Source organism: Bubalus kerabau, chromosome 19, assembly GCF_029407905.1.
Source record: "Bubalus kerabau isolate K-KA32 ecotype Philippines breed swamp buffalo chromosome 19, PCC_UOA_SB_1v2, whole genome shotgun sequence".
In the NCBI taxonomy this organism is placed as follows: domain Eukaryota; kingdom Metazoa; phylum Chordata; class Mammalia; order Artiodactyla; family Bovidae; genus Bubalus; species Bubalus kerabau.
This window is the reverse complement of record NC_073642.1, coordinates 22,507,437-22,651,615: the sequence shown is the minus strand read 5'-3', so window position 1 is coordinate 22,651,615 and position 144,179 is coordinate 22,507,437. Positions and strand designations below refer to the sequence as shown.

The window sequence follows — 144,179 nt, the reverse complement described above, 5'->3', positions numbered from 1 at the left end:
TTTCTGGAGGACAGTTTGATATCAGCCACTAGACAGAATTATGAAGGCACTGGAAGAAAATATGATAAAAAAGTTTTTATATTCCTAGAGTGGGGAAAACTTTCCTAAACAAGATGAATATACCAAAGATAAAAGACAGGTGACAGCCATTAGGGGCAACATACATAATAACCTAAAATATGCAGAGTCTCTTCATATCACAGGATCAAGTTTTATTTTGCAACATATAAATGGTCAAAAGACAAGAATAGGCAATTCACAGAAGATAAGCAAGTGGCCACTTGTTGAGAAGTGACATTTATGCTCACTAAGGATCAGAGAAATGCAAATTTTAAAAGTGATAATATCTAGCATTGGCAAGAAGAAAGGCTTGCTCCTGGACACAGTGGGCTTTATGTGCTGGTACGGTCTTTTGAAGGACCACGGAGAGAAAGCATCAGCATGAAAAATGTCTACTTCTAGGAACCTATCTGGGAGAAGGCAATGGCACCCCACTCCAGTACTCTTGCCTGGAAAATCCCATGGAAGGAGGAGCCTGGTGGGCTGCCGTCTATGGGGTCGCACAGAGTCGGACATGACTGACGTGACTTAGCAGCAGCAGGAACCTATCCTTTAGAAATACTTGCTCAATGGTAGGTGGGTATGTGAAGAAGTATGCATGTGATAGAACTCTTTGTTTTAGAGAAAAACTGAAGATAACCTAAAGATAATCTAAATAATCAGAATGTGGGGAGAGAAAGGGGCGTTCACCTGTATTTTTGTATTGTTTGAACTTCTATTTAGGATTTTTAAAATTAATGCCAAATGTCTGATTTTCAAGAAGTTATTTAGGACTTCCCTCGTGGTCCAGTAGTTGAGAATCTGCCTGCCAATGCAGGGGATATGGGTTTGATCCCTGGTCAGGGAAGATTCCACATGCCACAGAGCAACTAAGCCCATGAGCCACAACTACTGAAGGCCTCGCTCTAGAGCCTGTGCTCCACAAGAGAAGCCACCACAGTGAGAAGCCCGAGCACCACAACTAGAGAGGAGCCCCTGCTTGTTGCAACTAGAGAAAGCTCGAGCACAGCCACGCAGACCTACTGCAGACAAAAATAAATAATAATAAAAAAAGAAATTACTTAGAGTGAACTGAAACTGCAGCATCTCCCATCCCTAAATTTAAACGACCTTGAAATCAACACCCAAAACCTCTCAGGCACAGCCAGAACAAAAAAGGAAAAGCATAGCTCAGAATCTGAATCCCTATAGTCTAGCCCCTCCTGAAGGGAAGAGATGAAGAGGAGTCCCTTCACACAGCACCTCCTTTACCTGGCTGGAGAGCCTGATGCATGGTGAGTATATGGTCATAACTGCATGGAGTAAGCTGGCCAGTTCCCCGTGCCCATATCTGGGCTGAGATCTTTGTCCTCCTCCAAACACTAGTGACCCAGCCTGCCCCCAGGTGCCACTTCTCTCTCTGCCTCTGCCATTTTGGTCTCATCTCACCCATGACTCTACCTGCTGTCTTTGTCATTACTCCTATTCAGGGCTGATTGTCAAAATACATAACAACGGCTAGAGCATGGCCATCTGCCAGGCAGAACAGACACCAGCTGTACCAGTGGACTGCTGCTGCTAAATCGCTTCAGTTGTGTCCGACTCTGTGCGACCCCATAGATGGAACCCCACCAGGCCCCACCATCCCTGGGATTCTCCAGGCAAGAACACTGGAGAGGGTTGCCATTTCCTCCTCAAATGCATAAAAGTGAAAAGTGAAAGTGAAGTCGCCCAGTCGTGTCTGACTCTTAGCGACCCAATGGACTGCAGCCCACCAGGCTCCACCATCCATGGGATTTTCCAGGCAAGAGTACATGCCGCAACAAAGATCAAAAATCCTGGGTGCCACAACTAAGCCCTGGCCCATCCAAACAATAAATAAATAATTTTTAAAAAAAGATTAAAAACACAATAAAATAAAACCCTCTAATAGCTTCCCACCAGTCTTAGAATCAAAAGCAAATTCTTGGCCGTGACCTTACAAAGCCTGGTGTGAACTGGCCTCTACCTACTGCCCAATCTCATCATGTCCTTCTTTATGCACTAAACACACCAAGCTTCCATCTATCCCCCAACTTCCCAAGTTCATCCCTTCTGTTTCCTGCTCCCTCTGCCTAGAAGTCTCCTTACCCAGATCTTTGGGTGACTGGTTCCTTCTCATCTTTCAGGTTTCTCAGCTCAAACATCATCCCCTCAGACAGGCTTCCCTGACCACCTTATCAAAAATAGCCCCTGCCCTAGCCTATCACTCTCTTTCACATCACCTTGTTTTGGGGGGTTGTTCACTGTTACAAATGTGTGGGTACTACCTCAATGATGATACATGATTTGCATTTTACAGTCTGGTGGTATGATGTATGTACACCTGCAGTCTCTGCCAACGTCTGCTACATTTCCTTAGGGGATGCGCATTCACATCCCCGGGTGTTAAGTCTTCCTAGCACTGATCTCTACCTGCAGTTTTCTTGTTTATGGGATCACCACTCTTCTCCCTTCATGTACCAACGAGAGTTCTTGTTCACAGGCAGCAGATCCTTCTCTAGCCGGTTTCAGCAGGAAAGGAATTTGTTTAAGGATATTGGGTACCTCCTAGAATCTCCAGGAAAGCAGAGAACCAGGCATGGAGGCCATCTGTGTGGACAGCCCCCATCGCACTGATGCTGTCGTTTGCTCTGGGGGTGCACTTGACGATGGACGCCGCCACTGGGGTGCCTGCTGCCGCTGCCTCTGGGAGCCAGATGGATCCACTGTCATCCTTGCTTGGTGCCTGCTTCTCAATGACACGTAGCCTCATGCGAGCGCATCTGATTGGTGGTGTCTTAAGTCACGTGCTCTGCTCCTTCTCCACGTGAGGCTGGGAAGCCACCTGGCTTCTACTGTGGGGAGGTACGTGTTCGCTGGGTGGGGAATTCTCAAAATGTAGGAAGGGTGTTCCATGGTGTAGGGATGTCAAAGTGAAGATGGTGTGTATCTTGCACCATCTACCCCTTAGTTACTTAACATCCTCATCAACCCTCCTTCCATAAGTAATGTTACAAACAACAAGAGAGAGCTGGTTCGCAAAAAGAAAATAGTTACTTGCAAAGAGAATTCATGACTTCACTCTAAAATGTGGGACTTTCTGCCATTTTCTGACCATCTTACTCACATACCTATTTCTTGTTTGATTACAGCAGCCCTCTAGTAAGACTTATAAGAGCTTGGGCCTTGTTCATCTCTGTATCCTCATACAGCAGTGTCCAGCACATCATCAGTTCAGTTCAGTTCAGTCACTCAGTTGTGTCCGACTCTTTGTGGCCCCATGAATTGCAGCACGCCAGGCCTCCCTGTCCATCACCAACTCCCGGAGTCTACTCAAACTCATGTCCATAGAGTTGGTGATGCCATCCAGCCATTTCATCCTCTGTCGTCCCCTTCTCCTCCTGCCCCCAATCCCTCCCAGCATCAGGGTCTTTTCCAATGGGTCAACTCTTCACATGAGGTGGCCAAAGTATTGGAGTTTCAGCTTCAGCATCAGTCCTTTCAATGAACACCCAGGACTGATCTCCTTTAGGATGGACTGGTTGGATCTCCTTGCAGTCCAAGGGACTCTCAAGAGTCTTCTCCAACACCACAGTTCAAAAGCATCAAGTCTTTGGCACTCAGCTTTCTTCACAGTCCAACTCTCACATCCATACATGACCACTGGAAAAACCATAGCCTTGACTAGACGGACCTTTGTTGGCAAAGTAATGTCTCTGCTTTTGAATATGCTATCTAGGTTGGTCATAACTTTCCTTCCAAGGATTAAGTGTCTTTTAATTTCATGGCTGCAGTCATCATCTCCAGTGATTTTGGAGCCCCCAAAAATAAAGTCAGACACTGTTTCCACTGTTTCCCCACCTATTTCCCATGAAGTGATGGGACCAGATGCCATGATCTTCGTTTTCTGAATATTGAGCTTTAAGCCAACTTTTTCACTCTCCTCTTTCACTTTCATCAAGAGGCTTTTTAGCTCCTCTTCACTTTCTGCCATAAGGGTGGTGTCATCTGCATATCTGAGGTTCTTGATATTTCTCCCGGCAATCTTGATTCCAGCTTGTGCTTCTTCCAGCCCAGCGTTTCTCATGATGTACTCTGCATAGAAGTTAAATAAGCAGAGTGACAATATATAGCCTTGACATACTCCTTTTCCTATTTGGAACCAGTCTGTTGTTCCATGTCCAGTTCTAACTGTTGCTTCCTGACCTGCATATAGGTCTCTCAAGAGGCAGATCAGGTGGTCTGGTATTCCCATCTTTTACAGAATTTTCCACATTTTATTGTGATCCACACAGTCAAAGGCTTTGGCATAGTCAATAAAGCAGACATAGATGTTTTTCTGGAACTCTCTTTTTTCGATGATCCAGCGGATGTGGCAATTTAATCTCTGGTTCCTCTGCCTTTTCTAAAGTCACCTTGAATATCTGGAAGCCAGCACATCACAGGTACCCATAAATGTTGTTAGTGAATTGTGTCCATGAAGTCCCTTCCTACAGTGAACAGGGCTGACTGGTGTGACCAGTAGGGAACTGTGGAAGTGGCAGTGTATGACTTTCAAGCCTCAGTGGCCATGGCTAACAGCCTCCTCCTTTGCCTGTTCCAATTTCGGGTTTCAGAGAAGAGGAATCCAACTGGCTTATGTTGCCTATTTGTACCAAGCCATAGATTTTCAGGAGGCCCTATAAACTGGGGGCTTTGGGGAGAGCTGTTTGCCCACTTGGATCATCAGAAAGGACTATGTCTATAGTTAACACGTCTAGTACAATGGGATCACATCTTACCTGAGGGCTGGATTCGAAATCTCCAGGTAAGGCTTTATCCCATATAGTCATTGTTGTTCGTGTGTGCCTGTGTAATGTGCTCAGTTGCTCAGTCGTGTCCGATTCTTTGCGACCCCATGGACTGTAGCCCACCAGGCTCCTCTGTCCATGGGATTCTCCAGGCAAGAACACTGGTGTGGGTTGTGATATCCAACTCCAGGTGACCTTCGCTACCCAGGAATGGAACCCAAGTCTCTTATGTCTCCAGTATTAGCAGATGGATTTTTTTTCCCCCTGGGGAGCCTTAGAGTTACTCATGAACATCTCTTACGTTACCCTTAAAATTCTCCACCGTCTAGTACCACCAATCAAAAATCCAGTTCAGCCAGTTTTTCCCTTTAACTGGGAAGATAACTGTTTCTTTGGTTGTGCACATGAAGTAGCTGGTTTACCTTATGGGTCTTATTGTATGAAAAGCACATCTTTGGACTTTTGGGGTCATGATGAGATGCTCACATATAAGGGGCACACGGGACCCTAGATTCTTGCAGAGAATCACAGTTTCTGGTCACATCGGTCTCTGCTCATTATGGGGTACGTGCTGTCTGAGTAGAAAGAGAGGCGGAATCTCCAGCAGTATTAAGATCATCCTCTCTTCTCCCCTCCCTTCTTCTCTTTTCCAATTACTTCTCTCTCCTCCCTTTTGAATGAATATATACTACAAGGTTTAGTGATTACAAAAAAAAAAAAAAAAAACACACACAAAAAACCATCCACTTGCGCTTATTGGATTTACACATGAATTGCAAGGAAGTCTGCATATAAAAGGCATAAAACTAATCTGATCCCAGGGAGAAAAGCCCCAAGCACGGAAGTAAAAGAAGAAAGCAGTGAAATTGTACTGATAATCCTGTTCTCTGAAAGGGATCACTCACGTGAATTGAAAGAAGGTTTTAGAAAACAGCTATTACCTATTCTCAGGGCAATCAGGCAAGGACAGTGCAGGGCAAGCGGGTGCCCGGTCATGTTAGCTTGTCACTGGAACCTGTGATTAATAGGGTTAGAGGAGGTTGGATTATTAAATGAGGTAGGTCAGAGAAACCTATGTGGCAAGCAGGAGAAACGCATGGAGAGATGGAAGGAAAGCTAGAGGAAAATGCTGGCCATTTAGGATAAAGTGTGAAGATTTAATGTGGGGGAAAGAGTCCCTGAAGGGAATTCCCTGGTGGTCCAGTGGTTCAGTTCAGTTCAGTTGCTCAGTCGTGTCCGACTCTTTGCGACCCCATGAATCGCAGCATGCCAGGCCTCCCTGTCCATCACCAACTCCCGGAGTTTACTCAGACTCACGTCCATCAAGTCAGTGATGCCATCCAGCCATCTCATCCTCTGTCGTCCCCTTCTCCTCCTGCCCCCAATCCCTCCCAGCATCAGAGTCCTTTCCAATGAGTCAACTCTTCGCATGAGGTGGCCAAAGTACTGGAGTTTCAGCTTCAGCATCAGTCCTTCCAAAGAAATCCCAGGGCTGATCTCCTTCAGAAAGGACTGGTTGGATCTCCTTATAAAGTGTGAAGATTTAATGTGGGGCAAAGAGTCCCTAAAGGGAATTCCCTGGCTGTCCAGTGGTTAGGACCCCATAATTCCACAATAGGGGATGCAAGTTCGATCCCTGGTCAGGAAACTAAGATCCCGCAAGCCACCCTGCATGGTTAAAAAAAAAATGGTCCCTGAAATGTCTAAATAAATCAGTGGAACAGAATCAGTATTCAAAACATGTCTGTTTTCTCTCTTCTTTCCCTCTCTCTCCCTCCCTGCCTCTCTCTCTCTCTGTCTCACTCACACACACACACATAGGGGCAGAGAGTTTTTTGTATTTCCTTCACTGCTGTCTCCCCAAAACTTAAAACAGTGCCTAACAAGTAGTGGACCCTTAATATTTGCTAAATAAATGGTTATAGTGAACTGAGATGGGTCATCTTGTACCTATCTAAGTAAGAAGCCAACTTGACCCTAAGATACATTCTGGTGAAATTCCTAAACTTGTTGGAAGTGTGAAGATTTAATGTGGGGGAAAGAGTCCCTAAAGGGAGTTCCCTGGCTGTCCAGTGGTTAGGACTCCATAATTCCACAATAGGGGATGCAAGCAGAGGATTTGAAATTTTAGGATTTGAAATCCTAAATTTCAAGCAGAGGAATCAAAGTCAGGTGACTTTCAAAAATATTGATAATCAGGACAGCTTTGAACTTCACCGGGCAACACTCACTGCCAGAGACAATAGAGTGAAAACTACAGAGTCCTTAGGGGACGAGGGCTCCCCAGGACTCCTGAAGCCAGGAAGACAATCAAAGGAAGTCTAGGACCTGGAAACTCAAGGAAATGGCCTCACGGGCCGTCGGCAAAACACAGAGACTAAAGGACACCTCGAAAGAGAGAGCGCTTTCTCACTCTGCTGATGCTTACAGGGTACCATCAACACAGCAGTCTTCCCATGACCCTAAACTGTGGGCCACCTGCTCTTTCTCCCCAGCGTTGGCTTCTTGCGAGAGGAGACAGTCAATGAACAACGAAAGAACGATGGAATCAGCACAGGGAGAGCAGGGTTGGACCTGCTGCCTTAACTTGGCCCAGCTGGAGGGGGCAGCCTCAACCCTCCCTGTGGGACAGCTGGGAGGTCGCAGCCCAGCCCACCACTGTCACGGCTCTGCGACACTGCAGGTGCTTTGACCCTGGGTGATGACCAGAGGGATAGTCTTCCTAGACCCCACCATCCCTCTGCACCGATGGGAAAGCTTGGCCTGGACGCTCTCCCCACAATAGAACTGCAGAACTGAGGCAGGGACATAGGAGGCCATGGAGCGGGGAGATGGCCAAGGAGTCACTGGAGCCCAGACCAGCATGTTTGTTGTGATGAGAAAAGGGCAGCCCAGGTCCCTCTCTCAAATCTCCGGGGCTCCCACCTTTGTGAGCTCCACCCTGAAGCCGCCTTTAGTCCTTTGCCACAAGCCAGACCAGAAGGCAGCGAGCTCATGCCCATCTCCTCCTGAGCCTTGGCCCATCGGGGGCAGGCACAACTCAGGACTCTCCCCAACTCCATCCAGGTGGATGAGTCACACGGCAGGAAAGGCAAAACAAAGGGCCCACTTGGAAATGGGGGAGACCCCTGAAGATCAGGACCTGGCCCTCTGCTCTCTCTCCTCCTCCCACTCCTGGGGCCCAGTTATATCCATGGCACTTGTTTGTGTGTCTCCGCCCTTTCCAGGATTGATTACCTACTACACACTGCAAGCTGGTGGAGAGAACAGCCTCAAAACCCATTGGGACTTCCCTGAGAGTCCAGTGGCTGACTCTGTGCTTCCAATGCAGGGGACCCAGGTTCAGTCCCTAGCTGGGAAACTAAGATCCCATGCCGAAACTAAGAGTTCACGTGATGCAACCAAGACCCTGGCACAGCCAAATAAATAAACAAATTGATAGATAAATAGTTAAACATTAAACAAACAAACAAACAAAAAACCCTGTCATTGTGGAGTTTTTACTCCACAGAGATGACAAGGCAGAGCCCTACATGGATCACCTGTTCCCAGGTCTTTGAAGCTCTGGAGTAATCACCTTGGACATCTCACCCCATCAGTGCACAGTAAGAAAGGAGGTAGGAGTTTTTGTACCTTGGGGACAAAAATAAAAACCAAGTCACTTAAGTGTCACTCTTACGGCAACATTGAGTTCATGACTGAAGACGGAGGGGAAAAAAACCGTTGTCTGAACAGAGACATATGTAGTCAGTTTTAATTCCCATCCCTTTTGAGGGGAAAAAAAACATACTGAATGCCCCCTCCCCCAAATAGGATTAAAATAAATTTCCAGAACAGACACAAAACAGCAGCTAACTGCCTTCAGTACCAAGCACTGTCCGGTGGCTGAATCACCCAGACTTCAGATTATGCCCAGTGGACAGCAAAGGTGGTGATTTACCTCCTGGGCAGGGAAGAGGCGGATGGAAGTGCAGGGACGTGGCGGGGGCCAGGGTGTCCTCTCCCCGTCCCTTTGTCTTTTGGCCTATCCCTCTGTCTTTTTTTCTTCCTGTGTCCCGTGTCTATCCTTCCATCAGTCTTGCTGGTTGTCGGTGTCCTGACCTCTGTTGATCTCTGCCTGCTGACCTGTCTCTCTCAGAACATGAGATCTCTCATCTCTGCTTCCCAGTACATCTGCTTTTCCCCTTCTCTCTCTCTCTTTGCCTCTGGACTGGCTTTCTCATCTCTGCTGCAACATGGCAGTCTTTTCATGACCCTGCACATTGGTGCCTGTACTAACTGACCCTGTCTCTAAGTGACCCAATTCTTGATACCCAGGGCAGGGAGGGGATTGGCTCAGCCTCTGATATGCTTCCTCTGGGTGGCCCACCTCTCTGTTCCATGGCTCTGTGTGTGTGTGTGTGTGTGTGTGTGTGTGTAGGTGGAGGGCATGGTCCACTCCTAAGAATGGCCATGGATGTGAAAGTTCTCAGATAAAGAAACAAACCCTGGGGACACAGCTCAAAAAATTCTATGTTGCAGACAGGTGTTCCTGGAAACTCCTGGGACAGACCCCACATGTAACTTTCCCTTTTGCAGATTTTATACATATATAAATCCCTAATGCTTGAAAAAGTCATATATCACATATGACTGAGATAAGGTAGTAACAATAGATCTCTGTTCTACAGGATTCAGGCTGAAAGGTTTTCTAAATGCAGTAGGTTGCGTTAGCATCTTCATGCAGGCTCTTTCTAATTTGAAGATACTATAATTATATACCATGCATTGACATTGCTAGAAATCTGTTGAAAAACTTGGCCCAGGAAGGACCTAACCAAGATAAGCAATTTCCTTGATTTAGACCAGCTAAGATTGTGTCTGAAAAATTCCACACATTGTCAGAGACACTTCTGTGAACAGGGCTTTTCCCTACCTGCTTTATCAAGACCTCCTCACAGCTCTATGAAGGACCAGGAAGGTATATTTTCAGGAGACAATATCTCAAAAAGACGCAGCCCCTTTAAAAAAAATTTTTAACACCGAAAACATTTTGTACTGGCATATAACTCATGAACAACATTGTGGTAATTTCAGGTGAACAGAGAAGGGACTCAGCCATAAATATACAGGTATCCATTCTCCCCCAAACCCTCTCCCATCCAGGCTGCCACATAACATTGAGCAGAGTTCCATGTGTTATACAATAGGTCTTTGTTGGTTATCCATTTTAAATATAGCAGTGTGTACATGACCTTCCCGTAGTCCCTAACTATCCCTTCCCCCCACCAACCATAAGTTTGTTTTCTAAGTCTGTGAGTCTCTGTTTTATAAATCTGTTTGTATCATTTCTTTTTAGATTCCAGATATAAGGGATGTCATATGACATTTCTCCTTCTCTGTCTTACTTCATTCAGTATGACACGCGCTATGTCCACCCATGTTGCTACAAATGACATTATTTCCTTCTTTTTGATGGCTGAGTAATATTCCACTGTATAGACGTACCACATCTTCTCTACCCATTCCTCCGTCGATGGACATTTAGATTGCTTCCATGTCTTGGCTATTGTAAACAGTGCCGCAATGGTCATTAGGGTGCACGTATCTTTTCGGGCCATGTTTTTCACTGAATATATGCCCAGGAGCAGGATTGCAGGGTCATATAGTAGCTTTATTTTTAGTTTTTTAAGGAACCTCCATACTGTTCTCCACAATGGCTATACTGATATACTTTCCCACCAACAGTGTAAGAGGGTTCCCTTCTCTCCACACCCTCTCCAGCATTTGCTATTTGTGGATTTTTTTTTTTTTTTTTTTTGAAGATAGCCATTCTGACCAGTGGGAAGTGATTGTCTCACTGTAGTTTTAATCTGCATTTCTCAAATAACTAGCGATGTTGAACATTCGAAAAGATGCTTCTTAAATGGCAGGAGGCTGGGGGTGGAGGAGGCAATCACAGTTCTTAGGTTGCAGGCAATACAGCCTGGGTGGCGAGGGGAGGGAGGAAGGGATTCTAGCTTCTTCAAGATTCTGAGTGCTGAATAAACTACCAAAGGAGATGTCTGCGTTAGCTTCTCTATAGAAACTAAATACGGCAAAATTCTCTCACCCTGAATCACAGAAAGCCTAATTGTTGTTTAAGCGGCTGTTTCTCATCCAAGGCATTTGGCAGTTCTGTCTTGTTTCCCAGGAATTTCTTGAAACCATGGTTTGTCTAGTTTCAAATTATGCTGTGAGCATGCCAGGGATGGGCTGGGGCCAGGGTCTGCCCTCCTAGCCCATGCAGAGAGACTCTGGTTTGATCTGTTATTTATTTTCCTAATTTAATTTTTATTTGGTCAGTTATGCAATAAACATTGTTTGAATAGCAACAGTTCCCTCATCCAGCCCTGCAAAGTTCAAACCCTCAAGCCAGTTCTTTTGGTATTTACCTCCCTAATTCTCAGTTAATATGCATCTATGATTATTGACCGATTTTTTTTTTCAATGTAAACCATCATCTATCTACTGATTTCCATCCCCCTATTCTCAAAGATGAAGGTGAAGCTGGCTTATCACTCACCTCTCTGCCTGTACACTCTTGCACCCACACACCCCACACTTGCCTTTTTCTTTCCTTATCTTCCTAAGACCGTTCATCCCAATTTTAACTAAATCAAGAGTGTTTATATTATTATGACTGCAGAAGAGGCTACTAATGCCCTGTCCATCAAGGGGAGGACACCCGACTCTAAGTGAGGGATCAGGAAAAGATATCTGGAAGGAGTTACAGATTGAAGTGACTTCAAGGGATTTCCCTGGAGGTCAAGTGGTTGAGACTCCATGCTTCCATAGCAGTTGGTGTGGGTTCGATCCCTGGTCGGAGAACTGAGATCCCACAAAATTTTTAAAAATAAAATTTAAAAAAAAAGAGAGACTTCAAAGACTAAGCCTAAAATAGCAAGGGGAGAAGGGAGCCTGAGTAGGAAGTGCTCAGGCCTAGAGATGGAGGGAGAGTGTGGTCCACCAGGGAAGCCGACAGAGCCCAGTGGGCTGGATCAAGGCCTGATGGGTGCAGAGCAGTGAAGGATGACTTGGGGTGTCAGCAGAAGGTGGGAGCCACTGGGGAATTTGATGCAGAGTAGTGTCAGGATCAGATTTGCATTTTAGGAAGATGCCTGTGGCTGCCCTGGGAGGATGAATGGAAGGGGTGTGCCCAGAAGCAGTTTATCTGGGCAAGAGACGGCCCTGGCCTGGAGGAAGTTGTCTGGAAAAGTACAGACACCTGGTCGGATGAGGATGTCAATCATGAGAGTCAAACAAAGGAGAAACTGGCTTAAAAGGGAGGGTGATGCTTTCCCTCTGTTTCGGCATGTTGAGTTCAAGATGCCTGTGGGCTTCATGGGTCTGGAGCTAGGAGAAAAAAAGCCAGGGCTGGAGCAAGATGGATAAATACCTTTTTAAATTAATAGTTGGCTTGGTAATTTCTGTTATAAATCATGCTAAGGGCTTGTTTTAGAAGGTGACATACCCACTCCCGGGAAGGGCTGGGTGTCAGTAGATCTCAAGATTCAGAGGAGCGGGGAGATGCTTCAGATAACGGAGAGGCAAGTTTTGTGGTTGCCATGGTGAAACGAAAGGTAAAGGGAATAGCAGAAGGCTAACATAGCCTCCCCCACCCCTCCGAAACCTGTGGCAAAGTCCAGGAACCCCACAGTGTGGTGCAAGTAAGTGTCGTGAGGGGAGCGAAGAAGAGTGCAGGACTGAACAGATTCCACTGGCTGGAGTGACACGGAAGGTGGGGAAGTCCCAGGGAAGCTGCTTCACGGGCGCCGAGACCCGGCAGAGCAGAGGAGGAGGGAATAGGAGACAAAGAAACAAAGCCCAGAGTGTAGATGGCGCAGGGTGTAGACAACACTCTACACTTCCAGACTCTCGGCTTTGAAGGCGCTTCAGGAGCTCCATGGTTAAATTCTCCTCCAAAGGCCTAAAAACCTTTTAATACCACCATTAAGCTATATTGTTTTCTTTTCTTTCTAGAAAGAAGAGAGAGAGAGAGAGAAGAAAATTGTGACTGTTTTTTAAGATTCAAAGGCTCACCGAAACCTGTGTTCCTCTTTCACACAAAGACATATTTGGACATCAGTGGTCCAAAATGAATATGGAGTGTTTTCAAAAGTTCCTAGCGAAATTCTTGTTCCCAAATTGTGCCAATTACTCGACAGAGAGCGGCCTGCCTTGATGAGGAAATGGGGCTTTGATCGGAGTGTGATCCCCCTCTCTGAAACAGGTTGATTGGTTCTGGACAGTCTGGGGCAGCTCCCCTAAAAAGTTGGGGATCCAATTCTCCCTGGATTATTTTTTTTCTTTTGCTCTCCTTTATTTTGTTCTTTTAGATTTCATTGTTATTATTAAAGTACAATTGCTTCACAAGGCTGTGTTCGTTTCTGCTATATAACAAAGTGAATCAGCTATATGTATACGTTCCTCTCCCTTTTGGATCTCTTGACCACGCCCTCCCAACCCTCTAGGTCATCATGGAGCACTGAGCTGAGCTCCTGCTATACAGCAACTTCCCACTAGCTCTATCTTGTGTATACGGTAGGGTATATATGTCAGTCCCCATCTCCCAATTCACCCCACCCTCCCCGTCCCCTCCTGTGTCCACACATCCATTCTCTACATCCGCATCTCTGTTCCTGCTCTGCAAATATGCTCATCTGTATCATTTTTCTAGATTCCACTTTTTATTAGTATGCTTTATTTTATAGTATGCTTTATTATATGATGTTTGTTTTTCTCTTTCTGACTTACTTCACTCTGTATCTCCCTGGATTATTTTTAAGTACACCAAAGCGAAGACTGTGGCCACAACCAAATCTGCATGGTGTTGTTTAGGGAGAAAAGGGAATGTAGAATAAACCCTTTGGATGGCTCTCTAGGTGTCTTAGTATCTAGATGTTTTCAAGTCATTTCTTATTTTAACAGAACTAAAAATTAGGCTGAGCATAGAAAAGGGGGCTCCTTCTTGCTTATGTATTGATATAAGGAGAGCAGCAGAGTGATTGGAAGGAGCGAGAGGAGTGGGAGGAGACAAAGGGGAGACCGATGGGAAAGATCTGAGCTTGTTTAAAGGCTAATGAGAAGTACACAGGGAGTAAAGAGGCTGAAGACAATGAAGGGTACTTACTGGTGTTGAGGTTGCAGAACCAAGGGGAAGGAATGGGTTGAGAGCTCAGGAGTAGTGTCTGGCTTTAGAAGGGAAAAGGTGTAGGTAGAGAGAGGTTGGTGAAGGATTGGGTTGGGGTTGAGAGGGAGCAGGAGGTTGAAAGAAGTCCTAGCTGAGTTCTCTTTGCTCCTCAAAGCAGGAAGGGAGGCTGTGTGTTCAGAGTGGCACCAGGGAGATGGAGGTGGTGGCGGCGGTGGTGTTGGAGGTAGAGTTTGGAAAAGCTGACATGGGCAAAGAGAGTAAAGAGTTGACCAGGGAGGTACGATGGGGTGTTCTGATAGGGAGTGGGGGCCCCCCAGAATCCATTCCCCCTTCTTCCACGATGGTAGAAGGTTTAACGGTCAGCCAAGGGCCAGGGAGTCCGCCTCCCAATGCAGGAGACACGGGTCAAATCCCTGGGTCGGGAAGATCCCCTGGAAAAGGGAATGGCAACCCACTCCTCTATCCTTGCCTGGGAAATCCCATGGACAGAGGAGTCTGTGGGCTACAGTCCACAGGGTCGCAAAGAGTCGGATACGACTGAGCAACTAAACAACAAGAACCCAGTGTAAGGAAAGCAGAACAAACATACAAGGAGAGATGAAGCCCCTGGAGTGTCTCTCTGACTCCATCCCCCCGGTCCCCAGCCTCGATGCCCCCAGCACCTTGAATTTGGGCTGTATCCCTCGGTCTCCACCATGGCAGCCCAGAGGGGCTGGCCGAGTGTGGTGGGTCACGTTGCAGATGGATGAAGCAACTGCATCATAGCACTGCCCTGACAATTAGGAAGAGAGATTGTGGGAGCAACAAAACTCTCCTTTAGAGATAAAAATAGAGGAGTTGCAGGAGCAGAAACCGGAAGCCGTCTATCACGGATATATCAGCTCTGACACAAGAAGTGACAAGTTTAGTGAGTGGCCATCTTAGGACACAGAAGCCTGTGAGGGGACAACCCACAGGACAATGACACGGTTAGGGATCTGACCCCTCCCAGCTACTCCCGGCCAAGGGTTCCCCAGTAGCCAGGTGAGAGGAGTGACCATTTAATAGCAGGATGAAGTGGCAGCCAACTTGGCTGAGAGGCTGGTAAATTGCACTAAGTCCATCCCGTGCTAAGGGGTTATTATTAATAGTTTTTCCTAACAAGTCAAGACTCAGATGGTTCTCCCCACCAGGCTCATGTTTGCATCAGGAAAATAAAATGGATGGTTGGGCCGTCTTGGAGCATTTCCTAAGGGACAGATGAGCGAGAGGCTGTTGGTTGACATTTAACTGTAGCTCCAAATTTGTCAACGTCTCCTTGCAATATGTCCACGTCAGCCTGGAACTAGACTGGACTTGGAGGCATGAGGAGCTGCCTGTCCTCCCAGCAGTGCGATCAGCACTCTCCCTCATCCCATGCTGGGCACAGGTCACCTGCTTGTATTATGGGGTCAAGTGCCCGAGCTCCTACCAAGGAGCTTGTTCAACGCATCTTTCTCCTCTCTTAGTTCTTGGTATGGGTCACATGGTATCACAGCTTGAGCTGCCATAACAAAATACCATAGATGGGGTGCCTCAAACAACAGACATTTCTTTTCTTACAGTTCTGGAGGCTAGAAGTCCAAGATCCAGGTGCCAAATGGTAGGTTTCATCCTGAGGCCTCTTTTCTTGGCTTGTAGAGGACAGCCACCACCTCCCAGGTACTCACCTGACTCCTTTTTAAAAATATTTACTTCCTTCCTGGCTGTGCTGGATCTTAGTTGCTGAGCCCGGGCTCTCTCTAGTTGTGGTGTCTTTACTTGGTGTACTGGTTCAGCTGCTCCAAGACACGCAGAATCTTCCCAGACCAAGGATTGAACCCATATCCTCTGCACTGGCAGGCGGACTCCCACCCACTGTACCACCAGGGAAGTCCCTCACCCGACTTCTTATTTGTGTGTGTGAGCAGGAGGGGGCTAGAGAGAGAGCTCTGCTGCTGCTGCTTCTGATAAGGACACTAGTTCTATCAGATTAGGGCTCCATCCTTACAATTTAATTAACCTTAATTACATTTTGCTTGCATGCTAAGTTGCTTTAGTCATGTCCGACTCTTTGCAATCCCATGGACTGTAGCCTGCATGGCTCCTCTGTCCATGGGGATTCTCCAGGCAAGAATACTGGAGTGGGTTGCCATGCCGTCCTCCAGGGGATCTTCCCGACCAGGGATCGAACCTATATCTCTTGTGTCTCCTGCATCGGCAGGCAGGTTCTTTACCATTAGCGCCACCTGGGCCTCCATCTCCAAATATACACACTGGAGGTCAGGACCTCAGCATATGAGTTATGGGAAAACACAGTTTGGTTCACCACATGTGAATACCCAACCACCTGCTCATAATCTGATTTTCAATGCCACAGAGAGTAGAAAGAGTACATTTTCTGTAGGTGCTGGAAATGGTCTGCCTGGGTGATAGTTATATAAGGCTGTGTGTGTGTGTAAATTCTTTGACCTGTGTACTTAATATTTGTGTACTTTCATTGATTTCTTCTTTTCTGTTTTCTATCCATTGACTTCTTCTTTTTTGGATTTATTTCTTTATTTGGCTGTGTCAGGTCTTAGCTGTACCACTCGAGCTTCTCTCGTTGCTGTGCTTGGGCTTAGTTACCCACTGGAATGTGGGATTTTAGTGCCCCCACCAGGGATCGAACTCGAGTTCCCTGCATTGGAAGGTGAATTCTTAACACTGGACCACCAGACAAGTCCCTGATTTCCTCTTTAATCTTTGTTACTGCTTTCTGTTTCCTTACCATAGACTTAACTTACTCATCTTATTCCAGTTCTTTAGAGTAGAAGTTGAGATCAGTGACATGGGATCTTTCTTCTTTTGTAACATAAGCATTTATTGCTATGAGAACACAGGTCCTGGATGACATTCCTGACCACCAGATCAAGCCTCATTTGAGGCCAGCCTCAATCCAGACTGGGCTTCTCAGGTGGTGCTAGTGGTAAAGAACCCTCTTGCCAATGTAGGAGACACAAGCAACCCGGGTTGGATCCCTGGATCAAGAAGATCTCCTGGATGAGGGTATGGCAACCCACTCCAGTATTCTTGCCTGGAGAATCCCCATGGACAGAGGAGTCTGGCAGGCTTCAGTCCATATGGTTGCAAAGAGTCGGACATGACCAAAGTGTCTTAACATACACATACTCATTAAATTCAGACCAACAGTTCTCAACTCTTTCAGCATTAGAACCACCTGTGCCTAGACCCCACCCTGGGCCAATCAGGTAAAAATCTCTAGGAATGAGCTTCAGTGTGACTAGCTGTCAAAACTCCCCAGGTGAATCTAAGGTATAGCCAGGATTTTGAATGACCACACTAGACCAGTGCTTCTCAAACTGTCTTGATAAAGGCAGTTTTGGTTTCCATTTCCAGTTTTATATTTCTGTTATCCCATTGACTGATACTTTCATAACATGCAGCAAAAATGAACCATATGGTTTCTAGATGTTTCCCTCATGAAAAGTGTTTCCTTTGCCTCGGAAACTCAGGTGCTCTCACTATTCTTTATCATTATCAACAATGGAGGAAAAGAAGTTTGTAGAAAGATGACATAAGGGGACTTCCCCAGTGATCCAGTAGTTGAGGGTCCGCCTTCCAATGCAGGTTCAGTCCCTGGTCAGGGAACTAAGATCCCACATGCCACAGAGCAACTAAGCTAATGGGCCGCAACGCTTGCTGCAACGAAAGACCCCACGTGACTCCTCGAAGATCCTGAGTACCACAACTAAGATACAACGTAGCCAAATAAATAAATTTTTTTTAAAAGTGATGTATGAACTACAGACTGTTCAAGATGGCTGTCTGTGAATCTTCTGCTTGACCAGTCTCTGCTTCATCTACACCCTATTCACATGACCGTCCAATCCTCTTAACCATAGGGCTTAATCAGTAACTGCCTTCATGCTTGCCCCCCCAGCTGCTGGTTTCCTTGGTGACTGATGAGCCAACCTGATGTCAATTCCCCCTATAACTGGTAACCTCCCCTCTCCCTGCTGAATTTCAAAGACTACTGCTGTGTCCTGCTCGCCATCTACTATACATGGTGGGGTGTTGCTCCGGGACTTTGCTTTGGATGCATAAGATACCCTGTTCAACCCATCACTGAAGTCTCTGTCACTGTCCCTGGGCTCTTTCTTCGGTCTCTCAGCTGGGCGATTACAAGGCTTGCCGGCCCGCCGGGTGCAGCCGAACAGATGACCGTGCATGTAGTTGCTTTGGCAGTGTAGTTCTATCTCAGGACTTCACTGGCAGTCCAGCAGTTGACTCTGCACTTCCATTGCAGGGGGCGAGGGTTCAATCCTGGGTCAAGAAACTGAGATCCTGGCAAAAAAACCAAACCAAACCAAAAAAAAAATGTAGTTCTATCATTGTGGACCATTTGAGTCTATGTTTTTAGGAGCACTGTCTAGATCTCTTGGTTATGAGTCAATAATTGCTTTGTACTGTTTAAACTTACTTGAGTTGGGTTTTTAGTTATAAGAGGAAGATTCCAACTGAAGCACCCTACCATAGACACATCCATCCATTCTGCCGTCACTTGCTCACACACTATTCTCTCTAACTCTCTTTCCCACACAAAATATGAAACCATCCCAGACAATGGCTGTGCTTTCTTTGATGATGACTGTGTGATCACTCTGTACCCTCACCTTTCTGGAGCAGCTTTCCTACAGGACATGAAGTGTTAGTCGCTCAGTCGTGCCCAACTCTTTGTGACCCCATGGACTGCAGCCCACCAGGCTCCTCTGTCCATGGGATTTTCCAAGCAAGAATACTGGAGTTGGGTGCCATTTCCTTCTCCCGGGGATCTTCCCAACCCAGGGATTGAACCCCAGTCTCCTGCACTGCAGGCAGATTCTTTACTGACTGAGCTATGAGGGAAGCTTACAGGACCTTAGCCAAGGCCATATAAACTTCCTTTCCTCCACTGTTGATAATGCTAAAGAAAAAGTGAGAACACCTAGGTTTAATAAGCAATGGAAATATCATTTTTTAAATAAAGAAAATCTCTAAAAGCTGCACAATTGCAGATACGAATTTTGGCACATTTGCATTGTTCCTTTTGATGTTTGAATTATCCCTTATGTGACCACAGGGAGCCTCTTCAGGTTGGCTCCTGCGTCCTTTTAATCCAGCCTCATGGTCTCTCACACCTTCCCTGCTCATCTGTCCCAGTCCTAGAACTGCTGTTTCTTGGGAGCCCTGGTTCCTTTCAGTGGAGAATGCTATTTAGAGACTAAGATCTAGCAAGATAGATACACTTTTTAAACACAGAGATTACATGAATTTCAAAAGATCTGTTTTTACCATAACCAGTGGTCTTTTCATTGTCAGTTAATGACCTGAAATCATCAGGTCACTTGGGATCTAGGGTGGGTTTGGATTAAAGCAGTTTCTCAACCACAAAGCTGGGAAGTGCTTTACTGTGGACACGGTCCTGAGCCTTGTAGGGTGTTTAGCAGCATCCTTGACCTCTACACACTAGATATCAGTAGCACCCTCCCAGTTGTGACAACCAAAAATGTCCCCAGACTTTGCCAAATGCCCCTTAGGGTGACAAAATCATCCTCCATTAAACATACTAGATGCAATTCTAAAGAAAATAAGTCCTGAATATTCATTGAAAAGACTGATGCTGAAGCTGAGGCTCCAGTACTTTGGCCACCTGATGTGAAGCGCCAACTCATTGGAAAGGACCCTGATGCTGGGAAAGATTGAAGGCAGGAAGAGAAGGGGGCGGCAGAGGATGAGATGGTTAGATATTATCACCAACTCAACGGACATGAATTTGAGCAGACTCCAGGAGAGAGTGAAGGACAGGCAGCCTGGAGTACTGCAGTCCACGGAGTCTCAAAGGGTTGGACACAACTTAGCAACTGAACAACAGCTATAACAAAATTCTAATTTCAGTGAATATAGCAATTCTACTTTAATGTATATGGAGAAAATCAGTCTATGTCTAACATGTAACTCACCCCACCTCAAATCAATTGTAAGAAATGTTCTGTCAAAGAAAAATAAAAAAGAACCACTGAATGGTGGCTGTGGCCTGTGGCTTCTACGGAAAACATCCCAAAACAAACCAGAGAATCTGGCCCCCAGTGTGACATGCTTGACACCTTCCTGCCTCTATTTCCCCATCAGTCTTTTGGGACACAGGCTGCAGGAATAAAGCAACACATTGTGGGAAGCAATTTGACTGGCAAAAGTGAGGAGCAGACATTACGTCATAGACACCACCACCCCGAAGCCGCATGTCGGGTTTTTGCCAAACCTTGCTGAGACCGTACAGCTTTCTGATTGAACTGCCTCAAGTCCCGAAGATTGCTCAAACTCTTGTGTTCCCACCAGGCCTCTTTTTAATGTCAGCCTTGTTTAAGACCTTTCATTTTACTGTCACCAAGAGAAAGTCGCGTTTAATTCATACCAGATGCTGAGTGAGTCGTCATGAATCAATACAACATCATCCAAAACCCACCAAAATGAATCATAAGGACAAACAGGACTTTTTCTCCCCACAAAACAGTGACTAAAATAGTGTTTTGCCCTTTTAGAAAAAAAAAAGAAAAAGTAACAAGGTTAAGATGAGGCTTTGGGCCCTGCTTGTGTAACACACGTGTCCGTGGGTATGAAGTGGTTAAACTGTGCGTCTCCAGCAAGACAGCGTATGGGGCCTCCAGCCAAGCCAGACAGAGGCTGGGGAGAGGAGATGAGACTTGGATATCAGGGGCTCTAGACGGGGGGTCCAGCGATGCCCAGAAACTGTTACATAATCCTGTCTCCATCCAAGTGGCAAGAGTGTCTGAGACTCAGAGTTCAGGAATCTCTATCATGGAGTGGGGCTCTTGGGAACTGTGAAGGGTCTTTCAGGAAATGAGCATCTAGAATCTTCTCCTGGCAGAGCCCACTCGATCCCTAACCCTTGTTTACTCAGTCCTGCTTGTTCTCCAGATTCTGGGAACAGCAGTTGGATTACCTATGGGAGTCAGAGATTGTGTCTGTCCTCCTTGGGATGGGAGGGGCTGGGCCCACGGAGGCACTTTCTCCTGGACTCTGACCCTTGAACGGAGAAAAGCAAAAGCAGAGAAGAGGCAGGGGCTGACACACCCCCGTAGTGGCTGGATGAGACTTTCAACTAGGGCCTGCTTCTGTCCCCAAGACTTCCCTGGCTCCTTTCCTTTGCAGACTAGATTCTTCAAGTTTCCTCTTTATTATGGGTTGTTGTTGTTCAGTAGCTAAGTCATGGCCAACTCTTTGTGACCCCATGGACTGTAGCCTGCCAGGCTTCTCCGTCCTTGAGATTTCCCAGGCAAGAACACTGGAGTGGGTTGCCATTTCCTTCTCCAGGGGATCCTCCTGACCCAGGGATTGAACCCATGTCTTATACACTGGCAGGTGGATCTTTTACCACTGAGCCACCTGCGGAGACCTTTGTTATGGGAGGGACTCCTACCCTTCCAATGGATTTCCTTTGTGACAAGGTCAGTGACTGTTGCTTAACCAACACAGCACCAAGTCACTGCTGTCAGAGGCACTGAGGGCTTTGCGTCCCACTCCGTATCTCGAAGACTCCTGCGGGAGCCTGAGCACACAGGCTGCAGAGCTGTGCTCGACGATATTCACAAGCTACAGTCAGGTCTCCCCTCAGTGAAGCCAAAACGAGAGCAACGGAGGCCGAGAGCTCCCTGCAGTTACTGTATCAACACTGATGGAGGAAGTGAATCATCACATGATATCACATATATGTGGAATCAGAAGCAGACTCATGGACACAGAACAGACCTGTGGTTGCCAAGGGAGAAGCGGGGAGGAAGGGGTAGACAGGAGGTTGGGGATTAGCAGGCGCCAACCACCGCATTTAGAATGGATAAACTGCAAGGTCCTCACCGGGAACTGTATTCAATAGCCTGTGATAAACCGTAACGGAAAAGGATGCAAAAAGACAAGGCATATTTGTCTGTCACTGAGTCACTTTGCTGTACAGCAGAAATTGGCACAAACATTGTAAATCAGCTATACTTCAATTAAAATAAATAAACAAGTAAAATTATATTTATCAAGATTTTTCTACTCAAAAAAAAGGAACTGAATCATTGATGCAGGTAGGTGAGGGACTCTGAGGTGGACTGTTGCTGCTGCTGCTGCTATGTCGCTTCAGTCGTGTCCGACTCTGCAACCCCATAGACGGCAGCCTACCAGGCTCCCCGGTCCCTGGGATTCTCCAGGCAAGAACACTGGAGTGGGTTGCCATTTCCTTCTCCAGTGCATGAAAGTGAAAAGTGAAAGTGTAGTCGCTCAGTCTTGTCTGACTCTTAGCGACCCCCAAGGACTGCGGCCCACCAGGCTCCTCCGTCCATGGGATTTTCCAGGCAAGAGTGCTGGAGTGGGGTGCCATTGCCTTCTCCGCTGAGGTGGACTAGTGGACACCTAAGACCTGTGGCACCAGAAGAAGACCAGAGAGCCCCTGGGGGCCCTCCAGCTGTGCTCCACGGAGGGGGCTGGGCACACAGGCTCTGCCGCAGGACCCCGGAGCCCGTGTGCCCCACAGGGGTCTGTCTGGATGGTGCCTTTAGACCCCTGCATTCTCTGGTTGTTGGCAACCCTACCATGTGTCGCCTAGCTCCCCACTCCTACAAGGACTATTTTCATTCTTCATCCTTTCAAATCTCCATGGCCCTCCCATGCCTCTCATTCCCAGCAGAAGGTGAATTTCTAATACTGCAGAAAAAGTTTAGACCATCATATGGGGACTCTTTCAACTTCCCAACACCAAACCTGCATGGTCCTGCCCATGAACTTGCCCTGACCTGTGCTTTTCTGGATATGTGGCAGCATGCCTGGCCTTGTACTAGATGAGCCCTGCTTGTAGCGCCTCCTAGAGGTGTTGATCAAGCACGTCTCCAGACATTGCCAAATGTCCCAGGGGTATTAAGTCACCCAGGTGAGAACGCTTTTTGTTTATTTGTTTTTAAATATATATATTTTTTTATTTGGCCACGCTGGGTCTTAGTTGTAGCATGTGAACTCTTGGTTGCAGCCTGTGGGATCTAGTTCCCTGACCAGGGATCGAACTCAGGTTCTCTGCATCCGGAGCTCAAAATCTTAACCGCTGGACCCTCAGGGAAATCTCTAGGTGAGAACCCAACCCAGAACAACCTCTGGCTGCTCTGTCTCGAATTTGTAGCCCACATCGGCCCCACAGAAAGTGCACACATAGAACCGACCTTGACCTACCTCTCATACAGAGCACTTTGTAAAAGCCAGGCCACTGACAGACAGCCAAGCCCCCGATGTGGACCTCCTCCCCTGGCTCTAGGGACCACACTTCAAGTTCTCCAGTTGGCCCTCTAGTTGATTTCAGAAAACAAGAAGTACACCACCCCCACCATCCCCACTTCTCTCCACAGTAAAAGCCTCTCCTCCAGAAATCTCCCTTGGAGGGTCTGGTCCTCTCTGGGGCTTTCCATCCATCCTCTTTATAAGCTGGAAGTGGGCGGTCAATATAGTGACTCAGAGCTAGTTCTCAGACATTTCCCTTTCCAGTCCTGCTGAGGTGGTCTAGCATCCCACGTCGGAACAGTGGAGTGGCTGCCTTCCTTGCGGGGACCTCAGCCAACAGAGTGGCAGAGAAGGCTTGTAATAGGTTTAATATTATTATTAACATCCGTGTGTTCCTTAGAAATGCCTTCTCTCTTCCTCTCAGGATCCTTTCTCACTTCAATTTATTCAACCTCTCCTTCCTGATTGGAACCTTCCCACTGACATTTAAACAGGTTTAAGTCACTGCCATTTAAAAAAAAAAAAAAATGCTTTGACCACAAAGCTCCTTGCAGCTACCACTCTAATTCTCCTTCCCTTCAAAGCCAAACTAGTGGAAAAGCTGTCTACACCCACCGTCTCCCTTTCCTCACCTCCCACTCTTTCCAGTCTGGCTTCCACCCTCATCAGTCCCCTGAAACAGCTCTCGCCAGCGTGGTCAGCGATTTCTGCAGAGCTGAGCTGAGACCGGAGTGCAGGAGGCTGACCCAACCCCACTCAGGACACTGGCCATAGGAATGGTGGCAGGGGACGGTTGATGGTTGGCATTACCCAGGGGGAAACACAGATGATAGAGCGGAACTTCTGAGATGTTCCAGAAAGAACATCGGGCCATGAGTCCTGGGAAAGTGCCCCCACCTCCTTGCCCTCTTTCATTCATTTGGTCTTGACTGAGTATGGCTTGAGTCGGGCCCTGAGGCAGGCACTTATGTTACGCTTTGAAGGATCCAGGTGTGGCCTCTACCTTCACGGAGATACCCATCTATTTAGGGGAGTGGGAATTAGTCAAAGAGTCATGAGAATACCCCATGACAACCTAGACATTTTATAGAGGAAAAGTAAACAGTGTGGAATGATAGAATCTGATCTCACTGGAAGGAAGACGTGAAAAGAGATTTCGAGGCTGAGATCAGATTGATGGGTAGGAATTAGCTAGTCCAGGCAGAAGGAGGAGGAAGACATTAAAAGCATTGGGAGAAACCAATACAACATGTAAAGCACTTATCTTTCCATTTAAAAATAATTAATTAATTTTTAAAAAGATTTGGGAGAAAGGGACTTCCCTGGTGTTCTAGCGGCTAAGACTGTGCACTTTTGAGGCAAGGGGTGCGGGTTTGATCCCTGTGTCAGGGAACTAAACCCCACATGCCATGAGGTGTATCCAAAACAGTGTTAAAAGAAAAAAAAAAGTGTTGGAGGAAAGGAATAAGAACAATGTTCCCCCCAGAGACCAGGGAATCGCCTCCCCCAACCCAGAAACTGGAAGCGGGTCGGGGAAGGGGGTGAGACACACTGGATAGAAATTAGATTTTTGTCTCTGCCTCATAGCCTTTGTGCCATGACCTTCTCCTGCCTTATTCTAGGGACTTTGGCCCCCTGGGCCCCCTCTATGGTTAACCCCTTTTATTCCCTTTTAGGTCCCAAGGCTGTGTGCTCACAGCCTGGCTCCTGCCGGTTCTCCTATAACCTGAAAGAGGATGTTCCACAGAGTTCCACACAGGCCTTACCCTCATCCCTACCCACTTCTTCCTTGACATTGTCTCCCAGTTTTATGAGACTACCACTCCAAACACATCTCCAATCTCAGAAATCTCTCCCAGGTTTTCAGGGGGTGTTTTTGTTTTGTTTGTGGCTGCATTACTCGGCAGCAGGATTTGGCTCCCTGACCAGGGTTTTAATCTGTGCCTTCTGCAGTGGAAGCTCAGACGCTCTAAACACTAGACTGCCAGGGAAGTCCCAGGTTTATAGTCTCATTTGCACAATGGTCAACTCCATGCAGACACCCTGCCACCATTTCAAACACAGTGGATTGTAGTTTTAAAATGTAACCTTCACTTCTGTTAAAGACATATAGACAGTAATGTAATGTTACCTTTTTTTCCCAACCGTGATTAATAATGTAGGAGGAAACAGACAGAACAGGCTCCATCTTGAAAGCAGGACTCCATCTTGGGCTGGACTATGATCTTTGAGCTATGTGCCCAGTATCTATGGAAACGACATACCAACTGGAAAACCAGACCTCCCGGATGGAAGAGCCCCAGGGCTCATACCTAGACTCTCCACTGCCTAAAAGAATACCCTAATTATCTGTGTAACCGAATAGAATCATAAATTCTATTATGCTTATTGGGGTATGACCACAGGCCTATTGATAACTGTCCACTGTTAACTACCTAGGCTTAAGACATATGAATCACGGGTTAACTTTGATTGTATCCTTTTCTTCCTTTGTTCAGACTAGTTTCAGGGAATTTGGGGAGGTGGGTTTGGGCACGTACACTTAGGGTATATAAGGTTTTCACAAAAACTGGTTGGGGTCCTTGGCTAAGAGGAGACTCTGCCTTGGGCGCGCCAGTGTAATAAACGGGTCTTCACTATCTGCATCGTCCTTCTGAGTGAGTTTGTTTCCCGGAACACGTGGCTACAACAATAAGACAATCTTGAACAGAACTTGAGAATTTGACCCAGACCTACAGAAACTTGGTGCAGTTGTTGAGTCATGAATAGCCTTTCTTTACCACGATAAAGAAGCTGAAATTAAACAAAGAGCTTTGATTAGCTGATTAATCAAGTTGGAGCAAGCTCCCAGTAAAGCTAAATTTAACTGTATCCCAAACTGCAGACTTCTTCTTTTATGATTTCTTCCAACTCAGTGTAATGGGATCGCTCATTCTGGGTGCTGGTTATGTGAGGGGGACCGTTGTACTTTTCTGTGTATGTTTGAAATTTTTCATAATAAAAATCTAAAAAAGAAATAATATCTCTCTCTTAAAAAAAAAAAAAAAAACTGGTCTTAACTGGCTGGTTAGCACTTATCTGAACGTAATCCTTAACCTCCTGGTTGGAGAGAATTGCCTGGACTTTCATGAGCATGCTTTTTGCAGGAAATCATGTGCTATGAAACATGGGACTGTGCACTGAAGCTGCAAATGACATCATCAATGAATTATTTTTCCTTGTGCTCCTTTTCTTTGTTCTTCTAACCATATGTGTATATAAATGTGTGTGTGTGTGCATACTGAGAATTTCTGAGCAGGAGGAAGTGGTTCAATCTGCTTGTCTCTGAGCAGCTGTTGGCTTTCAGAATAAAGAAGTGGCTCTGCCTCCTTTCTGATTCACATGCAATATGAAATTTGCTTTCATCCACATCTAAATTTAGATGCCTGTCTTCTCCCCCTCTAAAACTTAACCCTCTTCCCCACAACAATGTAGAAAAAACCCCTGGCTTCACCATGGTGTTTAGGTTAAAGATACAAGAGGAGTTTAAGTGTTGAGTGCAAGAAACAACAAGGAGAGAATGCAAACTGGCATGGAAACCTGATGCAGAGAAAACTGCGTATTATAAAGACACTGCACAGCCTCTTCAGGTCTCAGGGTTAGAATGGCAGAGCTCTAGAGCCTAACAGTTACGGGCATCGTTATGATACATCTAAGAACTCAGCCCTCCCATTTCTTCAACCATTCTTTCCCACACCTTCCCCACTCCTAGCTTCATTTTCACAGAAAAAGACAATCTCTCTTGACCAAAATCTGAATTTTTTAATATTATCAGTTTGCACATTTCACCCACTTTGTTTAAATTTTTATTTTGACACAATTTGAAACATACAGAAAACCTATGAAAACAGTATTAAGGAACCATGATATAGCCTTTACCCTGGTCTTACTTTTATTTTCCCTCTATTTTTCTTTATTGCTAAATCTTGCTGATTTTATCAATTTCATTAATCTTTACAAGGAAACTTTTTGTTTTTCTCTTTTTTTTCATTGGCTTTCTCTTTCATTGACTTCTGCTCATTTTTATTAAATTTCCTTTCTTCCTGCTACTTTTTTTTCTTTAAAATTTTTTTTTATTGGAGTATAGTTGATTTACAATGTTGTGTTAGTTTCAGATGTACAGCAAAGCGAATCAGTTATACATACACATAAATCCACTCATTTAGATTCTTTACCCATGTAGGCCATTACAGAGAATTGAGTAGAGCTCCCTATGCTATATAGTAGGTCCTCATTAGTTATTAATTTAATATATAGTAGTGTGTATATGTCAGTTTATTCCTGTTAATTTGGATTTAATTTGTTCTTTTTCTAGCTACTTAAAGCAAAAAGTTAGGTTATTGTTCAAAACTTTTCTGCTTCTGTAATATAAGCATTTAAAGCTATAAATTTCCCTCTAGGCATAGCTTTAGCTATATCCCACATATTTTGATATGTTGTACTAGCTTCTGGTTTAAGATATCTTAAAATTTCTCTTATGATTTTTTTATTAGTAGTGTGTTATTTAATTTCCAAATACTCGGGGCCTTTCTAGATTTCTTTTATAACATATTCCATAAAATATCAGTGCTTTAATATTTATTTATGTTATCATCCAGCGTATGGTCTATCTCAAGGAACATTCTTGTGTCCTTGAAAAGAAACATCTGTATTCTGCAGTTATCGGGTATAGTGTTCTAGACACAGACATGGACAGAAGGAAGACGATGTTAAGATACAGGGAAGATAGGCTCCAGAGGGAACTAACACAGCCACCACCTGGATATCACACTTCCAGCCTCCAGAACAATGAGAAAATAAATTTTTGTTGTGTAAGCCACACAGTCTGAGGTACTTTGTTAAGGCCCAACTAGCCCATCTAGCTAGCAAAGTTATATAGCTTACTGAGTGCACGTATTTAGGATTGTTAGATCTTCTTGATGGATTGACTCTTTAATCAATATGAAATTTCATCTTATTATGTGTATTACATACACATAATGTATTTTTCCATCCTTTTACTTTTCCTTTATCAGTGTCTGTATGTTTAAAGTGTGTTTCTTCAGACAGCAGAGATTTGGGTCATTTGTGTCCAATTTGATAATCTCTGCCTTTTAATGGAAGTGTTCATTTTACAACTAATGTAATTATTGACATGGTTTGGTTTAAATCTACCATCTTGCCATTTGTTTTATATTTGTCCTACCTGATTTTTGTTCTTCTGTCTTCAATTAATTAAATATTTTTAGTAGTTTATTTTATTTCCTCTATTTGCTTTTTTAGCTCTTCCTTTTTGTATAATGTTATTAGTTTAGCTCTAGGGGATTACAATATATGCTCTTAATTCATTACATTCTGCAAAGCCAAAGACTTCTTTTCAGCAACCTTTCAGTGACGTTTTTTGCTGGTAAACTTTGATGTGTATCCCAAGTTTCTGTGGCAACATGGTTTATCAGGGTGGTTGCTTTCTTAAGTTGGGTTCCTAAAAGCACATGTTGAAACAGGAGGGAGGTACAAATGATTTATTAAGGAAGTGTTGCCGTCCAAAATCTTGGCTTTCTTTGCCCACTGAAGCCGAGTGAAAAATACAGAGACAGAGTTTAGAGGCAATAGAAAGGTGGCTTTTATTCTCAGCCAGTGGAGAGGGGAACGGGGTAGGCCCATGCCTTGAGAACTGTGCCCCCTGCCATGAGGGGTTTGAAAGTGAAAGTGAAGTCGCTCAGTCGTGTCCGACTCTTTGTGACCCCATGGAGGGTAATCTACCAGACTCAGTGGTCCAAGGGATTTTCCAGGCAAGAAAACTGGAGTGGGTTGCCATTTCCTTCTCCAGGGTATCTTCCCAACCCAGGATTGAACCCGGGTCTCCTGCATTGCAGACAGACGCTTTACCGTCTGAGCCATGAGGGGTTTAGGGGGTCATATGAGGCAAGGGCTGGCAGTCAGGAGTTGGTGATGAGAAACAAAAGTGATAGGATCTTGATTTCTTCCTCTTGCATTATTTCAATGACAGTCATAAATTGGTGTCAGCTTACTCAATTACAGCAACCCGGTAATTGAGTCTGGCAGTTCAGTGGCTCTGCTGCCTTCCTTCTGATATGTAACTACAGAGGGAAGGGTGTTGTAAGGATAAACACCAGATAGGGGGTGTATTTAGCAAAGAGTCAAGGGAAAAGATGTGTGAAGTGTAGCTCCTGCAGAGTTAGGGGGCAGAAAAGCAAACTTAGTTACAGACATGCAGAGTTAGAAGCAGTTAAAGTAAATATAAAGAAAACTAGGAATGTTCAGGCCTGCTCACCGTTCTCTTATATTCTTTGTTCTCAGGAAAGAGAAAGAGAAAAACCCATTCCTCTTTTTTCCTTTTCACTGCAACAGAAGTGCTCCAGGTAAAACAAGGAAAAGAATGGGGAAAAGAGGTATAGACAGGGAAGCAGCCAGGAAGAGTATGATGTTGGCCAAGCCCCAGCTTCGGCCTGATCCAGGGGGCAGTTCTGAAGGGTAAATTATACCTCACGTAGTTCATCCTTCTTAAACAAGAGATCTGTACTTTCATACTCCTGAACCAACCAGTAGCATGGACCCAGTAGGGAGAAGAACACAAACTCTCAGGGAATTCCTGTTCTGTTTGTATGATGATGTTCAAAGTAGCTCCCATAGCCCAAGGGAAATCCTCTGAATGAAGTTGCAGTTATAAGCCATTAGAAACCCAAGGCATGGAAGCTGAAGAATGACAAAATAGAAAGGGTGAAAGGAATTGATATTGTGATTTATAATAAGAAATATATATTTGGTCTTTGACCCTGTTCCTGGCATAGGGCTCCTAAAATCCTTGGGACTTCCTATGTGATAAAGACACCATAAAGGTTTCTTTTCAAGTTGTGTTAATGAAGTGACTTGGGAAGCTGTTGGGTCATCTAAGGATGAGCTGGTTGCCAGGGGAACAAACCATGTGATTAGAGGTTTCGAACTTTGAGTTCCACTCCCCTGACCTCCAGAGAGGGGAGAGGGGCTGGAGATTGGGTTCAATCACCAATGGTCAATGATCTAATCAATCATGCCTAGGTAATGAAGGTTCCATAAAAACCCCCAAAGGACAGGATTTGGAGAGTTTCTGGGCTGGTGAACATGTGGAAATTCAGGGAGAGGTGCTCAGAGAGGGCATGAAAGCTCTGCACCCTGCCCACACACTTTGCCGTGTGTATCTCTTCTGACTGTTTCTGAGTTATATCCTTTTACAAAACACTGGTAATCTACCAAGTAAAATATTTCTCTAGGTTCTAAGCTGCTCTGGCAAATTAATGAAATCCAAGAAGGGGGTCATAGAAACCTCCGATCTTGAGTGGTTGGTCGGAAACCCAGGTGAAAACCTGGAATTATGATTGGCATCTGGGGTGGGGGAGAGTCTTGTAAGATTTAGCCTTAAACTGTGGTTATCTATCTTTAGGTAGTAGTATCAGAACTGAGTTGAATTGTAGGACACACAGCTGATGTGGAAGAATTGCTTGATGTATGGGGGGAGAAAACACACATCAGAATTAGAATCAGAGGGACCCAAGGGGATGTAGGTGAAGCACCAACAGCATTTGCTGTGATAAGACAGTTATGAACGAAAGGCCCTGACAAAATTTCCAAAAAAATGCACTACTTCAGTAGAAAGTCAGTTAATACATGATTTCTTTTCAGTGTGTGCCTGTGAGAACATAGTGGAAAGTTTCATGGGCCAACCCATTAATATATCAAGATGAGAAAGTCTTGCCTCTTTGATAACCACTCATCTTATACTCCCAAGAACTAAGGGCAAGATCTAGGCCATCTGACTCAGGTTTCTGCATATATATTGGCCAACATAGTTTTTAAGATACTGTTTTGTCATTTTACCCCCTTGATGAATCTACAGTGAGAGCTGACAGTTAAGTTCTTGCTGTTTCTGAAAGACTTCCAATTTGACCAATGAAGTGTGTGTTCCATTATATTAAATAATAGCAGTATTTCAAATCGGAGTGTGGTAACTTTTCACAGCTCTTTGATGATGGGAGTATATTATATTTTGCATGTGGTGATATTTTTGTATTTTCCATGAATATGTATTTGTGTGATCAGTATTTGTTCATCTGGATGAAACCAAACAGAATGATTCTATTGTGGATTTTCCCCTCCCATTATATCCTTAAAAGTGGCTGACATGACAGTATTACCACTCACAAAACATGTTGGAACACACTGATAACTTTTATGAGACTTCCTTTATCATAGCCCACCGCTTAATTCACTTGAGCCATCCCCACCGACCTTGCCACTGAAGTGAAGATTCTTGGGCGCCATCAAGTGGCCATCTGGGGAATGAAGGTGAGCTGGTTGAAGACCATTTGGCCTCAACAGATGTCCCTGTAAACTTGGAGCCTGGTTTCAGAGCAGGACAGCATTCAAGAAAGTTAAAGTTTCAGAGGAGCCAGTTGAAAGTGAAGGAAATAAAATCATGGCCCGAGAAGAGAGAAAATGGTTGCAGTAGCCATGGCATTTTGACTTGGAGCACCTCATGACTTCTTTAGAAGACAGTTAGAAGGCGGGGAAAGTCATTAATCTAAAGACATTTGGAGACTTCTTTTCCCTTTCTTGCTTTCCAGTTGGCCACAAATATGAGCAACCCCAAAGTCAGCTGGAACAAATAAAGATATTGGCAGATTTATATGAAGGGTGTGTGTTTTGAGGAAAGCAGTCAGTTCATCACCTATGCAGACGTCACACATCTAAGGGGAACATCGAAGGGGAATGAGCACTGAAACCAATGGAGATCCATCTGTGTAAAAGTCGACAGTAGGATGTCCTTCCCGTCCTTCTCCTCTGCCTGCCTCAGTCCAGACCACCGTCACAAGACGGGGGCTGCCGTTCCAAAAGAAAATGACTCTGTGGGGGTCTGTGAGGGGGAGTGAAGAAATTTTCTCAGAAGTTTCCCCAGGAGATTCCTCCCCATCTCTCACTGGCAAAACTGTATCCATATTGGATCAATCCCCGTTCGGGGGAATGGTACGCAATTAACCAAGATTTGCCCCTGGACTGGGAATAGTGGTAGTTTCTAGGGGAGGAGGGATATGTATAGAGATGTCTGCAAGAAACCAAGATTCTGTTAACAAAAAAGAGGGGAGAAGGGTTGTATAGAGGCAAACAGGTATGTTTTCAAATAGAGTAAGACAAATACGAGGTTTTGAATATGTTGGAGTTGGAAGTGAAGTTGTTGGACAATAGCTGGGGACAACAAATAGTTGGGAACAATGTGTAAGGGTAATATGACCAGCCAAGATGAGTGAAATGTAATCCTAACATACTTGGACAGTAGATAGGAATTGTATTTTGGTTTTCAGAGGGAGTGCTGTACCTGAAGCGGAGCAGACCTCTCCCCATTTAGAGGTAGTCATGGACAGATGTGAGAGTTGGCTCATAAAGAAGGTGAAACACCGAAGAATTGATGCTTTCAAACTGGTGTTGGAGAAGACTCTTGAGAGTCCCTTTGGACTGCAAGGAGATCAAACCAGTCAATCCTAAAAGAAATCAGTCCTGAATATTCATTAGAAAGACTGATGCTGAAGCTGAAGCTCCAGTACTTTGGCTACCTGATGGAAGGAGTTGACTCATTGGAAAAGATCCTGATGCTGGGAAAGTTTGAAGGCAAAAGAAGAGGGCGGTAAAGATGAGATGGTTAGATAGCAACCCCAACTCAATGGACATGAATTTGAGCAAACTCCAGGAGATAGCGGAGGACAGAGGAAGCTGGTGCGGTACTGTCCCTGGGGTCACAAAGAGTCTGACATGACTTAGTGACTGAACAATGAACAACAACAAAGACAAAAACAGAGGGAGACTCCAATGAGACAGATGTCCTAGTCACTGGCTATGGCTCTAGGTAGGACAGAGTCCAGAGGCACATCTGGTGCTACCAGTTGTACAGAGGATTATAACAGCAATGGGAATTGTCTCCATTAGCCTTTGTACAACAAACGTAAGTATTGCTTTTTAATGGCAGAAAAGAGTGAATTGCTTACTGCAGAATCAAGGGTACCTAATGCACGGCTGACAGGACTTGTTTAAGGGAAGAAAATCCATTTCGATTTTAAGACCTAGGTAATCATGTAATGTGGTTAGCTTGAGTTAGATGCAGTAGAGGTTTTATATTTGAAGTATAATTTAATATTTACTGTCAGCAAAAGCCAGACATGTCCAAGAAGGTATGCATTTGTGAGACTGTGGTGAGCCCGGGTCCCTTGAGGATGGCTACTTCCCTAGAAGAAAATGAACGTCTTTTTTTTTTTTTTTTTAACTGATTTGTCATGTCCAACTAATGGGCTTGGGACAGGCATAATTGTAATTTATTTTAGAGTCTTTGTGGCCCTTGACAGCACAAGAAGAAAGAGAATAAGAAATCTCATTTGGGCCTTTTAGTGAGGAGGAGGCCAACAGAAGGCTGTTAACATATTGGATGAGAACAGTTTCCAGGAAACGTTACATTATTTAAATCACTTTTAAGAACTAATACAGGAGTTGCAGGCTGAAACTGAAGATTAAACATTCACATCTAGATTCATTCCTTCTAAAACTCCTGCTAAAATCATAGTAATTTTTTTAAACTACAATATATCTACAAAGATGAGAGAACAAAGAAGACAGCAGTAACAAAATTTTGGAAGTTAGCAGAAGAGGAATGGTGACTTTTAGCAGATCCAGGAAGAGACAGGTCCTGGACTAGTAGTGGGAAAAAGTGAAAACCAACCCAGTTAATATGGAATTCTGAAAAGGCACAGCCACTGACGGAACCAGGAATCTCTGGAATTGGGAATAAAGAAGTGTATAAATTAATGAGGATTGGGAAAAAGCAATTTGAAAGATCCCTAGATCCCCCTACCCCACTGCATACATTTGGGCTGGATTCCCCATTACTTCACTCCTTATGACCATATTTTCTTTTAATTCCTCGAACACATTTTGTTTTAGGTTTTTGAACATATTTATAATGATTTCCTTAAAGTCTTTGCTAAATTCAGCATCTGGGCCATCTTGCGGTCAGTTTCTATTGACTCTTTTTTGTTGTTTTTACTATGGTTCACATTTCCTTGTTTTTGTTTTTGACATATGCAGAAATTTTAGACAATTTAATGGCCACTGTGGCTGGTACATTTTAGAGGCTCTAGATTCTGTTATCTGCTTGACTTCTACTATCTATTTTATCCTCAACTTAGTAGCAGCCTCTCTCTGGAAAGCCTCAGGTGGTCTTCTCTTATACATGTGCATCCCAGACCTGAGCCAAGTGTTCACAGGGGACCCCCCCCACACACATATAGATTTTTGCCTCCCACACTTCATAGCAACATCTTTGTCAGTGTCATGACCTGTAGATTGTAGCTGTTTCAACAACCCTGAACTCTGATCTCTGTCTCTTCAACTCAGCAAGGCATTCCTACTCTGCTAGGACTTCAGCTTGCTGTGCTATGGTTGAAAACTGTTTCCCAGCAGAGAACAAAAATGATTTGGGGGCACATCTAATGAGTTTCCCTTCTCTCAAGGATCAGTGGCAGGTACTGTCTGTTGTCCAAGGCAAATGAGAATGGTTGCCCATATTTTTTTGTCCAGTTTTATGGTTGTTTGAGGCTAATCTGGTACCAAAGATTATATCATAGCTGGAACCCTTCCTTACCTGATATGCTTTAAAATACATATTTCTTCATTTGGCTGCACTGGGTCTTAGTTGTGGCAAGCAACTTTACCTGTGACGTGTGAACACTTAGTTGTGGCATGTGGGATCTACTTCCTCAACCAGGGGTCAAACCAAAGCCCCCTGCATTGGGAACACGGGTTCTTAGTCACCATACCACCAGGAAAGTCCCTTACTTGATACACTTTTATTTCTTTCTTTTATCATCCCTTCCCCTCCACTTCATCAATTTAAGCCAGTTCTGTGTTTATTGGCTCAGAGGAAAGAGAAAGTGATAATGAAAGTAGAAAACAATAGTCCAAAAATACAGTTCAAAAAAACTAAGCCTATTGAGAAGGTAGGGTTCTCTAAGGAGATCAGATAAAAGCCCCTTAAGCCTTAAGCAGGGAGAAAGAGGAATGAGAGATTGATTTCTAATAGCAATGATGAAGTGGGTTCAAGAAAACAAAGTCCTGGGCTTCCCTGACAGCTCAGTGGTAAAGAATCTGCCCGCCAATGCAGGAGACACAGGTTCAATTCCTGGTCTGGGAAGATCCCACAGGCCATAGAGCAACTAACCCCACGTGCCACAACTACTGAGCCTGTGGTCTAGAGCCCGAGAGCCGCAGCCACTGAAGCCGGTGTGCCCTGAAGTCCCTGCTCTGCAACAAGAGAAGCCTGAGCACTGCAACCAAGCGTAGGCCCCTCTTGCTGCACCAAGAGAAAGCCCAAGAGCAGCAACAAACACCCAGCGCAGCCAAAAAGAAAAATGAACAAAAGGTTTGTAAAAATAGTGAAGAGCACCATCACTTCTCTTTATGGAGAGCTTTACATCCTTGATTTCATTTAAGCTCATTTCATTCAATGAAAGTCCTTTACCTCATACTCCCTCTGATGCTTCTTCTGACATACTGATGTACCTGCTTGAGGAAAAAATGCTAATAAAAGTGTACATTTACTCTGTGCCAGGCATTATTATGCTAAGGGCTTTATGTCCCTTAATCTTCATGCTAAAGCTATGAGATATATACTATTACCTTCATTTTGCAAATATGAAAACTGGATTTTAGAGCTAGACAATGAATGTGATTTTTAGATTCAAATCCACTAGAAGCTTTACTTTATATTACGTGCAATCTGTGGAAGAAAACTAGGTCCAAGAGTCTAGTAGGAATGTCTGCGATACGATTCACAAAGTGAGTTTACTTACAATTTAAGTAAACAAATTCCCTTGTATCTGCTACAACAAACATTCGAAGATGAAATGAATAATCTTCTTGGCTAAATATTGCATGCTGGGAAGACATCAAACAAAAACTTTGTAGTTAGCATTGTTCTTTCTATTCCTTTATCTTTCTGTACTTTAGTTTGGATATTTTCTATTGGCCTGTCTTCAAGTTTACTGATCTCTTGCCTCTGCTGCATCTGGTTTGTTGCTCAGCACATCTGAATGCTTCCTTTCAGATATTGTTAATCCTAGAATGTTCATTTGGTTTTTATATATTTACATATTCTCTGTTGAAATTTCATAGCTTGCCACCATTTTTTCATTGATCCTCCTATTTTCTTTAACATATTTCAATGGTTATTTCATTGTTAAAATTTATTTTATTGAAGTGTAGTTGCTTTACAATGTGTTAATTTCTGCCATATGGCAAAATGATTCAGTTTTATGTATATACATTCTTTTCCACATTCTCTTCCATCATGGATTATTGCAGGACATTGAATATAGTTCCCTGTGCTATGCAGTAGGACCTTGCTGTTTATTCATTGTATAAATAATAATTTGCATCTGCTAATCCCAAACTCCCAATCCATCTCTCTCCTATCCTCCTCTACCCCTTGACAACCACACATCTGTTCTCTATGTCTGTGAGTCTGTTTCTAGTTCATAAAAGTTTATTTGTGTCATATTTGAGGTCCAACAAAGGTCTGTCTAGTCAAAGCTATGGTTTTTCCAGTGGTCATGTATGGATGTGAGAGTTGGACTGTGAAGAAGGCTGAGCGCCGAAGAATTGATGCTTTTGAACTGTGGTGTTGGAGAAGACTCTTGAGAGTCCCTTGGACTGCAAGGAGATCCAACCAGTCCATTCTGAAGGAGATCAGCCCTGGGATTTCTTTGGAAGGAATGATGCTAAAGCTGAAACTCCAGTACTTTGGCCACCTCATGCGAAGAGTTGACTCATTGGAAAAGAGTCTGATGCTGGGAGAGATTGGGGGCAGGAGGAGAAGGGGATGACAGAGGATGAGATGGCTGGATGGCATCACTGACTCCATGGACATGAGTTTGGGTGAACTCCGGGAGCTGGTGATGGACAGGGAGGCCTGGCGTGCTGCAATTCATGGGGTCGCAAAGAGTTGGAGACGACTGAGTGACTCAACTGAACTGAAACATGCCATGATATCATATGGCATTTTCCTTTCTTTCTGACTAACTTCACTCAGTATGATAACGTCCTAGTCTATCCACGTTGTGGCAAATTGCATCATTTCATTCTTCTTTATGGCTGAGTAGTATTCCAGTGTATATATATGTCACATCTTTATCTGTTCATCTGTCAATGTGTGTTTGGTTGCTGCCATGTCTTAGCTATTGTACATAGTGCTGCAATGAACATCGGGGTACATATATGTTTTTGAATTATATTAATAGTTTTTTTCTGAATATGTGCCTAAGACTGTGATTGCAGGATCATATGACAACTCTATTTTCAGTTTTTGGAGGAGCCTCCTTATTTTCTGTAGTGAAAACACAGCTGCACCAATTTATATTCTCTTAAATGGTTATTTTAAAGTCCATGATATCCAGATCAGATATGGATCTACTTCTATTGCCTCATGTTTCCTCTTGATTGTCAGTCACATTGTCCAGTTGTATTAGTTTCCCACTACCAGTTAATAAATTACTACAAATTTAGAAGTCTAAGACAACAGTGATTTATTATCTTATAGTTCTGGGGGTCAGAAATCCAAAATCAGTCTCACTGGGCTAGAGTCAAGGTGTCAGCAGGGTGGGTCCCTTCTGGAAACTGTAGGGAAGAATCCTTTTCCTTGTCTTTTTCAACTCTGATGGCCACCTGCATCCTTAGGCTTGTGGCCCCTTGTCCACATAACTCCAAACTCTCATTTCCATCCCTCCACCTACTACTGACTCTGACCTTGTGATTTTAGTGGGCCCCCCTGGATAAGCCACAATACTCTCTCCATCTCAAGATCCTGAATCACATCAGCAGAGTCCCTACAGATTCTAAGAATTAGGACAGACACATCTTTGGGAGGACATTGCTCAGTCTACCATACTGGCTTTTTCTATGACTTGTAATTTTTTAATCATATGCCAAATATTGTATATGAAAGAATCACAGACACTGAAGTTAACCATATTCCCCACTAGTGTGCGTGTGTGTGCTCGGTTGTGTTGGACCCTTTGCGACCCCATGGACTGTAGCCCGCCAGGCTCCTCTGTCCATGGGGTTTTTCAGGCAAGATTACTGGAGTGGGTTGCCATTTCCTGCTCCAGGGGATCTTTCCAACCCAGGGGTCAAACCCACCCCTCTTGCATCTCCTGCATTGGCAGCAGATTCTTTACCAACTGGGCCAGCTGGGAAGCCCATTTTCCCCTAGAGGGTTGACTTCTCCTCTGTTAGACAATATATCTTAAAGGGATGGGTGCCTCAGTGAAATCAGGAACTGAGCTGAGTTGGGGTGAGCTGCAGCCTTAGTTGGATTCAGTCCACCTCTGATTTAGTTATCCTGAGTGTGAGATCTATCTTGTGTTTTTGCAGGCTCTTCTCCCCAGTGAGACTCCACCCTCCAAACGACTGCGGACCTTATGCTACCTTCCCAGCCCAGGCCCCCAGCCAGGCCGTACCCCGGCCCCACCATCATCACCCCTAGTCTACCCTGTCACTCACCAAATATCCCATAGGAAAAAGAGCCTCGCATCTAGATTCTAGTCTATAATAGGAGCCTGAGCGGCTTCAATCGTTCAGTGTAAATCAAACCCGATCTTCGGCACGGCAGTGAATCAGGGAAAACAAGACCAACAATCTCAGCTCATCTAGAATGAGATCTTCCTTCTCTGTTCCTACTGCTCTCTGAAGTCTTTTTTAAATTTTATTTTATGTATTTTGGCTGTGCTGGGTCTTCGTTGCTGCTTGGGCTTTTCTCTAGTTGCGAGGAGCTGTGGCTACTCGCTAGCCGCAGTGCACAGGCTTCTCGTTGCAGCGGTTTGTCTTGGTGTGGAGCACAGGCTCTAGGGCATGTGGGCTTCAGTAGTTGCCACACGTGGGCTCAATAGTTTCTGCTCTTGGGCTCTAGGGCACAGGGGCAATAGTTGTGGTTCACAGGCTTAGTTACTCTGAGGCATGTGAGATCTTCCCACTCGAACCCCTGTCTCCTGAACTGGAAGGTGGATTCTTTACCACTGAGTCACCAGAGAAACCCTTTGATGTCTTTTAAATTGTGAGTTTTGTAATTTATCCTTTTTTTTTTTCTTTGCAATTGTTGCCACACAAATGAAGACCTACTGATACTGACTACATCCTACACAGAAGCAGAAGTTCTTTATGGATAACACTGAATATTCTGGGAAGAACTTTGTAGTTACCACTGGATATCTCAGAAAGCTTCTTGCATCTCCTTAGCAAACATAACAAAAGACAGACTATGCATAGCTTTAAATTTAATTAAGATCTTTTCCCATCTACTTGGTCTCTTGACTTTGTTCTGTTTACTTTGCTCCCAAGTGGTTAGAAGTGTAAATATACTTATCTTACATACTTTGAACATTTAATGTATTTGGTATAATAGGCTTTGTTCTTACTAAGGCTTATACAATACCATTGCAACCTCTAGCTTTTTATTTTAAATTATGTAATTAATACTATTAAAAGGTAACAATCCCAAATGTACAAGTGTAAAAAGATATGAAAGGATATACGGTGAAGCTATGGAAGCTGCTATTTTATGCCTAACATGTGTAGCTGAGGCCACACGTGGCCCCTAGCACTGGCTGCTTGGAAAATGCCCCTAGGTGGAGAGGGGCTGCTGTTTTCTTAGACTCTGCATTTGTCTATTTAATGTCTACTAATCACAAGGCCAACTGCTACTGCTAAGTCGCTTCAGTTATGTTCGACTCTGTGCGACCCCATAGATGGCAGCCCACCAGGCTCCCTGTCCCTGGGATTCTCCAGGCAAGAACACTGGAGTGGGTTGCCATTTCCTTCTCCAGTGCATGAAAGTGAAAAGTGAAAGTGAAGTCGCTCAGTCGTGCCCGACCCTCAGCGACCCCATGGACTGCAGCCTTCCAGGCTCCTCCATCCATGGGATTTTCCAGGCAAGAGTACTGGAGTGGGGTGCCACTGCCTTCTTGGACAAGGCCAAACTAACAGCCAAATTTGTCTAGCTCTCCTCTGGGATCTAAATCAAGGCCCAGTACCATACTTTTAGGGACAGCTCCAAAGCCGTAAACTTCAGAATTCTTTAAACTGGCTGATACTAAACTATTGGGTTGGAAGTTTCTTAGAACTTCTTGGCTAACCTAATATTTTCCCTGATATACCTGCCCTTTCCTGAAGAAACCCTGGTAAAGGCTTTGACTGGGGCATCCCCTTGTTCCTTTCTGACTCCTGACCAAACATGGTGCTTCCCCTTATGGCCCCATGTGGTGTTTCTTGGAAAACACAAGTAATAAGTTCTTCTTCGAATGCCATGACTTCTTTCCATGCCATCACTCAGTCACTTCCAAAAATTAAAATTCTGCAGTTATAGTTGAGACAAGAACTGCCACTGCTGAACACCAGCCTTGTGCATATGTGTGTCTGTGTGTGTGTTAAAGCACATGTGATATAAACTTTACTACACTGACCACTTCTAAATATACAGTTCCATGGCATCGATTACATTTGCATTGTTGTACACCCACCACTGCTGTCCAATTGAAGAACTTACACCACCCCAAACAGAAACCCTGCCTATTAAACAGTAACTCCTTATGACACCCCCTCGCCCCCAAATCCTAGTAACCATTATTCTACTTTCTCTCTCTGAATTCTAAGTACCACATATAAGTGGAAATCATAAAATATTTGTCCTTTTGTGACTGACATTTCATTTAGCATAATGTTTTTGAAGTTCATTCATCAGTTCAGTTCAGTTGCTCAGTCATGTCTGACTCTTTGTGACCCCATGGACTGCAGCATGCCAGGCTTCCCTGTCCATCACCAACTCCTGGAGCTTATTTAAACTCATGTCCATCAAGTCAGTGATGCCATCCAACCATCTCATCCTCTGTCGTCCCCTTCTCCTCCTGCATTCAATCTTTCCCAGCATCAGGGTCTTTTCCAATCAGTCACTTCTTCACATCAGGTGGCCAAAGTATTGCAGTTTCAGCTTCAGCATCAGTCTTTCCAATGAGCACCCAGGACTGATTTCCTTTAGGATTGCCTGGTTAGATCTCCTTGCAGTCCAAGGGACTCCCAAGAGTCTTCTCCAACGCCACAATTCAAAAGCATCAATTTTTTGGCACTCAGATTTCTTTATAGTCCAACTCTCACATCCATACATGACTACTGGAAAAACCATAGCTTTGACTAGATAGACCTTTGTTGGCAAAGTAATATTTCTGCTTTTTAATATGCTGTCTAGGTTGGTCATAACTTTTCTTCCAAGGAGCAAGCATTTTTAAATTTCATGGCTGCAATCACCATCTGCAGTGATTTTGGAGCCCCCCCAAAATAAAATCTGTCACTGTTTCCATTGTTTCCTCTTCTATTTGCCATGAAGTGATGGGACCAGATGCCATAATCTTAGTTTTCTGAATGTTGAGCTTTAAGCCAACATTTTCACTCTCCTCTTTCACTTTCATCAATAGGGTCTTTAGTTCTTCTTTGCTTTCTGCCATAAGGATGGTGTCATCTGCATATCTGAGGTTATTGATATTTCTCCTGGCAATCTTGATTCCAGCTTGTGCTCCTTCCAGCCCAGCATTTCTCAAGATGTATATTCTGCATATAAGTTAAATAAACAGGGTGACAATATACAGCCTTGACGTACTCCTTTTCCTATTTGGAACCAGTCTGTTGTTCCATGTGCAGTTCTAACTGTTGCTTCTTGACCTGCATACAGATTTTTCAGGAGGCAGGTCAGGTGGTCTGGTATTTCCATCTCTTGAAGAATTTTCCACAGTTTGTTGTGATCCACACAGTCAAAGGCTTTGGCATAGTCAATAAAGCAGAAGTAGATGTTTTTCTGGAACTCTCTTGCTTTTTCAATGATCCAACAGATATTGGCAATTTGATCTCTGGTTCCTCTGCCTTTTCTAAATCCCGCTTGACCATCTGGAAGTTCACGGTTCACATACTGCTGAAGCCTGGCTTGGAGATTTTGAGCATTACTTTGCTAGTGTGTGACACGAGTGCAATTGTGCGGTAGTTTGAGCATTCTCTGGCAGTGCCTTTCTTTGAGATTGGAATGAAAACAGATCTTTTCCAGTCCTGTGGCCACTGCTGAGTTTTTCATATTTGCTGGCATATTGAGTGAAGCACTTTCATAGCATCATCTTTTATGATTTGAAATAGCTCAACTGGAATTCCATCACCTCCACTAGCTTTGTTCATAGTGATGCTTCCTAAGGCCCACTTGACTTCACATTCCAGGATGTCTGGCTCTAGGTGAGTGATCACACCATCGTGGTTATCTGGGTCATGACGATCTTTATTGTATAGTTCTTCTGTGTATTATTGCCACCTCTTCTTAATATCTTCTGCTTCTGTTAGGTCCATACCATTTCTGTCCTTTATCGAGCCCATCTTTGCATGAAATGTTCCCTTGGTATCTCTAATTTTCTTGAAGAGATCTCTAGTCTTTCCCATTCTATTGTTTTCCTCTATTTCTTTGCACTGATCACTGAGGAAGGCTTTCTTATCTCTTCTTGCTATTCTTTGGACCGCTGCATTCGAATGGGTGTATCTTTCCTTTTCTCCTTTGCCTTTTGCATCTTTTCTTTTCTCAGCTGTTTGTAACGCCTCCTTAGACAACCACTTTCCCTTTTTGCATTTCTTTTCCATGGGGATGGCCTTGATCCCTGTCTCCTGTACAATGTCATGAACCTCTGTCTACAGTTCTTCAGATCTATCAGATCTAATCCCTTGAATCTATTTCTCACTTCCACTGTATAATCATAAGGGATTTGATTTAGGTCATACCTGAATGGTCTAGTGGTTTTCCCTACTTGTTTCAATTTAAGTCTGAATTTGGCAACAAGGAGTTTATGATCTGAGCCACAGTCAGCTCCTGGTCTTGTTTTTGCTGACTGTATAGAGCTTCTCCATCTTTGGCTGCAAAGAATATAATCAATCTGATTTCAGTGTTGGCCATCTGGTGATGTCCATGTGTAGAGTCTTCTCTTGTGTTGTTGGAAGAGGGTGTTTGCTATGACCAGTGCATTCTCTTGACAAAACTCTGTCAGCCTTTGACCTTCTTTGTTTCATACTCCAGGGCCAAATTTCCCTGTTACTCCAGGTATCTCTTGACTTCCTACTTTTGCATTCAAGTCCCCTATAATGAAAAGGACATCTTTTTTGGGTGTTAGTTCTAGAAGGTCTTGTAGGTCTTCATAGAACCATTCAACTTCTGCTTCTTCAGCATTACTGGTCAGGACATAGGCTTGGATTACTGTGATATTGAATGGTTTGCCTAGGAAATGAACAGAGCTCATTCTGTCATTTTCGAGATTGCATCCAAGTACTGCATTTTGGACTCTTCTGTTGACTATGATGGCTACTCCATTTCTTCTAAGGGCTTCTTGCCCACAGTAGTAGATATAATGGTCATCTGAGTTAAATTCACCCATTCCAATGGATGTCAAGAGATACCTGGAGTAACAGGCAAATTTAGCCTCAGAGTACAAAATGAAGCAGGTCAAAGGCTAACAGAGTTTTGCCAAGAGAATGCACTGGTCATAGCAAACATCCTCACCCATCTTGCCTTTTGAGATGGCAGAGTAGAAGGACATGTGCTCATCTCCTGGGAGAACTCCAAAATTACAACTCGCTGCTGAACAACCATCGACAGGAGAATGTTGGATCACACCAAAAAAGATACCCCATGTCCAAGGGCAGAGGAGAAGCCCAAGTAAGACAGTAGGAGGGGCAAAATTGCATTTAGAATCAAACCCCATACCCACCAGAGATGATTGGAGGGCTCTAACAAACCCGGTGAGCACCAGGACACAGAGACCCCATAGAACCTGAGCCAGAACTGTGTTTGAGTGTCTCATGTGGAGGTATGGGTCAGCAGTGGACTGCTGCAGAGGCAGGGGCTCTGGGTGCTGTAGACCTGGGTATGGCATAAGCCCTCTTAGACGTTGCCATTAACCCCACCATAGAGCTGCCAGAACTTACACAGGACTGGGGAAACAGACTCTTGGAGGGCACAAACAAAAGCTTGTGCACACCAGGACACAGGAGGAGGGACCAGTGCCCCCACAAGAGACTGACCCAGGCTTCCCTGTGAGTGTTCAGGAGTCTCAAGCGGGTTGGTGGTGGCCTGCTGTGGGGTTGGGGGCACTGGGTGTGGTATTGCATGGACCTTTTGAAGAAGGTCAACATTATCTTCATTACCTCCACCATAGTTTGGCCTCAGGTCAAACAATAGGGAGGGAACACAGCTCCACCCATCAACAGAAAATTGGATTAAAGATTTACTGAGCATGGCCCCACCCATCAGAACAAGACCCAGTTTCCCCCTCAATCAGTCTCTCCCATCAGGAAGCTTCCATAAGCCTCTTATCCTTATCCATCAGAGGGCAGACGGAATGAAAGCCACAATCACAGAAAACTAACCAATCTGATCACATGGACCACAGCCTTGTCTAACTCAATGAAATTATGAGCCATGCTGTGTAGGGCCACCCAAGACAGACGGGTCATGGTGGAGAGTTCTGGCAAAACGTGGTCCACTGGAGGAGGCAATGGCAAACCACTTCAGTATTCTTGCTTTGAGAACTCCATGAACAGTATGAAAAGTTCATCCATGTTGTGGCATATATCAGAATTTCATTCCTTCTTAAGATCAAATAATATTCTTTTGCATGTATAGACCACATTTGTTTATCCGTTCATCTGCCAATGGACACTTGGCTTCTTTCCACATTTTGGCTATTATGAATAATGCTGCTATGAGCTTTGGTGTACAGGTATCATTCTCTACATAAGAGCCAGAAAGAATTGTCTAAAATGTAAATTTACTCAGTCCCTTCCTTCATAAAAACCTTCTCTGGTAATGGTGAATTAAACCGCAATGAGATACCATAGAATAACTACAGATAGCTAAAATGAAAAAAGATTGACAATTCCCAGTGTTGTCAAGGATGCAGAAAGTAAGAAACTCATATGGTGTTGGTGGGAGTGTAAAAAGTTACACTTTGAAAACAAGTCCGTTTTCACCAAAGTTACTCCATGACTCAGAAATTCCATTCCTAGATACTTACCAAGAAAAATTAATGCATTTATTCACAAAAAGATTTATACAAAGGCATCCATAGCAGCTTTATAATAGGCAAAGGGAAAAAATTAAAATGTCCATCAGCAGATGAATGGATAAATAAACTGTACTGTGTTCATACAACTGCACACTGTTGTTAAAGAATAATTTTAAAAATCTAGTTTAAGCAAGCTCTCACATAGATATAAAATGAATGTATCAAAGGTTTTATTAATATTTAAGTCATTAATTATTGAGACCCAGGAAGATATTAATACTAAGTTCAAAGAAAAGTTCAAAGTACTGCAGGCAGGCACATAATAAATGAGGAATAATGAAATGTTTTACAAATAGATGCAAAACCTGGCAGAACTGATCAAACCCACAGCGCAGTAATAAAATACATTTCACTGAACACAATTTGCATTTCTATACACAATAATAGATCTTTAAAAACACTAAGTTATTTCCATGACGATGAAAGGTATGGAACACTCAAGTCAAACAGCAAGTCAGATATCCCAGAAGGGTGTGCTAGCAGCACCATGGTTTCACTGGCTACTCAATTTTTAAACCATTTCAGAGCTCATGTTTTTAGACCATTTCAAAATTTTTCAGTTTTCCTCTACATTACACCGTAATAAAAGAGAATGAGCTACTGGTACACAGGTGAAGCTTGAAGATACTATGTTCAGGGAAAAAAGGCAGAAATTAAGTCCACAATGGAAGTTCCACAAGAGAACCTTATGGGGTGCTGGAAATGGTATATAACTTGAGTGGTGGAGATACATTTATTTATATATATGTATAAAGTGATACACATATATATAAAATCATTGATTTTACCTAAGAGTAGTACACAAACATCTCCCTATCTCACTTGCCCCCAAAACCAACAATTGTTATTTGTCTTCAGAGTGAAGTCCAAACTGAGGCGTGTCATCTGTTTCCTCTAATGTGTAATTTCTATTTTCCCCTTTTCTGATAGTTTCTTAAAGCTACCTTACATAGTTTTTCATCTCCCGGCCTCTGCCTACAGATCATACATGCTATTTATCACTCAGCTATCAGCACACCTTTTGAAATCCTCACCTGACCTGACAGATCTGCCCTGCTAGGTACCTCTGTAACACAGGTCAGCATTGTTAGTGCTTGTGCTGTCCTCATAAAGTGTGCAAGTGTCTGCCTCCTCAAAGGATGTCTCAAAGAATGTATGCTCCTTAAGGACACTCTCCAGGGCCTGGCACAATGCCTGGCACCGGAAAAGAGCACAAAGTTGAAAGACAGTGAAGAAAAAAGTGAAGGAGAATTCAGGCAGTGTGTGGTTTAGGCGATTTCAGCTGAGGGTCAAACTTGATTGAATTCTGAGAGAGGATCCTACTTGTGGTACCCTTTGAATTTAAAAGTTAACGCTTTATTCTTTTGGTAAATTATTCACTCTTTGTTCTTTATCCCTATCCTGCTTCCTGTTTGATCATTTTGCTATTAAAAGTCTGCTTAGCTGACTCTGCTTTTGCTTTTTTTCCTAGAGTAATTCAACAGCGATGTGTTCTGATTGTCCCATTAGGCTTTGTTTCTGAACATGTGAAAAACAGATTTAGATAGCTAATGGGAAGCTGCTATATAGCATAGTGAGCTCAACTCTGTTCTCTGTGATGACCTAGAGGGGTGCCGTGGGGGTAGTGATGAAGGAGGGAGATTCAAGAGAGAGGGGATATATGTATACATACAGCTGATTCACTTTTGTTGTACAGCAGAAACTAACACAACATTATAAAGCAATTATACTCTAATTTTAGCAAATGGAAAAAAACCTAGCAGATTTCAATCACAAAATAGGACTGAAACAGATTTTTCAGTTTTTTTTTAAAGGAGAAATAAATTCCTTTCTTTAGGAAATAAAGAAAATCTGGCATCAGAGGGCCTACAGTCCCTGATGGAAAAAATCACTGGAACCTCAGCACGGGTTTTCACTCAGCTACTGCACATGTCCCTGCATGCATCTGAGTTTGACACCCTTTTCTCCATCAATGACAATTTCCAGTTGCTCACTTAGAACATACTGTGTGGGGTAGAGGCCAGCGTTACCAAGCAGGTGGAGAGGACAGGAGTCAAAGTCTCAGAGACAGAACCAAAAAGACCGAGGCGCAGAGCCTTGGCGGGGCCTATGGGAACTCAAAAATCTCAGGCTCCCCTTAAACGCGGGGGTTTTCAATTCAGCCACAGTCGGGTTCCAGGAGCCTTCCTCACTGACAGCCTTTTGCAACACACTTTTTAATTCACTAAAAACAAAGGACTCTGCCAAGGCCGGAAGCCCGGGGGATTAACTGTAGTCACCTGACCTCGAATTCCGGGCTTTGATTGGGCTTTGCGAATACGTGCCCCTCTCGGCCCTGTACGCGGATCCTGCCCCAGCAGCCCACGGGGCGGGGGACAGGTGCCACCGAGGGACAGTATTGGTCGGCTTCTTCGGGACGCAGCCAATCGGAATCTGTCGGCTTCCGGCGCGAAATGAGCTGGCGCGCGGCCCCGGGGCTGTGGCAGCGACGCGGGCAGTTTAGATCCTGGTTCCGCCCGCTTCCAGATTGTAGGAGAGGTGAGTTCCCGCACACGCCGACTTACGGGTTGTCCGCCTGGCCCAGCTCCGTTCCTGGCCATCTGGCCAACGGATGGAGAGGGAGGCCTCTCCGGTTCCTCCCGTTGTCTCCCTCGGTTCGGCTAGGCCAGAGTCCGGAGTCCTCCAGTCCCGCGAGCGGCATGAGAGAAGATCCTCAGATGCGGAAACAGAGGTCCGGGGGCGGGGGCTAACTTTACCAGGCTGTCCCAGGGCGTCGGGGGCAGAGCCGGCCTAGCACCCACTATGTTCTTGTTCGTGTGCTCCAGTGCCTGCCCTGATGCCTGGCACAGAACAGTCACTGTCTAGATTCCTGGCACTACCCCGTTTCTCTACCGAGGGAAAACCAAAACATTGTACGTTTCTAAATGGCCTTCCACAATCATGAGCCGGGCAGAGGTGTTTTGAGTGTCTGCTGTGTACCACGTGCCCAGCACCCCTATATCTTAATGTAACTTACCTCCAGCAAAAGGAAATGGTTAAGGGCACAGACTGTATCAGATTTCCTGAGTTCAGATGCTAGCCTCTGCACATACTAGGTCTGTGACTCTCCAACTCTTAAAGTACCTCAGTTTTCTTCTTATATGAAGGAGATGACCTATTTTACATCTTGGAGTTGTTGTTAGTATTGAACCGACTTAATGCTGTATATGCCAGTAAATGCTTCATAGAGTACTTACTACTTAGTAAGGGTTCTTTTATCACCACCCAGAGAACTAGGTAGGATTGTTCTCACTTTAGCCATTGAGACTAGAGCACAAACAAGTGTCTTTGTGAAAGGGCATTTGGTGAATAAATGCTAGAGATAGGATTTTAATTAAGAACTGCCAGACCCCAAAACACCTTGTACAACCTGGGGATTCTTCATGTACCCCTTACTTGCCCTTAGATTACTTGCGACTTTGGATGTCTAGTGACCTGAAATGGAGCAGGTACCTGACAGCTTGGGCTTCCCGGTGGTAAAGAATCTTCCTGCCAATGCGGGAGACGTGGATTTGATCCCGAGGTTGGGAAGATCCCCTGGAGAAGGAAATGGCAACCCACTCCAGTATTCTTGCTTGGGAAATCCCATGGATGGAGGGGCTTAGCTTGGCAGGCTACAGTCCATGGGTTTGCAAAAGAGTCAGCCACAAGTTATGAAGAAAAACAACAGCCTGACAGCTCCTGGTGCTACCAACGTGGATAAATAGCACTCCTGTGCCCCTGTCAAGAGTAAGGAGCAATTTATGGAACTGATTCACTTTATCGTACAGCAGAAACTAACTCAACATTGTAAAGCAATTAGACTTCAATTAAAAAAAAAAAGGTTAAGGGATATAGTGAGAGAGGCTAGGTGAGAGAGCCGAAATTGGAGAAGGGAGAGGCAGAGTAGTCTGTGTGAAATAATAAGTAGAAACAAATTGAAACAACATTTAGTTAGCCAGGCTGCTAACTGTCAAAAAGTAACTTATAGTCTAGTAGGAGGAAAGGAAATTTCTGGATCTTGAATCATTTTCAGCATCAGTCCCCATGATAACCACCTTATGCATAATATTTCTCATCCTCCCAGCAACCGGGAGCTATTGCCTTCATTTTACTAATGAGGAAACCCAGGATTTAAAAATTGGAAAAAGACTGTAGTGTTAGATGTGCAGTAAAAGAACAATGTGCAGGGAAATTATACACATCCACTTTAGGATAGTCACAGTCTCTGGAGAGGAAGATAGGGGAAGTGAATAGGATTTTAAATATATCTGAAATGTTTTATGCCTTTAAAAGAGAAATAGGATAGAGTTTGGACTTTCTTGGTGGCTTTGTGGTAAAGAATTCGCCTGCCAATACAGGAAATGCAGGTTTGATCTCTGGTTCTGGAATATTCCCCTGGAGATACCTACTCCAGTATTGCCTGGGAAATCTCATGGACAGGAGCTTGGCGGGCTTCTAAACAACAATAGGACAGAACTTAGAAATTCTTAAATTTGGTTGGTGGGTACATGGGAATTGTTCTGTTTTCTGTACTTTCCTGTATGTTTGAAATATTTAAAATAAAAAAGTTTTTAAAGGAAATATATAGTACAAAATTAAATATAAACACTATATTAAATATAGTAGTACTAGTTGGAGAAGGAAATGGCAACCCATTCCAATACTCTTGCCTGGAAAATCCCATGGATGGAGGATGGGGTCGCAAAGAGTTGGACACGACTGAGCGACTTCACTTTCACTTTCCTGCAACGAAAGTGCAGAGTCTTAACCACTGGACCAGCAGGGAATAGACCTGTTTGTCTTTCTCTCCAAGCAATAATTTATTATTTTTCTTGCATATGTTAGTAATGCCCTAATTTACTTCTAAGGTTAGGAGAGAGACCTTTGATGTAGATAGTAGGTATTTTGGAGAAGGCAATGGCAACCCACTCCAGTATTCTTGCCTGGAGAATCCCAGGGATGGCGGAGCCTGGTGGGCTGCCATCTATGGGGTCCCACAGAGTCGAACATGACTGAAGCGACTTAGTATTAGCACTAGTTAACTATATATTTTAACATGTAATATTTTCCTTTGAAGTATAGTTGATTTACAGTATTGTATTTGTTTCAGGTATACAGCATAGCAATTCGGTATTTTTGCAGATTATACTCCATTAAATGTTATTGCAGGATAATGGTCGAAGTCCACCCATATTGCTGCAAATGGTGGAATTTCATTTTTTTTATGGCTGAGTATTATTTATTTGTGTGTGTGTGTATACACTGGAAAAGGCAATGGCACCCCACTCCAGTACTCTTGCCTGGAAAATCCCATGGGCAGAAGAGCCTGGTAGGCTGCAGTCCATGGGGTCGCTAAGAGTCCAACACGACTGAGCGACTTCACTTTCACTTTTCACTTTCATGCATTGGAGAAGGAAATGGCAACCCACTCCAGCGTTTTTGCCTGGAGAATCCCAGGGATGGGGGAGCCTGGTGGGCTGCCGTCTATGGGGTTGCACAGAGTCGGACACGACTGAAGTGACTTAGCCGTAGCCGTGTGTATACACCACATCTTTTTTATTCATTCATCTGCTGATGCATTACTTCGATGTTTTGGCTGTTGTAAATAGTGCTGCTATGAACATTGGGATGCATGTATCTTTTTGAATTAGTCTTTTCATTTTTTCTAGATATATGCCCAGAAGTGGAATTGCTGGATCATATGGTAGTTCAGTTTTTGAGGACCCTCCATATTGCTTTGCTTGCTGGCTGCACCATTCCCATCAATAGTATACAAGGGTTCTCTTTTCTCCACTTTCTCTCCTATATTTATTGTCTGTAGGCTTTTTGATGACAGCTGTTGGTGATGGACAGGGAGGCCTGGCGTGCTGCGATTCATGGGGTCGCAAAGAGTCGGACACGACTGAGCGAATGATCTGATCTGATCTGATCTGATTCTGACTGAAATCTTGAGTCAGATATCACTGATATTATGAGGTGTTATCTCATTGTTTTGACTTGCATTTTCTCTCATAATTAGCAGTATTGAGCGTCTTTTCATGTACTTGTTAGCCATCTGTATGTCTTTGAAAAATGTCTGTTTAAGTCTTCTGCCCATTTTTTAATTGGGTTTTTTGTTTACTCAGCACCACTTGTTGAGGAGACTCTTCTCCCTTGTATATTGTTGCCTTCTTTATTATAGATTAATTGATCACAGGTATGTGGGTTTATTTCTGGGCCCTCTATCCTGGTGCACTGATCTATGTGTCTGTGCTTATGCCAGTACTGTGCTGTTTTGATTTCTGTGGCTTTGTAGTATAGTCAGAAGTCTGGAAGAGCAATACCTCCAGCTTTGTTCTTTTTTCTCACAATTGCTTTGGCAGTTTGGGGTCTTTTATGATTCTGTATGAATTTTAGAATTATTTGTTCTAATTCTGTGAAAAATTTCATGGGATTGCATTACAGCTGTATGTTACTTGGGTTGTATTTTGTATTTATTCCGTTTAAGAGAAGAAAGGATAGAAAAAGAGGTCCATGGGTAACTGCAGAGTATTTTGGGGAGCAAAATGCGAAAAGCCATTGTGGGTCTCCATTGCTTGTAGCCTGATACCTGAGGCCTTTGAACAGTCTCCTCTAACCCTTGCTAGTCCACACCAGTCTTTGCACAAATAGTGCATTGACTACTCTGCACAACTTCCACCCTGTCTGAAAGGTTCCAGTTGTCCTTCAAGATCCAATTCAGTATTCTTTGGAAAGCTGCTCTATGATGTTCCTGAATTTTACCTTCATCTGGGAAGTCATAAGACTTGTAAGAAAAGACTTTATTGTAGGACTTACCCCATTCCATTATAATTATTTATTGGCATGGCTATTTCCTACTCGTCTAGAAGCTCATTGAGGGCAATAATTATGTCTTGCCTATCTCTGTCCTCTAGTGCTTCCTACAATCCCTGGCACAGAGTGAAAATACAAGTTAAAATCAGCTAGTGGAAGTTGTTGGCATTATGACATAGGGACTTTGTTCTTAAAGAATAGCAAGGAACTATTGAGTTTACTTTATCTAAAAAGTCCTATATCTTAATGAACCATGTTCTCAATATCAAGAAAAAAATTTTGCAGTCATAATCCGTCTTTCACTCACTTCAGCTGTTTTTATTTTCTCATGAAATTTAAATTTTAAAATTTCTAAAAAAAAAAAAAAAAAATTTCTAAATAACCTTTGTGTATTCATAATTTACTGTTTTTTCCCCCAGTTTTAAGTTATTCCACGTAGCTTCTCAGGCTTTGTGGTTGTCATTTATCTTGTAAATTATCACAGTATTCCATTCTCCTTCTTGTTTTAATAGGTGTGAAATGTCTCATGGTATTAATTATTAGAAAAGTTGAACATTTTTCCATAAGATTATTTTGTATGTGTATATTCTGGTTAACTGTGTATTTATACTCCCTGATCATTTGTTCTTTGGAGCTTTATGTGTTTTTAATATTAATGCTTTATTTGTTATTTGTTGCTGTTTTTGCAAAAAAAATTTGTGTGTGAAAGTAGATACATTTTTTAAGCACATTGTGTGTGTATATATACATATAAAGAATATAGAGTTGAACTTTATATTAAAATTATGTAAATGTAAAGAATAATGATAAAACTGTAGTTACATGTAACTGTCACCCAGATGAAGAAATGTAACATTATCAGTACCCCCAGAAATGTGCTTCCCTCATCATAACGTCCTCCCTACACTGGAGATAACTATTTTCCTGTTTTTTATAATAATAATTTTCTTATTAACTTACCCATGTATGCACGTATAAGTAATGCAGTTAATTCAGTTTTGCCTGGTTTTGAACTCAGTAAATGGCTTGATGGTTTGTTTCTACTTTGTCTTTCTTCTTTGATTCAATGTTACGTTTGTGAGACTCTTCCATATTGTAGATACAGGTTTTCCTTTTCTTCTTTAATTTTTTGGCCATGCCCTGTGGCATGGGGGATATTACTTCCCCCAGGGATAACTAATAGGAACCCTTTAACCCCAAAATGTCAGCTTCTCAGAATGAAAGCAAGTGTTAGTGCCCCACATAGGCAGAAGGACCTTATTAGCTTAAGGGATCGCACCTGTGCCCTCTGCAGTGAAAGCATTGAATCTTTACCATCGGCCCACCAGGGAAGGCGCAGATATAGGTTTTCTAATTTTTTTAATGATTTATAATAAAAGCTTATTTTGTTGCCATAGAGTATTCTGTTGTCTGATTGTGCCTCAGTTTATCCACCCTGCTTTTGATGGCGTTTGGGCTGGTTTCAGATTTTGGCTATTAATGTTGCTCTGAATGTTCTTGTATATACTCCCTGCTGCACACGTTCTTTAGTTTGTATATAACTAAGAGTAGAAGCACTGGGTCTAAGGGTATGTTTAGGTTTTACTTTTTGATCTGAAGCCAAATGGTCTTCAAAAGTGGTTGCACTCCTACGTGTATTAGACTTTTCATTACCCCACATCCTTTCTAATATTTGATACTGTGATTTTGTTTTTTGCCTGTCAAGTATGTGTATGTGTTTTCTTATGGTTTTAGTTCCTGGATTATTAATGAAGTTGAGCACCTTGTATTTATGGACTGTTTCCTCTTTTTTAAAGTGACTCTTCAAGTATTCTGTCTTTTCTGTGCAGTTGTCTTTTTCTTGTTTTGTAGGAGATATTTTTACATTCCACATAGTTTTTATTTGTTATACATATTGCTGATATCTTCTCATCTGTGGCTCTTAAAAGTGGATTTAATATAATGTTAGTCAATTATTTTTAAACATTTTTATTATGAAAATTTTTTTGACTTTTTATTTTGTCTTGGAGTATAGTTGATTAACAGTGTTGTGATAGTTTTAGTTGTTCAGTGAAGTGATTTAGTTATACACACACATGTATCTATTCTTTCTCAAATTCTTTCCCCATTTAGGTTGTTACATAACGTTGAGCAGAGTTCCCTGTGTTATACAGTTTGTCCTTGATGGTTATGCATTTTAAATATAGCAATATGTACAATCCCAAACTCTTAAGTTCCTCTCCTCCACCCTACTGTGAAATAATATACATTATATTTCATGGGGAAAAGTGCAGAAAACATCCATATAAACTGTGTTGTTGTTTAGTCACTAAGTCATGTCCAGCTCTTTTTTGTGACCCCATGGACTGTAGCCCACCAGGCACTATCTATGGGATTTCCCAGGCAAAAATACTGGAGTAGGTTGCCATTTCCTTCTCTAGGGGATCTTAACAAACCAGGGATCGAACTCGCATCTCCTGCCATTAGCAGGCGTATTCTTTACTGCTGAGCCACCAGGGAAGCCCATAAGCTTTGTGGGAGTAGTTAACATAGTAGGCCTGAGAATTATCCTTAGAAAGACCTGCACGCAAGATTGGCCCCCTGATTGGTGTCTAGGAACTCTTGGAACCTTTTGGAACCTCTCTTAAGCTAATAAGGTCCTTTTGCCTACGTGGGGCACTAACACTTGCTTTCATTCTGAGAAGCTGACATTTTGGGGTTAAAGGGTTCCCATGTGACCAGCCCTAGATAAAGACCCTAACCATTGCATCTCTGGTGAGTTCCCTAGGGAAGAGCCATTGTGCACATGTAGTTACGCTTTCCTTGAGAGAGAGCATGCTGTCTAGGAGGGAGAGAGTATGTAAAGCCAGCATGGATTCCTAGAGACTGGCGTGTCTTTTCCCCTTGCTGATCTGATGGTGTGTCTTTACCGCCTGTTTTAATGAAAGTTAGCTGTGTATTGGGACTGTATGCCTGGGGGTCCTTCATCACTGAACATGAGGGAGTGGTCTCTGGGGACTCCACCAACAGCATGTTAATGACATGTATCAAAGCAAACACCTCTGTACCCATGTCCCAGGTTAGAACATTGCTAGCACCGTCAAAAGCCTCCTCTCTGCCCCAGTCTCATCCTCATCCCCAAAGAGAACAATTATCCTAACTTGTGTGCTGATCAGGACCTTGCTTGCTTGCTTGTGCTTGTTTCAGTCGTATCCAACTCTTTGCAACCCCCTCTACTGTATCCCACCAGCTCCTCTGTCCATGGGATTTCCCAGGCAAGAATACTGGAGTGAGTTGCCATTTCCTCCTCCAGGGGATCTTCCCAACCCAGGGATCTAACCTGAGTCTCCTGCATCGCAGGTGGATTCTTGACCACTGTGCCACCTGGGAAGCCCAATCAGGATCTTATTTTTCTTTATTTTCAGGTGTCAGGTCCTGAAAGTGCAATTCGCTCAGTCATGTCTGACTCTGCAACCCTATGGACTGTAGCCTGCCAGGCTCCTCTGTCCATGGAATTCTCCAGGCCAGAATACTGAAGTGAGTTGGCATTCCCTTCTCCAGGAGATCTTCCCAACCCAGGGATCAAACCCAGGTCTCACATATCACAGGCAGATTCTTTACTGTCTGAGCCACCAAGCAAGTTATTTTAAACTAGTTGGCACACAGAAGATTCTTAATTAAAATGACAGTTCAGTTTTTCTTATCTTTATCTTTTTTGTTAGTGCTTTTTATATCTTGTTTGATAAATCTCTTGGTGATTATACAATTATTCTGAATTCTTTTCCAGAAACTTTATTGTTTTGCCCTTTACATTTAGAGCTGTAGTTCACTTGAAAATGATTTATGTGTGTGGAGTAAAGTAGTGTTTAAATTTCATTTCTTCTCATGTAGATATCCAGTGCCCGGCCCCATCTACTGAAAGACTCCTTCCCTAGCGTTCTGCAGCGCCACTTTTGTCATCAATTAAGTGTCTGTGTATTGCCTTGCTTGTGGAGTCTTTAGTCTCTTTAGACCAGAGAAACTGATCTATTTGCCTATCCTTGCATCAGTATCTCACTGTTTTTAAAGTAGGTTTTTAGTAAGTCCTCATATGTCTGCTGGCACTAGTCTTCTGACCCTGTAGGTCTTCAAGAGTGTCTTGGCTATTTTTGGAATTTTGTATCACCATATAAACTATACATTCATCTATTAAATTCCTTCAAGGGAAAAAAATAGAATTTTGATTAGAGTTGCATGAAGTTATACATCAGTTTGGGGAGAATGGGCATCTTGATAGTGTTGTTGTCTTCCAGTCATGACTATGATTCAAATATTTGTTTACTCCTTGTGGGCTTCCCAGGTAGCTCAAACGGTAAGGAATCTGCCTGCAATGCAGGAGACCTGGGTTTGACCCCTGGGTCGGGAAGAGTCCCTGGTGAAGGGCATGGCAACTCACTCCAGTATTCTTGCCTGGAGAATTCCATGGGGTCTCAAAGAGTCCTTTGATTAGTCCTTAATTTCTCTTAATAATTATTTATAATTTTCTGAACAGAATCATAGACATAGTTTGGAAGATTTATTTTTTGGACTTTAAAATTTTTATGCCATTGTAAATGGTAAGCTTTCTGAAATGTTCTGTTTATTGGTGATATATAAAAATAGAATTAATTTTTGTATACTGACAGTCTGCCTAAACTCACTGCATTTGTTTTCTGCTGTAACAAGTAACCACAAATTCAGTGGCTTGAAACAACACAGATTTATTATCTTACAGTCTATAGTCCCAAAGTTGAATGGGTCTCAGGCTAAAATCAAGGTATTGGTGTTCCCTGTGTTCCTTTCTGGAACCTCTAGGGAAGAATCTGTTTCCTTGCCCTTTACATCTTCTTGAGGCTTTCCCCCTCCATTAATCTGAAGATCTCCTAGTCCTTCTGTATACACAGTTGTATCATTTGTGAATGTTAATGTTCTTGCTTCTTTCCAGTCCTCCTGTACTGTTTGTTTACTGTTCTTGCTGTGCTGCTTTGGCTTAAACTTCCAGTGCACATCGTATGGAAGCAGTGAGAGTGGGCATCTCTGTAGTGTTCCTGATCTAAAAGGAAAAGCTTTCTAAATTTCATCCCACTGGATAGAGGCTTATTTATTTTTTAATTGTATATCCCCTCTAGGGTTAGGGAAGTTCCCTTTTATTCCTTCTTTGATAAGAGTTTTCATAAAGAATGGATCTCATTGTGAATGGATATTTATTTGATTTTACCATATGCTTATTCTGCAGCTCTTGAGAAAAATCATAAGATTCTTCTGCTTTAATAATTTGATTTATTAATGTTGCCAGCCATGCATTCCTGAAACAGTGCGGCTTGGTCATAATATATTTTATACATGACTAGATTTGGTTTGCTAACATATTGTTTGGGATTTTTTGTGGCTACATTCATGCATGAGAATTGACTTGTAATTTTTCTTGTTAACTGCCCTTGCAGAATTCTGTACCAAAATTATGCTAATTTCATAGAGTTGGGAGGTTCAGTCTTTCTGTACTTTTGAATCATTCTAAAATTTGGAATTTTAAGTAAAGTATTTTAAAATTAGAATATTTTATTGTCATAAATGCTTAGAAGAATTCACCAGCTCTTGGGTGTTGGTAGTATCTTTATGGGTAGATTTTTAACCACAGATATTTCTTTAATTGTAAGGCTGTAGGCTTTCTGTCTTTTTGAATGAGTTTTGATAACTATGTTTGTAAAGAAATTTGTCCCTTTCATCTAAATTTTAAATTTCACTGGCTCAAAGTTGTTCATAACAACCTCTTATTATATTTTAATGTCTATATTATATGTGATTGAGTTTCTTCTTTTAGTCCTGATAGTGAGTTATGCATGCCTTTTCTCTTGTTTTTCATAAGTCTTTTCACAGAACAAACCTTGTTTACTGACTCTATTATTTGTTCATTATTTTGGCTCTTTATAATTTTCTTCTTTCTATGTTCATTGGACTTATTTTGTTTTTCATTTGTGAAGATGAAAAACATATGAGATAGAATAGTTAAGGCTGTGCATTTCCCTGTAATTGCATCTTTAGTTGCAGAGCACAAGTTTTTTATAGGTAAACTTTCATTATTGTATGCCCACTCTGTTATCTTATTTGATGCATGCTTTTTTAATAAGTATATTCCTTTATTTCCAAACATAAGGATTTCCTGGATCTCTTTCCTCCTTTCTCTTTCTCTTTTTTTTTTACTTTGAAAAATTAAAGTAATTTTTATGGGAAAATTGTAGGATTAGTCCAGTAATAATGTATCTACTCAAGTGTGCATTTTATATTCATAAAAATAGTTCATGTTATCAACCTAAAAAATAAAATTGTTATTTTACTGGCAAAATGAACTTATTCAGGAATGGCAGAGGAATTGCAATTTAGGACATGCAAACTATAGCAAACCACAGGTAAGCCCAGAGAACATAGGAGAACAACCTTACTTCATATGGAAAAAGAAGTTGGAAAGGGATACTCTGAACCCAAGACCATTGGAGGAAAGCAAGAGTTCAGAGTGGCTGAGTTGCAGATCTCATCGACTGCGCTGTTGCTTAACAAGGAGAAAATCAGGTGATAAAGTAAGCTTCCTGCCCAGGAACGTAAAGCAAGCTATGAAAGAAGATACATGTGAGGAGAGCACCCCCTTCAAGACTTTGCAACTGTTTTCAGTGAAATTTCTCCCTTTTTTAATTTTTGCAATATGTTTGGTCACAAAGAAAACATTAGTATTTCCTCAAAAGTACAAATATTTTGAACTGTTCTTGTCATTGTACAACAAAACTAGAAATTTAGAATTTTTTTTTTTTAAAAAGGCAAAGGCTCTTCATCTAGAAAATTAAAAACTTTCTATTAACATACTGTCGGATAGAAGGGAAATACAGATAGAAATAAAGGATTCTTGAAAATTAATGAAATAAAAACAACAAATCAGATTCTGTAAGACACATATAATGAAGTGATGAAGGGGGGAATTTATAGCTTTAAAGCCATTATAAATGAAGGAAAGAAAATAGATGAGCTAAATTGCAAGCTTGGAAAGTTTAGAAAAAGGACAACAAAGTAAACCAAATGAAAGCACAAGAGACAAAAATATAATAAAGACAGAGACAGAAATGAGTGAGTTAGAGAACTGGAAGACATGATTGATTAATCAATCAAAATCTTGTATCTTGAAAAATTTAGCAAACTAGCAAACTACTGCCTAACTTAAGAAAATAGATGGGGGAATTGGGCTTCCCCCGTGGTCCAGTGGTTAAGAATCTGCCTGCCAATGCAGGAGACACAGGTTTGATCCCTAGTCTGGGAAGATCCTACATGCCACAGAGCAACTAATCAGTGCGCCACAACTACTGAGCCCCAGCCCTGGAACTACTACTACATGCCTGGAGCCCATGCTCCTCAACAAGAGAAGCCACTGCAATGAGAAGCCCACGCACCGCAAGGAGGATAGCCTCTGTTCACCCCAACGCGAGAAAGCCCACCTGCTGCAACAAAGACCCAGTGCAGCCAAAATAAATCAAGATTTAAAAATTAAAGAAAATAGGGGGAAATTGCAAATACAAAATGACAAGTGGGGAAAAACTCACTGATGGAAAAGAGACTCTGGGAGTTGGTGATGGACAGGGAGGCCTGGCATGCTGCAATTCATGGGGTCACAAAGAGTCGGACATGACTGAGCGACTGAACTGAACGGAACTGAACTGATGAGATTAATTGGCATACCTCTAAACATATTTGAATATTTATATGAAATGGGTTCAGTTCAGATCAGATGCTCTGTCGTGTCTGACTATTTGCAACCCCATGGACTGCAGCACACCAGGCCTCCCTGTCCATCACCAGCTCCCGGAGTTTACTCAAACTCATGTCCATTGAGTCGGTGATGCCATCCAACCATCTCATTCTCTGTCGTCCCCTTCTTCTCCTGCCTTCAATATTTCCCAGCATCAAGGTCTTTTCAGATGAGTCAGCTCTTCACATCAGGTGGCCAAAGTATTGGAGTTTCAACTTCAACATCAGTCCTTCCAATGAACACTCAGGACTCATCTTCTTTAGGATGGACTGGTTGGATCTCCTTGCAGTCCAAGGGACTCTCAAGAGTCTTTTCCAACACCATGGTTCAAAAGCATCAATTTTTCGGTGCTCAGCTTTCTTTATAGTCCAGCTCTCACATCCATACATGACTACTGGAAAAACCATAGCTTTGACTAGATGAACCTTTGTGGCAAAGTAATGTCTGTGCTTTTTAATATGCTGTCTAGGTTGGTCATAACTATTTTTCCAAGCAGTAAGCGTCTTTTAATTTCATAGCTGCAGTCACCATCTGAAATGGGTAGAGAAATAGAATTTGATAAAATGGATCCTCATAAAGATTACAAGTTAAATAGCTCAATTTCCATAGGATAAACAGAGTTTTGAAAGAACCATTTCATTGAAAACAAAAAGCATTAGGTCCAAATGGTTTCATAGGGAAAATTCTACTAAACTTCAAAAGTCTAGGTCACCACAATGCTAATAAATTGTTTCAGACCAATGAAGGGAAACTTCAAAAACATCTTATTAGGTGCTTCATATTACTATTATTGATTTAGTCATCTCTCTCTTATGCTCGTGCTCAGTTGTGTCTGACACTTTGCAACCCCATGGACTGTAGGCTGCCAGGCTTCTCTGTCCATGGGATTTCCCAGGACAGAATACTGCCATTTCCTCCTCCAGGGGATCTTCCTGACCCAGGGATCGAACCCTCGTCTCCTGCATTGCAGGCAGATTCTTTTATCACTGAGCCACCAGGGAAGCCCCAAGTGTTATCAAACAGCTAGAGTGAAGTAAAATTCAGTCTTCTAGAGATGCTCCTTGAGTTTGCCTTTTTTGAAGCTGTTTTGTTGACCTATAATAAACTGCACACATTTGAGTTATGATTTGATCAGCTTTGATACATATATCATCACCACAATCGGGTTAGCGAACATACCCATCTCTCCCAAAAGTCTCTGCATGCCCTGGTGTCATGCCTCACTCCTGCTCCCTTTCCCCCAGTTCAGAATCTATATATATATAATCCATATATGAAACAATTAGAGCATCAACATAAATAATGACAGGATAGATTACAACCCACTGAATAAATGAAGAATCTTTACTGATAGAAAACAAATAGGGGAGACAGGAAAGTTCTTGATAGTGGAATGCCAACTACTAAGTGGTAATGCCAACTGCTAAAGAATGGGATTAGAAAAACCTTCATTATATAACCATATTATTTCTTCAGGTATGAATCATCAATGGATATGAAAACAGTTTTTTTTTTCCTGGTTATCTTTTTATTGCTGATTTCTGGCTTAATTACAATTGGTTGGAAGCATGTCATTATTATGTCAGTCCTTTGAAATTTGTTGAGACTTGCCTTGTGACCCAGTACAGGGTTGGTTTTTATAAATGTCTGTTCTTGAAAAGTGTACATGGTGTAGTTGTCAAGTTTGTGTTATTCAGATTTCTGGATTGTTACTGATTGTTTAGTTACTTGTTCTGTCATTTACAAAGCGCTAATTTTAAATCTATAATTACAGGCTTTTTTCTGTTTCTTGTCATTCTATCAGTTTTGCTGCATGTATTTTTGCAGTTATTTTATGAGCCATACCAATTTAAAGTAGTGAATCTTCCTGGTGAATTGAATTCTTTATCATTATATTCTTTATCTCTACTGAAGCTTTATGTCTTAAAATTTATTTTCTTTGATATGAATATAGCCATCAGCTTTTTTTGGTCAGTTTTTGTATATTTTTTCCATCTTCTTACTTTCAACCTTCCTGTACACCTAATTTTTTACATGTGACTCTAATAATCTGCAAGTATTAGATACCGTTTATTCAGATTGTAATCTTTTAATCAAGACAGTCTGTTTACATTATAATTTATAAATTTTTAGATTTAAATCTACTACCTTATTTTTTCTTTGTATTATTTTTCTCCTCTTTTATGTAGCTTTCTTACAGTTGAAAGTTTTTTTGTTTGTTTGTTTTTAATCATTTTTCCCTTCTAGATTTTAAGTTACATACTCTGCTTTTGTTCTTTGGTAGTTACCCTAGAAAGTGCAAATGCATATTTATGCTCTCAAAGTTTTAAGCTTATCAACGCTTATTACACTCCTCACAGACAGTACAAGGGCCTTGGAACACATTCACTGTCTTTGCCTCCCTCATTTATGGGTTATCTATTGTTGGGTGTTTTACCTATTTTTTTAACCCCACTGGACACTGTTATTTTGTACAGTCAAGGTTTGCATAGGTTTAACCAAATGTCCGCCACTTTCTTTGTCCTTCAGTCTAGCTGTCATCCATCCAGGCTCACTTTTCTGCTTCATGAAAGTACATCCTTCAGAATTGCATCTAATGAGAGTCTGCTGGTGGTAAACTCTTGGTTTTTGATTGTCTGAAAATACCTTTATTTTGCCTTGACTATTTTTTAAAGATTTTTTTTTTTTAATGTGGACCATTTTTTTTTTCAAGTCTGTATTGAGTTTGTTACAATATTGTTCCTGTTGTCTGTGTTCTAGTTTTTTGACCACCAGGCACATGGGATCTCAGCTTCCTGACGGGGGAGCAACCCTGTACCCCCTACATTGGAAGGCGAAGTTTTAACCACTGGACCACCAGGGAAGTCCCCTGTCTTGACTTTTAAATAACAACTTTGTTAGATATAACTCACACACTGTAAAATTCAACCATTTTAAGTATAGAATTCTGAGGCTTTTAGTGTATCACCGGTGCAGCATTTGTCACACGGAATCTTAGAACAGCTTTGTCAGCCCAAAGAAAAACACCACACCCCTAGCCATCAAACCACAATCTAACCAGCACCCCTGCCCCCGGCAATCACTAATTACTCTATAGGTTTGCTTATTTTCGACATGTCATATAAATGGGGTCATACCATATGTTGTTCCTTGTGCCTGGCTTCTTTCTCTTAGCTTAGTAGTTCAAGGTTCATCATCATTGTAGCCTTTATCGGTACTACATTCCTTTGTATGACCAAGTAATATTCCATTATATGGTTACCCACATTTCCTTTATCCATTCATTCATCAGTTGATGGGCATTTGGGTGGTTTCTAGTTTGGGGCTATTATAAATAATGCCCCAATAAGCATTCAGATACAAGTATTTGTTCGAATACCTGTTTTCAGCTTTTTTGAGTGTATATCTAGCAGTGGAGTTGCCGGATCGTATGATAACTCAGTGTTTAACTTTTTGAGGAACTGCCAGACTGTTTTCTAAAGTAACTGCACCATTTTACATTCCCGCCAGCAGTGGATAAGGATTTCACTTCACATCCTCACCAATACTATGTTTCTTTAATTATGAAAAGTGAAAGTGAAGTTGCTCAGTTGTGCTCCTCTGTCCTTGGGTTTTCCAGGCAAGAGTACTGGAGGGGGTTGCCAAATGGAGTGGGTTCCATTTCCTTCTTTCATTATAGCCAGTTTAAAAAATAACAGCCTTATTGTGATGTAATTTACAATTCAATCTCAATTTTTGAACGATGTTTTTGCTAGGAAAAGAGTCCTTGCTTACTTTCAGCAGATTGAAAGATATTAATCAATCCACTGTTATTGTCGGAAGTATAGATTTATAATGTTGTGTTCTATTCCACTGTCTTATGATTTCCAATTTTATTGAAGAGAAATCTATCCAAAAGTCTATCCAAGTATTGTATGATTAGGGGAAGTCCCTGGCAGTCCAGTGGTTAGGACTCTATACTTTCAATGCCAGGGCCCAGGTTCAATCACTGGTTGCAGAACTAAAATCCCATAAGCTGCTTGGTATAGCCAAAAAAGAAAAGGGGGAAAAAAACACCCCACAAATTTTGCAATTGATATATTTTGGTATGGATTTATTTTTATCTGTCTTGCTCGGAATATGTTTCCTTTCTTGAATCTGAAGATTTGTGTCATTCATTCTGGAAACGTTCCAGCTGTTATGTTTTCAAATATTCTGCCCCAGTTTCTCCTCTTTCTGGAGCTAGATTTATGTTAGACTTTCTTACTCTATCTTCCATGCCTTTTAACTTCTCATATTTTCCATCTGTTTTCTTTATCATTCTGTGTATGCATCTATTAAGTCAGAAACTATGAAGGATCTTAAGTTTTACCCTGTTTTCCAGCTCACAAGTTAGCCAGACACATTCAGAGATGCTTACACATGTACTGATGACACAGGACACCTGGGTGAGGGCTACAGGTGGTTTATTATAGCAATACCTTGCATCCGTTCCCTGCACCCTAATTCCTACAAGGCGATGTGATAAGAGCTACATGATACCTGTGCATACAGTTGTGTGCATCCCAGGAAAGGAGCCCCAAAATTCAGAGACTGTGAGCACTTGAGGGTTTCTGGCATATCTTCCAGAGAGATTACTTTTTACCTTGAGATGTAGGTAAATCTCCCCTGGCTGAGAGAGGAAGGGACCTTGAGGTTTATTATCCTGAATGTAGGGAAACGTCTCCAGGGAGAGAAAAGAAAGGGCTTTATCTTTGCTACTGTGAGATGTCTCTGGGGAGTGTGTGACCCCAAATTCCTCCAGAGGGGTACAGCCACCAAGGCCATTTGCTACTTAACATGTCCTTTGCTCAGAAGGCTTGGACCATGCAGGAGTGTGAGAAATCCATGGAGACAAATCCTGGACACTTTCTTCTGGTTTTCCCCTCAGGTTACTAATTTCCTCTTCTTCAGCTCTGTGTTGTCTACTGAAACAGTGTACTGGTTCAAAATTGGGAAAGGAATACATCAAGGCTGTATATTGTCACCCTGCTTATCTAACTTATATACAGAGTGCATCATGCAAAGTGCTGGCTGGATGACTCACAAGCTGGAATCAAGATTGCTGGGAGAAATATCAATAACTTTAGATATGTAGATGATACCACTCTAGTGACAGAAAGCAAAGAGGAACTAAAGAGCCTCTTAATGAGGGTGAAAAGGAGAGTGAAAAAGCTGGCTTGAAACTCAGCATTCAGAAAACTAAGATCATGGCATCCGGTCCCATCGGTTCATGATGAATAGAAGGGGGAAAAGTGGAAGCAATGACAGATTATATTTTCTTGGGCTCCAAAATCATTGTGGACGGTGATTGCAGCCACAAATTTAAGCTGCTTGCTCCTTGGAAGGAAAGCTATGACAAACAGTGTATAGTCTGGTTTTTCTGGTAGTCATGTACAGATGTGAGAGCTGTACCATGAAGAAGAAGGCTTATCACTGAATAATCTGTACTTTTGAATTTGGTGCTGGAGAAGATTCTAGAGAGTCCCTTGGACTGCAAGAAGATCAAACCAGTCAATCCTAAAGGAAATCAACCCTGAATATTCATTGGAAAGACTGATGCTGAAGCTCCAGTACTTTGGTCACCTGATGCTAAGAGCTGACTCATTGCAGAAGACCCTGATGCTGGGAAGGATAGAAAGCAAAAGAAGGGTGTGGCAGAGGATGAAATAGTTAGATAACATCACTGACTCAGTGGACATGAATTTGAGCAAACTCTAGGAGACAGTGGAGGACAGAGGAGCCTGGTATACTGTATAGTCCATGGGGTTGCAGAGTTGGACACGACTGAGCACCTGAACAGTCTACTGTTCTACAAAGTCTATTTGTTGAATTCTGAATTTTGGCTATTGTAGCTTTCATTCCTAAAAGTTCTGTTGACAAGGTCAATCTAACAGTTGTGTTTACTGCAGATATTTTCAAGCTTGTCTTTTATTTTTGTAAACAAAGTTTAATAGCTTTATACTGCTATGTCTGATACTGTTTATTTCTGTTACAACTAGTTCTCATTCCTGGTGCCTTGTTTCCATTTTGTGCTTGACTATTTTTGTTTGCTACACATTGTCTCGTGGTAACTATTTAAGGCATAAGATAAAGGGCTTGTCCTCCAGAGACATTTTTGCATTTGTTTCTCCCAGGTGCCTTGGGGTTAGGATTGCTTTAATCTAAATTCATGACTTGAATTTTTTTTTAAATATGTGATTGATAAAATTGGGTGGAAAAGATTTTCAAAATTTGGGCTTGTGGTTTCAGGGTCTTTCCCACTCAGCACCTCACTGATTGGTAACTTTGTTTGTAGGTACCTGGGGATAGAGGTGGGGTTTAATTTTAGTTTACCTTTGCCCAAATGATAGAGCCCTTTGGTGTGACAGTTTTATGGGGAAACAGTTCCCACCATGGTTTTGCCTTGACTTTGATTCTCTCCATCTTTTCCCTCCAAGGCTAGCAAAACTAATGTTCAAATTCTCAGAATTAGACAGCTGTCCTCAGGACAAAAATAACTGTCAGTATTCTCCTTACCTCTCTGGGTTCTCACTTTTGACTTGATCATTTTATCTTCTTGTCAGAGATTTACTGTATATAATCATTTCTTCTTTTTTTAACTTTATAAAAAATTATATTTTATATTGAAGCACAGTTGAATAACAGTGTTATGTTAGTTTCACCTGTACAGCAGTGATTCAGTTATACATACATCCACATGCATCCCTTTTCAGATTGTCTTCCCTTTTAGGTTACCACTGAGTGTTGAGCAGAGTTCCCTGTGCTATACAGTAGACCCTTGTTGGTTATCAGTTTTAAATAAAGCTGTGTGTCCATGTCAATCCCGAACTCACAGTCTATTCCCCCCACCCCATATTTAATAATTTCTTATTTTATCCAGCACTAATCTAGTAGGATCAATTGTCAATAAGCCTTTTCTGTGAGGGGCCAAATAGTAAATGTTTTAGGCTTTGCAGGCTAGACATTCTCTGTTGTAACTTCCCAGCCATGCAGTATGTGAATAAACAGGCATTGTTGTGTTTCAATAAAACTTTATTTAAGAAACACAGGCTGCAGACCGGTTTTGGCCTGCAAGTCATAGTTTTTTCAACTCCTGATCTAGAATATATTGTGTGTTCATTATGTTAATAACATTTGTTAAATATTGGTTACTTTCCTTATTTTGTTATGTTTCTCTCATTACACACTAAACATTATATTTTGGTTTTTCTTTTTCAAAGTTGAGTACCATGCTGTTTAAATTAGTTACACTTAATATGATTATAATATTTCTAATGCTAGTTCCCATCCCATTGTTATTTTGTATTCTTGCCTCATGCTTTTGTCAAATGAAGTGTTTTGGTTGAGTTTTGTGAAATATTCTTGTGGTATTTTAATTGGAATTTTATTAAACTCACTAATATAGAACAAAATATCTTTGCTATATTTAAACCTGTCTTTTAAGAATATGAAATATATTTCTTGATCCAAATCTTTCTTTATTCTTCCCAGTAATATTTGGTCATTTTCTTTATATCATAAAGACATATGTCTTTTGTTAGGTTAGTTGGTAGCTTAATGTTTTTCATGCTATTGTTAATTGAACACTTTTTTAAAATTATATTTTCTAGTTATTACTATTACATGAAAATACATTTGACTTTTGTGGATTTATATTTATCTTTTATTTACCTACTTTCCTGAAGTTTTAATTGTCTATTGTTAATGACTGATTTTCTGTGGATTGAGTTAGTATATAATCAAATTGTCTACATGTAATGATATTCTCATCCTTTCTAGTATATTTCTCTTTTTGCGTATTTTTGCATTGGCAAGAATGTCCAGCATGAGAGTGAAAATAAGAGAACAGTCTCATCTTTGCCCCTGTTTTTAATGGATTCACCTCTATTATAAAATATAAGATATTGTATTGGGTCTTGATTTTAAGTACTTCTAATTTTATGTTTTAGTGTACCTATTAGAAATGATTTAACAGACACCATTTCAAATATACATTGATAATACATACTGTGTGAATCCATATATACGAATCAAGAAATTCAAGAACAGGCAAAACTAATCTATGGTGATAAAGTCAGATAGTGGTTATATATGGTGTGTATTAACTGGGAAAGAGCATGGGAAAGCATACTAATGTGCTAGAAATGTTCTATACCTCTTCTTAAAAGCATTACTGCTGAAGGCTGTGGCATAGGAAAATTATGTCTTTGCTGCCGTGCTTCAGAATATAACTGATTAGAGGATGCCACCCTGCAAGGAATACCAAAGAGCAGTGTAGCTTGAAAGTAGGGAAGGATACATTAAGGTTGAGATGGTAAAGAATCTACCTGCAATGCAGGAGACCTGGGTTTGATCCTGGGTTGGGAAGATCCCCTGGAGAAGGAAATGGCAACCCACTCCAGTATTCTTGCCCAGAGATTCCCATGGACAGAGGAACCTGGCGGGGCTGCAGTCCATGGGCTGCAAAGAGTCCGACACAACCAAGCAACTAACACTACTACTGACTACATGCTAACTGTGAATCCACGATATATCACTACAGTTACAAAATACTTAGTCAAACGTATGTACTACTAAGATGGTTAAATAATCATATCAAATCATCCCATGGAATAATGTTAGAAATCTTTATTATAGACTACTGTGGCTAGTTTTGATCCAAAAATCAATAAAGTATGAAAATTTTGCAGAGGGATGAGACAGGAACAGTAAAACCTGAGAAGGAATGCTAGGAAAGATTGTGTAATGATGCCGTGGGCCTTTTGTCCTGCTTTGTCTGAAGGCTGAAGGGCAGTGTGCCTCTGCGTCATTGGTGGAGATCAGTAGTGTGGCTTTATTCTGTGAAAAACCTCCATATTGGACTGGGCCTTGGAGAAAACATACTTTGGCAAAAGGCCGGTGCTTTTAAACTGGATGTAAAATGGGGAGGTGCCTTTGGATATGCAGGGAATGATGGTCTTAAAATATTCTCCACTGAGACTCCCTTGGTGGCCTAGTGCTTAAGACTTCACCTTCCAATGTGGGGAGTGTAGGTTCAGTCCCTGGTCAAGGAGCTTAAGATCCCACATGCCTTATAGCCAAAAAATCAAAACATAAAATACAGAAGCAATATTGTAATAAATTCAATAAAGACTTTTTAAATGGTTCACATAAAAAAAAACTTTTAAAAATAAAAAAGTATATACCTTCTCCACTAAAAAAAAAAAATCAGGGTGGGGAATTCCCTGGTGGTCCAGTGGTTAAGACTCTGCTTCCACTGAGTGGGGTGAGGATTCAATCCCTGGTTGGGGAACGAAGATCCTGTATGTTGTGCAGCATGGCATACACACACACAAATCAAGGCTCTTTGGAGAGATGCCTGATTCTGAGTCTGGGGCAAAAAACTGCCTCAAGAGAAGTCTGGGACATCTTTTTATTCCAGATAGTAAAGAAGCTCTCAAAGCCTAACTTTATGTCAAAAGGACTGAAGAGCCAGTCCTGGTATCTGAGTGATTCCCTGGGCCCAGCAAAGGAACCAAGTTTCCAGAGACTTGAAGACAAGGGGTAACACCCCAAAATATGGACGCATTTTCCACTCTACCTTCATTGGCTGAGCAGCTGCTAAGAACAAAGGCCTCATCTCCTGATAACCTGGCAAACAAATCCAGTATTGCCTCACAAACTGATTGCTTCTCTGAGGTACTGACTGGTGTATTTGGAGAGAAACTTCAAAAACAAGTTGAGGAGCGTCTGTCCTTCTGTGAGACTGGAGAAATTCCACAAAAGAATCTGGGTGTCATGACGGAGGCAATGGTTCAAGCAGAGGAAGCGGCTGCTGAGATTACTAGGAAGCTAGAGAAACAGGAGAAGAAACGCTTGAAGAAGGAAAAGAAAAGGCTGGCTGCAGTTGCCCTGGCATCTTCAGAAAATAGTCGTGCCCCAGAGGAGTATGAGGCGACAAGTGAAAGACCCAAAAAGAAGAAAAAACAAAAGCCCCAGGAGGCTTCCTTGGTGGCTCAGATGTTAAAGAAACTGCTTGCAGCGCAGGAGACCCGGGTTCGATCCCTGGGTTTGGAAGATCCCCTGGAGAAGGGAACGGCTACCCACTCTAGTGTTCTTGTCTGGAGAATTCCATGGACAGAGGAGCTGGCAGGCTGCAGTCCATGGAATCACAAAGAATCAAACACTTAGCGACTATTACTAACGCTAACAGGAGGCTCCTCTGGAATATAGAATGGAAGACCTGTCTGTCTCTTTTTCCAAACCCAAGAAAAAACAATCTTTTTCCAGGGAGGAGCTGGGCAGTAGTGATCTTGAAAAGAGGTGGCACTGGAAGTCTTCCCAAGAGGAAGAAATCTTTCCCCAAAAAGGAACCAGTTAGTGACCCCAAGAGTCAGGAAATAAGAGGGTCCCCAAGGAAAAGAGGACGGAGAAGGCAATGGCACCCCACTCCAGTACTCTTGCCTGGAAAATCCCATGGATGGAGGAACTTGGAAGGCTGCAGTCTATGGGGTCGCTGAGGGTCGGATACGACTGAGCGTCTTCACTTTCACTTTTCACTTTCATGCATTGGAGAAGGAAATGGCAACCCACTCCAGTGTTCTTGCCTGGAGAATCCCAGGGACGGGGGAGCCTGGTGGGCTGCTGTCTGTGGGGTCACACACAGTCGGACACGACTGAAGTGACTTAGCGGCAGCAAGGAAAAGAGGAAATTGTCCTCCAAGGAGGAGCCTCTCAGCAGTGGACCTGAAAAGGCTACTGCCAGCAAGAGCAGTGGCTCCAAGAAAAGAAAAATCCCAGGGAAATTAGAATGGACATCTCCCTCATGGGGCGTAATGTGTGGAGGTATTTCCCAGCCCATCCTCTAGAGCCCAATAAAAATCAAAACTAAAGAAGTAAAAAGGACTGAAGAGTCAAACTGGAAAGGCTCTCTCTGACCAGTTTTGAAATAGTTTGAGAATCAATAAGGGTAATAATTATATTGAATTGAAACATACCTAATGTTTAATCCATGAATTTATAATGATACTGAGAAAAAAAATTGACCAATAGAGGTTACCAGAGAATTAACTCATTATTTTGAAAACTAATAAAGGGAAAAAAAATCCAACATTTATCCCATCTTTCCTATGTGAGCTGTGCTGCTGGGTAAAAAAATAGTAGATCAGAGTATGTTTCTCTTGGTAGAAATAGTCCAGCTAATGAACAAAGAAGGAATGACAGAATTAAAATATGATTATTTTGAGAGGTTGGCTTCTGGAATGGTAAAGTGGGGACCCTGGGATATGTGTGCAGATGAAACAATATTGGATGAGTTGACAGTTTTTGATAAATGTTGATAATGAGTACATAAGAGTTCATTATACCTTTCTGTCTACTTTCTGGTGTTTGCTGCTGCTAAGTCACTTCAGTCGTGTCCGACTCTGTGCAGCCCCATAGATGGCAGCCCATGAGGCTCCCCCGTCCCTGGGATTCTCCAGGCAAGAACACTGGAGTGGGTTGCCATTTCCTTCTCCAAAGCATGAAAGGGAAAAGTGAAAGTGAGGTCTCTCAGTCGTGTCCGACTCTTTGAGACCCCATGGACCGCAGCCTACAAGGCTCCTCTGTCCATGGGATTTTCTAGGCAAGAGTACTGGAGTTTATTTTGTAACAACTTTATTACGATATAATTCACATAGTTATTCAGTGTTTATTAATTGGGCTTCCCAGGTGGTATGAATGGTAAAGAACTCCTGCCAATGCAGGAGACATCAGAGACATGGGTTTGACTCCTGGGTGGGGAAGATCCCCTGGAGGAGGGCATGGCAACTCACTCCAGTATCTTGCCTGGAGAACCCCATGAACAGAGGAGCTACAGTCCATAGGGTCTAAAGAGCTGGACATGACTGAAGCGACTTCTTGTTTAGTCGCTAAGTCGTATCTGACTCTTTGTGACTCTGTGGACTGCAACACACCAGGCTTGGACACGACTGAAGCAACTTAGCATAATTAGTTATTTTACTGAAGGCATTTGAAAGAGGAAGAAAAGGCAAACATCATTTTTTCTTTCAGGGAAGGTGGAGCAAAATCGATATTGTAATCATCTTCATCAAGCTCAACACATGAAGATTTCTTCCACTGAACTTGCTTCAAAGTTTTCCTTTTTTTCACTATTATCTAAAGACTTGTTAAACATAATTTAATAATTGGTGAGTGGACTGTGATACAAGTAAAAGTTCGTATTTCCATGAATATCATTTGGTATTGTTAGCCCTTCCTCCTAAGCTATATGGCATAAAATAAAAGAAGATCTTTGGTAAAGATAAAATGAGAAAGAAGGTTATAGCTCTTTGCTCAAATAAGAATTGATTACTGTCCATATATTCTGCTATTCCATCCTGATTTGGCCCCAGTAATTAAAAAAAAATTAATTTATTTTTAATTGGAAGATAATTGCTTTACAATATGGTGTTGGTTTCTGCCATACATCAGCATGAATCAGCCATAGGTATGTATACATGTGTCCCCTCCCACCTCTCACCCCAGGCCTCAGTAATCTTTTAAAATTTTTATTTATTTGGCTTCACTGGGTCTTAGTTGTCGCATGTGGGATCTAGTTCCCTGAGCAGGTTTTGAACCCAGGCCCCCTGCATTGGGAGCACGGAGTCTTAGCCACTGGATCACCAGGAATGTCTCTGGCCCCCTTAATTTTAAGACAGCTTAACCTACACATTGATGGTTAATGCTTGTGGGGGTGGTGCTCAGTTATGTCCAACTCTTTGTGACCCCATGGACTGTGGCCTGCCAGGTTCCTCTGTCCATGGGATTTCCCAGGCAAGAATACCGGAGCAGGTTGCCATTTCCTCCTCCTGTAGATCTTCCCAACCTAGGGATCGAACCCGCATCTAAATCTCCTGCATTGACAGTTGGGTTCTTTACCACTAGCACCACCTGGGAAGCCTCTAAGCTACATATTATCCCAGGAATTAGCTCAGGGGTGTCACAATTTATATGCTTGGTAAAAGTGTTCTTTCAGGTTGAGACTAGATGATTCCAAAGCACAGCATCTTGCTGGTAAACCATTGCTCTCATTGACAGTGCTCATCCTTCTTTTCCGATTTCCCCTCGGGCGGAGAACTCAGTTATTCCTTTGTTCTTTGTATTTTCAGTGTGTTTTGATCATTTTCTCACACTTCTCTCCCCATTTGCCTTCCCTCTATTCTTCAGACCTAGGCCAGGTCCCCTTTTTCTGCAAGCCTTTTCCTAATAAGCCCTTCCCTAATAATATCTTTTGTGCTTTTTTTAGCATTGGGGGAAAACCAGGTCATTTTTCTATGTAAGTGAGCTTTCAGTTAAAGATTATGTATTTCAAATGTCACCTGTTTTAAATGTCAAAACAGTTTTTTGTCCAAAAAAAAGTCTCATTACTCTGGGCACAGTTGGAACAGTAAATATTGTGATTAATGCAAAGCATGTAATTCCACTGATTTTTTCTCCCTTATTTTTCAGGATCATGGCTGCTGTTCCTCAAAATAATCTACAGGAACAACTGGAACGTCATTCGGCAAGAAAGCTTAACAATAAATTGAGTCTTTCAAAACCGAAATCTTCGTAAGTACTTTAGTTTGCTTTCATACGGACACCAGCACTCAAGTGTAAAGAAACATCTCTTACAACTCTTTCACTGTAGAGATGAGAAAATGAGAGGGTCAGTGGTTTTCCCACTTGCAAAATAATAATAGAGCATCTTTTAGCAACACCAGGTAATGAATTGTTCAGCACCTTTGCACAGTTTCTAGCACGTGGTATTTGCTCAATAAATATTCGTTGAGTGAACAATGAATCTTGTAAATATGAGCAAATTGGTATTTTTTATTTAAAACAAATTTTTTTTTGGCAGTGCTGGCTCTTCATTGCTGTGTGGGTTTTTCTCTAGTTATGATGCATGGGGGCTGCTCTCCAGTTGCGGTACACGGGCTTCTCATTGTGGTGACTTCTCTTGTTGTGGTTCCTGGGCTCTAGAGTACAGAACCAGTAGTTGTGACAGCCGAGCTTAGTTCCTCCCTGGCATGTGGGATCGTCCCAGACCAGGGATCGAACCGATGTCTCCTGCAGTAGTAGGTGGATTCTTTACCACTAAGCCAGCAGGGCAGACCCAAATCGGTATTTTTAGTATCTTAATATAATTTTATGTCCTTTTCAAAAACCATTTGTAAGGAAACTATAGCTCTCCAGTTCTGTTCTTTCCTTCAAGCTGTACTCCAAAGTCCTTCTAACAGACCTAATGATGTATAGCCCTCATTGTGCCCTTAGCAGGTTCTAGGCACATTCTTTGTGCTTGACTTTAAAGTTACCATTGACCTTCATGTCAGTAAAGCCCGCAGATGGCCAGGGCCTTTGCCCCTTTCACTTGTCTTTCAGATTTCAGCAGAGCTGGAAGTTTTTAATTCTTTTCCGCATAAAACTTTTATCAGAGTCGCAACAAGTAGTCACATTTGCATCTTTTCTCTTCTTTGCTTTTGCTTTCCCCCTCTCTGGAGAGGTTGTTAATTAAGGACTATGAGCCTGAGAGGCAAAGTAATGGGAATGGCCTGGATAGTCTCAAAGCTGAGTAATGAGCTCCTGAATAGGAAGGATCAGAGCATACAAAGCATAATGTAAGTTTCCTAACATATTTTAAAGTCAGAGAGGCATATAGATTCTTTGCTCATTTGGGATACAATGAAGGTAAGTCATTATATAAATTAGTAAAAAAAAAAAAAACAAACCAGAGTTTTGTATACTTTCTGGGTTTGTTAAAATGAATCCATCTAATTCAGTTTTTCAATTCTTTTTCAGAGGTTTCACTTTTAAAAAGAAAGTGCCTTCAGCCAACGATGTCTCTGTAACTAGTGTGTCAGTGGCAAAAACACCTGTGTTGAGTGATAAAGATGTTAATATCACTGAGGCCTTTTCCTTCAGTGAACCTTTACCCCACACCACCAATCAGCAGACAGGGATCAATGACTTTAAAAGCACTCCATCCAGACCGCAATCTAAGAGAGCTGGTTCAAAACCATTATTGCCAAGTTTGTCGCAGGTTCCCCAGGAAGTTTCATGTACGGCCCAGAACACACCGGTTATAAAACAATCCCTCAATGCTACTTTCAAGAAATTAGAATTTAGTTCCTCATCAGATTCTCTTATTGCCTTCAATGATTGGGATGATATGGATGACTTCGATACTTCTGGAAATTCTAAAGCATTTGTGACACCATGTAAAAACCACTTTGTAAGAGTAAGCACTGCTCAGAAATCAAAAAAATCTAAGAGGAACTTAGTAAAAGCACAGCTTAATAAAACACATACAGGGGAGACTGATTTGGCTCCCTCCTTCTCTGAGAGCAAGCAGGAACATTTGACTGAGAAACAGAAGGATGACTCAGAATGGTTAAGTAGTGATGTGATTTGCATTGATGATGACCCTGATCCCGAAGAGCTGATAAATGAAGATACTCAGGAAAATCACTCGTTAAAAACTCATTTGGGAGCGGAAAGAGGTAAAAATTATTATTTCATTTCAAAAGGTTGATTGTATTAGTTTATTCAAAGCTAGACATTGGGAAGAGTCGCAAATATGATTTAACTTTTGTCCTTAAGATATATAGAGGTGCTTATTAAACCATCTGTGGGCCACGTTCTTGCATACTAAGGAAATGAAAGATTTTATTCTGCTAATACAGTTTTTATATTAGCAAGGATAGTTCTGTGATTTTAAATACAAAGAAATATGTAGAGAATATAATGCTTAATGGAATAAGTCAGAGAGAGAAAGAAAATTACTGTGATATCACATGTGGAATCTAAAAAATAATAAAAATTAATATACAAAACAGAAGCAGGGACATAGAAAACAAACTTATGGTTACCAAAGGGGAGAGGGAAGTGGAGGGGGGGACAAATTAGGAATATGAAATTAATAGATACAAACTACTGTACATAAAATAGATAAGCAGTGGGGATTTATTGTGTAGCACAGGGAGTTATACCCATTATCTGGTAATGTCCTGTGATGAAATAAAATCTGCAAAAAACTGAATCACTTGGCTGTATACCTGAAACTAACCCAATATTGTAAATCAACTATACTTCAATAAAAAGAAGAGAAGTTTCCATAGAAGTTCAAGTGGCTTCTTGATGGTGTGCTAACTAGTTGGTAGTAGAATTGGGATAAAACAAAGCCTTTGTGTTATGATTCTTTTATGATTTGCACTGCCTAATGCTGATGAATAATACAATATAATCATGCTATTCAAGTATTGTAAATTACATTCAAATAGTTTTCTGTTTAGGTCTCATAGTTATTAGATGTCTAGAACTTAATAGCTGAGATCAGCCATATGTGGAGGTACCCACCTTACAAAATAATTGTAAATATGAGACTAATATTTTTAAACACCGAATCCCATCAAGGTTACTGCAGGGTAAGAGGGGACTGAAAAGTGACTGATTATACGCAAGACTATAGTCTAATCAAATGTGTTACTATTTATGAAGAGAAGATTTGGCAAAAGGTAAACGAGAGAGCAACGATTTGGCACTGTTTTCCCACATAGTTGAGAGAGACATGTATTCTGGGAGACTTAAATAACTAAGACGCCTTTGGGATAAGGCAGACATAGTTTATCTGTATCAATAATGGTACTTGTATAACCCTCAGGCTTACTTACTGTACTTTACCCTTATTTAAATATGAATGAAAAATAGAGAAATGAAAGGACTGATACTAAATATGAGTTTCATAATTTGACTGGAGACAGTCATGAAAATCCTTAAGCAAATCATCAGCGTCAGTCCAGCTTTTGTTGGACTTAATCCAGTTGATTCAGTCCTCTTCCATGAAGAAACAAGCCAACATCAATGTGTGAAAGGAGAGAACTCATCAGTACAAAGTGCTGCGAATGCTTTTACCTTGTCCAAAGCACTCACTTTTAAGTGCTCACACCCTGTTCTTTCTGGCTCATTAATATTAAAATAACCTACACTTATCAACTATTTTACTTTGTTTTTTAAACTTTTTATTTTGTATTGGGGTGTAGCCAGTTAACAGTGTTGTGATGGTTTTAGCAGAACAGTGAAGGGACTCAGCGATACACATCCATGTATCCATCCCCCTCCACCGACTCCCCTCCCGTCCAGGCACCACATCACATTGAGCAGAGTTCCCTGTGCTGCACAGTCGGATCCTGTTGGTTGGGGAGTTTGGGGTGGCATGTACACACTGCTGTGTTTAAAGTGGATAACCATCAGTTGTTTTACTTAGGTAATTGTGAAAAGAAGAAAAACTTGGAAGAAACAGAATTACATTCAGTGGAGAAGTCTTCATGCATTGAGCTTGACGAAGATGATTATGACATAGATTTTGTCCCACCTTCTCCAGAAGAAGGAATGACTTCTGCCTCCTCGTCCTCTTTAAAATGCTCTAGGTAAAACAGTTTTATTAATTAATAAACACTGTTTCTGAGATAGCTGAAGTAATTTTAGTTGTGTAATGTCACCTCAGAGTTGACTAATTTCATGCTAATGCAGTTTGTTTTGTATTCAAATGAACACATCAAGAAATTCCTATTTATATAAATTTTATTTAATTGTTGGCATTCTAAAACTATATGGTCCAATTATCATTAATTACATGGCACCTCCAAATGGTTTTATGTAGTTGATCTTGATATGTGGAATGTAGTCCTAAAGATACTGATTTCCTAGACCTGAAATGACCCCAAACTAACACCTTCTTTGTGAAGTGACTTTTACTAAGTAAAGTGTCCTTTCTTCTTCTTTTAAAAATTTTTCTTAATCCAAATATTAATAGAATTGACCATTGGTATTTGTTATTCACTGAATTTTGATAAATTTGTGACATGATTGTGATTAATTGGTGGTGTTATGGGAAAATAGAGAATCCACATAGTTCGTTAGTAGCTTAAAATACTAATAGTCGTTGTTACCGCCATACTGGCTCCAGCCTAAATCCACTCAGTTGAGAGGTCTGATACATACTATGCTGCTAACCATATTTTGATGAGAAACAAATCCCTCTAGTACATCACCTGAAGGAAGGAAGGCAGACAGGAAGGAGGTGTTTGTCTACATAAGCTGGTTTCTCTGGGTTTTTGTTTTAACAGGTGGGTTGAGATGTTTACAGAGGTGGGAGAGGGTGAAGCATGATTGCTATTTGACAACAAAACAGAAAAACTCCAAAAGTTCCCCTCTTTCATCTCCCCCATAAAAATGCAGACAGAGTTGTGGGGAAAAAACTCAGCAAGAGTTCACATAGCATTATTCAACAGCATTCTTATTTCTCAGGTGAAGGAGTTGAAGCCTAGGGAGGAACAGGGGATTGTCTGAGATGACGTAATTAATGGCAAATGGGCTAAGATCCAGTGTAGGGTTATTTCAAGTGTGTATTGCACAGATAACACTGTAGCCACTTTAACAGGATATTGACTGATAGTCTTAGAGTCCAACAAACCAAACATTTTCTTTATCCACATTAAGTTTTTTTATTTTTATTTTATTTTTTTTAATTGCAGTATAGTTGATTTGCAATATTGTGTTAGTTTCAGGTGTACAGCATAGCGATTTAGGGTTTATATTTTTCTTTTTCTGATTATACTCCTTTATAGATTGTTAAAAGATATTGAATGTAATGGTCTGTGCTATACAGTAAATCCTTGTACCTTGTCTATTTTGTATATGAAAGTGAAAGTGTTAGTTGCTCAGTCACGTCCAGTTCTTTGTGACCCCATGTACTGTACTGTCCATGGAATTTTCCAGGCAAGAATAGTGGAGTGGATAGCCATTCTCTTCAGGGGTCTTCCCAACTCAGGGATTGAATCGAGGTCTCCTGAGCTGCAGGCAGCTTTTTTATGAGCCGCCAGGGAAGCCCAGTTTGTATTTGCACCCCGTAGTCCTGATTCGTTCTTTCCCTCTCCCTGTCCACATTGTTTTGTTCCTTCTCTATATGTGTGTATGATTTTTACATTGCCATAATCAACATGTTGCTATCATATTTCAATCTGCTTTTCTTTTGACATTATTTTTAAAACGTTTTCCATATTGCCGCATAGTCATTATTTTTATTCCTCTTAATGGCTACATAATTTATTGAGTTGTCATACCACAATTTAGTATATTTTACCTAGATCTTCAGCACTTGGAAAATGGTTCTTTCTAAGGTTGTTTCTGAGATAAATTCTCTGTATATATTTTCAACTGCAACCTTGTATACATATTTGTATATATTATAAAACTAAAAGAGGATTTTCACAAATGCTTTATGTGCAGTGCACACTTAAATTTTGTTATATTTTATTACATTTTAAAGTGCTGGTTGTGACTTCTGAACTTATTTCAGAGATGTAATGGTCAGAAAATATGTAACAAAAAGGAGAACATGTTTTTGTATCTCCTGTATTCCTAAACCTCTTTAGCTGGCCCTCAAAATCCTCTCTCTGCAGACCCCAAATTGTCTTTACAGCTTTATCTCCAGTTATGCTCCTATGGTAACCCTGAGCTCTATTGCCTAATGAGAGTAAACTGACAGTCTCCCTCCTTCATAAGCTTTAGCTTTCTTCGGATTGCCATAGTATCTTCTCTCTAACACTTAGTTAATACTAATTTATTTTGTTACTTTAAAGTATTTTTTATATCCAGCCAGAATGACCATGTTTATGTGTGTTAATATCAGGGCCAAAAGATGGCAAACTTTGAGGACCAGCTATGGCTTCCCAGGTGGATCAGTTGGTAAAGGACTCACCTGCAGTGCAGGAGACAAGGGTTCGATCCCTGGACCGAGAAGATCCCTTAGAGAAGGAATGGCACCCACTCCAGTATTTTTGCCTGGGAAATTCCATGGACGGAGGAACCTGGTAGGCTACAGTCCATGGAGTCACAAAAGAGTCGGACATGACTTAGCGACGAAACCACCACCTAAGAGGTTTTACAATAGAGATACAGAGACATGTTTCTCTTTTCTGTTACATAGTGTCTAACCAGTTGTGGGAAGTATTAGAGGGAAAAGTATGCATTTGGTCTAGTCTGTACTCTGATCAGTTTAATGTTTTTTTAATTTGTAGTATGTTGAAGGATCTTGACACCTCTGACAAAAAGCATAGTCTTAGCACATCAGAAGACTTGTCAAAACCCAAGGAAATGGCCACACAACAGCCTAATCGAGAAACCAGCACAAGCTGTGAAGGTACAAAAGAATTTTAGACGTAACACATGTTGTAGCTGCTTACTTTTGAAAACAAAGTAAGGTTGTATTCTTAGCCTGTGACTGTATAGTATAAGATGATGAATCTGTAGTTTCTTTTGATCTAATAGTGAATCATCCGTAATAACCAACCACCAGCATTTGTTCAGATAACTCCGAAACTCAGAAACTTGTTTTCTCACCAAATGACTCTCTAATAAGTAGTGTTTTTAGAATAGAGGAGGAATTTTTTTTCTCATACTGCACCAAAATTTTGCCTTCCTGTAGCTTTAATCTTTGTGAGATAAATGTGAAGTCCCTAGAGCTAAATATTAGATCTTTTACCTCTTTTTTATAGGTACTGATTTCTAGACCATCCTCCAAGCTCTCTGGGTTTGGTGTTCACTTAAAGTTTAATACTTTTTGTTTGCTTGATTTATTTCTAATTCATTTTTAAATTTTCTATTAAATATCTAGTATAAATAATCCAGTAGCACCTAAAGGCTTTGAAAAACTGCTTTGTCTCCTTCTCACTCCTGATTTCTGTTTCCCAAAGGCTTTTTCAGACTAGAAATTTGTTTCCTTCTAGTCTGAATGGAGGATCCTGGTGGGCTGAAGTCCATGGGGTGACCCGCTAGGAGTTGGACACAACTAAGCGACTTCATTTTCACTCTTCACTTTCATGCATTGGCGAAGGAAATGGCAACCCACTCCAGTATTCTTGCCTGGAGAATCCCAGGGATGGGGGAGCCTGGTGGGCTGCCGTCTGTGGGGTTGCACAGAGTCAGACATGACTGAAGTGACTTAGTGGCAGCAGTCTGAATTTTTCCTGGTATTATTTCTTTTTGTTTTCTTCTTTTTGATTCCTCTTTTCTCTTTCACTCTTCTGGAACTTCAGCTATTGGACCATTAGACCTCTGTTAATTAACTTTTCTGTTTTTTATCTCTTGCCTTTTTTGCTTTCTGAGAGATGTCGTCGGTTTTTAAATTAACTCTTGCATGGAATTTTTCATTTTTATCAGATTAATTTCCAACAGCTGCATTGTAATCTATGAGTATTTCTGTAATGTTTTCTATTCTTATTTGATGGGTATTGTACTTAGGGGGTATGTGAATGTGTGTTTGAGAGTTGCTGTACGGTGTGTGTGTGTGTGTGTGCGTGCACGCACATACATGTGTAGTGATCTCTTGGTGTGGTTCCTGTTTCCTCTGAATTTTTGTTTATTTTCGTCTCTGAATTTATTGTTAAAGATGCTCCTGAAATACCTGATGTAGGCACTCTTCCAAGTGCATTACAATATTAATTAATTTAATCCTCACAATGATCCTTTAAGATAGTTTCTGTTATCCCATTTTACAAATAAGGAAACCAAGGTATGAGGTACCAGAGAGCTAAATAATACTCATGGTCATAGAGTTAGACAGCAGCAGAGCTAGGATTTGGACCCAGCAGTCTTGAGACTCTTGAATTTGCACTGGTAGCCACTGCACCATACTGCTCCTGCATCATCAGGTTTCACTGATGAAATGGTTGGCTAAGACGAGAGCAAGGACAGAGCCCTACACAATGTCCTTAGTGGCCTCCCTCTCAGCTGACAGCAGTCTGTTCATCACCACCTCGTGTTCATCTTGTTACAAATCTGCCTTCAGACTGTGTTTCTCTCCCTTGTCCCTGGGGATGCGAAAGACTCGCTCAATTGACTCCAGAATTTGAAAAGTCTGAGGCAGCGAGAGGAAAAAGGTGGGTCACTGGCTCTAGAGCATTGCTGACCTTGTGTGCAAGCCTTCCTCTTCCTACTCCTGGCTGGTGACCGTGCCAAAGTAGTTCAGCCTCTTTGGACCGCAGCTTTTGTTCCTTCTGTTAAATGAGAATAGTATCTGCCTTGCCTGGTTGTTGTCAGGGTTCAAGGTAAAGTGCCCCTTGCACTGCAGGCCTTCAATAAATGGGGCCTTTTGTTATCTGCCGACTAGTCTAGTGATCCTTTCAAAAAAGGAACTACGTTGAGATGGCTGTTGTATTTTTATGAACTCTTGCAAACTCTGTAATTGTTTCCTCTTTTTCTTAGAGCTCACAAAGCAGCCATTTGATAACATGTTCTAGAATTTTGCCTTGAATTAACTTTAAGAACACCAGCCTGTAGCTTTTGGCATCCCTTTAGAATTTTTTTGAAAATTAGAACAATGTTTGACTGTCTTCACTCTCCCTTCAACTCTCCTATTAACTAGACGCCTCATGTATCAGTGAGACTTTCTTTTGCAGGTTTCCTTTGTACTCTGAGGTGTAATCTGTCTAGACAAAGAGACTTGAGCTCCTTTCCAATAACTGTATCTCTGAGCCTGTCTTGGTTTTCATTTCCTTTGGACTGTTGTTTATCCTCCTCTTTCCAATCCAATGCCCGTTCTCCTTCCAGAGAAAACAGATGTCAAACAGGAGCCCAGTGAGTGCACTTGAACCACTTCATACTTCAGGACCCTGTTTACGTCAGTCGCTAGTGAAAGTCCTCACTCCCACGTCGTTTTCACATGGACATGCGGGTCCCCTCATCGGGGTCGTGTCCACACCCCCATGCTCATCTGTCCTCGCTTCCTCTCCTTAGACCCTTCAGCTGGCTCCCTCGCTCAATAACTTCCCAGCAGCCGCCTCCTTTTCTCTGATTGTCTCTGAGAATACTGTTGCCTCTGTAGCTGCCTAAACTGTTTATTTCACCTGAACACCTTAGGCCCCAGGGGTCGGTAGGCATGTTTCTTGCTTCCCATTGCTCCCCTAACCCATTGTTTTTCCTTTGCTTCATCTAAAGCCACCCCTCCTCTATCTATTTCTTAGTTATACAGCTGAAGTGTGAAAGTGTGGAGTGGGCTGCCTGGATCCATGTGTCCGTACAGGTGTTAGCAGGCATCTCTCTCTCACACCTGCCTCTCATGTCTCCCCATCTCAATCCTCTGTTTCCCTCCGTCTCTGTTTTCTGCTTTCCCTTATGTTGGCCTTATTTTCAAGCTTGTATTTTCCCTCAGGGTGGCAGAGTTGGCCACCTGCAGCCAGTCCAGCTTGTTGAAGAGAGAGGTCCTCTTTTCCAGTCAGTCAAAAAACTCTCAGATCTGATTCTCATTGAACTGCCTCGCGTCCATGCCCACTGAGGAGGTGGGGGTGGGGTGGAGGGTGGGCGTGGTCTCCAAAAGGGAAGTGTAAGTGCCGTGCTGTCAGGAAGCTCTGGTTGGCAGGCAGACGAGAGCAACAAGTGGAGCTCTTACCTGTCCAAACTGTATGATGTATTCTGTGTGGGCACGGTGAGATTTACATCTGAAAAAGTAAAAAAAAAAAAATCATAAAACTTTTCTATCTTACCGCAACCTTGGTTACCTTATAATAAGAATTAGCAGGAAATGAAACGATAGCAGTTTTTAGCTCTCATGATACAGATTAGAGCCAGTCTGATTTCAGATGATTTCAGAGGCAGATAACGGGAGAATATATTATTGTTCAGAATCCTGTTTTTAAACTACTTCAGGTGTTACATGCAGGGCTTTCAAGATTTTAAGTCTTTTTTTGTTGGTGGTGAAAAATATTCATAGCATAATTACTTTACAGCTAGACAGACAAGTTTACAGCAGCAGCTTATCCGTGTGATGGACCGAATCTGTAAATTAGTTGATGCTGTTCCTGATGATGAGCTGAAAGCTTTGGATTGTGGGAACGAGCTGCTCCAGCAGCGGGACATAAGGTATCTTGACTTTTCTCCTTCTGGATCTGATTGCGTTTCCACCGACATTGTAAGTGTCAAACATACAGGGCAAGATTTCCAGGCATTCTGCCCCACAAATTGTGTAGCATACTTATCACTGTCATTTTTTTTTTTAATTCTATGATTGGAATATAGTTGATTTACAATGTTATGTTAGTTTCAGGTATACCAAAAAAATGACTTAGTTATACATATACATGTATCTATTCTTTTTCAGATTCTTTTCCCAAATACGTTATTTTTGGGCTTCCCAAAAATACAGGGCTTCCCAGGTAAAGAACCTGCTTGCCAATGCAGGAGACGTAAGAGACATGGGTTCAATCCCTGGATCGGGAAGATCCCCTGGAGGAAGAAATGGCAGCCCACTCCAATATTCTTGCCTGGAAAATTCCATGGACAGAGGAGCCTACTGGGCTACAGTCCATGGGTTCTCAAAAAGTCAGACATGCCTGAGCAACTGAGCACACACATATGTTGTTACAGAGTATTGAGCAGAGTTTCCTGTGCTCTACATTATGTCTTAATTTACTTTTTCAAACTGTTCCTTTAGCATTTGTATTCAGATTTTTAAGGTTGGAAATATTTTGCCAGTTTGGCATGAAAACTAAATATAAACTTGTGTGTACCCTACCATTGCCAGCCTGTTGTTGTTTAGTTGCTAAGTAATGTCTGAATCTTTGCAACCCTATGGACTGTAGCCCACCAGGCTCCTCTGTCCATGGGATTCTCCAGGCAGGACTACTGGAGGAGGTTACCATTTCCTCCTCCAGGGGATCTTCCCCACCCAGGGATCGCACTTGTATCTCCTGCACTGGCAGGCGGATTCTTCATCACTGAGCTACCAGGAAAGCCCACACCATTGCCAACTACTCATTGTTAATTTGGCATCCTGTGTTCTCTCTTCAGAAGGAAACTCCTAGCTGAAGCGGATTTTGATCCCAGTGATGCCAGTGTTCTTAGCGCCATGTGGGGGTGTAGGCCTGATCCCCTGGAGAGCCCTTTGGAGGACTCGGCCTCTGTTTCCTTACCTTACGCGTTTCGGAAGGGTGACTCCTGTCCTGCAGGGAATGCTGTGAAGGAGTTCACTCTTCCACACCTCCCCTCAAATTCCATGTCCACCCGGGAACATTTACTGACTCCTCCCCTAGGAAAGACGGGAGTCTCAGCCACCACAAAGAGTCCCTTTGAAAGACCGCTATTCAGTTCCCATTTACAGAAGTCCTTTGTAAGTAGCAACTGGGCTGAAACACCGAGGGCAGAGAAAAGAAATGAAAGCCCTGATTTCCCAGGAAATGTTCTCACAAGCACGGCTGTGAAAGATCAGAATAAACATACCACCTCCATAAATGACTTGGAAAGAGAGCTCCAGGCTGCTTGCGAGATTGACAATTTTGACATAGATGACTTTGACGATGATGATGATGACTGGGAAAATCTGATGCAAAATTTAGCAGCCAGCAAATCTTCCACAGCTGCCTACCCACCCATTAAGGAAGGTCGACCAGTTAAATCAGTGTCAGAAAGACCCTCTTCCGCCAAGACAGACTGCCTTCCAGGGGCATCTACCACTCAAAATAAAAACTTCTCAGAGTCAATTCCGAATTACCCTGGTAAGTTTACAATAAATGGAATGCTTATATTTTCTCTGACAACAAAACTGTCCAAAATAGGAATTGTACAAGAGAAACCATAGCAAATCATCATTGCCTGAGAATGACATTGTTTCTATGCAAATTTCTGCTGATAATATGAATTACAAATCACAATTTCAGAAGCAAGTTGCTCTTTTGTCTGGGTACCAGCTGTAGTTTTATAAAATGTGTAATTATAACCTATTGTAGTAAAGCTCTAAAAGTCGTTACAAATGTGCTTTGCCTTTAACATTTTTTAGTCCCTAACAATAAAGCTCATGAGGGCCAAGTTTTAACAATTTGGGGGATGGATAAAAAGCAAAGCTGAATTTATATGTTTAAAATGTCGTTGTGTGTATTTTTAGAATCCTGGATTGATAAGAAATGATGTTTATAAAGCAGTGGAACAGGTTTTATGTCAAAATACTAAAATTTACAGCAACCTAAGAAACCTAAGAATTCAGAAATTTCTTTAGTCAGTCAAATCATTTTTTTGGTCTAGGATCATTTTAATCCACTCAGCAAATATTTCCTGAGTGGCCACCATGTGCTATGCTCAGGTCCTAGTGATAGATGGATAACAAAGAGTTCCTGCCTGCTTGGAGCTCACAGTTTAGTGAGAGAACTTTTTGGAATAGTGAAATTAGCCATTGTAAAGGCTGCAGAGAAAAGCCAAAATTGATTTTAAAACCTTTCATTGACCTTATAAAGTTATCAAAAGGTGTTTTTTTTTTTTTTTTAAGTTTATATATGTATGGTGTAAAGTGCATTCCTCCCTATTTTTGCCATTGATGACTTAATCCCACAGAGGTTGTTCTTGGAGCTATGCTGTTGACCTTTAAAATAACCATTAATGGATTTATTTCTATGTCATGTTTGAGTGTGTCATGCCTGGTGTTCGCAGTTATCTTTGAGACAGTTGAGGGCTGGGGTGAGAGGAACTGCCAGAGCTGGAGTGAGCACTTTTTGCACTCTGTGGGCACCCACCCAGAGTTGCGACAGCGAGGGGGCGGAAGAGGGGGCAGAGGCGAGTGGCATGATGGAGGGAGAGTCATAGGGAGCTAGGATAACTCTGAGCTTTCAGGCCCGGTGACTGAGAAAGCTGTGACACCGTGAACAGAAAGAGAAGTCAGGAGGCAGAGGCAGATTTGGAGCAGAGCTGAGGAGGGCTATTTTAAGGCTTGCTGAGCTTCAAGTGTTGGGAAGTCATTCAGGTGGAAGTATCTTGCAGAGAGTTGGAGGTGCATGCAGCCCTGGGACTTAGGAGGGTGTCAGTCTAGTCTTGAGAAAGAGATCTGGGCATTCTGTGCACATCAGTGATGTTTAAGGTCAAAGAACTAGGAAAATTCCGAAAAAGAATGTCTGCTGAGCCCAGTCCCAAGTGTCAGAGACTCCCAAATTTCAGGGACAGATGGAAATGGAGCCAGGAAAAGGAAGTTAAAGTGAGTAGAAAACCCAGGACTGTCTTTTTTTTTTTTTTTTTTTTTAATATGTATGTATGTATTTGACTGTTCCATGTACATGCATTGCATGGGGGTCTTAGTACCACATGCAAACTCTTAGTTGAGGCATGTGGGATCTAGTTCCCTGAGCAGGGATAGAACCCCGACCCCCTGCATTGGGAGCACAGGGTCTTAGCCACTGGAACACCAGGGAAGTCCCCCCATGATTGTCTTGAAGTTCAAAAGAGAAGGAGGAGAGAATATATAGGAGGGGTAGGTGCTGTAAAAAAAAGTCAAGGAAAGATTTGAACTTGGCCCTTAGGAAGTCTCTGGTGGCCTTGACACTGGGCAGCAAGGAAACCCTGATAAACAGGTAAAGAAAGGTGTGCTGTAGCAAACCCTGCACCAGTGATTCTGCAGGGCAGTGGGTTCAAATGCTAAAGCTTATTGGTTACAATAACGCCCTGATTTCTCTTAACATTATTTTCTTAGACAAGATGGAGCAGAATGTAGCATCCAGAAATCCGAAACATGAGCGTTTCCAGAGTCTTAATTTTCCTCATACAAAAGAAATGATGAAGATTTTTCATAAGAAATTTGGCCTGCATAATTTTAGAACTAATCAGCTAGAGGCGATCAATGCTGCACTGCTTGGCGAAGACTGTTTTATTTTAATGCCCACTGGTATGTATTTTTAGATATGAATTGGCAGGAATCCATTGGCAGATGTTAAATGAAAGCCCTTTAATAGAAATAAAAAGAACACCTACACCATATTTCTATCATTTAGGGGCCTCTGATCCTCCCATGCCACAGTTGGGAAAGTATATTATTTCATATCCTCTGTTCTGGTTGTTGACATGATAGCATTTATTGCCCTTTAAGATCCTCACCTCAAAGCTCATTGTGTTGAATTGATCAAGGATTTTCCTTTGGGAATTTTTCTTTTTTTCTAGTCTACATTAGCCTGGAACAAGAACAAAAAAATTACTGTCAGAGACCACAACCACTTCTGGCAGTTTATTTGGCACTACCTCGTGTGGCCTGGTGGTTGAAATCATCGGCTCTGGAGTGATGCCCTGGGCTCAAAGCACAGCTCTGCCACTTATTAACGGTGTGGCTGTGAGCAAGGCACTTCATCCCCCAAACCCAGGCTCCTCCTTTGTGCAGTGGGAATTATACCAAAGCACCCCCTTCACAGAGTGTCATGAGGATTAAGTGAAAAGCCTGGGACATAGTTCTTTCTTGTCTTCAGTTTTGAAGAGATCCAAGACTTTTCATTGTGCTGTTAAAGTGTATAACAGCTGTTGAGTGATTGATTTACAGTCATCCAAATAAGAACATTAAATTAGCCATTAGGATAAGAAGCAGGGGAACATTGTAAATCACCTATGCTTCAATTAATGAAAAGAAAGCAAGCGGCAATGTGGGAAGTTGGGGTTTCATTACTGGACTAGTCTCCCTCTGCCTCTTACTTGCCTTAGTTGTGGCCTCCAGCAATCAGTTGTCGCCATCGTCACTAATAGCATTGACTGGGCATCTGAATTTTCTCAGACTGATCTTACATTTTAGATGCTGTTGGTTTGTTTAGTCAGCAGCTTTCCATACTTTTACTGCCGTTCAGTGTGTGTCTTCTGTTTTGACTCCAGTTTGGCGCTGCAAAACTAAAGCTGGAGAGGGAGGGCCCTGGCGTCCTCACCCAGCAGTCTGAGGCATTGGCAGTTCAGTGGTGGAATCCTCACCCTCCTCATCCAGCAGTTTTCATTCAAGGCCTTCCAAGACCCTCTAGGGTTTCAAGGGGGCATTTTTCAGGGTATCCTCAAGCAGACTTTTAAAGTATTTCTGATGCATTTAAGTTTCCTGCCCTGATGCTTGCTTTTGCTGTCATGTATACCTATGTAAGATTGTCCTAAAGATAATTTTTATGCATTTAAGTTGCCCACATACTTTGGCTCATTCAAATATGGCGTATTTTGGCACTGTGGAGAATATCACTTGGTGTCCTATTAGTTACTTTAAATTTTATATATCATTTGCATTGTACATTTTGCCTTCATGCTCTCAACATAGAACTTGACGGATTTTTTTTTTTTTTTTTTGGTCATTTCCTTTAGGAGGTGGTAAAAGCCTGTGTTACCAGCTTCCTGCCTGTGTTTCTCCTGGGGTCACAATTGTCATTTCCCCTTTGAGATCACTTATAGTAGATCAAGTCCAAAAGCTGACTTCCTTGGATGTAAGTTAAAACACTGCCAATTATAATAAAAATACTAAGAATAGCATAACTTAAAAACAGTTATATTTTAGTACTCTGGGTAACCTTTTTTATTAAATAGTTCATGAACTATATGACTAAAGCACAGCAGTTATATTAGGTTGTTACATTTAAGTACAAGTCTTTGGGAGTTCTGGTACAGATGACTTTCTAGAGTTCAATCTGGTTTTACTCTGGAAGAACACATTTTAGTATGAACCTTTAACCTGTATTGCTGATGTAAATTTGTTTTTTCTAATATGGAAGAATTTCTTTTTATACTACTGTCAGATCAGCTTAGTTCTCACTACCTTAATATCTTAAAATGCACACACATGTGCATGCCTACACACGTATGTCCTTTTTCCTCCTGGCTGAGGTTAAGAAAAGTTTATGAATGCCGTCTATTAAATCCTACATACTGTGACCAAACAGAACTCTTCTCAGGGTTATGCACCATCACCCCTCAACAAGACCACTGCTTTGATTTTTCTTTCCAAAGATGATGTCTCAGTACAGAAATGGTGGCCATTGTTCAGCCATTCGTGAGGTTGTGGTCCTTTTAGTGTCGTGGTGCATTAAAACCCAAAAGATGCATTTACTTGAAAAAATAATATGGCCATACATTAGAATTGGAATCTCTTAGATGATGAATTCACATTTATCTTCCTTACAAATCTGAAGAGCTAAGAAAGTAAAGAAACAGGGAAAAAGAAAAGGAAATAAACAGTGGGAAGACTATTTGACTTACAGTTAACAAGGGTTTTTAAAAAATATGTACTGATTATTATGTTGAGATTCTCTTTTCCTTTGACAGGTTTGATATGTGACTTATAAAATATTTATAAAACCTAAAGATAAATGTAAGCTTGAGTCAGATTAATGTGTAAAATTTAAATTGTTTACTACTTTTATGCTCAGATCCCAGCTACATATCTGACAGGTGATAAGACGGACTCAGAAGCTACAAGTATTTACCTCCAGTTATCAAAAAAAGACCCAATTATAAAACTTCTGTATGTTACACCAGAGAAGGTTTGTATTTCTATCATTATTTTAAAATATGATATTACAGCTATTTTAGAAAAACAACCCAGTTCTCCTTTACCAAGTAAGGAAATACCGAGTCTTTCCCTCCCTTGTTTCTCTCCTTTAATTCTCACATAGAATATTACACACTAGTCATCAAAGGTACGGAGGTCTTTGCTTCCATCAAGTGGTCCTCTGTGATACCAGCTAGGGGTCCTACAGTTTAACTCAATTCTGACACTACATACCCAGAGATAGTGTCAGACCCCACAGGTTAAGGGCTCAGTCCCTCGAGATTACCACCCTGCTCCAGGTGCCAAGCCACAGGTTACCCACAACTTCCGTCTGACTTAGCTGCAAATATGAGGTTCCTGTGACCTCCTGCTTGAATTCAGTGACTTGCAAGAGCAGCTCACAGAACTCAGGGAGACACTTAGCTACATTCACCAGTTTATTGAAGGCTGTGGTAAAGGCCTTCAGATAAACAGCCAGATGAAGAGGTATATGAGGCGGGTCCTAAGCACAGGAGCTTCTGTCCCTGTGGAGTTGGGGTGTGTCAGCCCCAAGCACGTGGATGTGTTTGCCAACCTAGAACTTCTCTGAACCCCATACTTTTGGAATTTTATGGTGGCCTCCTCACATAGGTATGATCAATTATAGTCTCCATTTCTACATTGACTCCCTTCTCTGGAGGATGGGAGTAGGACTCAAAATCCAAAGCTTTTAATCCTAGTCTTTCTAGTGACCAGTTCCCACCCAGGAGCCCAACCAGAGTCGCCTCAATAGGACCAAAGGTGCTCCCAGTGCTCTTGTTGTTCAGTCGCTCAGTCATATCCAACTCTCTGTGACCCCATGGACTGTAGCCCGCAGGCTCCTCTGTCCATGGCATTTTCCCAGGCAAGAGTACTGGAGTGGGTTGCCATTTATCCTCCTCCAGGAGATCTTCCTGACCCAGGAATCAAACCTCTGTCTCCTGAATTGTAGATGGATTCTTTACCACTGAGCCACCAGGGGAGCCCCTGGTGCTCTAATCACTTAAGAATTTACAAGGGTTTCAGGAACCCTATTCCAGGAACTGGGAGCAGGGACCAGTATATTTTTTCTGTTATCTCATTAAAGCCCACTAAAACACATGTTTTTAAATTTTTGACATAATTTCTGATGCGTGTAGTGTAAGAATTCCTCTATAACTTCCACTGAGAAACCCACATGGTAACGTTTTATTGTAACTGCTCTATTATTCTTTCTCTGTTTTTCCCTTAAACATTTCAGAGTAAGTTGCAGACATGATATCTTTTCAACCCTAAATACTTCATTGCATGTCCTAAAAACAAGGAATTCTCAGTACAATTAACAAAACTGGAAAATATTAATTGCTACAATACTGTTACTTTATGAAACCTTATTCTAATTTCACTAGTTGTCCCAATAATATCCTTTATAGCAAAATAAATTCCTAGATTATCCATTTTCTTCATGTCTGTTTAAACAATTTCTGTCTTTCATGATCTTGACAGTTGAGTGAAAACCAGTTGTTTTGTGGACTGTCACACAATTTGATTTTATATTTCCTCTTGATTAGATTTGCATTGTTCATTTTGGGGGGAATATCACAGAAGTGGTGATATGTTCTCAGTGCAGCCTATCAGGAGGCATTTGATGTCAATTCATTCTATTACTGGTATTGTTAACTTCGATCATTTGGTTAATATGGTGTCTGCCAGATTTCTCCACTGTAAAATTACTTTTTTTTTGTTAATTATTCATTACAAGAATAAATGTGATTTTTTTTGTAATTGTAGATCTCTTATTGTGGAATATTCTGAAACTGTGTACATATCCTATGTCTGGTGAGACTTTGACTTGAGTTTTATTGTCCCCACCAGTTATTGTAGTGAGTGCCAAGTGATGATTCTTCTAATTTAATTGGTATTCTCCTGTAAGGACAACCTTTTCATTTTACCCACATATTTATTTATATCAATATGAAATCATGAATTCTTAAGTTAATCAGTGGGTTATAATTGGTTACCATTGTGTGTTTTGATGTTTTAATTGTTCTAGGTTTGGCCAGTGGAAAAGCTCCATCACACTGGCTTCTGTGTCCTTCCAACATGTCTGTCAAGACATGGGTGCCAGATATGGTCACTGCTACTGGGATGTCATTGTTTCTAGACCCAGTTATGGACTGAGCTATGAAATATACATACATACAGGCTTGTACGTACCAGCCATGCATATACAGGCTTCCCAGGTAGCACAGTGATAAAGAATCCACCTGCCAGTGTAGGAGACATGAGACGCAGGTTCGATCTCTGGGTCTCGAAGATCTCCTGAATGAGGAAATGGCAACCCACTCCAGTATTCTTGCCTGGAAAATCCCATGGACAGAGGAGCCTGGTGGTCTACAGTCCATGGGGTCACAGAGTTGGACTCGACTGAGCATGCACACATGTGTGTATATATTGTACATATGTTTGTATATGATTCCCCCAAACAACATGCACACATGTAACACATGTCTGTAACCCTGTCACCAGTATAAACCTGTGGTGGCTCCCAGATACACTGAGGCAGAAAAATTGTTTTAGAAGCACTGACCTAATACATAACTGTTTGCTAAATGTGGGTGAACATTCTAGAATGTCTCATCTGCTATTTTCTATTACTTTTTCTAATTCAGTTCGTAGATTGAAATCAGAACCAGTTTTATGTGGTTTTAATGCAACTTAAGTCACAGTGGAACTTAAAGACAACCAGATTCTTACGGTGATGTGTTCAAATGGTTTTAAATGTCTGACTGACATACTTCCCGTCTAGGTCTGTGCGAGTAACAGGCTGATCTCTACTCTGGAGAATCTGTATGAGAGGAAGCTCTTGGCACGTTTTGTCATTGATGAAGCGCACTGTGTGAGTCAGGTAAGTACCATTCTCTACGTCTTGACATACCAGTAAATACATACCGCCAACAGTATCTAGATTTTGAGTGCCGAGAGAAAAAATATTGATTGAATTATTCTGCTATGTCACTGAAGAATAATGTGGTTCTTAATATGTGTATTAAGTGTATGCTGTAAATAAAGAAGATCCGAGTCGTCTGAAAAGCAGTAGTGGTTTTTGTTTTTTTTTCCCAACTAGTGGGGACATGATTTTCGTCCAGATTACAAAAGAATGAATATTCTTCGCCAGAAGTTCCCTTCTGTTCCAGTGATGGCTCTCACTGCCACGGCCAACCCCCGGGTACAGAAGGACATACTCACTCAGCTGAAGATTCTCAGGCCTCAGGTGTAAGTTGTCAAAAGTTATTCATTTTAAAACCTGGGGGCCATGGTTCCCCGATTGTTGCACAATAGGATCATTTGTGGAGTCTTCAAAAATCCCAGTGCCTGGGGTGCATGCGTGCTAAGTCACTTCAGTCGTCTCCAACTCTTTGCAACCCTATGGCTTGTGGCCTGCCAAGCTCCTCTGTCTGTGGGACTCCCCAGGCAAGAGTACTGGAGTGGGCAGCCATTTCCATCTCCAAGGTGTATTTCCATCTCTAATGCCAATTACATCAGGATTTGAGGAGCTGGGAGCCAGTATGTATTGTTGTTGTATTAAAAAAAAATTTTTTTTAATTCTCAGGTGATTCCAATGTGCAGCAGAATTTGGGAACCAAGACCCTGGGGCTTTTATTCAATCACTGAAATTAAAACTCTCATCCCAGTACCAATTTTGGAAGTAGGGATAAAGTGTGTGCCATACCTGTTAAACCTTAGGATGGTCTCAGAAATAAATTAGCTTTTATTTATCCAATTTTGGCTCCTGTGTATTCTAGAACAGGGGACCCCAACCCGGGGTCGCAGACTGCTACTGGACTGTGGCCTGTTAGGAACTAACAGGCTGCACAGCAGGAGGTGAGCCGTGGGCAAGTGAGCAAAGCTTCATCTGTATTTACAGCCTCTCCCCATCGCTCCCTTTACCTTCTGGGCTCCACCCGCTGTCAGACCAGCGGCAGCATCATAAATGTAATGTGCTTGAATCCTGAAACCATCCCCGCCCCCCAGCTCCTGTGGAAAAATGGTCTTCCAGTCGTCTTTTCTGGCACAGTCCCTGGCGCCAGAAAAGTTGGGTGGGGACTGCTGTCGTAGAGTGTATATAATGAAAGGGACAGACGATACTGCTTTGTCATTTTCCTCTGAAGTCCCAACTATATCCAGGATGTTGAAAACAGTCCAGAAAGTGTATGTAGCAGCTTTTCTTTTACTTTGTTTTCATCTCAACAGCAAAGTGCTTCTGCTTGCCACCATTTGACCATAACTGTTCAATAACAAAAACTTCTATAAGAAAATATCCCCAGTATAGGTTGCACTGAGTTGTTTTGTACTTCTGTATGACTTTGTCAAGACAAGTACATTCTCTGACAGGTTCCATTTACTCAGCAAACATTTACTTAAACAGCTGTTGTCTACCAAGGTTAATGTATTTTTTCCTTCTGATTTATTAGTGGGTGCTTTGAGATTGAGGAATATCTGAGGGAATAATGGCTGCTAATGTATTGGGGTGAATTTTTAAAGCTTGGCTCACTTGGAAATAAAGAAAATAAGCTGGCTCTATAAATATTATGATCAGTAAAGACAACAGCAGCATTTTGGTGGGTTATCAAAACTCTTTAAGTGCCATATGTGGGGACGGATGTGAAGGTGGTATTAGTCACTCAGTCATGTCCGACTCCTTGTAATTCCATGGACTATAGCCAGCCAGGCTCCTCTGTCCTTGAAATTCTCCAGGTAAGAATACTGGAGTGGTGCTCGCTTCGGCAGCACATATACTAAAAAAAAAAAAAAAAACAAAGAATACTGGAGTGGGTAGCATTCCCTTCTCCAGGGGATCTTCCCAACCCAAGGATCAAACCTAGGTCTCCTGCATAGCAGGCAGATTCTTCACCATCTGAGCCACGAGAGAAGCCCTAGTGTGAAGGGGTTTGAGATTAAGATAGCTTCAGAGACCTTTTGCAGATTAAACTGGCATTCATAAGCCCAAGAATTTTAGAGTCTTCAGAATTTTGTGCAGGTAGTCACAAAAACTGGAATGCAATATTTTAATTTCACTTGCAGAGGAGTGTTTATAAAATTTGGGAGAGAAAAAGATTGTTTCTTCCATAACTGATTTATATTACAACATTTTATATTTAAGATGTCTTGTAAGTTTAGGTTCTAGTGAAGAACCCACATGCTGGAAATTTGTTTCTGCAAGTCTTCCACTGGTTTAAAAAATCCTTTTTAAAAAATAGGCAGTGTTTTTAGCATTTTTCCATCAATAGATATCAGATGCAATCTACTATTCTTTTAAATCAGTAATATTAATTACCAAATGTCCGTAATTAAGAGAAGTGATACAAATTCAATTCACCTTTTGAATAGCTTTTTGGAAGTATCGAATCTGTGTTTTTTGAGTAAGCATTGCACATATAGGCTCAGAGGTAGACACCTCTAATATGTCCTCCCAAGGATGTGGGGGGGATATCTTGGAAAAGTCATGGATTGTACATTCCCTGAGTCTAGCATGTGGTGCCCTGTGTATACGTGGCACTCGGTAAGAATGAATAAATGAAACGTATGGAAGAATTTTGGTAAATGTGGGTAAAATATGAAAATTTGGGCAGGTCTGTTACTCCTTTAATATATTTGGTGCTTCTATATTTGGGAGAATTTAAATCCCTGAGTTGAAAGTAAAAGATTTTAACCAACAATTTCTGTTACTTTTATTTTTTATCTTCTTTTCTGTCCATAGACCCCTTGTTTGGATTAAATTTCCCCACTGCTGTGGTGTCATGGCCCTAGTGAAGACAGGTGCCCCTAGGGTTGAAGCCACGGTCCCTGTTCTTCTCTCCTCCTGCCAGTCTGTGATAACATTCTTTGTCTTTGGGAAATATGAGGATGGAAATAAAATAGATTGGCTTTATCCCTTTTCTTCAGGGCGTTATAATATGAACCGAGAAAGAAAAATAACAGTTAGACATTTATGCAGTTAATGTAACAAAGAATACTGTTTCTCTGTCAATTTCCCCATAGAATTTTACCCTAAGGTAATGTATTTTTATGCATGAAGTCTTATTGCTTACTCTGTCATATTTACCTGAAAGAAAAACATATATATAAATTAATTGTTTTTTTTTAATTTCCTATAGTAAAATTTTCTTCCTAACTGAACAAATGAATTATATATAACATTAGTAGTACATGACTGATAAAACAGCTTAAATACATTTTTGAAAATAATTCTTAGGGATAAATTTTGATGGGGAATGTGTAACTTAATGAGCTAGGACTTTTTCTCAGTACATTTATCTATGGATCAATCAAGTCAGTTCATATTTCTTATTTTTAGAGGTATATTTTATAGCATTGAGAAATGTTGCTCATATAAGCATGTAGATAGGAATGGAAAGCATTTTATTCTACATTAATGCTCAGTTATTTGAATTCCTCCTGATATATATGCCAAAATTATATAATGATCTGTCATCGAAAATTATTTGTAATGATCTCTCAGCTGACATCTCAATTAAGTCCTCCAAATTTTGTGAAAAGGAAAGAATTTGGAACCATTTGGCAAAATAAGTCAGGTCATTATTTATTCACTTTACTTTTTCTGGGAAATATACCTTTAAAAATATGTTTTACCAAACTTTTCTGGTGGCTATTAGATATCCTTGTTACTCTTTTCATTCAAATGATTCCTTTATCCAGGAGTTGGGGAAATCAAAATACTATTAGCTTCAGTACATCTTTTCTAGTATATTTTTGACATATGTTTTTATTCTGTGATATGCTTTTAAATAATAGTTTTGTCAGAACTTTATGGCTGCCAATTAGCTCTTTCAAACAATGAGACATGACTACCATGAAAACTAATTGGCAAAGCCAGTTTTCATTGCCAAAACAATTGGCCAAACTAGACTTATTTTCTTATATTAAAAAAAAAAGTTCTGACTTGTTTTTCAACTCACATAAACTACTCAGGACACATGCCCATGACGGTGCCTCGGTTCCAGAGCAGAGCCGAGCACAGACTGATCCCATTTCCTAACGTCACTTAGCATGGCTGGAGCTTGACACCCTGGACCTAATAATGTTTACCATTTCACTGTCTACACCAGTACTCCCTCGGTGAAGATATTTTGGGATCCAAAGCTTTTTTAAAAAAAATATTGAGACACATTTGACACACCACCGAATTCACCCATTTAAAGGTTAGAATTTACTGGTTTGTTTGTACTTTGACAGGCTGTGTACCCATCCCCCAAATCTAAGTTTAGAACATTTTTATCACCCCAAGAAGAAACCTAGTACTCAGTAGTCAGCACCCATTCTCTCCTTCCGGTTTCTGCCCTGCTTCTTTCACTTAACATGTTTTCAGGGTTCATCTATTTTGTAACATATATCAGAATTTCATTCCTTTAAAAAAAAATCATTTATTTAACTGTGCCAGCTCTTAGTTGCAGTATACAGGATCTAGTTTCCCAACCAGGGATTGAACCCAGGCCCCCTGCATTGGGAGCACAGAGTTTTAGTCAGTAAACCACCTGAAATTCCTTCATTCCTTTTTATGGCGTAATAATCTTTTTTGAATAGGCATTTCACATTTATTTATCCACTTATCAACTGATGTGAACTCTAATTAGAGTATCTGTTAATTCCAAACATCCCATTTCCAACAAGCCAAGTAAGATTTGTTATATGTAATGAACTCTTTAAGAGATTTAACTTTTTCATTATAACAAATTGTGTGAATACAGTGGACCCTTGAGCAACATGAATTTGAACACAGGCATAGTAACTTCCCATACATGTTTTTGTGTGTACCTGTGTTTTCAGTTCTCTTGGGTATATCCCCAGAAGTGGAATTGTTGGGTCGTATTGTAACTACTTTTAACCTTTTGAGAGCTTTCCAAAGTGGCTGCACCATTTTTCATTCCCACCAGTGATATAGTGGATTCAACAGCATGTGCTTTTATCTCCCCTTTTTTGACCCAAAACTTTTTTGCTTAATGCATAAAACACCGTTATGAAATTAATGTGTAAAATGTAGGGGAAATCAGTAAGGCCATTCTTGTGTATAATCATTTCAGCATTCCTAGGGAGACTCACGGAGAAGGCGATGGCACCCCACTCCAGTACTCTTGCCTGGAAAATCCCATGGATGGAGGAGCCTGGTGGGCTGCAGTCCATGGGGTCGCTGAGGGTCGGACACGACTGAGCGACTTGACTTTCACTTTTCACTTTCATGCATTGGAGAAGGCAGTGGCAACCCACTCCAGTGTTCTTGCCTGGAGAATCCCAGGGATGGGGGAGCCTGGTGGGCTGCCGTCTATGGGGTCTCACAGAGTCGGACACAACTGAAGCGACTTAGCAGCAGCAGCAGCAGCAGCAGGGAGACTCACGTGGCATTCCCAGCTTAAGCCCAAATCATATCAAGTTTTTAAATTATCTGCATCATTTGTATTCCTGGGCAATTCTTTTTATGCCTAAATTTTATCAAGACTGCAGTTTCCTTTGCTGTGGCAGTGATTATAAATAATTAATTGAGAACAATCAGAATAGTCTGTGGGTGTATCAAGTCTCTCATCTACCGTCTTGCCGCAGTCTGCCACACATTCTTCTGCCATCTCAAGCACTGAAAGATCTCTAAGTGTTTTGTACATACACATGGTGTCTTAAGAGGGGTGGATTCTCAGTATTGTTTAGCAGTCATCTCACAGACGCTGTGCATAATGCATCTCATGACAATAGGAATGAAAGAGGCCAATCTCATAAAGTGAGCATCAGCTTCTCTGCGGCCACTTTCCTGTCAGTGTATCTGAAATCAGATCATCCCAATAAAGGCCACAATACTTTTTTCCTGATGTTTACTCTTAACAGAAACGTGTAAAGCACTGAGAGACAGGAAGCCCCACCCGGGGTCTCTGGTACTTAGATTAGAGAAAGTTGCACCTACACCACCATACTGCATTTCAGTCATTTTGTTGGGAGGTTTTTACATCTGGAACAATGCACATGGTAAGTTTAGAATGGCTGAAAAGTAAAGTTTGTTTTTCAAAAGTGAGAGACAATTGTAAAAGGGAAAAAAAGGGCAGGAGTATCGAGCAGAAAGGGCTTCCCTAGTCGCTCAGCGGTAAAGACTCTGCCTGCCTTGCAGGAGATTTGGGTTCTATCCCTGGGTTGGGAAGATACCCTGGACAAGGAAATGGTAACCCGCTCCAGTATTCTTGCCTGGAGAATCCCATGGACAGAGGAGCCTGGTGGGCTACAGTCCATGGATTCGCAAAAAGAGTCAGACACAACTTAGCAACTAAACAATGATGAGCAGAAAGTCCTGATTACCAGCATTGTCAGATCCATCTTTTCTTGTTTGTTTGTCTTTAATATTTGTTTATATATTTGGCTGTGTTGGTCTTAGTTGTGTCATGCAGGATCTTTTGTTGTGGTGTGCTAGGGCTTAGTAGTTGCAGCTCAGGGGCTTAGTTGCCCCACAGCATGTGGAATCTTAGTTCCCCCACCAGGGACTGAACCCATGTCCCCCGCATTGGAAGGCAAATTCTTAACCACTGGACCACCAGGGAAGTCCCTCAGATCCATCTTTTAGGGAAAAATTCATACATGTGAAAACAGGATCTGGAAATTGATTCCTGTAAGATTATCTTCACTCATGTACCTTGAGAAAGTCTTTGTAACCCCTAGGGGTATACATCGGAGAAGGCAGTGGCACCCCACTCTAATACTCTTGCCTGAAAAATCCCATGGGCAGAGGAACCTGGTGGGCTGCAGTCCATGGGGTCACGAAGAGTCGGATACGACTGAGTGACTTCACTTTAACTTTTCACTTTCATGCATTGGAGAAGGAAATGGCAACCCACTCCAGTATTCTTGCCTGGAGAATCCCAGGGATGGGGGAGCCTGGTGGGCTGCTGTCTATGGGGTAGCACAGAGTCGGACACGACTGAAGCGACTTAGCAGCAGCAGCAGCAGCAGGGGTATACATACCCCAGATTTAGACCACTGATTTGGAAGAAGTTGAACAGTGGTTTAGAACTCTGAAAAGAGGTATAAGGTGGGAGTGAAGTTGGAACTCGCAGGTATGGTATTTGGATGCTGTTTAAAGCAGTGAGAGTGCAGTCCCTGAAGAGGATAATACAGGGGAAGAAGAAAAGAGCCAAGCATTTTGGGAGCTGATTCTCCTGTAAGTGGGGAGAAACCCCACAGGTAGAGGTTTTGGTAAGGCTAGCAAACAGCAGACGGTGACAACAAAAGGAAGGAGAATGAGGTCTGACAGAAGACCAGGCAGATACCAGATGCAGTTGATTTCTGCCGCCTGCTGCGTGGCCATCTTATCTGCATAGCGGTCCCCTCAGGAACATGCCTGCCTCACATGTGAAGCATTCTTTAGTCCTAAAATTAAGTGTTTATCTTGATATCAATGGCAACCAAACCTGGACCCATCTAGCTTGAACTTAGATACAAAGACAGAAAGACAGTGGTTTTAGTCCCCATCTTTCCTTCCTCTGATCCCTACCCGCTGTGTATAGACCACCTCCTTATCACAGGTTATTGCAGTTCACGATCTTCGTTCCTTTCCATCCACCCAGGCACTGAGATGTCTTCATTCTCTAACTTTAACTCCTTACTTCATGTTCTCACTCCTTCCTGGGGCCATGTTGGAACCTGGCGCAGATTCAGGGGCTCCCCAGGGCCAAGGACCCTATAACAATTCCATCATCCTTCTCCATATTCTCAAAGCTCTGATAAAGCAATTTTGGTAGAATGGTAATGCCAAAAGCCAGCTGGTTGGGGGCACAAGAAGATTCTGAGAAACCTGCCTTTGGAGGGAGAGAACAAAGTGGGATGCTAGCTGCAGTGGAACGTACGACGGGTCAAGAGAAGCTTTTGTTGTTTTCAGGATTGGAAGGTCCAGGTACATACACAGAGATAAAAGGGAAGAATTCACAGAAGAGACTGGAGCACAAGAAAGGAGATAATGGAGAGGCAGAGCTCACAAAGGAGACAGGGGACGTGGGGGACCAATAGCGAAAGGCCAGAGGACGAAGAGCGTATCCATCTCAGAGTCAGTCACGCCCCCTCTGAGCACAGAGCAAAGGGCAGTGATCAGGGTCTGCAGACTTCACCTCCTGGGGCCTTGCAGCCAGCTCTCCACTCTTGGTGTGCATGCGTGCCTAGTCACTTCAGTTGTGTCCGACTCTGCCACCCCGTGGACTGTAGCCAACCAGGCTCTTCTGTCCATGGGATTCTCCAGGCAGGAATACTGAAGTGGGTTGCCACGCCCTCCTCCAGGAGATCTTCCTGACCCAGGGATCGAACCCACGTCCCTTGGCATCCCCTTCATTGGCTGGCAGGTTCTTTGCTACTAGCACCACCTGGGAAGCCCCCACTCATCTGTGCACAGTTAGAATTGGGGGATATTGGTAGCCTAAAGTTATGTATGGTTTCTCTATGAATTTCTTCATCTTTTAAATAATATTTTAACCATCTCTGCTTTTAATCTACCTTGTTTTTGGAACCTGGGCTCCTGTCTTTACTGCATATTTTTTTCTTTGGCCCTCCTTCTGATTGTCATAGTCCCATAGACATACCCTCCTTATCACCATTCTTAATCTTTAACCTAACTTCCAGCTGTGTTTTATTATGTAAGTTGCCAGTAGTTATATTCACTTTAAGACAACTTGATGATTAGGTTTGCATTGTAGAAACCAGTGCTTAATTTTTTTTATATAATTTTGTTCATTTACTTATTTTGGCTGTGCTGGGTCTTTGTTGCTGCGAGAATTTTTCTCTGGTTTCGGGGAGTGGGGGCAGCTCTCTAGTTGTGGTGTGCGGGCTTTTCGTTGCAGTGGCTTCTCGCTGTGGTGCATGGGCGGGCCCTCGGGCGCCTGGGCTTCAGTAGTTGCAGCTTCCGGGCTCTGGAGCACAGGCTCAATAGCTGTGGTGCACGGGCATGGTTACTCCGAGGCGTGTGGGATCTTCTGGACCAGGGATCAAACCCGTGTCTCCTGCATTTGCAGGTAGATTCTTTACCACTGAGCCGCCAGGGAAGCCCAATCAGTGTTCAGTTTTTGAAGGTGGCTAAACCTATATTTTCTCATAATAGCGAAATTTTATGTTTCTGACTTCTTTTAGGTTTAGCATGAGCTTCAACAGACACAATCTAAAATACTACGTGTTACCCAAAAAACCTAAAAAGGTGGCATTTGATTGCTTAGAATGGATCAGAAAGCATCACCCACGTGAGTACAGCCTTGTGATGAATTATGTCTAGAAGTGATGAGTAAATGTCTTTTTAGTACCATGGTTGAATATATAAAATCGCCTATTAAGCATTTCTTTTCTCATCATGGTAGCACTAACTTGCTGTTTATAGCGCAGAATATTGCAACTCTCTCAGTTCTGAAAATTAGAAAACCTCATTTGGTTTGCTAGCAATAACCCCTAATAAAAAGCATATTAAATACCGCCTCCTACACACCTGTATTATTCGTGGTTTCAGTCTTTCTTCTGGCTGCTATCAGTGTGTGAATTATGCAACTCTGTTCTAGTGCCTTCTCCCAAGTGTGTCTGCCTTTGAGTCCTGTTAACTAAAATGAGATTCTGAGATTCATGGTAGTTTTCCATGTAACCTCTTAGCTACTTTTCCGTGGAGCATTTGTTGTTGTTGTTGTTAAACATCTCTATTTTATTTTTTTAAATTTGTATACAAATTTGTTTCAGTAAATCAGACAATACAGAGATAGATCAAAGAAAAAGTCAGTAATTTCCTTTCCCATACCCCCACCCCCAGCCCCTGCTGCCCAGGGAGCTAATATAAATAGCCTTCTGTGTGTACCTGTATTTTTGGCCCTTCCACAGAGAGATGGCTTTTTCTTTATTGCCTTTAATTTTCCGATTTTTAAAAATAACGTACATACAAACAGCAGCAAATATAATACAGTGAAGAGAATTTAGAAAGGAAGGGAAGAAAGAATCAAAAGACAAACCTTACCATAGGACAAGTTAAGTTACTCTTAGCATTTTGGCTTATTTCCTTCCAGTAATTTTTGTGTGCATTTTTCTTTCCATTAGCCTACTGTATATACAGTGTTTTCTACCCTTTACCTCTTTTAAATCTTAAACAGTTTCTCGTGTCTTTTTAAAAACTTAGAAAACACTGAATGATTGCTTATAATTTTCTTTAATTACGTCCTATGTTGGCCCTTAAATTTTTTTTTTAATCTTAAAAACTATAGGGCCTTCCCTGGTGGTCCAGTGGTTAAGACTCTGCGCTTCCACCTGCAGGGGGCCAGGGTTCAATTCCTGTTTGGGGAACTAAGATCCTGCGTGCTGCACAATGCGGCCAAAAAGCATAAACAGAACTTGTTAAATAAGTCCTTGGGGCACTTTATTTCTTCGATTTGTTTCCCAGAAGGAAACTGAGTCAAAAGGAAGGAGAATTTCTAAGGCTCTTGATACATATTACCATATGCTTTCTACAAAGCCTGTGTAGGAGTGCCTTCCTATTGTATAGCAGTGAGAAACAGAGCCAGGGTGCCTCCAGGTCCATTTGGAGGAACAGGATTGCAAGTCAAATCTTGTCATTTCCAGCACATGTTACTCCTTGCTTGATTTATTCTACCTATGTGATTCTCCTCTGCTGTCAGAAAACTGAAGGTTTGTTTACAGTTCAGACAATTCTAAGGACATCATGTAAGTTATGTCGCTGTTTATGTTATGTGTCCTCATTTCACAAGACTGTCTTGGTTTCTTGGCAGATGACTCAGGGATAATTTACTGCCTCTCCAGGCGAGAATGTGACACAGTGGCTGAAACGCTACAGAACGATGGCCTTGCTGCCCTGGCTTATCACGCCGGCCTCAGTGACTCCGCCAGAGACGAAGTGCAGCACAAGTGGGTTAATCAGGATGGCTGCCAGGTAACATCTCTTAACATAGGGAAACAACACTTTATAGTATATAAACCACCTTGGCTGGAAAACTGTTTTTACCTTAAAGGTAGTAAACATCAAAAGAAGGCGGATCTAAAAGGAGATCTTTGAGACATCTAAAGTTGCTTTTTCTTTCTTAAATTAAAAAAAAATTTTTCTTATTGGGATGTAATTCGCATACCATAAAATTCTCCCTCCCAAAGTTTACAAGTCAGTGGTTTTTAGTATATTCACAAGGTTGTGCAACCATTACCACTGTCTAATTCCAGAACACTCCATCATCCCAGAAAGAAACCGCATATCCACTAGCCATCACTCCCCACACCCCCCAACCCCCAGTTCACTAATCTATTAACTACTATTAACCTGTCTCCGTAGAGTTTGCTATCCTGGACATTTCATACAAATGGAATCATACAGTATGCATTCTTCTGTGACAGATTTCTCTTAGCATGTTTTCGAGATTTATCCACATTGTAGTGTGTATCAGTACTTGACTCCTTTTTGTGTCTGGATAATATTCCATTGTATGAGGTACCATATTTCTTATCTGTTCATCAGTTGGAAGGCATCTGGGTTGTATCCACTGTTTAACTCTTATGAATAATGCTTCTGTGCAAGTTTTTATGTAAACATACGTTCAGTTCTGTTGGGTAAATACCTAGGAGTGGAGGGACTTCCCTAGTGGTACAATGGATAAGAATCCACCTGCCAGTCCAGGGGACATGGGTTCCATCCCTGGTCTGGGAAGATTACACATGCCTCGGAGCAACTAAGCCCATGCACCACAACTACTGAGCCTGTGCTCTAAGCCCTCAAACTGCAACTACTGAAGCCCTCGAGCCTAAACCTGTGCCCCACAACCACAATGAGGAGCCCAAGCCCCACAACGAAGGGCAGCCCCTGCTCGCCACAACTACAGAAAACCTGAGCACAGCAACAAAGGCCTAGCACAGCCAAAAGTTAATTAATTTATAAATAAAAAAATACTTAGAAGTAGAATTGCTTAGTCATATGGAAACTCATTGTTTAACTTTTTAAGGAACTGCCCATTTTCCAAAGCAATTATAAAGTTAGACATTCCAGCAATGTATGAGGTTCCAATGCCTCTACTTCACCAACACTAATTATTGTCCTTTTTTTAAGCCATATCCATCCTGGTGGATGTAAAGTGGTATCTCATTGTGATTTTACTTGCATCCCCTAATAACTAGTGATGCTGAGCATCTACTTCTGATATGACAGATTTGTCACCCAAGTGGATCAAGAAAGAAGCCGAGAACACTCTAGGCATCCCATACTGTCACTTGGATAGATCCCTCTACATACAAGGATGAATCTGAGAATGACTAAACTTTTTTTTTGGAGCCCATGAAATTTTCAGCTCATAAAAAAAGAAATCATTACTCTGAAGATTCAGAAAGAAAATAACTTTTGAAATTATTTTCTGAGGGAAAATAAAAGGAAGTCTTAGAGGATATCAACTTAATATCCTTAGAAAGATTTAAGAAGACTTGTATGAACTAGAAACAGTTTGCCATAAGAAGATGATATGAAAAGGCTGACATGAAGGGAAAAATAAAAATTCCATGTATGCAAACAAGAAAATGCAAGAAAAAACAAAACAAATAGAATTATATATCAAGACACACATGGTTCAATTCAATGCAGACATTTGAATCAATGATGTAGTGAATAACTGGAGACTGTAAAGGGAAAAAGAAACATATGAAAATTGAAGGAATAAAAAACAAAAAAAATGTGGGTTGTTTTTTTTTTTGCCAAACAGAAAAATGTTTGGCAACAGGGAGTAATATTCAGCCTAAAAATAATAAGTGTACCCAAGAATGAAATCGGGAGAGTTGATATTGATAGAATAGTCAAATGTATTACAAATAAATACATAATAAATATATAAGAAATTAAGAGTCATCTCAGAATCACTGGGGAAAAACTTAGATAATTCAGAATATTTGTTTGATTTACAAAGTTGTAAGAAATTGTGGGCCTTAGGAAGCATCACTACAAACAAAGCTGGTGGAGGTGATGGAATTCCAGTGGAGCTATTTCACATCCTAAAAGATGATGCTGTGAAAGTCCTGCACTCAATATGTCAGCAAATTTGGAAAACTCATCAGTGGCCACAGAACTGGAAAATGTCAGTTTTCATTCCAATCCCAAAGAAAGGCAATGCCAAAGAATGCTCAAACTACCGCACAATTGCACTCATCTCACATGCTAGCAAAGTCATGCTCAAAATTCTCCAAGCCAGGCTTCACCAATACGTGAACCGTGAACTTCCAGATGTTCAAGCTGGTTTTAGAAAAGGCAGAGGAACCAGAGATCAAATTGCCAACATCCGCTGGATCATGGAAAAAGCAAGAGAGTTCCAGAAAAACATCTATTTCTGCTTTATTGACTATGCCAAAGCCTTAGACTGTGTGGGTCACAATACACTGTGGAAAATTCTGAAAGAGATGGGAATACCAGACCACCTGACCTGCCTCTTGAGAAACCTATATGCAGGTCAGGAAGCAACAGTTAGAACTGGACATGGAACAACTGACTGGTTCCAAATAGGAAAAGGAGTACGTCAAGGCTGTATATTATCACCCTGCTTATTTAACTTATATGCAGAGTACATCATGAGAAACACTGGACTGGAAGAAGCACAAGCTGGAATCAAGATTGCCGGGAGAAGTATCAATAACCTCAGATATGTGGATGATACCACCCTTATGGCAGAAAGTGAAGAGGAACTAAAAAGCCTCTTGATGAAAGTGAAAGAGGAGAGTGAAAAAGTTGGCTTAAAGCTCAACATTCAGAAAACTAAGATCATAGCATCTGGTCCTGTCACTTCATGGGAAATAGATGGGGAAATAGTGGAAACAGTGTCAGACTTTATTTTGGGGGGCTCCAATATCACTGCAGGTAGTGATTGCAGCCATGAAATTAAAAGATGCTTACTCCTTGGCGGAAAGTTATGACCAACCTAGATAGCATATTCAAAAGCAGAGACATTACTTTGCCAACAAAGGTCTGTATAGTCAACGCTATTTTTTTTCCAGTAGTCATGTATGGATGTGAGAGTTGGACTGTGAAGAAAGCTGAGCACTGAAGAACTGATGCTTTTGAACTGTGGTGTTGGAGAAGACTCTTGAGAGTCCCTTGGACTGCAAGGAGATCCAACCAGTCCATTCTGAAGGAGATCAGCCCTGGGATTTCTTTGGAAGGAATGATGCTAAAGCTGGAACTCCAGTACTTCGGCCACCTCATGCGAAGAGTTGACTCATTGGAAAAGACCCTGATGCTGGGAGGGATTGGGGGCAGGAGGAGAAGGGGATGACAGAGGATGAGATGGCTGGATGGCATCACCGACTCAATGGACATGAGTTTGGGTAGACTCCGGGAGTTGGTAATGGACAGGGAGGCCTGGAGTGCTGCGGTTCATGGGGTCACAGAGTCGGACACGACTGAGCAACTGAACTGAACTGAAGAAATTGTATTCATTAAGATAAAGAAATAGGTTACTCTACAAAGAATGAGAAACAGATTTGCCTGAGGCACTGTCAGTAAATTAAAAAAAGAGAAACAGACTATCTCTAGAAGGCTGGGACTGACGGGTTTCATGCTCAGCTTATTGTTGTTTATGTTGAAAACAATAGAACAGCTTTTTCAGATATTTAGAAGTTCAGAAAATACTGGTTTGTCCTCACTGACATAACTATAGATGGCATTCTTTCCAAATTAATATTTAACTAATCAAAATTGCAGTTTTTTTTTCCTTTGATGAACTTTTTTGAAAGTTTGCCTGGGTGAACATTCAAGTGAAAATAACCAAAAGAATTTGGCAAGAAAATGATAACGCATGAACACTGCCTTTGCAATACATTATAGATCAGTGAAACAGAAATCCAAAAATAGACTAGAAACATGTAAAAACAGTATATGATAAGGAAGGCATTTAAAATTAATTTGGGAGCTTCCCTGTTGGCTCAGTGGTAAAGAATCCGCCTGCCAGTGTAGAAGACATGGGTGGTCTCGGAAGATCGCACGTGCTGTGGAGCAGCTAAGCCAGTGTATCACAGCTACTGAGCTCCTGTGCTGCAGCTACTGAAGCCTGCATGCCCTAGAGCCCATGCTCTGCAGCAAGAGAACTCACCACAATGAGAAGCCTGTGCACCGCAACAGGGGAGTAGCTCTCCTCTCCACCGCTAAAGAAAAGCCCACACAGCAGCACAGACCAAGGACAGTCAAAAATTAATTAATTAATTAAAATTTAAAATTAATTGAGAAGCCCCTGGAGAAGAAAATGGCAACCCGCTCCAGTATTCTCACCTGGAGAATTCCATGGACAGAGGCCTGGCGGGCTATAAGTCCATGGGGTCGCAAAGAGTCAGACATGACTGGGCACCCAGCACAATCGGGAAGGAAAGTTTATTCAACTTGTGGCACTGGCTGCCTGATGGGGAGAATTATCCTGAGTCCTCATATCAAAATTAATTACAGGTAGGGACGTCCTTGCTGTCCATGTTGAGACTTCATGCTTCCAAAGCAGGGAGCATAGGTTCAATCCCTGGTCCAAGAACAAAGATTCCACATACCATGTAACCAAAAAAAAAAAATTACAGGCAAATACAAGTACTGATATTTTTAAATGTGGAAGAGAACCTAAGCTTAAAAACAAACCCGACAGGAAGTAACTGCTCTAAATGATTAAAAACCTAAACAACTAAACAGTTCTGTATCTATAAACAAAACCGAAAGGCAACAGCAAACTGGGAACTATATCTTCAAAAATAAAACATAATGAAGACCTTGTAAAAATGTGGTAAGAGAAGCATGAGTCTCAAATAGTCAATTACCCGAGGCTGTCAGGAGACTATCGGAAAGGAAGAAACCACAGAGGGCTAAATACAAATTTATTTTAAGTGCAACTTTACTAATAATCGAATTAACATTTAAAACAGAGATTTTTACCTTCTGTATTAGCAAACATTTGTTAACTGATGGGAACAGCTTTGTGAGAGGCAATTTCCTATAGTAATCCTGAGGCCCTTTCTGGAAAACAATGTGATGGACTATACTCAAATCTGAAACAGGTGTGGAATTTACTTTAGTGTTATTTTTAATAATAAATGTTCTGAGACCATGATTGATTATATTGCAGCACATTCCTGCCATTAAAAATGGTTTATGAATAATTTTTTAATGGTATGAAAATGTTGGAATGTTAACGATAGATGAATGCAGGAAAAAATATAATTCAAAAGTGTGTAATCTCAACCATAAAAAAATCAGATAGAAAACTGATAAGAAAAAAGAAGTAAGTCAATTTGTTTAATTTCTTTAATTCTTTATATATATGTACATGCTCAATTGGTCAGTCATGTCCCACTCTTTGTGACCCCATGGGCTGTAGCCCACCAAGCTCCTTTGTCCATGGAATTTTCCAGCCAAGAATACTGGAGTGGCTTGTCATTTCCTACTCCCGGCGATCTTCCCAACCTGGGAATCGAACCTGAGTCTCCACCATTGCAGGCAGATTCTTTACCACTGTACTACCTGGGAAGCCCCTTTATATATAGTATATTCTACAAAATACATATTTTTATATTTAAACACTTTGATCAATTAATTCAGTTTTTTTAATCTAATTGTTTCTGCCTCAGAGCAGCTAATCCTCATAATCAAGGTGTAATAACCAACTGGGCAGCCTTGATCTTAATAGATTTGTGGGACAGAATAAAACTTGGTTGTTTTTCTTCACAAAGAAATGATGGTTCCCTGAAATTTTGAAAGCCACACAGATATAAAGAAGGAATTATCAGTTCAGCAAAGCCAGTGTTTCCAGTTACCAGGCGTAGAGGCTCAGGAGGAATTGGTGCCACTGCCACCTTATGAGCCTGCGGGCTCCCTGGAAGGGCTGTGCTCAGCAGACCCTGGGAGGTGCACCCAGGCTTCCTGGAGACCTGTGGGCTGGCACAGCTCGCTCCACAGCCTCTCCACCTGCTCTCCCACCTCCAGGCTGCGGTAGACCTTCCCTTTCCAGGGGATGCACCTTTGATCACAGTGCCGTACATTTCAGTGGATGGATAAGCTGAGGTACAGCCGTCGGTGCTCCCGGTATGGATGAGCGCCCTGTCTGCCATCCGTGTGCTCTGTGCTGTGCTGTTCCCGGGTCTGGTACTCGCAGAGACTGAAATCATGTCATTAACCTCAGTCTGGCTGCCACATTGTCCAGTTATTTTTTGAAATACTCTTCTTGAAGTAGCAATTCATCTTTTTAGGTCCTAAAAAAAGACTTGCAGCTTTATTTGTGTAATGTAATTTTGCCTGGAGATACAGTGTCTTCACCTGGGTTATAGGCTCTAAATTTGCCACTGAAACAGATAGGCTTGAAGATTTGCCACTGAAACAGATAGGCTTGAAGATGATTTTTTACTAAAAACTGATTTATCAGGCTCCTGAAATTTAAGTGCCACTTTGCTTCCACGGAGTAACTTGCATAGACCAAGATCCACAGTCTCTAGTCTTTTTTTCTTTTTTAGTATAACCAACTCTCAGACTTTTTGCCCATCTGAGTTCCAGTAAAAAAAAAATCACAAATTTTGACTCTGAAACCAGCTGATGAATAAAAGGAACCGGTGTGTGATCAGCTGGAAAAATGGTTAGTAAGACCTAGAGCAGGTGAGAACACCACTATTCCTGAGCCATTGGAAAAGCTAGCAGCAGTGACCCAGCCCCAGCCCTGGAAATACCCAGAGCTTCAGAGCAACACGGTTATCCGGGCATTATGGATATCATGGCTGTGTGAGCACCACTCTTGCACATCCACGTCAAAAAAATGAGAGAGCAAATAGTGGCAACACATCGAGAGGCAACTGCTGTTGGCCTTGGCTCCCGTGGTGATAACGCTTAGTCACACAAGCAGGGGCCTGCCACACCAAGCTTCTCCCTGCCTTCTTGGGTCTGAACAGGATTGCAAATTAACAACGTGAAAATCTCTAATTGAGTTCAGTTCAGTTCAGTCGCTCAGTTGTGTCCGACTCTTTGAGACCCAATGAGTTGCAGCACACCAGGCCTCCCTGTCCATCACCAACTCCCGCAGTTCACTCAAACTCATGTCCATCGAGTCGGTGATGCCATCCAGCCATCTCATCCTCTGTCGTCCCCTTCTCCTCCTGCCCCCAATCCCTCCCAGCATCAGAGTCTTTTCCAATGAGTCAACTCTTCGCATGAGGTGGCCAAAGTGCTGGAGTTTCAGCTTTAGCATCATTCCTTCCAAAGAACGCCCAGGACTGGTCTCCTTTAGAATGGACTGGTTGGATCTCCTTGCAGTCCAAGGGACTCTCAAGAGTCTTCTCCAACACCACAGTTCAGAAGCATCAATTCTTCAGCACTCAGCTTTCTTCACAGTCCAACTCTCACACTCATACATGACCACTGGAAAAACCATAGCCTTGACTAGACGGACCTTTGTTGGCAAAGTAATGTCTCTGCTTTTCAGTATGCTATCTAGGTTGGTCATAACTTTCCTCCAAGGAGTAAACATCTTTTAATTTCATGGCTGGAATCACCATCTGCAGTGATTTTGGAGCCCAAAACAACAAAGTCTGACACTGTTTCCACTATTTCCCCATCTATTTCCCATGAAGTGATGGGACCAGATGCCATGATCTTCGTTTTCTGAATGTTGAGCTTTAAGCCAGCTTTTTCACTCTTCTCTTTCGCTTTCATCAAGAGGCTTTTTAGTTCCTCTTCACTTTCTGCCATAAGGGTGGTGTCATCTGCATATCTAAGGTTATTGATATTTCTCCTGGCAATCTTGATTCCCACTTGTGTTTCTTCCAGCCCAGTGTTTCTCATGGTGTACTCTGCATATAAGTTAAATAAGAGGGGTGACAATATACAGCCTTGACCTACTCCTTTTCCTGTTTGGAACCAGTCAGTTGTTCCATGTCCAGTTCTAACTGTTGCTTCCTGACCTGCATATAGGTTTCTCAAGAGGCAGGTCAGATGGTCTGGTATTCCCATCTCTTTCAGAATTTCCCACAGTTTCTTGTGATCCACACAGTCAAAGGCTTTGGTATAGTCAATAAAGCAGAAATAGATGTTTTTCTGGAACTCTCTTGCTTTTTCCATGATCCAGCGGATGTTGGCAATTTGATCTCTGGTTCCTCTGCCTTTTCTAAAACCAGCTTGAACATCTGGAAGTTCACGGTTCACGTATTGGTGAAGCCTGGCTTGGAGAATTTTGAGCATGACTTTGCTAGTGTGTGAGATGAGTGCAATTGTGCGGTAGTTGAGCATTCTTTGGCATTGCCTTTCTTTGGGGTTGGAATGAAAACTGACCTTTTCCTAATTAGTCACGCTCAATGAAATAAAGTTATTAGAATCTTATATAGAGTACATTTCAAAGTAAAAGAGAGGAAGACTTCCCTGGTGGTCCACTGTTTAAGAATCCATCTGCCAATGCAAGGGACACGGGTTTGATCCCTATTCTGGGAAGATTCTATGGGGCCGCTAAGCCCGTGTGCACCTACTGAGCCCGTGTGCCGTAACTACTGAGCCCTCATTCTAGAACCCAAGAGCAGCAACTAGAAAAAGCCCAAGCATAGCCATGAAGACGCAGTGCAGCCAAAAATAAATAACAAAATTATGTTTTAAAAAATTAAGTAAAATAGAGGATGAAGTTTTTCAAAGCATCTACTATTAAAATGTTCCTTCAGATGCATTAAGAGCCTCACTGGCTTGTGCTTTTATGTCAGGTTATCTGTGCAACGATTGCCTTTGGAATGGGCATCGACAAGCCGGACGTGCGCTTTGTGATCCACGCCTCCCTCCCGAAGTCCATGGAGGGTTACTACCAAGAGTCTGGCCGAGCCGGAAGAGACGGGGAGATCTCTCACTGCATACTCTTCTACACCTACCACGACGTGACCCGGCTGAAGAGGCTTATCCTGAGTAAGCTCGGCTCCCTGGGGGACCTGTGCTGTCCCACTCAGTACCATGACTGTCGTCCACCCTGCAGTCATGCTGCTTTTGTTCCAGTGTTCTTAAAATAGAGATGCTTACGTAGATATGGAAGTTTTATTTTAGGTCATCTTTATGATAAAGATGTTCAACATGTTGAAGACTGGAAAATTTCCAAACCAGGCCTTGTATACAGTCCAATCCTAAGAAATAACTCCAGTTACTAATTTCCTTTGTATCCTTCTAGGCCCATTTTCTGCCTGGATCCTTGTGTATAATGTATATTTCAGACATGCAGAAAAGTAAAATGGAAAAACTAATGAGCTATCATGTACCCCAATCCAGGTTAGGAAATAAACTCCCTATAGAGCCCTCTCATATCCCATCTGTTGACTTCCACATTGGAATTAAACAGTATCTTTTTATTTTTAATAATTTTTTAAAAATTGGGGTGTGACGGCTTTAAGTTTGGGGCAGTGTCTTACATTTGATATTTACCTTCCCACATGCAGGCGTTTCACAGTGTAAATGCTATTATGCGTGTCGTCCCCCAGCAACCCCCCACCCCGCCCAAGTATTGTTGAGTCATTCAGGTGTACAGCACAGTGATTTAAAGGTTATACTCTACATATAGTGAAAGAAAGTGAAGTCGCTCAGTCATGTGCGACTCTTTGTGACCCCATGGACTGTAGCCTACCAGGCTCCTCCATCCATGGGATTTTCCAGGCAAGGGTACTGGAGTGGGGTGCCGTTTCCTTCTCCAGGGGATCTTCCCGACTCAGGAATCAAACCCAGGTCTCCTGTATTGCAGGCAGATGCCTTCCTTACCCTCTGAGCCACCAGGGAAGCCTACTCTATTTACAGTTATTATATAAATGTGCTTTTTAAAATATATATGTATATTGACCAGATTTTTTTCTAGTCAACACCAGGGTGTGACTATGATTCCAACTAGTATACATAGCTTGACTATATAGAATTCTATAGAATCATATTCCTTGTTTATTGAACCAGTTCCCTTTTAATAGATAAGTAAGCTTGCCTGTTTTGAGACCACTTTTGAAGGAACTCTGGCAAAGATACTGAGTGTGTGAAATGACGCTTACCAAGTTCTGTGCCAGATAATGTTGACCTGTTTTGCTCATAACCGGTAGCAAGGGCAGGGTCCTAACCACTGGACCACCAGGGATTTCCCAGCCACTGGCTTTAGAGATAGAGTCAGTCCCAAGAGAAAAGTGAACTTCAGAAAAGTTTTGTAACTTGCTCCCAACAGCAGCAGCAGCAGTAGCAGGGAGAGTTGTCATGGTGCTGATAATGTTTCCTTAGCACTTACTTACTGTATGCCACCGTCTGGAATGCTTTATGTACATCGCTTAATGTTCACAAGATCCCTAAAAGACACTACTCTTACTCTCCTCATTTTACAGAAGAATTTCCTCGAAATACAGAGCTAGATAAGTGGCAGAGCCCTGGTGGAATCCAGGTTCATCTGAATCCAAGATTCACCTCCCTTGCACTATACCAAGATCATTCTCAGTGAAAAAATGAAACTTTTAAACTTAGCGTGTCCAAAAAAGTGAAACTTTTAAACTTAGTGTGTTTTTGAAAAGAACATATATTAAGTTAGGTCCAAATAATTTAGTAAGTATTTAAACCCTAAATACTTAGAAGCCATCTGAAAAAAATAATACTCATAAAGCAGAAAAAAAAATTTTTTTAATTTCCTTTTTAACGAACCACAGTTGCTCATGAATGAAAATTATGAACATGTTGTTCTCAAACCTTGGAATCAGAATACATGTTACCACCCTCATTTCCTGCTTCAGGTTGATTTTTTTGGAGGTAAAGACTCATTTGAAAAGACCCTGATGCTGGCTGGGAACGATTGAGGGCAGAAGGAGAAGGGGACGACAGAGGGTGAGATGGTTGGATGGCATCACCGACTCAATGGACATGGGTTTGGGTGAACTCCGGGAGTTGGTGATGGACAGGGAGGACTGGCGTGCTGCGGTTCATGGGGTTGCAAAGAGTCGGACACAACTGAGCGACTGAACTGAACTGAGCTGAATTGTGTTCATGATAGCAACTGACACAATGTCATTTAGAGGGACTTCCTTGGTGGTCCAGTAGCTAAGACTCTACGCTTCCAATGCAGGAGTTGAGAGTTCGATCCCTGGTCAGGGAACTAAGATGCTGCATGCTGCCTGGCATGGGCAGGAAAACAAAAAAAAATTAATTTAAATAAAAAACAATAACAATGTCATCAGAAGAAAAGTAGCACATCATGAGAGCTTCCCTGGTGGCTTAGTGGTAAAGAACCCACATACCAGTGTAGGAGAGGGAGATTCAATCTCTGGATCGGAAAGAGCCTCTGGAGAAGGAAATGGCAACCCACTCCAGTATTCTTGTCTGGGAAATCTATGGACAGAGGAGCCTGACGGACTACAGTCGATAGGGTCACGAGAGTTGGACACAACTTAGTGACTAAACAACAAGCTCATTGTGAACTAGCCCAAACGAGTTATGTATGTGGAGTTCAACATGTGTTAGGTGTTGCTGTGTTTCCCTTAAATTTAAAATACCGACCAGCAGCCGTGTGCATTCATTGCAGCACCCACCCTGGCCCAGGAGGTCCTTCGCACACAGTTTCAGAACCAATGGCTTCACCACTTTGGTCCCAAATACTCCAGAAAATGCACAGCCCACTGCCACGGCCCCAGTCTGTGCTCACTCTGGATGCTAGGTTTAGTTCATGCTTGTCTTGATAAATATAGTAAATATAGTTCAGATAGTTATCATTAGGAATAATGAAGATATGCAAAATGTTTTCAGCTACTCCTGACAACCTGTGTTTATTTCCGTAAAACTAAATTCTTGGTGGTGGTTGTTCAGTCCCTCAGTCGTGTTTGACTCTTTGCAGCCCCCTGGACTGCAGCATGCCAGGGTTCCCTGTCCTTCACCATCTCCCAGAGTTTGCTCAAACTCATGTCCAGTGAGTCGGTGATGCCACCCAACCATCTCGTCCTCTGTCATCCCCTTCTCCTGCTTTCAGTGTTTCCCTGCATCAGGTTCTTTTCTAATGAGTTGGCTTTTCGCATCAGGTGGCCAAAGTATTGGAGCTTCAGCTTCAGCATCAATACTTCCAATGAATATTCAGGGTTGATTTCCTTTAGGATTGACTGGTTTGATCTTGCTGTCCAAGGAACCTTCAAGAGTCTTCTCTTGAGATGAATCTTGGAGATGAACATAAACATTCAGTTAATTATAATATAAATATTTAGAATTATAGGAATCTATTTGAAATACTTCTGTGATATATTCAACTTTTCTACTTTAATAAGTATGTTTTACTATGTTCTTCATCTCTTTTAGTGGAAAAAGATGGAAACCGTCATACACGAGAGACCCACTTCAATAATTTGTATAGCATGGTACATTACTGTGAAAATATAACAGAATGTAGGAGAATACAGCTTTTGGCTTACTTTGGCGAAAATGAATTTAATCCTCATTTTTGTAAGAAATACCCAGATGTTTCATGTGATAACTGCTATAAAACAAAGGTAAAATAAGCAGGTTTTAAATTCTTTGTAATAAGGAAATTGCCAAGATTTTTTTTTTCTTCTCTTAATTTAGAAAAGTTAGATATAGGTTAGACTGCAATCAAGTCGGCCCTAAGGAGTTTAACAAGGGAACAGTGGCTTCCTCCCCATGTTAATTGGAAATAGAAACATTTTGATAATAATTCTGTGACATACCCTTAGAATTCGAAGCCTGTTTAAAAAATATATACTGTACCTGTTTCAGCAATTATAGGATACTTTAGAAATGTCATTAATCTATAAATTTCCAAAAAGATCCAATATGGGCAGCTAGAATAATTTCCATTCAATTGTAATTACATTTAAGCATCCCATTCTCAAAAGGGTTATAACTAGTATACTTATGTGTTTGAATTCAGATCAATTAGATTACTCTGTAAATTGGTTTTAAACTATAAAGAATAATGGCAATAGCTTCGAGATGAGTTTGCTATCAATTTTCGTAAAAACAACCTTGGGAGGTGGTTAAATTCAATCCTTGTCTTCTCTACTTCACAGTTTATGGAGCATTTTCTTGTTGTATGTATTACTTGAAATGTCTGTGCAAGGTGCTAGGGATTCACAGACAGGAGAGAAAGACATGTTTGTATTCATATCATTGTGATACTGTGTTATAAATCCAGTTACAGATAGGCAGCACTAGCCGAGCAGAAAGCAATTTACTCTGTCTCTGTGGATTCCCAGCCATCTCCACCCATCGCACCCCACTCTGTAGATGTTCCTAATCTGTTCACTCATTCAACAAATATTTGTTGAGTGCCTGCTCTGTGATAGACACTGTTCTAGGAGTTTGGGATATATCACCGAACAACATATGAAGATCCCTAACTCTTGTGGAGCTCACTTTCAAGCAGAGGAAGGCTGAATAAAGACAATATACGTTATAAGTACATGTGAAGAGGGAAATTGTTGCTGTTCAGTCACTCAGTCATGTCCGACTCTTTGAGACCCCATGAACTGCAGCATGCCAAGTTTCCCTGTCCTTCACCATCTCCTGAAGTTTGTTCAAACTCATGTCCATTGAGTTGATGGTGCCATCCAACCATTTCATCCTCTGTCGCCCTCTTCTCCTCCTGCTCTCCATCTTTCCCAGCATCAGGGTCTTTTGAAGAGGGAAGAGCCTTGGTGAAAAGTACAGCAGTATAAGGAGTCAGGAATGATAAATGGGATTCAGGAGGCAGTGGCCCTAGGAAGCCCTATTACAATGATGTTCAGTTCAGTCGCTCAGTCGTGTTCGACTCTTTGTGACCCCATGAATCGCAGCACAACAGGCCTCCCTGTCCATCACCATCTCCAGGAGTTCACTCAAGCTCACGTCCATCGAGTCGGTGATGCCATCCAGCCATCTCATCCTCTGTCGTCCCCTTCTCCTCCCCCCAATCCCTCCCAGCATCAAGTCTTTTCCAGTGAGTCAACTCTTTGCATGAGGTGGCCAAAGTACTGGAGTTTCAGCTTTAGCATCATTCCTTCCAAAGAAATCCCAGGGCTGATCTCCTTCAGAATGGACTGGTTGGATCTCCTTGCAGTCCAAGGGACTCTCAAGAGTCTTCTCCAAGACTACAGTTCAGAAGCATCAATTCTTTGGCGCTCAGCTTTCTTCACAGTCCAACTCTCACACTCATACATGACCACTGGAAAAACCATAGCCTTGACTAGACGGACCTTTGTTGGCAAAGTAATGTCTCTGCTTTTCAATATGCTATCTAGGTTGGTCATAACTTTCCTTCCAAGGAGTAAGCATCTTTTAATTTCATGGCTGCAGTCACCATCTGCAGTGATTTTGGAGCCCAAAACAACAAACTCTGACACTGTTTCCACTATTTCCCCATCTATTTCCCATGAAGTGATGGGACCGGATGCCATGATCTTCGTTTTCTGAATGTTGAGCCTTAAGCCAACTTTTTCACTCTCCTCTTTCACTTTCATCAAGAGGCTTTTTAGTTCCTCTTCACTTTCTGCCATAAGGGTGGTGTCATCTGCATATCTGAGGTGATTGATATTTCTCCAATCTTGATTCTAGCTTGTACTTCTTCCAGCCCAGCGTTTCTCATGATGTACTCTGCATATAAGTTAAATAAGCGGGGTGACCATATACAGCCTTGACATACTCCTTTTCCTATTTGGAACTAGTCTGTTGTTCCATGTCCAGTTCTAACTGTTGCTTCCTGACCTGCATACAGGTTTCTCAAGAGGCAGGTCAGGTGGTCTGGTATTCCCATCTCTTCCAGAATTTTCCACAGTGTATTGTGACCCACACAGTCAAAGGCTTTGGCATAGTCAATAAAGCAGAAATAGATGTTTTTCTGGAACTCTCTTGCTGATGAGACCTCAGCAAAAACTTGAAGGGAGTTCAGCTGAGCAGCTCTCAAATATGGGTATTCTTGGCAGAAGCCAAGACAAAAGGCCCTGAGGTGGGGATGTGCCTGTATGTTTGAGAGATAGCAAGGGAACTCACAAGCCTGCCCTGGGCTAAGAGTTAGTCAGGGGAAAGGTAACAGCCAGCCATAGCATTCATTATCTGGAGGGCGGAGAGACTGGCCAAGTGGAACAACCCTCAGCAGAGGAGACCTATTGGCAGGGAAGGTCAGGAGTTCGGCCTGGGGCACAGTGAGTTAGACACTCTTATCTTAGATTCAGGAATTCTGAAAAGAGGCTGGTGATACCATAACTGGGAGTGGTTGGCCTGGGGGTTGAATTGAAAGTCATGAAAGCAGATGAAATCTTCAGTGGTTTCTGTTTACATGGAAGAGAAGAAAATTAAAGACTGAGCCCTGGTACTTCAAAAGCCTGAGGAGAAGAGGAAGAATTAGGAAAGGAGACCAGGAAAGAGAACAAGTGAGGTAGGAAGAAGAGCAAGGCAACTACGTGTGGAAGAGCTTCAGGGAAAAGGGAGTGCTACCTGGTCATGCACTGTTGCCAAGCCCCGTATCATAAGGACCAAGACGTCCCCATGAACGTAGCCCCACAGAAATATGGGACCTGGACATGACCAGTTGCGGTGGAGAGGGGCAAAGCTGGAGGCAGTGTGCTTATGGAAAATTCTTTCAAGTTTTGTTTCAGGGATGAACAGAGAAACAATATCTGCCAGGAGAGCTGGAGTCAAGACAAGATAGGAGAAATGCTGTAGTTGTGTGCTGAAAGGAACGCACCCACAGAGGATGGAAACTGATGTGTGAGGACAGGAAGATGTGCTGCAGCAGGGTCCCTGGGGTGGCGAGGGGGGCTGGGAGCTCGTCGAGGGCACCAAGATGGGTTCAGACAGGAGCCTGGATAGTTCATCTGTAATAACAGGAAGGAGGAGAGAAAATGTGGGAGAGGCGCTGGTGACAGATGTAGTGGAGGCAGTTTGCGAAAGTTGCTTCCCATCGATTCACTGTTCTCAGCAAAGTAGGAAGCAAGGTGTGTGCAGGAAGCAAGAGTGTGAAATCAGACATGAGTCCACAGGCTTATCTTACAGGGCCAGAGAGCAGACATTCCAGGCTTTGTGGGCAGTATCTGTCCCAGCTACTCAACTCTGCCATTTTAGCCCAAAGGGGGACATAAAGCACAATAAATACATCGATTTTCCGTGGTCGTATTTTGATAAAATTTGATTTACAAAAGCAGGTGTATAGCGCATGGGCCATAATTTGCTGACTCCTATTCTAAGAGAATGGAGGAAGATAGACCACATACCTGTCATGATCACCAAAGGGTGCACTTGAGATCTGTGGCCCTGTGTTGAAAGTGAAAGTCAGTTCCGTTCAGCAGCCATGTCTGACTCTTTGAGACCCCATGGACTGCAGCACGCCTGGCTTCCCTGTCCATCACCAGCTCCTGGAGCTTGCTCAGACTCATGTCCATCAAGTCGGTGAAGCCATGAAGTCGAAAGTGAAAACAGCACAGTTGTCCATGTGTTTCTCCAGCCAGGTGTAGCTACAAAGATACAGGCATGAAGTGGTGGAGAATGGGATGTAATGTGTTTGTCAAACTAGGAGACATAAGGGCAAGGGAGTTGAAGGTGTTGTGTGAAAGGTGGTGTTATAATTTTTTTTAAAAAGCGAGAGATTAGCTCTGGGATATCAACTGAATATCTTAGTACTTAGAGAACATCTAAGAGTGTGGATCAATGGCTAGGCAGTCCCAGAGGATTGTTGGAGTCAGCATACTAGCTGGCCTGAATTTGAAAGGTAGGAGGTGATGGTCAGAGAACAGAGTGTTGCTGGTATTAGTAAGACTAAGGTAGTGGGCGTGACCATTAGAGTGGCCGACATTTGTGGAGAATGGGATCACTAGAGCACAGGAGATCAAGTTGCCCAAGGCCAACATGTGGGAGAATCATTTCTGTGTACTAAGTCACCAAAAATTAAGACAGTCAGGTTGGAGAGAGCAATGGGGGCACTCTCTCGTGACAATGCCAGATAGAGCCTCAGAATAACTACCAGTTGTTAGTATAGGATGAAAAACCCACCTGTCTTCAGGACTGTGGGGGTTGAGCAAGGATTAGCAGGTAGAGGGACTCATATACAGAAGCACGATGCCAATTCTGAGAACTGCAGGTGCTCAGCAATCCTATGATGTGATGATAGTAAAGTATCACATAGTAATGGGGACTTCCAAGAGGAAGGCAGAGGGACTTCCCTGGTGGTCCAGTGGCTGAGTCCACCTGCCAGTGCAGGAGACTCGAGTTCAGTCCCTGGTCCAAGAAGACCCCATGTGCTGCAGATCAGCTAAGCCCGTGCTCCACAGCCACTGAACCCTTGTGCTGCAACTACCGAAGCCCACGCGCCTAGAGCCTGTGCTCTGCGACAAGAGCAGCCACTGCAATGAGAAGCCAGTAAATGAAGAAGAGCCACGCTGCAATGAAGAGGAGCCACCCCTTCACCAAGCGCAACTAGAGAAAACCCACAATGAAGACACAGCAGAGCCAAAAAAGAAAATAAAAATAAATAAAATTCAAAGAGCAAAGGAAAAAAATGGTTGGCAGAGTTTGGAGACAACTGAGGGCTAAAGGCAGAGGAACCAGCAATCAAATTGCCAACATCCACTGGATCATGGAAAAAACAAGAGAGTTCCAGAAAAACATCTATTTCTGCTTTATTGACTATGCCAAAGCCTTTGACTGTGTAGATCACAAGAAACTGTGGAAAATTCTGAAAGAGATGGGAATACCAGACCACCTGACCTGCCTCTTGAGAAACCTATATGCAGGTCAGGAAGCAACAGTTAGAACTGGACATGGAACAACAGACTAGTTCCAAATAGGAAAAGGAGTACGTCAAGGCTGTATATGGTCACCCTGCTTATTTAACTTATATGCAGAGTACATCATGAGAAACGCTGGGCTCGAAGAAATACAAGCTAGAATCAAGATTGGAGAAATATCTATCACCTCAGATATGCAGAGGACACCACCCTTATGGCAGAAAGTGAAGAGGAACTCAAAAGCCTCTTGATGAAAGTGAAAGTGGAGAGTGAAAAAGTTGGCTTAAACCTCAACATTCAGAAAACGAAGATCATGGCATCCGGTCCCATCACTTCATGGCAAATAGATGGGGAAACAGTGGAAACAGTGGCTGACTTTATGTTTTGGGGCTCCAAAATCACTGCAGATGGTGATTGCAGCCATGAAATTAAAAGATGCTTAGTCCTTGGAAGGAAAGTTATGACCAACCTAGATAGCATATTGAAAAGCAGAGGCATTACTTTGCCAACAAAGGTCCGTCTAGTCAAGGCTATGGTTTTTCCAGTGGTCATGTATGAGTGTGAGAGTTGGTCTGTGAAGAAAGCTGAGTGCCAAAGAATTGATGCTTTTGAACTGTGGTGTTGGAGAAGACTCTTGAGAGTCCCTTGGACCGCAAGGAGATCCAACCAGTCCATTCTAAAGGAGATCAGCCCTGGGATTTCTTTGGAAGGAATGATGCTAAAGTTGAAACTCCAGTACTTTGGCCACCTCATACGAAGAGTTGACTCATTGGAAAAGGCCCTGATGCTGGGAGGGATTGGGGCAGGAGGAGAAGGGGACAACAGAGGATGAGATGGCTGGATGGCATCACCGACTCAATGGACAAGAATTTGGGTGAACTCCGGGAGCTGGTGATGGACAGGGAGGCCTGGCGTGCTGTGATTCATGGGGTCGCGAAGAGTCGGACACGACTGAGCAACTGAACTGAACTGAGGGCTATGATAAAGGAAACTGACTGGAAATAACAAAAAGGATTGACTGTGGCACCAAAGACCCAAAGGACATCAGAACTCATACATTTGCATGGTTAGACAATGTTTTTCATTCCAGAGGTCACCATACAGTGACAGAGAAAATATGAAGGATTTTGGGGGGAAAAAATGTTTCTACCCACAGAGTGCTCTCCACTAACGGTCTGTGAAACTAATGAAATAGAGCAGACTGCTAGTTGTTCTAGACACAAGATTAATATAAAAACTTAGAAAAGAAGGACATTTGCAACTTCCTTAGTTTTTGGTCTTGATTTTAGTGTGGGTATGGCGTGTTGTGAGACTGTTTCAGTTAGTATTAAACCCTAGCAATCTAGGTATTGTTATCTTAATTATAAAGATAACAGTAAAAGCTAATAAATATAAAAAGGTAATCTCTTTTTATTCATAGGATTTTAAGACAAAAGACGTGACTGATGATGTGAAAAATATTGTAAGATTTGTTCAAGAACACAGTTCATCTCAGGGAACAAGAAATATAAAGCATATAGGTCCTTCTGGGAGGTTCACTATGAACATGCTGGTCGACATTTTCTTGGGTAAGTCAGCTGTTTTATCGTTTGAATTATATCAACTAAATTTGAACATTAAAGAAGTCATTACAGCTACATAGAAACACCTCTATTGTTGTTTTCTTTAAGAATTTAAGGGCTTTAGAATAAAAACCTTTTAGAATAATAAAAGAAAAGCCATTTTATGCATTATAACAATTATTTTTATAGAATTTATATAAGTCACTAAAATGAGTTTTCACAAATGAAAAAAAAAAAGCTCATGCAGTTCCATCTGAGTGAGTGAGCTTCTAGTTTGGGACGGCAGCTTGAGCATTAAGTATCTGTCTTCTTTTTTCTTCCTTGAGGCCCTTTTAAAATAGTAGCAAGGAAATAGAAGGAGGATTCAATCCATAACAGCATAGAGAACCAGAAAGAGACCATCATCGGATTAGAAGTTTTAAAAATCTTTTACAAAATGGATGGAAGCATATTGATAAATGGAATGAAATTCGATAAATCACAGAGCAAATAAATGTAGGAGAAAGTTACAGCCAAGGGACTGTCAACCAGGCGGAATGCCATTGTCCCCAGGGCCCGAACCTGGAGTCTTAGAGACCTAGGGGTAGAAGTGAGAGCAGGGGAGCTCCAAATAGGAGGGGACAGTTGGAAGAAAGTCTGCTCACAGAAGAACTGCATGGAATACCAGCCTGCAACTCATTCTAGAACAAAGATAAACAAACTGCTTGAGGAGCAGAAAGACAGCCAAGTTGGGGGCTACCAGCGCATTTACCCTAAAACAAACCTGATAACTGGACATTCCATTTTAAGGGAGAAATTTGGGGGGAAATAGATGTAGATACAAAATAATAAGAAATCCACTTAAAAAGTTTAATCTGGTCCCTGAAGAGTAAATATAAATAGACAATCAAGAAAAGACCAGAGACTTCCCTGGTGGTCCAGTGGCTAAGACTCTGTGCTCCCAGTGCAGGGAATCCAGGTTCGATCCCTGGTCAGGGAACTAGAGCCCACTGCCCTAACTAAGAGTTTGCATGCCACAAAGAAAAATGAGAGAAAGGCCAAAGAAATAACATATTTGATCCTGGGGATAGAGGTAATTTAGAAAGTAGGCAGTACTTCTGGGGAGACAGGAAGGGGAACTCTTCATTAGTATCTTCACAAAGACAAACAATAATAGAATGTTACGGTGTCTTGGATGGTAAAGAATCCACCTGCAATGAGGGAGACATGGGTTCAATCCCTGGGTTGGGAAGATCCTGTGGAGGAGAGCATAGCAACCCACCCCAGTATTTTTACCTGGAGAATTCCAGGGACAGAGGAACCTGGTGGGCTGCAGTCCATGGGGTCACAGTCAGACATGACTGAACAACTTTCACTTGTAGGGAAAAGAAACAAAGATGGAGAAAGAGCTTTTAAAATTTTTAAATGATTGACAAAGTAAATTGAGTAGAAAGGCTGGAAGATAACATCAAGAAAATTTTCTGAAGACCTCAGCAAAAATATATGGAAAATGTGAGAGAGAAAATACAGATCAATTCTTAGGAAATGTAAACTCGGACAGAATTTTGAAATAGGAAATAAACCAACAATAAAAGGAAATTTCTCCGAAAAGGAAAAAAGCCTTAATTGCCCACTGGGGGAGTTCCCTAGTGGTTAGGATTCGGCACTTTCACTTCCATGGCCTGGGTTCAATCCCTGGTCAGGGAACTGAGGTCCCGCAAGCTGTGTGGTGTGCCAAAATTTAAATTAAAAAAAAAAAAAAAGCCTGCTTAATGCCAAATAAATGCTTTATAAGATGAGGTTTAAGAATACCAAGAGTAAAGCGATGTTAGGGAGGAAAAGCCTTTTCTCTGTTCTCTTATAGTTAGGGGAGGCGAATTAGCAAGAGAAAGGACAGATTTAATCAGATATGTAATGGGAGTTCATGGAAAATGTGACTCAAAGGAGCCATTAGAATCTGAGGCTTAGCTACCATTTTAAAGGGGAAGGAGAGGCAGGAAGGGTTAGGAGGAAACAAATGATGTGGAGGGCGGGGAACATAAACGGGCCCTTAGGAGAAAGATGGCGGGGGAGGGGAGGGGAACACGTGGTCATTTTTGTAACAGTGTCTGGGTGTTGTATGGAAAGTTCTCGTCTCCGGTGATGAGAGTCAGTCTTCTGGTTGCTCCCGGGCGGGGACGCGGGGTAGGATTTAAGACAATTGAGTTCTTTGGGGAGTGTCTGCTTTTTGGCAGATAGATTTCAGGAGCTCAGATACCTTCTGCTCAGAATAGTTTTGATGCCATTGTGGCATATTCTGAACCCCTTCAAAGATACTCCCAAAAGCTTTGGAAAGAAAAAGACAACCAAAACCAAAGGACATCATATTAATACCTGCAACCCTGGAGACTTGTAGGCAAAGAAGATGATGTGATCTATACCATAAACAGGAACAGACCCATGGGTCCAGGGAGAAGAAATCCCAGAGTCACAGTAAGCAGTCTTTACATGCGTGCTCAGTCAGTCAGTTGTGTCTAACTCTTTGCAACTCTGTGGACTGTAGCCCTCCAGGTTCCTCTGTCCCTGGGATTCTCCAGGCAAGAATACTGGAGTGGGTTGCCATGCCCTTCTCCAGGGAATCGTCCTGAAGCAGTCTGTACAAATTGTTAACAGAAAGTCAGAAAAATAAGTCCCACACAATATAGAGAAAGAACAAGAAATGAATTTTTTTTTTCTTTTGGTGACAGAAAAGGCCACAAATGTTACTTCTCAACAACAAAAGGAGAAAGGCACTTAGAAACACCGCAGGGGGTGGATTATACAAGAGAGCGGAGGTCAACTAGAAAACGAAGGAAGTGGCCACACCGTTTGCGTAATTGATAAAATGTACAAAATAATCTGTCTGGATACAGTGAACATCCTCCTTAGTTGCATAAGAGTCAGGAGTTCTGAGTGGGAAAGGAAGCTTGTCCTAATCTAAACACTGCTGATAAGTGGCAGAGTCAACTTATAGACTTAAACGTGGTTAGAGAACAGGACCGGATATAGTGGTTAATCCTGGTGATATAAGAATGCAAGTAGAATAAGTAAAAATAGGGATTTCCCTGGTGGTACAGTGCGTAAGAATCCACCTGCCATGGCAATGCAGGGGACAGGAGTTTGATCTCCGATCCAAGAAGATTCCACATGCTGTGGAGCAACTAAGCTCGAGCGCCACAACTAAACCTATGTTTTCGAGCCCTCAAGCTGCAGCTATTGATCCCATGTGCGCTAGAGCCTGTTCGGGCCTGTTAGGGCGTAGGTTCACCTAGAGCCTGTGCTCCACAAGAGAAGTCACCACAATGACAAGGCCACGCGCTGCAACAAAGAGTAGCTCCGCTCGCCGCAACTAGAGAACGCCTTCGCAAAACCAATAAACAGATAAAAATAAGAGGGGAGTATACAGATGGCTTGGAATGACAGCAGAAGTGTGGGTTCCATGAGTGGTAACCACCAGAAGAGCTGAAAACAAGCCATTTAAAAAGTGATTGCCTTGGGATTTCCCCAGGAGTTCAGTGGTTAAGACTCCATGCTTCCATTGCAGGGGGCAGGGGTTCGACCAGGGATCGGGGAACTAAGATCCTACATGCTGCATGGCACGGCCAAAAAAAAATTTAAATTTTTAAAAAAACGATTGACTTGTAAAAGAGTGAGACTAGGGAGGGGAAGGGTAGAATAGAGGAATGTTGCTTTTAATTACAAACCCTGCTGTACTGTATTTTTCCCTATGTGCATATATTACTTTAATTTAAAATCTAAAGCAATTAAACCATGAATAGCCTCCACTGGGGAAGGGAGATGGTTTGTTCAGTTTCTAAGCTGCTGCTTCTGGATCCACACATTTCTCAGGACAAAGCAGCTTTTAATGCTGGACCCCCTTTCTGGATTCTTGCCTTCTAGTTTGGGACCACAAAGCGTTGTAGGTTAAGCAGTTTATTATAAGAATGATACATAATCATTCTACATTATTACATGTAGAAAACTGAAAAATACAAACTCCAGAAAAAAAACTACTAATATTTTAATGCGTTTGCTCACAATCACATATTTATCATATAGAATGTATAATTTCTATCATTTTTATTTAATAATATAAGCATTTTTAAATTTTTTTACTCTCTTGAAGTTGTTTTTAGTTTATATTTTATCAGGTTGATGAAATATGTTTAAATAGTTTTATTGTAGGACATATTGGGTTGGTGAAAAAGTCTGTTAGGGGTTTTCCATAACATCTTACAGAAAACCCCAAGTGAACTTCTGGCCAACTCGCTATTTTCCTAGTGTACAGAATGTGTGATAAATAGCCTTTTAAGTACACCTTCATCTGCATCTCTGTAGCTTTCATGTAGGGTCCTAGAAAGATCGTAAGTCAGACATTTTTCTGACACATACTTCGGTTTCTTATCAGCTCTTGTATGTTTTTAAGAAAACTGTTTATGTTTCATCCAGCTTCCTTAGTTACCTCAGCACTAGCACTGGGTCCAGGTCACCCAGGCCTTTACCAGAGCAGTAGTCCTTTATGTCCAGATCACTTGAAGAAGTAAAACTTGGATCATTCAGCATCTGTGACCAGAAGCCATCTGAAATTTACAGTAACATAACTATTTGGAGCTCTTACAATAGAGCTAAAGCCTTACAAAATATAGCTGTTAATTCTGATTATACTCAGCGTCACCAACCTTCTTAAGTGGTGGTGGTTTAGTTGCTAAGTCTTGTCTGACTCCTGCAATCCCATGGAACTGTAGCCCATCAGGCTCCTCTGTCCATAGCATTTTCCAGGCAAGAATACTGGAGTGGGTTGCCATTTCCTTCTCCAACCTTCATAAATAGATTGCTATTAAAGAAAAAAAATAACTGCTTATGATTTTTAAAAAAACAGACACTTGTCATTACAGCAGCTGGATGTGAAACAAGTATCCAGCCTGCTGTGGAGCTCTCGGTCAGCCCCCGGGGGAGGAGGGAAGTACATGGCCTCCTGGAATGCTATGCTCTTGTTTTGGAGTTTATATAGGTTTCATCTGTGAGGATGACAGAATGTGTAGACTTAAATGCTTTGATTGTAAAGGAGTAGCACTTTCATCGCAGGATCAGAGATATTTATAAAGTTGATTGTCAAAAAAATTTTTTGGAACTAGATCAACAATGCATAGTTATCCTAATACAGCAGCAGTCATGTGAAGCTATTAAAGTTGACATAAACTTTGTCTTTGATTTGTTTGCTGTCATATAATTTTATAAGCTGTACATGCAGCATCTTAAAATGACCAACTGAATTTTGTTGCTGTGTTTGGTCAATGCCTGTTATATAAGGAGAAGTACATGAAATTATTTTAGAATTCTACTCAAATATTCTTACTTGATGGAAATGAGTGTCTGTTTGTGCCATAGGTTTTCCTGAAGAAGAGTTGTCTATCCCTTTATCCAGACCTGTCCATAAATGACTTTTAAATATATATATATATATATATTTGGCTGCATTGGGTCTTAGTTGTGGCCTGCAGGCTCTTGATTGTGGCTCATGGGCTTCGTTGCCCCATGCCATGTGGGATCTTAGTTCCCCAAGCAGGGATTGAACCCATGTCCCCTGCACTGGAAGGCAGCTTCTTAACCAGTGGACCACCAGGGAAGTCCCCATAAATAACTTTTTTTAGCTTCTTTTGTTACAGTTATGGTGAAAGGGAAAGTTGTTCAATCATGTCCGTCTCTTTGGGACCCCATGGACTGTAGCCCGCCAGGCTCCTCTGTCCATAGAATTCTCCAGGCAAGAATACTGGAGTAGGTTGCCGTTGCCTTCTGTAGGGGGTCTTCCCAACCCAGGGATTGAACTCGGGTCTCTTGCCTTGCAGGCAGATTCTTTTCCATCTGAGCCACCAGGGAAGCCCTCAGTTATGATATACATATATTTACTAGTCTAACTTCTTGTACCTTCTTGCCAGGGAGTAAGAGTGCAAAAATTCAGTCAGGAATATTTGGAAAAGGATCTACTTATTCAAGACACAATGCCGAAAGACTTTTTAAAAAACTGATACTGGACAGGATTTTGGATGAAGACTTATATATCAATGCCAATGATCAAGCAATTGCCTATGTGATGCTCGGAAGTAAAGCACAAACCGTACTAAATGGGCATTTAAAGGTATAATTTTTTAAATGTTGATTTTATTATCTCCCAAAGAGTAGATAGAAATATTTTACTGCGAGTTAAAGTGTCTTTTCGTAAGCTGATGAGCTGATGGACATTGAACTTATATGTAATGCCCTATATGAACATATTCTGTTCTTCTTAGTTTAGAAAGAGATCTTAAACTTGAGCCCAAGTAATGTCATACTTGTCAAAATGAATCATATGGACTTTCAGATCATTAGATCATCATATATTCATTAAGTAACCATTTATTAAAAAGCTTTTCTGTGCTCTCACTGGAAATGTGAAGATGGAGAATGGACAGCCCCTGTTCCCGAGAGACTTACTATCTACTTGACGTAACAGAAATACCCCCCTCCCCGACCCCAAGAAATGTAATTAAGCAGTAAATAAAGCCTCTGTTTGGCTACAAGTATGCACACACCCACTCTTGTGCTCTGTTTTTCTCTCACAAAGGTAGACTTTATGGAAACGGAAAATTCCAGCAGTGTGAAAAAACAAAAAGCATTAGTGGCAAAGGTGTCTCAGAGGGAAGAGGTGGTGAAGAAATGTCTTGGAGAACTTACAGAAGTCTGCAAATCTCTGGGGAAAGTTTTTGGCGTCCACTACTTTAATATTTTTAATACCGTCACTCTCAAGAAGCTCGCAGGTTGGTATGTGTGTGTCTCCTGCTGCACAGCATAAATGAATGGGCCAAAGTTAATCCTGATAAAGAACTCATCAAGAGCATAAGTGTATCTCAGTCTTTTTCATCTCTGAATTGAAAGCTCAAACAATTTTAAACTCATTCTTGAAATAAAATATATTCTTGAAGATAAACACAGAACTTTGTTCTTCAGACATATGGTATTAATATAATTTTAATCGTATACTTTGGTTTAATGCTGCATGTTAAGATATGGATAATTGTAATTGCTAATACCAGGTGTCTCTTACTTTGTGTGCATTACTTGCCTGCCTTATTTTTAATGAATTGTGCACACGGTTTTGTTTTGTTTTCATGAGGACCTTAGCTTCACATTCCTAAAACATAAGTTCCTTATGAAAAGAGATTTTGTTTTATGTTTCTCCAAATCCAGACCTAGCACATGGCTGTGTCTTAAGTATTTTGTGATAAATACTTGCTGACCTGAATTATCCCCATGGCTTCAGATAGCTCCACCCAGAATTCTTGTAGTAAAGTCCCTGGAAAATAAGTTGGCCAGTAGTTGACTGATGATGAGTGTACATTTCCTTCCATGCTTATCCTTTATAAAAACCCATAATCACCACCTTCCCTCTCTCCCATTCCCACTCTGGCCACCATAGGTCATTATAGTATCTCATCAACTCTAAGATGCCACGTTGTTATTTTATGGACTATTGAGAAAGAAAAAAATTCTGCTAATTAAACTGTGACACAGTACTTTTATTGAAAGAGTTCTATTCTAGTTTATTTAGATTTTTAACATACATAACTGTGCCTCTGTGGAAAAACGCATAAGTCAAAGTAGGTTGATTTAACTACTTGTAAAAATTCACATTCAAAGCCTGACTCTTCTGAATCTTTTTTTTGACTCAGCTGTCTGTCATTGTTTTTCCCTCATGTCATCAGGGATGTTAGTGATACAGCCTTTTTAGCATGTTCCACTATATCCCCCAAATTTTATCAAAATCCCCATCACCCCTTCCAATGTGATGGTGGTGTTTTCTTAATGATACCAGAAAGTTGTCCACGGATGGGCACACATCTCTTAGCAACACAAGTCATGTAAAGCGCTTGGTTGTTGCCTACAAGAAACTATGAAATTGTCACCTCCTCCAGAACAAATCATTTGCTTTGTTAATGCCACATTTGTTCCCCATTACTCCATGTCTGAGCTTTTTTACATTCACAGTCGTTTTCTTTTTTTAATTATTATTTTTTTCTTTTTGGCTGCACTGGGTCTTTGTTGTGGCTCAACCCCGCAGCATACGGGATCTTAGTTCCCTGACCAGGGATTGAACCCGTGTCCCCTGCCTGGGAAGGTGGATTTGTAACCCCTGGGTCACCAGGGACGTCCCCACATCATTTTCTCAGTGCTCATCCCAGTCTAGTCTTTTTGAAGACAATTCGTGTGCAGTTAAACTCAACTTGTGAGGAACCAGCACTGCGGTGGTGCTGTTGACTGATGCTGTGACTATGTTCTCACGTGCATGGGCGGTGACAGCCGCTGGACAGCTGCCATCTGGCCATCTGCACTGGTAAGACGCAGCTTGACCTCAGGAATGCCAAAATGCAAAAAAAAAAAAAAAGAGAGTATGTGTCTTAGAATCAATAAAATACTGTATTTCGTTCCTAGGTTCTCAGTGAAGTTTCTTAACTGGACTCCTTAACTCCAGATATAAACATGATACTCATTTTAATCTTCTAAGTACTCTTTAAAGCTCCAGCAGTTCTTCAGATAAAGTACAAACTCTATCAGGGATTTGCATTTCTTTTTTTTTTTTTTTTTTGGCCACACCCCGAGGCATATAGGACCTTAGTTCCGTGACCAGGGATCAAACATTAACCACTGGACCACCAGGGAACCTGCAGGGATCGGCATTTCTCCTTGCCTCCCTAACTTTATCTTCTGCTAACCCCCTGGTCTGTCCCACAGGTCTGTTCTTTTTCCTCTAAATGTAGAAATGATGCGAGAATCACGGATTTGAAATCCACCCTTTGCTCAACTCAAATATGTGGGGATTACTCACATGCTCCCCATAGCCAGTGCATCAATAAATCCTGCCGACCTAGCCTCCAAAACATGTCCGAATCTGCTGCTTCTCTCCATCTAGTTCACAGTATCCTCACTTGCACCTGAGCTTCCTCGGGGCTCCAGTGTCTCCCCTTTCCCTTACAGTCCATTTTGCATACAGCAGCCAGAGTGGTATTTACAACGACAGACTTGTCTAGCTGTAAGACTCATGTGCCTTCTGTGCTCAGAGGACTCTTAACGGCCTACTTGCCTCGCCCATGTGCAGAAAGGCCAGAGGAAGGACAGGTTTGGGTTGAGGCGGGAGTGAGAATTCATTTGAGGCCTTACTGATCAGTGGATGCAAGTCAGGAGTGCAGGGGGAAAGTCAGAGGTGGAAGGAAGCACACATGTGGGCCTTCTCTGCAAACAAAGGATCCCCATGATTGCAACTAGACTCGTCTTTGTAATGTGAACAGTGGGTGAGAGCAAAGACCGGATACCCCCCTACTCTGCTCGCCCCAACGTCCTTGACGCCCTCCTATTCTCTGCCCTGACCACACACCTTTGCTGCTGGAATGCAATGGTGGGCGCCTGCCTTCTGGGCCTGTCTGCTGCCTCCGTTGGCACTAGCTGCCTTTGTAGAAAATTGGCCCGTGTACCCAGCGCTCTGCAGTCAGTTGGCACTTAACACACAGGCACTGAATGGGTGAATGAGCATAAATCCAGTGGGTTTTCTCTGGGTGGTAATTTAAATTTCTAATTTTATGCCCATGTACAGAATCTTTATCTTCTGATCCTGAGGTTTTGCTTCAAATTGATGGTGTTACCGAAGACAAACTGGAAAAATATGGTGCTGAAGTGATTCCAATATTACAGAAATACTCTGAGTGGACATTGCCAGGTTCAGTATACAGCCAAATATGTGTTTTTCCAAAAGCCTCTTTTAATGTTAAGCAGTGCCTCTCACTGGATTAGAGTTGTGTGGTTTCTGGGTTGTGTCACTGCTTCCTACACCTCGTCACACTGACATCCAAGTGCTCCGAGCAGACCCCGGTGGGGTGCCAGGCACTTCATAGAGAACACTGGTGCTTAGGTCCCCTGGGGGTGCCAGTTAGCAGACCTGCTAATAGGACCCAATGGAGGGCCTGTGGGCCCAGCATTAGTTGATTCTGTTAAAGCAAGCGCCTGAGGACCCTGGAGCCCCTGGGTGCCGGTTGCAGATTGGTCAGATTGATCCCCCTCTGTCATCCTTGGCAGGCCATGAATAACCTTTTCGTGTTTCACTTTCTTTATCTGAGGAAGGAACGTGTTATCCGACAAGCATGTCTAAAGATTAAGTTGAAATGTTTTGGAAAATGAACATGTAACTGAAACGCGAGAGCCTCTACTGTCACTAAGCGTTGAAAGGCGCTGCCCGAGCGAGTGCATCCTTATGGACGTTCCCAGAGGTTGCGTGAGGCCTGTCGTGTAGCACCTCTAATTACAGAGCTCATCACGATAGAAAGTGTGGATGCAGGGAAAATTGAGAACAAAGACTGTGTTGTGGGCGATAGGTCAGGTGCGGGAGTCGTGCGGGAGTTCCGGTGCCTGCCTCCAGGGTATTGTGATGCATACGAGCCAAGTGAACTGTTCTGTGACTCCAGTCCTTCCCAGGGCTGAGGGAAATGGTAGTGGGGTGAGAAAGCGAGTCGCGTTCTGTCTCTCCACAGTCGTTTTTATCCCTTGGCACGAAGAGTCAGGTTCTCGTTAATTCTTCTGTATGGTAATTGTTCCTTAAAAGCCTTACTTCAGACACACTGAACTCTTGGTGGGAACTTAACGCTTGGTTAGTGTAGCACCTTGTTTGGAAGGGTATTTACCCACATCAGACAGGGCAGCTGTGCAGAAATCGCCGTGATGACCACTCCCACTTACTGAGGGAGAGATGCTAAGTGAAGAGCTTCGCCTATTTGGTGTCATTCAGTCCTTCCTGATTTATTTTTGACCACGCCATGCAGCTTATGGGATCTTAGTTCCCTAAGCAGGGACTGAACCGAGACCCACGGGCAGTGAAGGGCAGAGTCATAACCACTGGACCGCGAGGGACTTCCCCACACCCATTTTAGAGGTGGACATGGGCGAGGTTTTTCATTTTCCTGAAGTCTCACAGCTGGAATGACTGCGCTCTTCGCCCTTCCCACCACTGCAGTGAGGCAGGGCAGCCCGAGGGTAAACCAACCAGGCCAGCCCAGAAGTACCTTCAGAAATGAAGACCCAGTCACTGTTGGTGGGGAGATTTCAGGCTTTGGGAGTGCCTTGGCTTGCAAATACCTATGGAAATTAGCATCTTCTTTGCAAATGTGTGCTTTGTACAGGCCCATTTCCTGCACAGTATGTAAACTATTCACAGCTATTATGCAAAGGAAAGTAAAATACAGTCTAGAATTTTCCAACACTCACTACTAAGTAACTATCACTCTAAAGATGAGGTGCGAACATAGTCCTGTTTTCCTTACATTGGGCTTGTCTTTTTCAGCATTTGTAAACTAATAAATTGTCTTTTAGTTAGCACTTTATACTTTTCAGAGAGCTTAATGGGGTTAATGGCACAAACAATAGCAGGTACTTGGGCTGCAGAGAGTGAGCTGATAAACCTGACTCTGTAGTTAAGTTAGCATCACACATTTTCTTAATGAATTCTGACCCCCGATTCTTTAAAACTGAATTGCCATTGATGACTTTGGGGCTTTCTGAAATAAAAGAAGAGCAGGTTCTTGTGGGATGGTTGAACCCGAGTGGCGGGATGCTCCAGGAAAGCAGCAGGGCCTCGGCTGAACTGCGCCCTGTGCTGTGAGTCTGCACGTGGGCTGTCATCAGCGCGGCATCACCAGTAAACGTCTGCATTGTCCGCTTGTAGCTGAGGACACCTCCCCACGGAGAAGCCCCTCCAGCAGCAGAGGCACCAGAAAAAACACTCCTGAGGAGTCGGATGAGGAAGCACCCATATCTTCTCACTACTTTGCAAATAAAACCAGAAACGAAAGAAAGAGGAAAAGGATGCCAGCCTCCCAAAAAGCCAAGAGGAGAAGAACTGGTTTCAGTGGTTCCAGGACGAAAGGGTAAGTTCTGCCACCTTGTCTGCAGTGTTGGGTGGAAGGGAGAATAGAAGGGAACAGGGCTGCCCTGCTTTGCTTTGCGGTGTTCATTAAAATAAGCCATTGTTTAGTGTTGCCTGGTCCAACTCGTGGAGTCAGGATTAAGCTTTGATCCAAAACAAAAAATTTGTTTGTTGCAGATTTTTATATCTGCTCCTAGGTTGACTATCACTGAAGTTTTCTAGTTTGTAAAAAAGCTTCTCCAATTTTGACCTTACCTTCAAGGGGGGGAAAAAATTTTTTTTTTTTTTTTTTTTTTTTACACTTGCACTGAAGAGACTTTTCCACCTAAAATACTGTAAACTATATTGTTGTTGTTTAGTTGCTAAGTTGTGTCCAGCTGTTTGCAACACCATGGACTGTAGCCCACCAGGCTCCTCTGTCCACGGGATTCTCCAGGCAAGAGTACTGGAGGTAGGTTGCCATTTCCTTCTCCAGGGGATCTTTCTGACCCAGGGATCAACCTGCATCTCCTGCTTGGCAGGCAGATTCTTTACCACTGAGCCACCAGGGAAGCCCGTAAGTCATACGCTAGCTGAATAAACAAAAGGGTTTTGTTTCCTCATGACTCTTATGATCCCGCCAGTACTTGCTACACTGCTTTTCTAGCTGCAGCATCTGCAGGGCGTCCACCTGGAGGCCCCGCACAACCCCTGTCATTCAGTAGCAGGCGGGAGGCCAGCCTCCCGACCTTAGCAGGGTAGCAGAGAAGAGGTGATGACTGGAACCCCCCAGAGGTCAGTGCAGCCCTGCCATCTCCCTGTTCCCATGTCTGCCTGGCCCCCGGGCTGGGATGCCCCAGCACTGGGGTGCTGTCTGCTCAGCAAGGCGGAACAAAGCGTTGTTGTCAGGTCCGAGGTGATGATCTGAACAGCGTTTGTATTTCTTCATCATTGCCCTGCTCTTTCCCATCTTCCTGAAGAAGATCCTCTGCCCTCACCTTCTAGGTCAGGTCTGGTGGGATGGCGACCATCCATTGGTGTTGACAGAAACATAGGAAAAGGGAACTCAGTAAACTTGCGCAGGCTATCGTGTTTTCCTCTTGCAGTTTTTCTACCTCTGTTCCTTCCGGGTTAATAAAGACCAAAAATTGAGTGGAGAAGAGAAAAGAAGGCAGTGTTAACAAGCTGTCATTTTCTGCTTAAGTCCGCAAACAAACATCTTGTATGTGCTAATCCTTCTGTCGGGGGACAGAAATTAAAGACATTAGTAAATATTAGTTTAACTTTGTGGGTTTTATTTATATATTTTAATTCTATTTAAACTTTAAACTTCACACATTTATCCTACACCCCACCCCATCCATGCCTCTTGCAACCACCACACCAGTCTGTCCTCTGCATCTATGAACTTGGCTTAAATATTCATATGTATTTAGGTTCCATCTATGAGAGAGATCATAGAGTATTTGATTTATTTCATTTAGGCTCACTCCCTTGAGGTCCACACATATTGTGTATTGTAACTAGCAGGATTTCATTCATTTTTACGGCTAAGTAATGTCTGTGGGTTTTGATGTGCAAGTGACCCACCAGTGCCCTTCCGTGGGGACGTTTTCTTAATTTCTTCACTTGTTTCCCCATTTTGGGAAAGACTCATTTGCTCAGGCACTCACACGGAGTAGAAGACCTTGCAAGGCCTCTGTCCCACTCCCTGGGACTTACGCTGAGGACACGGGGGCTTCCTGAAGCTTCCCCTGGGAAAGGCGTGTGCACCCCTGGCCTGGTCCCTGTCTCACAGGTGGGGCCGGACACTGGCTCGCCCAGGCCTGCGCAGAGCACTTTCCCTGCTGCACGTGGCCCGCGGAGACTCCATCATGACCCCTCCTGCTGCTTTGGAACAGAGCAGACTGCTGGCTCCCCTAGTGCTGTCGCAGCTGTTGCTTTTCGGAGGGAAGCGCTTTGCCCTGCGGCCTGGAACCTAAGCTGCTAAGGGCCTTCCCTGGTGGCGCAGTGGTCAGGAGCCTGCCTCCAGTGCAAGAAACGCAGGTTGGATCCCTGGGTCGGGAAGATCCCTGGGAGAAGGGATCTCACTTCCGTATTCTTGCCTGGAAAATCCCATGGACAGAGAAGCCTGGTGGGCTACAATCTGTGGGGTGTCTCAAATGTGCCTTAGTGACTGAACTCAGCAGCACAAAGAAACTCACACTTGTCCCAAAGCCAGCACAGTTGTGATGCTGCTTTTTAATTAGCCTGTGTGTTTACGGCAGGATTCTTCGCTAGTCCCTGCTGGCAAAAAGCAGCAGTTGTGTAATACTGCTTTACCCTGCAGCAGCCTCGCTGTCTCCGTGCCCAGTTCTCCACATTTCCACTGACCCACTCTGCAAGGTGGTGGCTCCCCACGTGTCCGGGCCGCTCACCTGGCTGGGGCCCCGAGCGGCCACGGGATCAACGTGGCTCCCTGCCACTGCCCTTACCTCCCCACCCTGCCCTCAAGGTTTCACATCTTCCGAACAACACACAATGAACTGGTTGTGTTCTGGGCCCTGAGTGGCAGTGAAATGGATGGCTCTGGTGAAAATGGAGGCTGCAGTTGGCAGATTCATTCTGTAAATCAATATCAACAGCAGGTTTTCTCTCGGGGCTTAATTTCTCAGCAGGAAATCAGCATAGGGAGATTTAAGGCTGCTTCTCTGCTAGTTTTAGCAGATCTTTACCAGTTCTGCAGTAAAACTGCCCTCGAGCAAGAGTTTTAAAATGTTGAAAAACCACTTTTCACTCAGCCCCACCAAAATATCATCAGCAGACTGATGGCCCTGACACCGGGCCCTCTGAGGCCACTTGGGTGCCCTGATGACCGGAAATTAACACAGGGCAGGAATTCAGCCTGGCTGCAAAGCGACGGGAAATACTGGTTTAGGGACAGGCTTCTATGGCAAATGCTGCCTGCTGTTAGCCTTGTAAACACACTGGCCCTGTGATTTTTTTTTAACAGTTTATTCGGTGGGGAGAGAAAAGCTGTTATCTTCAGATCAGTGGGGGAAGTGAGGTGCTGGAAGGCCTCTGTAGTAGACTGTGGCAGGGGCTCCTCAACCTGTTCTAAAGGTGAGAGCAGGCAGACCTTGGAGTGTAGACAAGTGAGCGACCCACTGGCAACAGCGTCCAATGAAGACATGGCAGCCCTAAGCTGCTCCCGCCCGGGAACCACGTCTGCAGCCTGCCCGAGACTGGCGGGCCCCTGCTCCACGCCGCCTCCGCCCGCCCACAAAGCTCCGTTCCTCTGGGCTGCGGGAGTGCAGGAGTCCCACCACGCCTGTCGTCCAGGCGCTGGGGCCTGAGGCGAGGTACTGTCACCTTTCTGTGTGGTTGGAGTAGGTGGGGAATGTGAGTCTGGGCTCAGATGTCTGGAGGGGCAGGTGGAAAGACTGGAGAGGAGAGAGAAGGCAGCCGGGGCTGGGCTCAAGTCAGAGAGGCCTTGACATTTTAGGAAGACACGTCTAGGACAAGTGTGTGTAAAGGGCAGCAGTCTTTTATTCCTTGAATTGCAAAGGAAACTTACCTCACCCCACGGCCATCATAGGCCAAAAATGGAGAGACATGTCATACCAAGGAAGAGCATGGATTATAAAGTGCATGCAGGTTAAAGGGCTTCCTTGGGGGCTCGGTGGTGAAGAACCTGCCTGACATCCAGGAGAAACAGGTTTGATCCCTGGGTCAGGAAGATCCCCTGGAGAAGGAAACGGCATCCCACTCCAGTATTCTTCCCTGGAGAATCCCATGGACAGAGGAGCCTGGTGGGCTACAGTCCATAGGGTCACAAAGAGCTGGGACATGACTGAGCAACTAAATCACAATAATGCAGGTTAGGATAAAAATGACTGTTCGCTTTTGGTTTTATTTGACATTTTAATTTTCTTTTCTTTGTCACATTTTAGGGGGTCCAACACATGCCGAAGGATACCTTCTAAAACTAAACCCTCCAACATAATCGGACCCAGTTCCACTTTGCATGGTTCTCAAGCAGCATCAGGAGTCAGTAGGAAACTGGGGATTATGGCTCCACCAAAGCCTATAAATAGACCATTTCTGAAGCCTTCATACGCATTTTCGTAACAACCAAATCTCGACGTACAGAGATCTCATTTCTTGTTTGTCAGCATCTGACCATCTGTGAATATAAAGCTGCTGGTTTTGTTATACCATTTGTAAATTTTTACCCATATCTATTAATATTTAAATAAATGCTCGGGGTGACAGTTCTGGTTTTTTACAATAAACATTTTCTTATTTTCTTTTGAAACACATGCACAATTTGCTGCCACTGCAAATGCTGTGGCCGTTGTTTCTCAGAATGTCTGAACCAGCAGCTGAATCATCTCATTGAGAGAAATCTTAAGCACGACACGAAACACAGAAGCCAGAGGGAAAGATTCAAACGGGACAGCTTGAAACTGTAAAACTTTTTGTAGAAGACAACATAAACAACATTAAAATGTAAATGACAGAGAAAAAAGGGAAGAAAACGCACCACACAGGGTTCATATCCATAATATATAAAGAGTACCTACAAATGATTAAGAAAAAAAGACGAGCTAGTAGAAAAATGAGCAAAGGATGTGAATAAGCTGTTCTCAGAAGAGGAAATGCAAACAGCCCACAAATATGTGAAAAATGCTCAGTCACCCTTGTTTAAAATATCAGTTAGAACAACAAGTTGCCATTCATTTGCCTATGAAATTGTCAGCCCTAGATGATAAATCTGGGGTCTGCAAGAGAAGGGTCAGAAGTTGTCTGTGAAAACATGTATTAATACTGGTGTCTTCCTTCAGCATCAAAGAAGCCTTACTTGTCAAGACCCTCCCTGAACTGGCTGATCAGCCAGAAAGTCTTACAGTGGGATTTTGGCACCTCTTCTTGCAGTTCCAGCCCCTCATTTTTGGAGACATCTTTTCTCAGCTATCATGTAATCTTGGTGACACCTGTTGGGTACCCCACTTCTTGTCCTTTGTCAAGAGGATAGAGCTGGGGAGCCCTTGCCTGAGCCAAACTTGTTAAAGAAGGAGTTGGCTGGGAGTCTGTGGCCTTGGCCCGAAGACGACGCTGAGGCTGACCCTGCACCCACCCCGAGGGGTCGCCCTCGGAGCTGCATGCCTACCCCTGCCACTGAGGCCTTGGGCCTTCGTTTAATGGAGGAGACTGGGAGGCAGAAGTCTGCTGAGGGCCATGCACTGTTAGATCAGATGCCTCCCGGAGCAGACCTTTTCAGAAACCACTTTTCCAGCAAGTCCTGACTCAGGTGGCCGCAAGAGCCTCCCTGGGGTGAGAGGAGGAAGTGCAGAACAAAGTAGCCAGTGGTCTGGACTGTAGGGTTCATGTTGCTGGCCTGAGGCCTCCATGGAGAGCTGACCGTGCATGTGGGCATCTGGCACCTTCCACCTGCAGCAGCTCTGGCTTTGGGGACAGAGGGGATGTGGGGGCAGCCTCCATGCAGAGTGTGCCACACACTGGGCTGCTTCCCAGGTCTGACGGCACTCATTCAGTCCTCTACTGGGCACCTCTGTCCAGACTCAGCTAATTGTCCTCTCCACAGTGCCCACTCTGCCTTCAGGGGCTCCCAGGGCAGTGGAGGGGAGGGGGCAGGTGAAGGTGGTGCCTGGGGGCCCTGGGGTGAAATGCAGAGGATTTGAGCAGGGCAGCACCACCCACGCCTGTCATCAAGCCCAGAGGAGGCACTCCCTGCAGGAACCTGGGGCCTGGAGACCTCAGGCTAGCCCGGGGTCAAGGGGCAGAGGCAGGTCCCACACTCACCTCGTTCAAAATGCTGGGTTGGCACAGGTTCTGATCAATTTCTCAGTCCCCAGGAGCAGCCGCAGGAAATGGAGGTAGCCTCCTTAAATTCTTCCTGGACCTCCCAGAAAACAGCTGTGTTCATACAGGGCAACCTCAGAGAACAGAAGTACACAGGCTTTCTCTGAACCAAAACTGGGACCTCTGGCAGAAAGCAAAGCCATTTCAGGCCAGGTGCTGGGAGGGGTTCTCCATGAGTACCAAAGACCGCCACCTCGGAGGAGGGCAGTGGACAAGTCCACAAGGGAGTTGCCACCTAGGACCCTTCACTGGCCCGCTGTCCCCAGGTACAGGTCGGCCTGAGGATGGGGCAGTGCTGGGGCCACACCGTCACCCTGCGGGAAGGCACGGCGAAGACTGGAATCTGACTGTCCAGCTGCATACACGCCTTCCCTGGCCGCTCCCCATGAGAAATCCCTCCAGAGAGTGACAGGTCCCTGCTTCCCTCCAAGGACAAGGAGCCCCCTTCCTCACTGAAAGAGAACAACCGGAGAGCCCAGTCTATGCTGAAGGCTGTTCAGGCATTTTCACATAACTTAATGGCCTCCTTCAATCCCTCAGCTCCGATACTGTGGCCACCTGATGTGAAAACAGCCTGATGCTGAGAAAGAGCAAGGGCAAGAGGAAAAGGGGACAACAGGGGACGAGATGGTTGGATGGCATCACCAACCCAATGGACATGAGTTTGAGCAAACTCCAAGAGATGGTGAAGGACAGCGAAGCCTGGTGTGCTGCAGTTCATGGAGTCACAAAGAGTTGGACAGGACTTACCAACTAAACAATATTCCCTCCACCAGCCCTGGGAGGCAGGCACACAGGATCAGCCTTTATGCAGAAATTGGAATTCAGAGAGGTTATGTAATTGCCCAAATGCACACAGCTCAGAAATGCTAGTAAGTAGGGTAACATACGTCTCGGTTTGCCCTGAGGAGTCCCAATTGGTATCTGCTGCCCTGGTGTAATAATTAAGACAACTCCCTTTCAATTCTTGAAAGTGCTCTAGTTTCGATGCTAAATTATAAGGAATCCAGGTCTGTGCTCTTTCCCTGGACAATCCAGCCTCCTCTCCCAGCCTGTTTTCCCTCCCAAAGCCCCAAGGACCACCCTAGGGCTCAAAACTTCAGAACCTTGGGGCAGGCTCGAGGCACAGAAGCAGCAGAGCTTATCAGCCAGCACAGCTGAACTGTGGTTTTTCTCCAGAAGAGAAAGCAGAGGCTGTGGTCCAGGCCCCCTCGCTCTGCTCAAGACACTGCCTCTCTTCCTACAACCTGGAGCTGCTCGAAGCCCCCAGGGCCCACCCTGTGCCGAGAGGCTTGCTGGGTCCCCAACCTGGCTCTCCTCTGAGCAGCAGTCTGGGTTGATGCTGGGGTGAATCTCAGTGAACTCGGGGGCTCCCACCCTGGTGGAGGCCTCTGAGCAGGGGGCCATTGCCCCTGGGCCCTCAGCGGAGACCCCAAGAGGCATTGCTTTTCCCTCAGGACAGCAGTCATGTCCCCCGCATAGCTGCACAGACAGGACTCGGAGAAGCAGGCTGGTGGGACACGCTCGGGGGACCCCAGCCTCAACCGGCCCCTGCTAGGTTCCCCAGGCCGTGGACCCAGCCCCGACTGGCTAGGCATCAAGGGCTCCGCTTCTACAGCTGTGCCAGGCATCACCAGAGCAGCTCGAACCAGCACCCTTGGCCTTTAGAAAGCTCCTGCTTTTCAAAAAGCACTTACTCTCCTGTTCTCTCCACCCCCAGAACAGCTTTTCTCAGCCAGACCTATGTTCCCTGTCGGCGAGAGAAAGGAAGGAGGGAACAAAATCCCATAGAGGCTGGAGTGGGCCATGGGGCCTCTGTTCTGGGCAGAGGACAGAGGACAGGATGAGAGGCTGGGCAGAAGCCGGATCTTGAGTCCGCAGACCCTCGGGCAGGGAGGCGTTTCCCAAGCAGGGAGGAGGGTCTGAGGCTCGTCCTTGTTGCTCAGAGGTGTGGGTGATGGGGTTTTGGTGTCATAACAGCTCAGCTGCATGGGTGCCCCATCCCACAGAGGCTGTGGTGACCATCAGTGACTAGGGTGGCCCCTCAGCCTACTCTGGATATGGACGCCCCCGCAGTGGGGCTCCGTCTATCCCCCTGGGTCCCCCACACACAGCCTCTTCCGCAGCCCGAGGGACTCGGCCACTGGCAGGAGCCTCAAGCCCCCACAGAGGTCGGGGTCCCCGGCCCAGCTCTGGGCGGGAGCAGAGCACGCAGGTCCCCTCTGAGGGGCAGGAATGAGCCACACACCTCTGGGCACACGGTAGGCGTTGGAACCTGGTGGTCTTCACTGCTCTCAGGAGGAGAGGTCTGGAACCCTAGCCTGGAAGGAGGCATGTCTGAGAAACGAGCCCTGTGGCTGGAGTCCCGCTCACACCCAGCACCCTTCCCCAGCAAGGGCCCCAAGCATCTTGTGACCCGAGGGACAGGGAACCCCGTCAACCTCAAGACGGAAGTGTGAACGTCTGTGGCGGCCGTGGTTTGACAGTTACAGCCGAGAGCAGGCCGCCCTCGCCAGCCCCAAGGGCCCCCACCTGCAGCTGCACGCGCTCCGCCACGAGGGACCGTGGTGGGGGTGGGGGCGGTGGGGGACCACCCTCCACGCGTCAC

General features: G+C 42.7%; 1 protein-coding gene and 1 long non-coding RNA gene across 6 annotated transcripts; both read left to right on the top strand.

Moving 5' to 3' along the window:
* The first annotated feature begins 12,108 nt into the window (after nucleotides 1-12,108).
* On the top strand, nucleotides 12,109-13,395 carry LOC129634153 (uncharacterized). Its single transcript, XR_008705450.1, has 2 exons — nucleotides 12,109-12,291; nucleotides 12,852-13,395. It is a non-coding gene; the product is annotated as an uncharacterized LOC129634153 (long non-coding RNA).
* Nucleotides 13,396-47,946: 34,551 nt separating this feature from the next.
* Nucleotides 47,947-139,980, top strand: BLM (BLM RecQ like helicase). Of its 5 annotated transcripts, none has more exons than XM_055556764.1 (23): nucleotides 47,948-48,104; nucleotides 72,238-72,374; nucleotides 73,675-73,776; nucleotides 75,004-75,704; nucleotides 77,468-77,630; nucleotides 80,283-80,404; nucleotides 83,988-84,120; nucleotides 85,048-85,751; nucleotides 87,707-87,898; nucleotides 89,329-89,447; nucleotides 90,387-90,500; nucleotides 93,315-93,413; nucleotides 93,633-93,781; nucleotides 102,668-102,774; nucleotides 104,293-104,453; nucleotides 113,237-113,432; nucleotides 116,814-117,004; nucleotides 123,648-123,795; nucleotides 129,723-129,922; nucleotides 130,388-130,580; nucleotides 133,409-133,531; nucleotides 135,527-135,728; nucleotides 139,639-139,980. In XM_055556764.1, exons 3-23 carry the CDS (start codon nucleotides 73,679-73,681, stop codon nucleotides 139,814-139,816), a joined length of 4,293 nt encoding a protein of 1,430 aa, XP_055412739.1. In that variant the 5' UTR covers nucleotides 47,948-48,104; nucleotides 72,238-72,374; nucleotides 73,675-73,678; the 3' UTR covers nucleotides 139,817-139,980. The 5 variants fall into 5 exon arrangements, with proteins under 5 accessions (XP_055412740.1, XP_055412739.1, XP_055412737.1 ...); XM_055556762.1 differs by lacking the exon at nucleotides 72,238-72,374 and adding an exon at nucleotides 55,805-55,916; XM_055556763.1 differs by lacking the exon at nucleotides 72,238-72,374.
* The last annotated feature ends 4,199 nt before the right edge of the window (nucleotides 139,981-144,179 follow it).

What these genes read in the sequence shown, in the direction of transcription:
- BLM (XM_055556762.1), top strand. Translation starts at nt 55,858, where the DNA reads ATGGACTGTAGCCTGCCAGGCTCCTCTGTCCATGGAATTCTCCAGGCC. An exon ending in TCCTCTTTAAAATGCTCTAG is followed by an intron (nt 77,631 to 80,282) that starts GTAAAACAGTTT and finishes TTTAATTTGTAG; the next exon opens with TATGTTGAAGGATCTTGACA. An exon ending in ATAACTGCTATAAAACAAAG is followed by an intron (nt 117,005 to 123,647) that starts GTAAAATAAGCA and finishes TTTTATTCATAG; the next exon opens with GATTTTAAGACAAAAGACGT.